The sequence below is a fragment of the Bufo gargarizans genome, chromosome 1 (assembly GCF_014858855.1).
Source record: "Bufo gargarizans isolate SCDJY-AF-19 chromosome 1, ASM1485885v1, whole genome shotgun sequence".
NCBI classification, from domain to species: Eukaryota; Metazoa; Chordata; class Amphibia; order Anura; family Bufonidae; genus Bufo; species Bufo gargarizans.
In genome coordinates this window covers 236,943,634-237,087,812 of record NC_058080.1, presented here as the reverse complement: position 1 = coordinate 237,087,812, position 144,179 = coordinate 236,943,634, and positions in this window count along the sequence as shown.

Sequence of the window (144,179 nt, the reverse complement as noted above, 5' to 3'; positions counted from 1 at the left end):
CAGTATGTTGTTCCCAGCCGGCACTACTTCTCCAAGAGAGCCGTGCCTTCCCTGCACAACCAAGTATCCGATAAAATCAAGTGTGCACTGCGCAACGCCATCTGTAGCAAGGTCCACCTAACCACAGATACGTGGACCAGTAAGCACGGCCAGGGACGCTATATCTCCCTAACTGCACACTGGGTAAATGTAGTGGCAGCTGGGCCCCAGGCGGAGAGCTGTTTGGCGCACGTCCTTCCGCCGCCAAGGATCGCAGGGCAACATTCTTTGCCTCCTGTTGCCACCTCCTCCTTCTCGGCTTCCTCCTCCTCTTCTTCCACCTGCTCATCCAGTCAGCCACACACCTTCACCACCAACTTCAGCACAGCCCGGGGTAAACGTCAGCAGGCCATTCTGAAACTCATATGTTTGGGGGACAGGCCCCACACCGCACAGGAGTTGTGGCGGGGTATAGAACAACAGACCGACGAGTGGTTGCTGCCGGTGAGCCTCAAGCCCGGCCTGGTGGTGTGTGATAATGGGCGAAATCTCGTTGCAGCTCTGGGACTAGCCAATTTGACGCACATCCCTTGCTTGGCGCATGTGCTGAATTTGGTGGTGCAGAAGTTCATTCACAACTACCCCGACATGTCAGAGCTGCTGCATAAAGTGCGGGCCGTCTGTTCGCGCTTCCGGCGTTCACATCCTGCTGCTGCTCGCCTGTCTGCGCTACAGCGTAACTTCGGCCTTCCCGCTCACCGCCTCATATGCGACGTGCCCACCAGGTGGAACTCCACCTTGCACATGCTGGACAGACTGTGCGAGCAGCAGCAGGCCATAGTGGAGTTTCAGCTGCAGCACGCACGGGTCAGTCGCACTACAGAACAGCACCACTTCACTCACCAATGACTAGGGCCTCCATGCGAGACCTGTGTGCCCTGTTGCGCTGTTTCGAGTACTCCACCAACATGGCCAGTGGCGATGACACCGTTATCAGCGTTACAATACCACTTCTATGTCTCCTTGAGAAAACACTTAGGGCGATGATGGAAGAGGAGGTGGCCCAGGAGGAGGAGGAGGAGGAGGAGGAGGAGGAAGAGGGGTCATTTTTAGCACTTTCAGGCCAGTCTCTTCGAAGTGACTCAGAGGGAGGTTTTTGGCAACAGCAGAGGCCAGGTACAAATGTGGCCAGCCAGGGCCCACTACTGGAGGACGAGGAGGACGAGGATGAGGAGGAGGTGGAGGAGGATGAGGATGAAGCATGGTCACAGCGGGGTGGCACCCAACGCAGCTCGGGTCCATCACTGGTGCGTGGCTGGGGGGAAAGGCAGGACGATGACGATACGCCTCCCACAGAGGACAGCTTGTCCTTATCCCTGGGCAGCCTGGCACACATGAGCGACTACATGCTGCAGTGCCTGCGCAACGACAGCAGAGTTGCCCACATTTTAACCTGTGCGGACTACTGGGTTGCCACCCTGCTGGATCCACGCTACAAAGACAATGTGCCCACCTTACTTCCTGCACTGGAGCGTGATAGGAAGATGCGCGAGTACAAGCGCACGTTGGTAGACACGCTACTGAGAGCATTCCCAAATGTCACAGGGGAACAAGTGGAAGCCCAAGGCCAAGGCAGAGGAGGAGCAAGAGGTCGCCAAGGCAGCTGTGTCACGGCCAGCTCCTCTGAGGGCAGGGTTAGCATGGCAGAGATGTGGAAAACTTTTGTCAACACGCCACAGCTAACTGCACCACCACCTGATACGCAACGTGTTAGCAGGAGGCAACATTTCACTAACATGGTGGAACAGTACGTGTGCACACCCCTCCACGTACTGACTGATGGTTCGGCCCCATTCAACTTCTGGGTCTCTAAATTGTCCACGTGGCCAGAGCTAGCCTTTTATGCCTTGGAGGTGCTGGCCTGCCCGGCAGCCAGCGTTTTGTCTGAACGTGTATTCAGCACGGCAGGGGGCGTCATTACAGACAAACGCAGCCGCCTGTCTACAGCCAATGTGGACAAGCTGACGTTCATAAAAATGAACCAGGCATGGATCCCACAGGACCTGTCCGTCCCTTGTCCAGATTAGACATTAACTACCTCCCCATAACCATATATTATTGGACTCCAGGGCACTTCCTCATTCAATCCTATTTTTATTTTCATTTTACCATTATATTGCGAGGCTACCCAAAGTTGAATGAACCTCTCCTCTGCCTGTGTGCTAGGCCTAAATATATGCCAATGGACTGTTGCAGTGGTGGGTGACGTGAAGCCTCATTCTCTGCTATGACATGCAGACTGATTCTCTGCTGACATGAAGCCAGATCCTCTGTTACGGGAGCTCTCTCCTCTGCCTGGGTGCTGGGCCTAAATTTATGACAATTGACTGTTGCAGTGGTGGGTGACGTGAAGCCTGATTCTCTGCTATGATATGAAGACTGATTCTCTGCTGACATGAAGCCAGATTGTCTGTTACGGGACCTTTCTCCTCTGCCTGGGTTCTGGGCCTAAATTTATGAAAATTGACTGTTGCAGTGGTGGGTGACGTGAAGCCTGATTCTCTGCTATGATATGAAGACTGATTCTCTGCTGACATGAAGCCAGATTGTCTGTTACGGGACCTTTCTCCTCTGCCTGGGTTCTGGGCCTAAATTTATGAAAATTGACTCTTACAGTGGTGGGTGACGTGAAGCCTGATTCTCTGCTATGATATGAAGACTGATTCTCTGCTGACATGAAGCCAGATTCTCTGTTACGGGACCTCTCTCCTCTGCCTGGGTGCTGGGCCTAAATTTATGACAATGGACTGTTGCAGTGGTGGCTGACGTGAAGCCTGATTCTCTGCTATGACATGCAGACTGATTCTCTGCTGTCATGAAGCCAGATTGTCTGTTACGGGACCTCTCTGCTCTGCCTGTGTGCTAGGCCTAAATATATGCCAATGGACTGTTGCAGTGGTGGCTGACGTGAAGCCTCATTCTCTGCTATGACATGCAGACTAATTCTCTGCTGACATGAAGCCAGATTGTCTGTTACGGGACCTCTCTCCTCTGCCTGGGTGCTGGGCCTAAATTTATGACAATGGACTGTTGCAGTGGTGGCTGACGTGAAGCCTGATTCTCTGCTATGACATGCAGACTAATTCTCTGCTGACATGAAGCCAGATTGTCTGTTACGGGACCTCTCTCCTCTGCCTGGGTGCTGGGCCTAAATATATGCCAATGGACTGTTGCAGTGGTGGCTGACGTGAAGCCTCATTCTCTGCTATGACATGCAGACTAATTCTCTGCTGTCATGAAGCCAGATTGTCTGTTACGGGACCTCTCTGCTCTGCCTGTGTGCTAGGCCTAAATATATGCCAATGGACTGTTGCAGTGGTGGGTGACGTGAAGCCTCATTCTCTGCTATGACATGCAGACTGATTCTCTGCTGACATGAAGCCAGATTGTCTGTTACGGGACCTCTCTGCTCTGCCTGTGTGCTAGGCCTAAATATATGCCAATGGACTGTTGCAGTGGTGGGTGACGTGAAGCCTCATTCTCTGCTATGACATGCAGACTGATTCTCTGCTGACATGAAGCCAGATTGTCTGTTACGGGACCTCTCTGCTCTGCCTGTGTGCTAGGCCTAAATATATGCCAATGGACTGTTGCAGTGGTGGGTGACGTGAAGCCTCATTCTCTGCTATGACATGCAGACTGATTCTCTGCTGACATGAAGCCAGATCCTCTGTTACGGGAGCTCTCTCCTCTGCCTGGGTGCTGGGCCTAAATTTATGACAATTGACTGTTGCAGTGGTGGGTGACGTGAAGCCTGATTCTCTGCTATGATATGAAGACTGATTCTCTGCTGACATGAAGCCAGATTCTCTGTTACGGGACCTCTCTCCTCTGCCTGGGTGCTGGGTAGTGTTGAGCGCGAATATTCGAAAAGCAAATTTTTTTCGCGAATATCGCAACTTCGCGATTTCGCGAATATTTCGAATATAGTGCTATATATTCGTAAAAACGAATATTCGTTTTTTGTTTCCCCCCCCCCCCCCACAAAATTACAGTACACATATAATTGATTGTTTCCCAAAGGTCCAACAGCTCAGATCTTACTCACATTGCCTAGAAAGTGATTGAGGCGCGAATCTTCGTAAGGCGATTTTATTAGCGCACATGCGAATATCGGCACGTCCCAGAACAGAGGCAAAGGGCTTTGCATTCATACATTAGTGAATTGAGTTGCGAATCTTCGTAAGGCGATTTTATTAGCGCACATGCGAATATCTACACTTGTCCCAGAACAGAGGCAAAGGGCTTTGCATTCATACATTAGTGATTGAATTGAGCTGCGAATCTTCGTAAGGCGATTTTATTAACGCAAATGCAAATATCTACACTTGTCCCCAGAACAGAGAGGCAAAGGCCTGTGCATTCATATAGTATAGCACCATATTCGCGAATACGTAGAACTTCGTAAAATTCGATTTACGAATATTCGTATTTTTTATTTTACTTTCCACCTTACAGATTACATTGATCTGTACTCTGTCAACTACTGTCATCACCCCCCACTGTATCTCGATTGATTCCCAAAAGTCTCACATTCCCTAGAAAGTGATTGAGGTGCGAATCTTCGTAAGGCGATTTTATTAGCGCACATGCGAATATCTACACTTGTCCCAGAACAGAGGCAAAGGGCATTGCATTCATACATTAGTGATTGAATTGAGTTGCGAATCTTCGTAAGGCGATTTCATTAGCGCACATGTGAATTTTGCATAGCATATGTATTATGCGATAATTCGAATTATCGCATATGCGAAATAATAACGAATTTGAATAATCGCGAATATTTTACGAATATTCTTTCGAATATTCACAAAATTTCGCGAATTCGAATATGGGACATGCCGCTCAACACTAGTGCTGGGCCTAAATTTATGACAATGGACTGTTGCAGTGGTGGGTGACGTGAAGCCTGATTCTCTGCTATGACATGCAGACTGATTCTCTGCTGACATGAAGCCAGATTGTCTGTTACGGGACCTCTCTCCTCTGCCTGGGTGCTGGGCCTAAATATATGCCAATGGACTGTTGCAGTGGTGGCTGACGTGAAGCCTCATTCTCTGCTATGACATGCAGACTAATTCTCTGCTGACATGAAGACAGATTCTCTGTTACGGGACCTCTCTCCTCTGCCTGGGTGCCGGGGCCTAAATATCTGAGAATGGACTGTTCCAGTGGTGGCTGACGTGAAGCCTCATTCTCTGCTATGACATGCAGACTAATTCTCTGCTGACATGAAGACAGATTCTCTGTTACGGGACCTCCCTCCTCTGCCTGGGTGCTGGGCCTAAATATATGCCAATGGACTGTTGCAGTGGTGGCTGACGTGAAGCCTCATTCTCTGCTATGACATGCAGACTAATTCTCTGCTGACATGAAGACAGATTCTCTGTTACGGGACCTCCCTCCTCTGCCTGGGTGCTGGGCCTAAATATATGCCAATGGACTGTTGCAGTGGTGGCTGACGTGAAGCCTCATTCTCTGCTATGACATGCAGACTGATTCTCTGCTGACATGAAGCCAGATTCTCTGTTACGGGACCTCTCTCCTCTGCCTGTGTGTGTGCTGGGCCTAAATATATGCCAATGGACTGTTGCAGTGGTGGCTGACGTGAAGCCTCATTCTCTGCTATGACATGCAGACTGATTCTCTGCTGACATGAAGCCAGATTCTCTGTTACGGGACCTCTCTCCTCTGCCTGTGTGTGTGCTGGGCCTAAATATATGCCAATGGACTGTTGCAGTGGTGGCTGACGTGAAGCCTCATTCTCTGCTATGACATGCAGACTAATTCTCTGCTGACATGAAGACAGATTCTCTGTTACGGGACCTCCCTCCTCTGCCTGGGTGCTGGGCCTAAATATATGCCAATGGACTGTTGCAGTGGTGGCTGACGTGAAGCCTCATTCTCTGCTATGACATGCAGACTGATTCTCTGCTGACATGAAGCCAGATTCTCTGTTACGGGACCTCTCTCCTCTGCCTGTGTGTGTGCTGGGCCTAAATATATGCCAATGGACTGTTGCAGTGGTGGCTGACGTGAAGCCTCATTCTCTGCTATGACATGCAGACTGATTCTCTGCTGACATGAAGCCAGATTCTCTGTTACGGGACCTCTCTCCTCTGCCTGTGTGTGTGCTGGGCCTAAATATATGCCAATGGACTGTTGCAGTGGTGGCTGACGTGAAGCCTCATTCTCTGCTATGACATGCAGACTAATTCTCTGCTGACATGAAGACAGATTCTCTGTTACGGGACCTCCCTCCTCTGCCTGGGTGCTGGGCCTAAATATATGCCAATGGACTGTTGCAGTGGTGGCTGACGTGAAGCCTCATTCTCTGCTATGACATGCAGACTAATTCTCTGCTGACATGAAGACAGATTCTCTGTTACGGGACCTCTCTCCTCTGCCTGGGTGCCGGGGCCTAAATATCTGAGAATGGACTGTTCCAGTGGTGGGTGACGGGAAGCCAGATTCTCTGCTATGGAACCTCTCTCCAATTGATTTTGGTTAATTTTTATTTATTTAATTTTTATTTTAATTCATTTCCCTATCCACATTTGTTTGCAGGGGATTTACCTACATGTTGCTGCCTTTTGCAGCCCTCTAGCTCTTTCCTGGGCTGTTTTACAGCCTTTTTAGTGCCGAAAAGTTCGGGTCCCCATTGACTTCAATGGGGTTCGGGTTCGGGACGAAGTTCGGATCGGGTTCGGATCCCGAACCCGAACATTTCCGGGATGTTCGGCCGAACTTCTCGAACCCGAACATCCAGGTGTTCGCTCAACTCTACTAACTACCTAACAAGTAGCTAAGTAACTGGTGGTGATAAGGGACCCTTAGGCCCCATTCACACGTCCACAATTCTGTTCCGCATTTTGCGGAACGGAATTGCAGACCCATTCATTTCTATGGGGATCCAAGCAAAAGGGACAACCAGAGGACCAGGTAGAAGGTATATCAGACGCTGTTAACAAAACAGCGTCTAATATACCTTTCTGATGCAATTTTTTTAACATCTACAGCCTGCCAGCGAATGTTCAGCACTGGCAGGCTGTAGTTTAACTTCAGAAGGGACAGGAGGAGATCGTGTGCACTTATACCCAAACTCTTGAGCATCCAAAGTCAAAGGAAGATGACAGTGGGGATCGGCAATTAGTGTTTCACGAGGTGGATGATTTTGATGAGACACAGTTACCAATAAGTCAACGGCAATTACTGTCTCAAGAGGTTGATGATGAGGTTGTGACACAGTTGTCAATAAGTGAGGTTGTTGTTAGGTCAACAAGTCAGGAGGATGACCAGAGTAAGGAAGTGGAAGAGAAGGTAGTGGATGATGAAATCACTGACCCAACCTGGGAAGGTGGAAAGCCGAGCATGGACAGCAGTACAGAGGGGGAAGGATCCGCAGCACGGCAACAGGCTGGAAGAGGCAGTGGGGTGGCAAAAGGGAGAAGGTGGGCCACACCAAACAGGCCTGCAACTGTTCCCCGGAGCACCCCCTTGCGGCAATCTCCCTTGCCAATGGCTAGGTGTTCCGCAGTCTGGCTCTTTTTTGAGGAAAGTGCAGACGATAAAAGAATTGTCATTTGCAACCTGTGCAGTACCAAAATGAGCAGGGGTGTGAACACTAGCAACCTCACCACCAACAGCATGATCAGTCACATTGCATCAAAGCACCCTAATAGGTGGGCCGAATGCCTGGGTCCACAATCAGTGTCTGCGGGTCACACCACTGCCTCCTCTTCCCCTGTGTTATGTGCTGGCAAATCCCCTGTCCAAGACGCAGGCCCGGATGCCTCTCGCCCTGAACCTGGACCTTTGCAAGCACCATCAGCTAGCACATCTACTTTTGTGTCCCAGCGCAGCTACAGATGTCCATACCCCAGGCCTTTGAATGAAAGCGCGAATACCTAGCCACCCACCCACAGGTCATAGCACTAAATGTGCACCTTTCCAAATTGTTGGCCCTGGAATGTTGCCATTAAGGCTTGTGGACACTGAGGCTTTCTGCAGCCTGATGGCGGCGGCGGTCCCTCATTGCTCAGTTCCCAGCCGCCATTATTTTTCACGGTGTGCTGTCACCGCCTTACACCAGCATTTTTCACGTAACATCACCCGTGCCCTGACTAACGTAGTTATTGGGAAGGTCCACTTAATGACTGACACATGGACAAGTGCTTTTGGCAAGGAAAGCTACATTTCCCTGATGCCACACTGGGTGAACGTTATGTGAGTCGTACCCTGGGATGGCACAGTGGCTACCGATGCCAAGGATTGCGAGCCTTACTTCCATCAGGATTTCTGCCACCACCTACATTAGTGGCTGCAACCCCCCTGTCAGGAATATGGATTAATATTTCAGCCATGTCCTCACACCCACCATTTGCTGAAAGATAGCAGAGGTAGCGAACTCCACACTACCTCTGCTTCAAACCCACAGCCAGATAGCAGAAAACTCCTAGCAGACCACATTTGGTTACATTTCACACCTCCATTCAGACAGCACGGATCCTGCAAGAAAACCTCCATGCAGGGGGTCTAAGCCATTCCCCAGTTCAATAAAATCCAGCAGACAGCATGGAAACGACGATTTATAATAAATTATGAATTTCCCGGCCATCACAGGCGCAAACTGGATACATATTTGTCTCTCGATGGCCACGATGAACATACCCATGGTCTTAGTTTGATGCTAGGATGCCAAGGATGGGAAGATATACATATCTCCCCACAGAAACCAAATAACGGTACCATGTTTAGACTCTACTTGTAGCCGGAACACAGGCGGATCTGTTGGTCCCAACTGTGACGTTCTGGTCTGGCGCTATAAACCCTAAAGGGTTTTGTGGGTCATTGAGCTGCCAGGATCAGCAGGGAGGGAGGGACCACTCCCAGAGGCCTGGAGGGGAGGGGCCGGCTACAGGTTAAAAGGCTTGTGCCAGCAAGTGTGCGAGAATTTCTCTGAAAGGGGGTCACATCGTGCCATGTGTTTGGAGAGACCTGGAAACAGCTGACATCACTGCCCCCCACGTGACCTCAGCCAAGGACTATCACCCCATCCTAACCCAAAGGAACACTCATCAACCCGGTAACTGACTTGTACTCTTTTACCTGTATTTGTAACCTCAGACAACTGTATATATTCTGTGTGTATAATGTTATATCTAGTGTGCCCTTAAGGCGATTAAATATATAATTTAATCTTGTGCTGTCTTGTATCTCGATCACGAATCCCCACGTCCGTGTTTTGGCCTAGTTATAAGCTACCTTGGGTTGGGTTCTCACCCTATATAATCCCGTTAGCGGACCGGGCTTATATCAAACGAGAAGCTGGTGGCAGATTACCCGGGCTGAGACAGCGCTGTTTTCACTGCGGCAGTGAAAAGGGTCTCAACTGATAGATAGGATGTATCTCTGTTCGGCTAGTAGCAATATAACAACATCAGTGCATCTACGCTATATGCTGTGACCGGCAGCGCGCATCTCCCACTGCCGGTCAGTATTAGACCTGAACGCTGGTGATGATGCCATCCCCTCTGGATCCCTCTGATGCCATCTCCTCTGGATCCCACTAGCAGACTCTGGTTTGCGCTCTGCGGCGGGGAACAGCGCGATCTGCCGGTAACCTTTGCCCCTAATGCCAGTAGTCTAAACCAACCGACAGGATGTATTGTTCTTTAATAAATAGCAGCATTATAATATCATTGCGTCCATACTCTATGCTGCGACCTGTAGTACACATCTCCCGCTGCCGGTTAGTTTTAGATCTGAGCGCTGGTGATAATGCGGTCCTCTCTGGATCCCATTTGCAGACTCTAGTTTGCGCCCTGGCGGGTGACAGTGCGACCCACTGCTAACCTTTTTCCCCTGCTGTCAGTAGCCTAAGAAAACATAGCAGGAGATCGTGAGTGCAAGGATAGGACTGTCCGAGCAATCTCCTTCCCCACACATACAGACGCTTTATACCTTAATGTATAAACACACTTCTGCCCCGCCTAGCAATTACATAGACCATATACAGTGGGATGCGAAAGTTTGGACAACCTTGTTAATCGTCATGATTTTCCTGTATAAATCGTTGGTTGTTACGATAAAAAATGTCAGTTAAATATATCATATAGGAGACACACACAGTGATAAGTTGAGAAGTCAAATTAAGTTTATTGGATTTGCAGAAAGTGTGCTATAATTGTTTAAACAAAATTAGTCAGGTGCATAAATTTGGGCACTGTTGTCATTTTATTGATTCCAAAACCTTTAGAACTAATTATTACAACATCATCTTGCTGCAGGTGCATAAATTTGGGCACCACAAAAAAGAAATGAAATCAATATTTAGTAGATCCTCGTTTTGCAGAAATTACAGCCTATAAACGCTTCCTGTAGGTTCCAATGAGAGTCTGGATTCTGGTTGAAGGTATTTTGGAACATTCCTCTTTACAAAACATCTTTAGTTCATTCAGGTTTGATGGCTTCCGAGCATGGATAGCTCTCTTTAAGTTACACCACAGATTTTCAATTATATTCAGGTCTGGGGACTGAGATGGCCATTCCAGAACGTTGTACTTGCTCCTCTGCATAAATGCCTTAGTGGATTTTGAGCAGTGTTTAGGGTCGTTGTCTTGTTGAAAGATTCAGCCCCAACGCAACTTCAGCTTTGTCACTGATTCCTGGACATTGGTCTCCAGAATCTGCTGATACTGAGTGGAATCCATGCGTCCCTCAAATTTGACAAGATTCCCAGTCCCTGCACTGGCCACACAGCCCCACAGCATGATGGAACCACCACCATATTTTACTGTAGGTAGCAGGTGTTTTTCTTGGAATGCTGTGTTCTTTTTCCTCCATGCATAACGCCCCTTGTTATGGCCAAATAACTCAATTTTAGTTTCATCAGTCCACAGCACCTTATTCCAAAATGAAGCTGGCTTGTCCAAATGTGCTTTAGCCCACCTCAAGTGGCACTTTTTGTGCTGTGGGCGGAGAAAAGGCTTCCTCTGCATCACTCTCGCATACAGCATCTCCTTGTGTAAAGTGCGCCGAATGGTTGAACGATGCACAGTGACTCCATCTGCAGCAAGATGATGTTGTAGGTCTTTGGTGCTGGTCTGTGGGTTGACTTTGACTGTTCTCACCATTCGTCGCTTCTGTCTATCCAAGATTTTTCTTGGTCTGCCACTTTGAGCCTTAACTTGAACTGAGCCTGTGGTCTTCCATTTCCTCAATATGTTCCTAACTGTGGAAACAGACAGCTGAAATCTCTGAGACAGCTTTCTGTATCCTTCCCCTAAACCATGATGGTGAACAATCTTTGTCTTCAGGTCATTTGAGAGTTGTTTTGAGACCCCCATGTGGCTACTCTTCAGAGAAAATTAAAATAGGAGGGAAACTTACAATTGACCCCCTTAAATACTCCTTCTCATAATTGGATTCACCTGTGTATGTAGGTCAGGGGTCACTGAGCTTACCAAGCCAATTTGAGTTCCAATAATTAGTTCTAAAGGTTTTGGAATCAATAAAATGACAACAGTGCCCAAATTTATGCACCTGCCTAATTTTGTTTAAACAATTATAGCACACTTTCTGCAAATCCAAGAAACTTCATTTCACTTCTCAAATATCACTGTGTGTGTCTCCTATATGATATATTTAACTGACATTTTTTATCGTAACAACCAACGATTTATACAGGAAAATCATGACGATTAACAAGGTTGCCCAAACTTTCGCATCCCACTGTAGGTAGTAACTAGCAAATGTACAGCAACTAGCCTTTATCTCCGCTGTCAGTCAGACAGATATGGGCGGCGTCTAGCTGACATCACTAGTAACGTCATGCATACTGGCTCTCCGCCTACAAACCACTGGCCTGCGTGCCAAAATACTGTTTAAAAGACGATCTCTTGACACTATTCTGTACATGCTATTATAGTCCTGATGAAGAGGGCTGTGCGCCCTCGAAACCTATTGACTAAAGAATAAAAGTTTACTTCTCTTTTAACAATACTACGCGGAACATTGCCTCCTGTTTTCAGCGCCACTACAAGAGGTTCGAAAAAACTACATTTTTTATCTTCTAAACCAGGGATCAGCAAACTCCACCACTCGAGCTGTGGTGAAACTACAACTCCCAGCATGCTCCATTCACTTCTCTGGGAGTTCTGAGAACAGCCAAGGAGGTGTGCATGCTGGGAGTTGTAGTTTCACCACAGCTGGAGTGCCGAAGGTTGCTGATCCCTGTTCTAAACTTTATCTCTCTTGCCACACCTGGGCAGAGAAAAAGGAACCTTGGCAGCAGTGCAGGACCCCGCATGCTGGACGGGAAAATACCAGCAAAAGCTTCATACAATTGTTGTGGCTCATCACAACAATAAATGGTAAGCGCTTCTTATATATAGTGCCTCAAAACTGCCATACAGCCACACACACAAGGCGTGGCCTCCTGTCTCCTTTTTTTCTCTTTTCATGTGTTCAAAATAATAGCAGTCAGACATCCCTAACCTGATCAATCACAGTTTTTGGTAGAAATGATATTTCTACATGGTAAATAATTTGCTAGCAGGTGTAGTAGAGTAATAGAAACCCAACAGAGCCAACAGTCATGACATGCATGCTGCTGATTCTCTGTTATTCAATCACTTATTGAAAGGGGGATGTTCAAAATAATAGCAGTGTGGCGTTCAATGAGTGAGGTCATTCATTCTTTGAAAAACAGGTGGCAATTATTGTCCTTATTTAAGGAAGGAAGGCAGCAAATGTTGTACATGCTGGTTACAGTGCATTTCTCTCTGAAATTCTGAGAAAAATGGGTCATTCCAGACATTGTTCAGAAGAACAGTGTACCTTGATTGAAAAGTTGATTGGAGAGGGGGAAAAATATAAAGAAGTGCAGAAAATGATAGGCTGCTCAGCTAAAATGATCGCAAATGCTTTAAAATGGCAACCAAAACCTGAAAGACGTGGAAGAAAGCGAAAAACTACCATTCAAATGGATAGAAGAATAGCCAAAACGGCAAGGACTCAACATTGAATTCAAGCCACAGTACACTGTGAAGATAGTGAAGCATGGTGCCGCAAGCATCATGATATGAGGATGTTTTCCATACTAAGGCTACTTTCACACCTGCGCTAGGTGCGGATCCGTCTGGTATCTGCACAGACGGATCTGAACCTATAAATGCAAACGATGGTATCCGTTCAGTACGGATCCGTCTGCATACACTTAGTCAAAAAAAGTCTAAGTCTTAGGGAAGTCAAACGGATCCGTCCTGACTTTACATTGAAAGTCAATGGGGGACTGACCCGTTTACAATTGCACCATATTGTGTCAATGTAAACGGATCCTACCCCATTGACTTTCATTGTAGGTCAGGACGGATCCGTTTGGCTCCGCACCGCCAGGCGGACACCGAAACGCTGCAAGCAGCGTTTTGGTGTCCGCCTCCAGAGTGGAATGGAGGCAGAGCGGAGTCAAACTGATGCATTCTGAATGGATCCCATCCATTCAGAATGCATTGGGGCCAAACTGATCCGTTTGGGGCCGCTTGTGAGAGCCTTGAAACGGCTCTCACAGGCGGACCCTGAAACGACAGTGTGAAAGCAGCCTAAGGTGTTGTGCCTATTTATCACATACCAGGGATCATGGATCAGTTTGAATACATCAGAATACCTGAAGAGGTCATGCTGCCTTATGCTGAAGAGGAAATGCCCTTGAAATGGGTGTTCCAACAAGACAACGACCCCAAACACATCAGTAAACGTGCAACATCTTGGTTCCAGACCAACAAGATTGACGTTATGGAGTGGTCAGCCCAATCCCCAGATCTTAATCCAATAGAAAACTTGTGGGGTGACATCAAAAATGCAGTTTCTGAGGCAAAACCAAGAAATAGAGAAGAACTGTGGAATGTAGTCCAATCATCCTGGGCTGGAATACCTGCTCACAAGTGCCAGAAGTTGGTTGACTCCATGCAACACAGATGTACAGCAGTTCTCAGAAACAGTGGTTATAAATATTAGTTAAGTGATTCAAAGGAAAGCAAAATCTTCAAACATTTTTCAGTTTATTTAGTGAATGTTTGAGTTTGTAAAGAATACAAACACTGCTATTTTTTTGAACAGTCTAATATTCACTTTTCTTCAATTTTTGATTTGGAATAGAATGTGTAGTGTTCCCAATGCATTTGTGTGTATGGAAATAAAAGCTATTAGAAGGATTTTGATCTTTATTCACTTTTTTAAACACACTGCAATTATTTTGAACACAAAATAATAGCAGTATCGTAGTGCCTCTTCCTTGTAATTTTTGGCAGCACTTGCACTTTATATACAAGTAAATATACAGGAAAGAATGTATCCTAACAATTTTTCCTCTAAAATCAATTTTATCTTCGGTTTTTGTGCGTATTATTGTCAGTCTATAAAAGTGGCGTACTACTCGAACAGCATCGTTCCCAGCAGCGACCTGGGAGTCCAAGATGCATCCAGACATCCTCCCCATGCTGTTCCCGAACCATTTTGGTGGTGTTTCCATCAATGTCTGACCTTTTCATATGAACCAGACACCCTCCCCTCTTCAGAGCAGAGGTTGCCTGGTTTAATGCTCTGGTTCTCCCATTGACCTCCATTGTGCTCTGCTGCTCGATAGAGCACCCGAGCATCCCGAAGTGTTCTACTTGAGCACCCGAGCACTTTAGTGCTCGATCTACACTATTAGCAACCCCTTTCATACTTTAAGAAGAAAAGAATATATCCAAAATGCTACTCTTCTTTTAAACCATGACCTTACTGTTAAATGTAATAATGAGATTGTATGCAAACAACAAAGATCATTATTTTAGTTATATTAGGTCATGCGTATATTAGGTCATGCGTTCCTAGAAGGCATTTTCACACAGATTAAAATTAGATATGTTTTCAAAAGCTCTATTCAGAAAGTCTATACATGTCAAGTTTATTGATGGCCGTGCTGACATGTACTGTACTTGAGACTCGGGAGTGAAGGTTTTTATTGTATATCTACTATTAATTTGTCCTACAAGGGAAAGTGCAATTATATTTTTTTATCAGTAGTCAAGTTATGTTGTGTAAAATGAAATCACACTATGTAAGATCTAAATACATTATTATACAAGTAGTTTTGTAGTAAAATAATAGTAATAATTGTATATTGACATAGCACTGCGATTTTTATACACATACCATCATTAGTTTTGATCAAGCATGCTTGGCACATGGTGGTATTCGGCCAAATACCGCATGTGCTCGTGCGCAATGCTCGAGTCTCCTCCCCGCACGTTTCTTGGCTAATACACAGCCAATAGACGTGCAGGTAAGTACTGCCCTCACTGTAATGCCGCAGCCATGTTGGTTACTGGCATTACAGTGATTGGCTGGCCGGAAAGCGTCATCGGGTGAGCTTAGTCAGGGAGAGCTGTGCTGAGGAAGGGACAGACAGTGTAGGCAGTGATATAGGAATAATTTTATCCAAAAAATATCTGTATCATGCAGTGTAATTTTTCCGTAGATGGTGTCCGCTTCTGACAGTGACTTTACCAGTGCCACATCTGCAGTGTAACATATGCGCAGATTTTTTTTTAGCTCAGCTCTTCAGCAGGCCCTCACCTACGATCTTTTACAGGGTCAGCTCACCTGCAGGCCCTCGCCTATAATTTTTTTAGAGGGTCAGCTCACCAGACGGTTCTCACCCACAATCTTTTACAGGGTCAGCTCACCTGCAGGCCCTCACATATAATTTTTTAGAGGGTCAGCTCACTGTAGGCCCTCGCATATAAAGTTTTACAGAATCAGCTAAAATATAGTGCTATATATTAGTTTTTTAGAATATTCATCATTGACGAATATTCTAAAAAACAAATATAGAGTGTTATATTGAATATAGTGCTATATATTAGTTTTTTAGAATATTCGTCATTTTTTCCATCTGAAGTCATGATTCCTCCCCTGTATAAGTTACTTAATCATGACTTCAGATGGAAAAAAAATAACGAATATTCTAAAAAACAAATACATAGAGCAATATAGCTAATATAGTGCTATATTCGTTTTTTCAGAATATTCGTAATATTCTAAAACAAGAATTTATAGCAATATAGCGAATATTCGAAAAAAACTAATATAGAGCAATTTAGCTAATATAGTGCTATAATTTTTTTGTTTTAATAGTCGCAATTTTTTTTCAAATCTGAACTTCAGATAAGAAGAAATTTACAAATATTAGACAAAGAAGATTATATCACTATATTAGCTAAATTGCTCTACATTCCTTTTTTGAATATTCGCAAAAACAAATACAGACTATATTAGCTATATTACTCTATATACTCATTTTTTAGGATATTCGCTGTATTGGTATGTATTCTTTTTTTTAACATATTAGGAAAATCAGTGAGATTGTGAAAACTCAGATCCGATGGTATATTCTAACCCCCAGCTGTTCCTATGGTGACAGGGACGCTTGTCGGAGGGGAGTATGCCGAAGTGGAACAACTGTACAGATTGAAAAAAAAGACGAATATTCTAAAAAACTAATATATTTGATAAAGTGCTATATATTTGTTTTTTAGAATATTTGTAATTTTGTCCATCTAAAGTCATGATTCCTCCCTGCTTAAGTTGCTTGTGGGCCAATAACTCATTGAAAGAAGCAGAGAGGAATCATGTGTTCAGATGGGAAAAAATGAGGAATATTCGCTATAACAAATATACAGCACTATATTAAAAATATTAGCAAATTCTTGAAGCTGCGATATTCGAGAAAAAATTCGCTATTCGAAAATTTGCGCTCAACATTAATAATAAGCTGATAAATTACTGGAGAGTGGACTTAATTCCTGAATTGTTCAGTGGATCCGCGGTTGGCTGTTGGATAGATATCAGACAGTTGTTGTTAATGGAGTACATTATGAGGAAAGATTAATCACAATTGGTGTACGTCAAGGATCAGTTCTGGGTCCAATTCTTTTTAATATCTTTGTAGGCGACATAGGAGAAGGTTTGGTAGGTAAGATTTGTCTGTTTGCCGAGGAAACAAACGTGTGTAATAGGGTTGATATTCCTGGAGGGGTTTAGCTTCACTAGATAAATGATCCAAAGAATGGAAACTGAACTTCAATGTTTCCAAATGTAAAATAATGCACTTAGTGAGAAGAAACCATCAGTCTGAATATCGTATTGTCAGCTCTGTGTTAGCGAGGACTTCAGAAGAGAAGGATTTAGGTGTCAGACAGCATCACAATGAGTGCACAGTGTGGACAGACAGCAGGGAAAGCCACTAGGATGCCTGGCTGAATAGCTAGAGGTATAACCAGTAGGAAGAGAGAGATTGTGATCCCACCTTATAGAACACTAGTGAGATCACATCTGGAATACAGTGTCCAGTTCTGGAGATCCCACCTACAAAAAGACACAGATAAAATGGAATGGGTGTAGAGACGGGCTACAAAAATTGTGAATGGTCTTAAGCAGAAAACATACCAGGTTAGACTTAAAGAACTTAACCTGTATAATAGGGATGAGCGAACTCGAACTGTATAGTTCGGGTTCGTACCGAATTTTGGGGTGTCCGTGACACGGACCCGAACCCGGACATTTTCGTAAAAGTCTGGGTTCGGGTTCGGTGTTCGTCGCTTTCTTGGCGCTTTTGTGACGCTTTCTTGGCGCTTTTTGAAAGGCTGCAAAGCAGCCAATCAACAAGCGTCATACTACTTGCCCCAAGAGGCCGTCACAGCCATGCCTACTATTGGCATGGCTGTGATTGGCCAGAGCACCATGTGACCCAGCCTCTATTTAAGCTGGAGTCACATAGCGCCGCCCGTCACTCTGCTCTGATTAGCGTAGGGAGAGGTTGCGGCTGCGACAGTAGGGCGAGATTAGGCAGATTAACTCCTCCAAAGGACTAGATTATTGATCGATCTGAAGCTGTGGGTCATTGAGCTGCTGATACTCAATTGCTCACTGTTTTTAGGCTGCCCAGACCGTTTGTCAGTCACTTTTTTCTGGGGTGATCGGCGGCCATTTTGTGTCTTGTGGTGCGCCAGCACAAGCTGCGACCAAGTGCATTTAACCCTCAATGGTGTGGTTGTTTTTTGGCTAAAGCCTACATCAGGGTGAAGCTGTCACACCAAGTGCATTTAACCAGCTATAGTCTGTTTATTTTTTGGCCATATACTACATCAGGAGCAAGCTGCGCCTGTCACCAAGTGCATTTAACCCTCAATGGTGTGGTTGTTTTTTGGCTAAAGCCTACATCAGGGTGAAGCTGTCACACCAAGTGCATTTAACCAGCAATAGTCTGCTTATTTTTTGGCCATATACTACATCAGGGGCAAGCTGCGCCCGTCACCAAGTGCATTTAACCCTCAGTAGTGTGGTTGGTCAAGCTGTCACACCAAGTGCATTTAACCAGCAATAGTCTGTTAATTTTTTGGCCATATACTACATCAGGGGCAAGCTGCGCCCGTCACCAAGTGCATTTAACCCTCAGTAGTGTGGTTGGTCAAGCTGTCACACCAAGTGCATTTAACCAGCAATAATCTGTTCATTTTTTGGCCATATACTACATCAGGGGCAAGCTGCGCCCGTCACCAAGTGCATTTAACCCTCAGTAGTGTGGTTGGTCAAGCTGTCACACCAAGTGCATTTAACCAGCAATAGTCTGTTAATTTTTTGGCCATATACTACATCAGGGGCAAGCTGCGCCCGTCACCAAGTGCATTTAACCCTCAGTAGTGTGGTTGGTCAAGCTGTCACACCAAGTGCATTTAACCAGCAATAGTCTGTTCATTTTTTGGCCATATACTATATCAGGGGCAAGCTGCGCCTGTCACCAAGTGCATTTAACCCTCAGTAGTGTGGTTGGTCAAGCTGTCACACCAAGTGCATTTAACCAGCAATAGTGTGGTTATTTTTTGGCCATATCCCAGTCTAATTCTGTCAGTAAATCCATACCGGTCACCCAGCGCCTAAATACTAGGCCTCAAATTTATATCCCGCTAAATCTGTCGTTACCGCTGTACTGTTGTGTTAGTGTCCGTCAAAGCACATTTTTTGTTCTGGGTTGAAATACAATTCCCAATTTAGCAATTTCCTAATTTAGTGGTTTCTGCTGTATCAGAGCTATTTTAAATCTATCCCTAAAAGGGTATATCAGATTCAAGGTGCACATAGGGTCATTCTGAATAACTTCACACACACACGCTACTGTGCATTTCCAAGTCTAATTCTGTCAGTAAACCTATACCTGTCACCCAGCGCCTAAATACTAGGCCTCAAATTTATATCCCGCTAAATCTGTCGTTACCGCTGTACTGTTCTGGCTGGGCAAGTTATTTAGTGTCCGTCAAAGCACATTTTTTGTTCTGGGTTGAAATACAATTCCCAATTTAGCAATTTCATAATTTAGTGGTTTCTGCTATATCAGAGCTATTTGAAATCTATCCCTAAAAGGGTATATAATATTCAAGGTGCACATAGGGTCATTCAGAATAACTTCACACACACGCTACTGTGCATTTCCAAGTCTAATTCTGTCAGTAAATCCATACCGGTCACCCAGCGCCTAAATACTAGGCCTCAAATTTATATTCAGCTGAATTTGAATACAATACATTGGGCCAAATAATATTTTTGTTGTTGTGGTGAACGATAACAATGAGGAAAACATCTAGTAAGGGACGCGGACGTGGACATGGTCGTGGTGGTGTTAGTGGACCCTCTGGTGCTGGGAGAGGACGTGGCCGTTCTGCCACATCCACACGTCCTAGTGTACCAACTACCTCAGGTCCCAGTAGCCGCCAGAATTTACAGCGATATATGGTGGGGCCCAATGCCGTTCTAAGGATGGTAAGGCCTGAGCAGGTACAGGCATTGGGTGGCCGACAGTGGATCCAGCACGTTCACATTATCTCCCACCCAGTCTTCTGCAGAAAGCGCACAGATGGCGCCTGAAAACCAACCCCATCAGTCTGTCACATCACCCCCATGCATACCAGGGAAACTGTCTCAGCCTCAAGTTATGCAGCAGTCTCTTATGCTGTTTGAAGACTCCGCTGGCAGGGTTTCCCAAGGGCATCCACCTAGCCCTTCCCCAGCGGTGAAAGACATAGAATGCACTGACGCACAACCACTTATGTTTCCTGATGATGAGGACATGGGAATACCACCTCAGCATGTCTCTGATGATGACGAAACACAGGTGCCAACTGCTGCGTCTTTCTGCAGTGTGCAGACTGAACAGGAGGTCAGGGATCAAGACTGGGTGGAAGACGATGCAGGGGACGATGAGGTCCTAGACCCCACATGGAATGAAGGTCGTGCCACTGACTTTCACAGTTCGGAGGAAGTGGCAGTGGTGAGACCGAGCCAACAGCGTAGCAAAAGAGGGAGCAGTGGGCAAAAGCAGAACACCCGCCGCCAAGAGACTCCGCCTGCTACTGACCGCCGCCATCTTGGACCGAGCACCCCAAAGGCAGCTTCAAGGAGTTCCCTGGCATGGCACTTCTTCAAACAATGTGCTGACGACAAGACCCGAGTGGTTTGCACGCTGTGCCATCAGAACCTGAAGCGAGGCATTAACGTTCTGAACCTGAGCACAACCTGCATGACCAGGCACCTGCATGCAAAGCATGAACTGCAGTGGAGTAAACACCTTAAAACCAAGGAAGTCACTCAGGCTCCCCCTGCTACCTCTTCTGCTGCTGACGCCTCGGCCTCTTCTGCTGCTGCCGCCTCGGCCTCTTCTGCTGCTGCCGCCTCGGCCTCTTCCTCCGCCTCTGGAGGAACGTTGGCACCTGCCGCCCAGCAAACAGGGGATGTACCACCAACACCACCACCACCTCCATCACCAAGCATCTCAACCATGTCACACGGCAGCGTTCAGCTCTCCATCTCACAAACATTTGAGAGAAAGCGTAAATTCCCACCTAGCCACCCTCGATCCCTGGCCCTGAATGCCAGCATTTCTAAACTACTGGCTTATGAAATGCTGTCATTTAGGCTGGTGGACACAGACAGCTTCAAACAGCTCATGTCGCTTGCTGTCCCACAGTATGTTGTTCCCAGCCGCCACTACTTCTCCAAGAGAGCCGTGCCTTCCCTGCACAACCAAGTATCCGATAAATTCAAGTGTGCACTGCGCAACGCCATCTGTGGCAAGGTCCACCTAACCACAGATACGTGGACCAGTAAGCATGGCCAGGGACGCTATATCTCCCTAACTGCACACTGGGTAAATGTAGTGGCAGCTGGGCCCCAGGCGGAGAGCTGTTTGGCGCATGTCCTTCCTCCGCCAAGGATCACAGGGCAACATTCTTTGCCTCCTGTTGCCACCTCCTCCTACTCGACTTCCTCCTCCTCTTCTTCCACCTGCTCATCTAGTCAGCCACACACCTTCACCACCAACTTCAGCACAGCCCGGGGTAAACGTCAGCAGGCCATTCTGAAACTCATATGTTTGGGGGACAGGCCCCACACCGCACAGGAGTTGTGGCGGGGTATAGAACAACAGACCGACGAGTGGTTGCTGCCGGTGAGCCTCAAGCCCGGCCTGGTGGTGTGTGATAATGGGCGAAATCTCGTTGCAGCTCTGGGACTAGCCAGTTTGACGCACATCCCTTGCTTGGCGCATGTGCTGAATTTGGTGGTGCAGAAGTTCATTCACAACTACCCCGACATGTCAGAGCTGCTGTATAAAGTGCGGGCCGTCTGTTCGCGCTTTCGGCGTTCACATCCTGCTGCTGCTCGCCTGTCTGCGCTACAGCGTAACTTCGGCCTTCCCGCTCACCGCCTCATATGCGACGTGCCCACCAGGTGGAACTCCACCTTGCACATGCTGGACAGACTGTGCGAGCAGCAGCAGGCCATAGTGGAGTTTCAGCTGCAGCACGCACGGGTCAGTCGCACTACAGAACAGCACCACTTCACTTCCAATGACTAGGCCTCCATGCGAGACCTGTGTGCCCTGTTGCGCTGTTTCGAGTACTCCACCAACATGGCCAGTGGCGATGACGCCGTTATCAGCGTTACAATACCACTTCTATGTCTCCTTGAGAAAACACTTAGGGCGATGATGGAAGAGGAGGTGGCCCAGGAGGAGGAGGAGGAGGAGGAGGAGGAGGAGGAGGAAGAGGGGTCATTTTTAGCACTTTCAGGCCAGTCTCTTCGAAGTGACTCAGAGGCAGGTTTTTGGCAACAGCAGAGGCCAGGTACAAATGTGGCCAGCCAGGGCCCACTACTGGAGGACGAGGAGGACGAGGATGAGGAGGAGGTGGAGGAGGATGAGGATGAAGCATGGTCACAGCGGGGTGGCACCCAACGCAGCTCGGGTCCATCACTGGTGCGTGGCTGGGGGGAAAGGCAGGACGATGACGATACGCCTCCCACAGAGGACAGCTTGTCCTTACCCCTGGGCAGCCTGGCACACATGAGCGACTACATGCTGCAGTGCCTGCGCAACGACAGCAGAGTTGCACACATTTTAACGTGTGCGGACTACTGGGTTGCCACCCTGCTGGATCCACGCTACAAAGACAATGTGCCCACCTTACTTCCTGCACTGGAGCGTGATAGGAAGATGCGCGAGTACAAGCGCACGTTGGTAGACGCGCTACTGAGAGAATTCCCAAATGTCACAGGGGAACAAGTGGAAGCCCAAGGCCAAGGCAGAGGAGGAGCAAGAGGTCGCCAAGGCAGCTGTGTCACGGCCAGCTCCTCTGAGGGCAGGGTTAGCATGGCAGAGATGTGGAAAAGTTTTGTCAACACGCCACAGCTAACTGCACCACCACCTGATACGCAACGTGTTAGCAGGAGGCAACATTTCACTAACATGGTGAAACAGTACGTGTGCACACCCCTCCACGTACTGACTGATGGTTCGGCCCCATTCAACTACTGGGTCTCTAAATTGTCCACGTGGCCAGAGCTAGCCTTTTATGCCTTGGAGGTGCTGGCCTGCCCGGCGGCCAGCGTTTTGTCTGAACGTGTATTCAGCACGGCAGGGGGCGTCATTACAGACAAACGCAGCCGCCTGTCTACAGCCAATGTGGACAAGCTGACGTTCATAAAAATGAACCAGGCATGGATCCCACAGGACCTTTCCGTCCCAGATTAGACATTAACTACCTCCCCTTAACCATATATTATTGTACTCCAGGGCACTTCCTCATTCAATCCTATTTTTATTTTCATTTTACCATTATATTGCGAGGCTACCCAAATTTGAATGAACCTCTCCTCTGTCTGGGTGCCGGGGCCTAAATATATGCCAATGGACTGTTCCAATGTTGGGTGACGTGAAGCCTGATTCTCTGCTATGACATGCAGACTAATTCTCTTCTGACATGAAGCCAGATTGTCTGTTACGGGACCTCTCTCCTCTGCCTGGGTGCTGGGCCTAAATATATGCCAATGGACTGTTGCACTGGTGGCTGACATGAAGCCTGATTGTCTGTTACGGGACCTCTCTCCTTTGCCTGGGTGCTGGGCCTAAATATCTGACAATGGACTGTTGCATTGGTGGCTGACGTGAAGCCTGATTCTCTGCTATGATATGAAGACTGATTCTCTGCTGACATGAAGCCAGATTGTCTGTTACGGGACCTCTCTCCTCTGCCTGGGTGCTGGGCCTAAATATATGCCAATGGACTGTTGCACTGGTGGCTGACGTGAAGCCTGATTGTCTGTTACGGGACCTCTCTCCTCTGCCTGGGTGCTGGGCCTAAATATCTGACAATGGACTGTTGCATTGGTGGCTGACGTGAAGCCTGATTCTCTGCTATGATATTAAGACTGATTCTCTGCTGACATGAAGCCAGATTGTCTGTTACGGGACCTCTCTCCTCTGCCTGGGTGCTGGGCCTAAATTTATGAAAATGGACTCTTACAGTGGTGGGTGACGTGAAGCCTGATTCTCTGCTATGATATGAAGACTGATTCTCTGCTGACATGAAGCCAGATTGTCTGTTACGGGACCTCTCTCCTCTGCCTTGGTGCTGGGCCAAAATTTATGACAATGGACTGTTGCAGTGGTGGCTGACGTGAAGCCTGATTCTCTGCTATGACATGAAGACTGATTCTCTGCTGACATGAAGCCAGATTGTCTGTTACGGGACCTTTCTCCTCTGCCTGGGTGCTGGGCCTAAATTTATGACAATGGACTGTTGCAGTGGTGGCTGACGTGAAGCCTGATTCTCTGCTATGACATGAAGACTGATTCTCTGCCGACATGAAGCCAGATTGTCTGTTACGGGACCTCTCTCCTCTGCCTGGGTGCTGGGCCTAAATTTATGAAAATGGACTCTTACAGTGGTGGGTGACGTGAAGCCTGATTCTCTGCTATGATATGAAGACTGATTCTCTGCTGACATGAAGCCAGATTGTCTGTTACGGGACCTCTCTCCTCTGCCTGGGTGCTGGGCCTAAATTTATGACAATGGACTGTTGCAGTGGTGGCTGACGTGAAGCCTGATTCTCTGCTATGACATGCAGACTGATTCTCTGCTGACATGAAGCCAGATTGTCTGTTACGGGACCTCTCTCCTCTGCCTGGGTGCTGGGCCTAAATTTATGAAAATTGACTCTTACAGTGGTGGGTGACGTGAAGCCTGATTCTCTGCTATGATATGAAGACTGATTCTCTGCTGACATGAAGCCAGATTGTCTGTTACGGGACCTCTCTCCTCTGCCTGGGTGCTGGGCCTAAATTTATGACAATGGACTGTTGCAGTGGTGGCTGACGTGAAGCCTGATTCTCTGCTATGACATGCAGACTGATTCTCTGCTGACATGAAGCCAGATTGTCTGTTACGGGACCTCTCTCCTCTGCCTGGGTGCTGGGCCTAAATTTATGAAAATGGACTCTTACAGTGGTGGGTGACGTGAAGCCTGATTCTCTGCTATGATATGAAGACTGATTCTCTGCTGACATGAAGCCAGATTGTCTGTTACGGGACCTCTCTCCTCTGCCTGGGTGCTGGGCCTAAATTTATGACAATGGACTGTTGCAGTGGTGGCTGACGTGAAGCCTGATTCTCTGCTATGATATGAAGACTGATTCTCTGCTGACATGAAGCCAGATTGTCTGTTACGGGACCTCTCTCCTCTGCCTGGGTGCTGGGCCTAAATTTATGACAATGGACTGTTGCAGTGGTGGCTGACATGAAGCCTGATTCTCTGCTATGACATGAAGACTGATTCTCTGCTGACATGAAGCCAGATTGTCTGTTACGGGACCTCTCTCCTCTGCCTGGGTGCTGGGTCTAAATTTATGACAATGGACTGTTGCAGTGGTGGCTGACGTGAAGCCTGATTCTCTGCTATGACATGCAGACTGATTCTCTGCTGACATGAAGCCAGATTGTCTGTTACGGGACCTCTCTCCTCTGCCTGGGTGCTGGGCCTAAATTTATGAAAATGGACTCTTACAGTGGTGGGTGACGTGAAGCCTGATTCTCTGCTATGATATGAAGACTGATTCTCTGCTGACATGAAGCCAGATTGTCTGTCACGGGACCTCTCTCCTCTGCCTGGGTGCTGGGCCTAAATTTATGACAATGGACTGTTGCAGTGGTGGCTGACGTGAAGCCTGATTCTCTGCTATGACATGCAGACTGATTCTCTGCTGACATGAAGCCAGATTGTCTGTTACGGGACCTCTCTCCTCTGCCTGGGTGCTGGGCCTAAATTTATGAAAATGGACTCTTACAGTGGTGGGTGACGTGAAGCCTGATTCTCTGCTATGATATGAAGACTGATTCTCTGCTGACATGAAGCCAGATTGTCTGTTACGGGACCTCTCTCCTCTGCCTGGGTGCTGGGCCTAAATTTATGACAATGGACTGTTGCAGTGGTGGGTGACGTGAAGCCTGATTCTCTGCTATGATATGAAGACTGATTCTCTGCTGACATGAAGCCAGATTGTCTGTTACGGGACCTCTCTCCTCTGCCTGGGTGCTGGGCCTAAGTTTATGAAAATGGACTATTACAGTGGTGGGTGACGTGAAGCCTGATTCTCTGCTATGATATGAAGACTGATTCTCTGCTGACATGAAGCCAGACTGTCTGTCTGTGCATTCCGCATCACCGATGCAAACCCATTCACTTGAATGGGTCCGCAAATCCGGAGATGCGGTTCGGAACGGAAGCACCGAACCCCACGGCAGCACTACGGAGTGCTTCCTGGGGTTCCATTAAATGCCTCCGCACCGCAAAAGGATAGAACTTGCTCTATCTTTTTGCGGAACGGACGTATCGCGGACCCATTCAAGTGAATGGGTCCACGATCCACATGCGGCTGGCCCACAGTCGGTGCCCGTGAATTGCGGACCTAATACTGTAAATTAGGAGCATCTCATGCCAACACAGGAAGATCAAGACTGGCATGTTGGTACGCCAGTCTTGATAAATCTCCCCCATTGTTCCAGACCAATCAGCCAATTTTATTTCACAACTTAAAGTTGACAAAGTGTAAAAGAAATGTTTTATTTCATTATATATAATATTTTCTATTTTACCTTAAATTTGTTTTGGTTATAATTTGAATTTACAGTTTTAAACAATTATATAATATCAATTCCCCAATATATTGTCAACATGTTTTTTTTTTGCTATGTTTTTGTCATTCTATTTAATGATTTTATTATAATCCATTTTCCGAGAAGAATGTTTTTTTTGGAGCTTAACTATATGGCAAAGGAAAAGAGCCTGGAATTTTGGATTCACATGAAGGTGCATTTTCATTTTACTGTTTGTTGGAGACTGTCATTCTTATCCTTAACCTGCCAGAAGCTACAGTGTATTCCATTGAATGATATTCTGCCATTTCAGGTATTGAAAGTTCATGGGTGGATTGCTGTAATCTAAGATATAGCATATGCCAAGATGTTGTGGTCGGTGAGCAAAAACTGCTGCTCTAGTTTGTGTAACCATTTAACATATCACTAAATCGAAGTGTTAGATGATTTAATCTTTCTATCACATATAAATCACAATGAGAGCAGGTATTGATTTCATGGTTTATTTTGTTTTCTTAGCTATTTTAAAATATAGAGAAGGGAATTGGTAATAGAATTATATTTGTAGTATTCACAGGAGATTTCCAGTCAGGTATTGCATTAAAGAGGCTATCCAACGTCCAAGTGTTTTATTTTAAATAAACCCTTTCCCCCACAGAACCTGTCAAGGAAAGCATATAGGGGCTCAATTACGAATAGATATATGGCATTTTTGTGGCGTATATCTGCTGCAGGTTCTATCGCACGCCATGTTGCGGAAGAATCTGCAACTTCTTCCCTGCTCATGCCAGGTCTAAAAAAGTGGTTGTGATTAGAAGCGGTCTTACATTTAGAATCAGCAGTGGATATGCCAAAGTGTCATGGAACCATGAACCAGACGTACAACAGAGATGAGTGGAAATAAGAAGGCTTTATTGGAAATCAAGCTGTAGCAAAAGTCCAAACGGATGGCTAAACCGAAGCAGGGTCTTGCGTAGACCGAGGTCAGGAACCAGGAGGGTGGTCAGACGAAGCCAGGATCAGGAACCAACGGGGTAGTCAGACGAAGCCAGGATCAGGAACCAACGGGGTAGTCAGACGAAGCCAGGATCAGGAACCAACGGGGTAGTCAGACGAGGCCAGGATCAGGAACCAGAAGCAGCAGCAGTCTTAGAAGCATGTGAACACAGGAGGACCAAGCAAGGAACTGAAGCCCCAGACCTTCTATATATATGAGCTAGGCATCCAGCTCCTCCCAGTGGGAAGGAGGAGCCGCAGGGTAGGAGGCTACAAGAAACCCAGAAACCAAGATGGCCGCCAGCACATGTCAAACGAAGGAGAACAGTGAGAAGGTAAGACCATGACAGTACCTCCCCCTCAAGGGCCCCTCCTCCGCGGAGTAAGGAACGGTTTCAGAGGGAAGCGTGCGTGGAAGGCTCGGAGCAACGCAAGAGCATGGACATCTGCGGAGGGAACCCAGGAACGCTCCTCTGGACCATAACCACGCCAATGGACCAAAAACTGCAACCGACCGCGGACCAGGCGTGAGTCCAGGATATTGCTCACCTCATATTCCTCACGATTGCCCACTTGGACCGGACGGGGCCGAGGAACCGAGGAAGTGAAACGATTACACACCAATGGCTTCAACAGGGAGACATGAAACACGTTGGAGATCCGCATGCCAGGAGGAAGCGCAAGGGCATAGGCTACCGGGTTTACCCTGTGAAGCACTCGGAAGGGACCAACAAAGCGAGGCGCCAGCTTGGGAGTGGGCACTCGAAGGTTGAGGTTGCGGGTGGACAACCATACACGGTCTCCGACCTGGTAGGAAGGAGCGGGCGCTCGTCTGCGATTAGCCTGGAGTCTCTGGCGTTGCGCAGAGACCTCAAGGGACCTCTGGATCTGTACCCAAGAAGTACGTAGGACGGAAAGGTGATCCTCCACAGCCGGAGTATCCTGGGGAGAGAATACCTCCGGTAACACGACAGGGTGGAACCCATAATTGGCCATGAAGGGAGACGTCCCAGAGGAAGAGTTCACCGCCGTGTTCCTGGCAAACTCAGCCCAAGGCAGGAGGTCAACCCAATTGTCTTGGTGATCGGAGACATAGCAACGAAGGAATTGCTCCAAGGCCTGATTGGATCGTTCTGCGGCCCCATTGGACTGAGGGTGGTAGGCCGAGGAGAAAGAGAGATGAATCCCCAACTGGGAGCAAAAGGCGCGCCAGAACCTGGACACAAACTGACTCCCCCGATCCGACACAATCTCCTTGGGCAAACCGTGCAACCGGAAGACCTCCCTGGCAAAAATCGAGGCCAACTCTTGTGCAGAGGGTAACTTCTTGAGAGGAACACAGTGGCACATTTTGGAAAACCGATCCACAATCATGAGAATGACCGTATGGCCTCGGGATGCAGGGAGGTCCACAATGAAATCCATCCCCAGGTGTGACCATGGACGCTCCCCGGTGGCTATGGGTTGCAAAAGGCCCAACGGAAGGTGCCGAGGGGACTTACTCTGGGCACAAACGGAGCATGCCGCTACATATGCGGCGATGTCGGAACGTAGAGAAGGCCACCAGAACAGACGTGAAACCGCCCAGGACAGCTGATTCTTTCCAGGGTGCCCCGCGGCCTTGGAGTTATGGTAGGTTCGCAACAACCGAGTGCGCAACTCCTCAGGCACAAAACATCTGCCGTTGGGTCTCCCAGAGGGAGCACCAGATTGAGCCGCCAAAATCTGCTCACCCAGAGGAGAGGTCAGGCTGGTGCGAATAGCGGCCAGGATCTGATTCGGGGGTATGACCGTAGTCGGAATCGACTCCTCCCCGGACAGCTCGGAGTACTGCCGTGATAAGGCATCCGCTCTGATGTTCTTGGAGCCGGGTAGGTAGGAGACCACGTAATTAAAACGTGACAAGAACAGAGCCCATCTGGCCTGACGTGGTGTCAATCTCTTGGCCTCAGAGAGGTAGGTCAGATTCTTGTGGTCCGTCAGGATGAGAACCGGAACCACCGAGCCCTCGAGCAAGTGCCTCCATTCTTTAAGGGCCTGCACGATGGCCAATAACTCCCTGTCACCAATCTGATAGTTGCACTCCGCGGAAGACAGTTTCCGGGAGTAAAACCCACAAGGAAGCAGAGGACCCTCTGGTGTTCTACGCTGAGACAGGAGGGCGCCTACTCCCGTCTCAGACGCGTCCACCTCGAGGACAAAAGACAACCCAGGGTTGGGATGCGACAGAATCGGAGCCGACACAAAGGCGGACTTTAGAGCCTCAAAAGCTCGGATGGCCTCGAGCGGCCAGACCTGAGGATTACTGCCCTTCCTGGTCAGATCCGTGAGAGGCTTGGCTAGCATGGAAAAGTCCCTGATGAACTTCCGATAATAATTGGCGAAGCCCAAAAAGCGCTGCAGGGCACAAAGCCCACTGGGCTGGGGCCACTGTAAGACAGCCGAAACCTTCTCAGGATCCATGGAGAACCCCTCAGCGGAAATGATGTAACCTAAGAAGGTTACCTGGGATCGGTGAAATTCGCATTTCTCAAGCTTACCGAACAGCTTGTTCTCTCGTAAGCGTTGCAACACTCGTCTGACATCCAGAATGTGGGCCTCCATGGATGCAGAATATACCAAGATGTCATCCAAATAGACCACCACACACTGCTGCAACAGGTCACGGAAAACATCGTTGATGAATTCCTGGAAGACTGCGGGCGCATTGCACAACCCAAAGGGCATAACCAAGGATTCATAATGACCGGTCCTGGTGTTAAACGCGGTCTTCCACTCATCGCCCGCCTTGATCCTTACCAGGTTATATGCCGCCCTCAGGTCGAGTTTGGTAAAGACCGTGGCCCCTTTGAGGCGATCGAACAGCTCGGAAATCAAGGGTATCGGGTAAGCGTTCTTGATCGTGATGCGATTGAGACCCCTGTAATCGATGCAAGGCCTCAACTCGCCGCCCTTCTTTTTCACAAAAAAAAATCCAGCCCCTGCCGGGGACGAGGATTTGCGAATGTGTCCGGGTGAAAGCGCCTCCCTCACGTACTCCTCCATGGCCTCATTCTCCGCTACCGACAGTGGATAGACTTTGCCACGAGGAGGAACGGCACCGGATTGTAACTCTATGGCACAATCGTATGGGCGGTGCGGAGGTAGGGCAACCGCGCGCACCTTATCGAATACATCCCGGTACTCTTCGTATTCAGGAGGCAACAGAGAGTCCGAGGAAGTACACAGCAACTTGACAGGCCCATGGATGCAACTAGCCCCACACTGCGGTGACCACGAGAGGATCTCGACCGATCTCCAATCGAAAGTCGGATTATGCTTCTGGAGCCAGGGGTACCCCAAGACCACCGAGTAGTGTGGAGACGAAATAACCTGGAGACAGACCGACTCTCTGTGAACGGCACCAATGGCTATCCCCACTGGAAGGGTCTCATGAGTCACGTGTGGCGGCAGAAGGGGTCTGCCGTCTATCGCCTCAAGAGCCAGTGGGGAACCTCGAGGCTGCAGAGGAATGGAATTGGCGGCAACGAACACTCTATCAATGAACAAACCACCAGCACCAGAGTCCACCAACGCCTGGGTCGTCACCGAGCCCCCGACCCAGGAGAGGACGACCGTGATCAGTGGTTTGTCAACACGGGAAACCGGGGACGAGGAGACTCCACCCAAGATCTGCCCCCGACAGGACCTCAGGTGCGAGCGTTCTCCCGGACGGTTCGGACATGCCAACCGAAAATGCCCACCGAGACCACAGTACATGCATCGGCCCTCGCGTCTCCGGAGTACCCTCTCCCCCTCAGACAGGCGAGCAAACCCCCGCTGCATGGGTTCACCCCCAGACAAGTCATCCCCAGGAGGCGTGGGAGGAGAGGGAGGCACGGGTGGGACAGCAAACGTAGGCGCCAATCTGTTAGGAGACCTCCGCAGGCTCTCCTTAAAGGAAGGTCTCTCCCTGAGTCTGGTGTCAATCAAAATCAGGAAAGAAATAAGAGACTCGAGCTCCACTGGTAGGTCCTTAGCTGCAACCTCATCCTTCAAGGCATCCGAGAGACCATGAGAGAAAGCAGCGACCAGAGCCTCATTATTCCAGCCCACCTCTGCTGCCAGGGTACGAAACTCAATGGCGTATTCAGCTACGGATCGTGAACCCTGTCTGATGGACATAAGGAGCTTCGCAGCAGAGGCAGCATGAGCCGGCACATCGAATACCTTCCGAAGAGAAGCAACAAAACCGGAAAACTCGGCAACCACCGGATTGTTGTTCTCCCATAAAGGGCTGGCCCAGGCCAAGGCCTTGTCCGAGAGCAGCGAGATCAAGAAGCCCACCTTTGATCTCTCAGTAGGAAAGGCATGTGGCAGCAACTCGAAATAAATGCCCACCTGGTTAAGGAAACCTCAGCACTGAGTTGGCTCTCCCCCAAAGCGCTGTGGAAGGGGGGCAGAACCGGTCATACCCCGAGACACCGCAGGCGCAGCAACAGGTGTCGGGGTAGACTCTGGCGCAACAACCGGAGCGGCAGTAGGAGCGGGCCCAGGAGCGACAACCGACCCATCGGCAACGGAAGCGAAATGAGCCGTGCGTTCAAGCAGGGTTTGCAACGCCACAGCGAACCGACCCAACAGGTGATCCTGCTGATCAAGTCTGGCAACCAGCGTAGGTAGCGAGGATGGCCCTGTACCGTCAGAATTCATGGCTTGGTCCTAATGTCATGGAACCATGAACCAGACGTACAACAGAGATGAGTGGAAATAAGAAGGCTTTATTGGAAATCAAGCCGTAGCAAAAGTCCAAACGGATGGCTAAACCGAAGCAGGGTCTTGCGTAGACCGAGGTCAGGAACCAGGAGGGTGGTCAGACGAAGCCAGGATCAGGAACCAACGGGGTAGTCAGACGAAGCCAGGATCAGGAACCAACGGGGTAGTCAGACGAAGCCAGGATCAGGAACCAACGGGGTAGTCAGACGAGGCCAGGATCAGGAACCAGAAGCAGCAGCAGTCTTAGAAGCATGTGAACACAGGAGGACCAAGCAAGGAACTGAAGCCCCAGACCTTCTATATATATGAGCTAGGCATCCAGCTCCTCCCAGTGGGAAGGAGGAGCCGCAGGGTAGGAGGCTACAAGAAACCCAGAAACCAAGATGGCCGCCAGCACATGTCAAACGAAGGAGAACAGTGAGAAGGTAAGACCATGACACAAAGTTATGTAGAGGCTTATTAATACTTGGTACCAGTTACGTGGGTCCACCAATGTCACATGCACTGCTTCAAACAATAACAGTCATCCAGACAGAAGTGACATGTATTCCAAGTAGTACATGACAACAATGACATGCCACGTGGGGACACGTCACCACTGCAGCCAGCTATTGGCTGCAGCAGAGCACATGACCCTAGCAGTAGACCCAGGAAGCCAGAACCAAGCATTGGACAACCCCTTTAAGATTCATGAAATGGTCCTTACTGTATAGCTCATTTCTCTGTGTATGGATGATTTTGGAGGAACAGGAGACTGTGGATGCTAGGATGGAGGAGATGGGCCATAGATTGATCTCTAGAGGTTATTCAAAGAAGTTAAAGCATGAACACAAAGACAAGCTGAAAGTATTGAAACGTGCAGATTTATGGCCTCCACAAGCAATACACCATAACAAATCTACAAACAGGATACCCTGTGTTTCCACTTATTCGGAGTCTAGTGAACAGATTGCAGCTGTCATATGTAAACATTGGCCAATACTATGTAGAAATTTGAGACACAAACCAGAATTTTAAAATCCTCCTCTTACGTCCAGAAAAGAGAGGGGCTGTCATTCGTGAATCCTCGCAAAGTGGGTAGCTTCCCTTGTTGTGTCAACTGTTCCCTGATGATTAAAGGGGTTTTCTGGTTATAATGATTTTAAGTAATTGGCCACAGCCTGCCTACTGAAACAGGATATTAATACTTACCTGTCCCCCTCCCCTCCACGCTGCATCTCTATTTTCTGGTCCCTGCACTGTTTTCAATATGATGGTGCATGGGCATGGTCACACACACCACTCCAGCCAATTACTGGCATTAGTGGTGACATGCTGATGGTGGCCACATCACTGCTGAAATGCAGCACTCCTAACCTACCTTTGGGGTAAATGGCACTGGACAGATAAAAAACGTCCAAAATAGTATAGGTGCATGCATATAAGTATCTTGTATAGCAAGTTAGTAGAAAGATCTGCAGCGCTCATCCATTTGAATAATCCGTTATTTTATTCAGTTGGCAGCAAACATAGCGACGTTTCATTTATCATCCTCTAGGCAGAAATTACTCAAATTGTTGTGGACAATAAGCCATCTTATGTGGTAATGTTTTGTGTAGAAAGTCGCATTCACGGCAGAAAGATGCGAGTTTTTCTCAAAAAGTCGCATTTATGAAAATAAAAACCAACTTGTGATGGGAACAAGTGATAGGTAAGTATTAAAACAGGATACATTTATTTTTATCTAATATACATGAGCTAAACAAAAGTGTTTTGTCAGTAAATTGACATTCGACAAAAACGTCCCAAGTCTGAGACAAAAGTTGCAATTTACCGCACAGGAAATGTCACAAATATTATTCAAAAGTCGCAAGTGGGGTCTGGCAGCGTTGGCTGAAATTGTGCATTGCTGTTTTAGAAAAAGTTGCATTTTCATGATATTGGCGTTAAAATGTTGCAAATAAAGAGAAATATGTGAATACTCAAGTTCATATTTACAAAAGTCACATTTTAAAGGGGTGTGTGCGCCTTTTGATATATGAGGTGAAACAAATCACCACCTTTGATTTGTAATGTTAGTATTTTTGTGGTGCAAATTACGCCATTATTTATGACTGTCCCCCTATGTGCTCTAAAGCAGGGGTGCCCAACCTGCGGCCCTCCAACTGTTGCCAAACTACAACTCCCAGCATGCCTGGACAGCCTACAGCTATTAGGGCATGCTGGGAGTTGTCGTTTTGCAACAGCTGGAGGGCCGCAAGTTAAGCATCCCTGCGTTAAAGAATAAGGTATCAGAATGGACCTACAGACTAAGGGCACTTTTACACTAGCAGCAGGGGAGTCCGGCAGACTGTTCCGGCGGGTGAACAGCCTGTTGGATCCATCCTGTCACTAGTTCACATGTGCCCCCGGACTGCCGCTCTGTCCCCATTGACTATAATGGGAGCGGGTGAGGAGTTCTGGTGGCAGCACGGCAGCGCTCGGCTAGAGGCAGCCGGACTAAAAGTACAGTGCGCTGCCGTGCTGCCACTGGAACTTCGCCCCGCCTCCATTATAGTCAATGGGGATGGAGCAGCAGTCGGAAGAACGGATCCAACAGGCTGTTCACCCACCGGAACAGCCTGCTGGACTCCCCTGCCGCTAGTGTGAAACTAGCCTAAATACCCTGACACCGTATGGGCTCAATGTGGACTTTAAACCTACTGGTGTTCAGAATGGGTGACTTGCCCTTCTTTTAATTTCAATTCAATACAACTAAGACGCCTCAGTATTTTGACATATGATATGTATGTATTTATTTTATTGGACTGATATATGTATATCTTGTTAGGTAATGTTTTTAATGCAATGTAATGCACCTTAAAGATGTAGCCGAGCTAAAATTGATGTCACAGTGTTATCGTGGTTATCTCATGACAAAAGCCATTCCTTTCTTAATAGGGTTGTGTCACTTTAGCAAGTGATATTGATCATGACAAGAATGTTAATACAAGACACTTACTAATGTATTGTTATTATCCATATTGCCTCCTTTGCTGGCTAGATTCATTTTTCCATTGTATTATACATAATATTCAAAGTGGCTGCTCCGATTTTTGTGTTTTGTAACACAGAACAATTTCTTGCAGCTTTTGTGAAAACCACCACTAATAGTGCAGTACGCCGCCCTGCAGGGTATTGCGATGTGAGGTCACAGTTAATGGGCAAACGAGGGTTACTCACAGTTTGTATGGAGACCGTGGGCTGGCGTACAGCAGTGATAGAGAGGCTGGCACAGGGTTCCTCTGAGGCACACTCTATATTTAGGGACCAGGCCTGATGGTGGATGAGGTGCCCTGGACGTTGCAGGTGTTTAATGTGCCTAGGGCAAGGTCCCTTTAAGATTCGTGACGCCAGTGCCTGTAACGGTGGCACACCGGTTTATAGTTGTAATAAGTGAGGAACACAGGTTGTGGTGAACCAAACTTTTCTTTACTGGAAACAGTTCAACTTTATACAATTTGAATTCAGTTCCAATTTGCAGCAGGTAATGTTCTTTGCAAGATACGCAAAGAGGGTAAAATCAACACTCACAGACCAGGCTGAACTAACCTCAGATATCCTGGCTGTCTGTATCCCAAGGCCCGTATGCCCCAATGCTGGCTTTAATCCTTGGTAGCAATCCTCCTCAGGTATATATCCCTTGCTTTAATTTTATAATCCTTCTGCCCTTCAGCTTACTTGACTAGCTGGAACACTGGCTTTGCTCTGCTTGTGAGAACTGCAGGTTTTCTCCCAGGAGGCAAACTCTTCTCTTGGGGGTGAATCTTCTGAGCTAACAGAGGCTCAGGAACTTCAGGCAGGCTAGACTGCACTTACTAGCCTCCTGGACTGCACTGCACTTCCCTGTCTGGGCCTAACTATATATACTAAGGGCTCTCTAGCTCCCTCTAGTGTCTAGGAGGCTGAACTACACCCTAATAAGCCTGCTACCCAGATAACACAGGGAAATGAACATAAAAACATCACATTAATACAATAGTCATATTAACCTTTGTGTAGTGCCCACATTTACCTAGTGGGACACTACAATAGTCAATGGGTGCTTTGTTTTTCCCCCCCTCTAATCTATCCTTAATGCATCAGCCAGGTTCATCTGCAGCAAGCCCCTGAGGAGCCATTTCAGAGAATGGGAATGGTAGTGGTCCTGATCAAGTGTGTCACTGTATACTCCCTCAGACCCTTGCTCCTTTGGGATCGCTGCAGTGGAAAAGTAGTTTGACTAATGAGGCCAGAAGTCAAGGCTTTTACTCTAGCTCTTAAATGATCAGGCAGGCTGTTCCAGTAGAGGCATTGCCGGATACTACCTTTCCCCACTGGAGCTCATTGACTATACTGGGACCTGGCATGGATCCGAACAGTTTCTGGCATTAGTGCTGGGATTCGGTCAGACAACCGATGCTTGCAGTGGTATTTGTCGAGCCAAATCTCTCTACTAATGCTGGAAACAGGCCAGATCTGAGCTGGGTCTCATTGTAGTCAATGAGGCCTGGCAGTGCTCCAGCCTTTTCCTGCTATACCAGATTCGATGAACTCCAGCAGGCTGTTCATCTCTGGGACAGTCTGCTGGATCATTTTAGTGCTAGTGTGAAACTAGCCAAACAGTCTCGTTTTACTAAGTGCAAAGTATAACTTTAGGTACATTCAATAGCAGCTGATTCATAGTGCAATTTCTGTCACTAAGGAAGGAATATAAAGGCAGGCTGGTTGGCTGCAATTTAGTACCTGCAAGTGTAGATGTCCACTATCAGATCTAGACTTGTATTGTAACTAGTCTAGTAGTAGTCTGGGTGATAGGTGTCATAGCCACAGCCCCTCACCTCACAGCAGTGTCTTTAATGCAGGTGTTCAGCTGTTCTCTCTGCTGCCTGACTCCTCTTAAGTTTTGCTTGAGAATGTCTTTAGTTGTTCTCTCTGGAGAATCCTACACAGGAGCAGAAGCTCTGCAGTGTGCTTCCTCTCCTTTCTGTCTCAGGACTGGAACTTTCCCTCCTGGCAGGAAGCAGGAGCAGCCCACTCCTACCAAGAGGGTAGAAACAGGTTAGCTCTGTTCCTGCCAAATCACTTGACAACCATAACCTTACTAGAATAAATGACCAAAACATAAACAATACATAATAATACAATACACAACTATTTACAATAAAACATTTGCAGATACTCCCAAGTTTTGGGTATTGAAAATCTGTCTAACTGGCCTTCCGATGCCTCTACCTCATCCAAGTCATTGAACTGGTTGCCTGTACAGTATAAGATTCAATTTAAACGTCTCAATCTCAGCCACAAAGCTCTCCACGGTGCTGCACTTCCCTGTATCTCTGAACTCATCTCTGTCTACAACCCTATCTATGCTCTGAACCCTGAGATGCATTTAAGACTAATATCCACCACAAAACGAACACTTTGGAATGTTATACCCCAAGCAATTAGGTTAATTCCCAACATCCACTCCTTAAAAACACATCTACATTGATCTAACGCTTCTCTATTCACACCCCACACCCAATTTCATACTTCAGAGCCTTATCCATCATGCAACTGTATCCACCATACCCCATGCACTCAAAAGCACTACAAATATTGTCTGGTGACTGGCTCATGCAGCTTTATATCTACTCCCTTGTTTGGATAATCGTTGGACCATTGAACAAAACAAACTCGTTTTAACCTTATGTGTCACCCCCTTTTCCCATAGATAGTAGGCTCTAGCAATCAATGCCCTAATTTCTTTTGTTTTAACTGTTGACTTGTTTGTTTCTCTGTAATGTATGATTTTGTTTGTACATGAACCCCTGATTGTAAAGCGCTGCGCAATATGTACGCAATATATAAATAAAGGTTATTATTATTTTTATTATTATCCCTTAATTATTTTATTCCATTATTATTGTATTACTTTAAGTCAGTTTATGCTGCCCTGCTGAATAAGAAACACAATAATTAAAAGTCTGGATGCTTACTTCCAATGTATACATATTCATATTAGAACTATTCATCAGAAGAAAACCCAATAAAACTGTGCTTGAAAGGTTGACATAATTCATGGACATATTTTCAGGAAAATGGTCCACGGGAAACATTAGTAAAGAAGTGTTTCATGACTGCTAATGTTAATGCATATAACTGAGCAGTATACCAAAAGCAACTTATGTGTAAAATTAACTGGCAAAGGAATATGTGTGTTAAGATAAAAAGTGTGTGAACGATGTGATGCTGTCAGAGATATTAATGTGGTTTGGCAGCGAAAAGAATAATCATATAGTGCAGTGTTTGAACTTAGACTCCTATATTGATATTGGTGAATATTTGGTATTTTCTTCTATATCATGATTTTCTTTGGCTAATGTAATTAGCTTTACAGTGTGACTACAGGAAAACCAAGAACAGGTTTATTTTTATGGTACTCTGGCTCCAATAAATAGTTCATCCAATTTTGGACTCAAATAATATGGAGTTCCTTGGATTATTTTTTTTTATACTGTGCAATTTATTGAAATTGACTGAATAAAACAATTGCCTAATTAAAGCCTTAGCTGTAAAGATTAAACTGTCCATAACCATAAAAATGTTCTAAAAATATTTGGAGATATTGGACATTCTTTAAAGCATAAGTATAAAGCATTAAGACCCAAACAGCCATCAGAGATCAAGAAGAATGTAGATGTATGAAAATAAACAGAATCTCCACTAAGAACATACTGTATGCATTAGTGATGAGCGGCAGGGGCAATATTCAAATATGCGATAATTCGCGAACATTTGGCCAACTATTCATCATAAATTTGTGAATTCGAGATTTCGCCATTGTTTTCTGGTTGCGAAAATCGGCAATGTAATATGCGCGTATTGCACGCGCAATACAGGCGTAGGTCACTTTTGCAAAATTTTGCAAGCGGCTAGAAGTTTCCTGAGACTCGAGAAAATGGTTGGCACGGCAGGACATTACAATAGCTTTATATGCAGATAGAGTGGGGCAATACGTGCAACTTCACATTTTAGCAGGTCTGACTACATATTACTGATTGGTGCACTAAGTATTGTTGTGAACTTGTGACATCACAGCACTATGTCTGTAGCATGTATGTATGGACAGCAGAACCTATCACACCCTGCACTGGAATCAGCTACACTATATCACAATCTAACCTACAATGACTATCTTCCGCTAACTTTCTGTATTACATATATATATAAGCTAACAACTATCTAATGTAATGACACGGCAAATCACAGAGCATAGCAATGACACTGCTGTCTGTCTCAGAACTGCAAAAAACTACAGAACATGGCTGCTGGGGAGGTTCTTATATAGTAAAAGGGTAGGAAACTTTCCTATTGGTTTCTAGGGATGTTGCTAAGCTCAGACAAAGACATGGCAGACTTCTCATTGGCCCAAAAGTAAGACGCAGGGTGGGATCATGGGCTCAGGTGAAAAAAATATCTACAATATTCGCGAATATGAATATATAGCACTATATTCTAAATCTTCGCAAATTCTCAAAGTGGCAATATTTGCGATTAAAATTTGTGATTAGAATATTCGCGCCCAACACTAGTATGCATATGGCACTGGGTGCAATGAGACTTTTCAGCAGCAATTTTTCCAAAATTAATTTGGGCCCCTTTCCTTTTTCGGGTGTAGACTTATGCCTATTTCCCATATTGTTGTGTATGCCAGAAGTCAGATGCACACTATTTTAGATATTGATAACCTATGTTAAGGATAGGCCTCCAATATTGAACTCCTGGAAAACCAATTTAATTGCAAACATAATGATTTGATGCTTGTCATTTATACAAAGGTTCAAACACAAAGACCATCAAGGATAGATTGTGGGGACAGTTGCCAGATTTTTAATATGACAACATATCCTAGTTACTGCTCTATTATTAAGTAGTTGTGGCATGATGGTTATGCGAATTACAGTAGTGGTTAGGACACTGAGTATTCGAACAGAACCTCGAATGGTGCTTCTTTGCAGGCAACTCATAGGGTACATGTAAGGTATAGGGGCAACCCATTATGTATGTTGACATCACTTAGGATTAGAATATCCCTGATCATGAGCATATAACAATCTGTCCTAATACTGATTCTTCCAGTAAGATGAATAAATCAGGAGGACGTCTCATATACAGAAATTAAAATTAACGCTTACATTTAGACACCCTGGTGTCACAGATTTTACCTGAAAGATCTATGGGCACTTTATTTGAAGCAATTTTCGATCCTAGTAACTGTAATTCGCATGACCATCATGCCACAACTACATAATAATAGAGTAGTGGTGAGCAGAGATGAGTGAATCGAAGTTGACGAATTCGATCCGAATCTCAGGAAAAATTTGATTCTCAGAAAATCCGAATTTCCTCACGCTTCGCGGTAATGAATCGCATTTTTAAAATGGCTGCTGCACATGTTAGGACATGAGCAAGGAACTCTCGGAACGAGGGTTCACCCACAATGCCATGCATGCAGCCAATAAGCAGACAGCCAGCCCTATAACTAGCCTCAGCCAACTTGGATTCAGACATTCTCCAGTGTACTTAGTGCAGGAAGAGACGTCAGCAGGTGCTAGTGACAGTGGTAGAAAAGACTTTAAAACTTTTTGCCCTGCGCTGCATTTCTGACAGTCCAATAAAACCGCCAAATACTGCAGTTACATTTTTTGCCGAAAAATTCTAATTTTTGTTGCTACAAAGTACATTTGCGGCCTATGCTGTGTTCTTGTTAGTCAAATGAAACCATAAAATACCGCTGTTACATTTTTGGGCTTCAAATTCCCATTTTTGGATGTAAAGTACCTCTGAGGCCTGCACATGTGACAGGCAGGCACATAAATTCAGCAAATCCATCTGTTACATTGTAGGGGTGACATATCCACCATTTATTATGTAAAAAAAAAAACTGTGATTCATTTGAGAGAGTGAAATATAATCTCAGTTAAATCCATCTGTTTTCATTTGTGGGGGGGGGGGGGGGGGGCAAAAAAGTACCTTTTTGCCCTGTGCTGCATTTCTGGTAGTTAAAGAAAAACTGTTAAATCCATCTGTTTCATTGTGTGTGAGAAAAAAACTTTTTTTTTTTTTTCTTGGCAATAAAGTACCTTTGCTGTCTTCACTGTATACCAGGCAATAAGTTTAAAAAAACTTGTCTGTTCGATTGTTGGGTGACATTAACCAATTTTTCCCGTCCAAAAACCAATTTGGATCTACGAATGGTGAGGCCAGAACAAGTACAGGCGATAGTAGATTGGGTGGCTGACAGTGCCTCCAGTTCCTTCACATTGTCTCCCACCCAGTCCCTTGCTGAAATATCAGAGTTGACACCTGCAGCCCATGGCCATCAGTCTTTCACCTCACCGCTTGCAAATCAGCCAAGCAGTCTGAGCCCCAAGTCTTGCAACAGTCTCTTCTGCTTTCGATGACTCTGCTGGCAGGGTTTCCCAGGCCCATCCGCATAGCACTGCCCCAGAAGTGGAAGAGATGCCCAACAATTTATGTTTCAGAATGAGTACATGGGAGGACCACCGCAGCACGTCTCAGATGATGACGAAACACAGGTGTAAACCACTGTGGCTTTCTGCAGTCTGCAGACCGACAAGGAGGACAGGGGTGAAGACTGGGTGAAAGATGATGTGGAGGACAATGAGGTCCTCGGCCCCACTTGGAATCAAGGTCATGCGAGTGACCTGTGTATTTCAGAGGAAGAGGCGGGGGTCGATCAGAGCTACCAGAACAGCAAAATAGCTGGCCTTCCTGCTCACTACCTCATATGAGACGTGCCCACAAGTTGGAACTCCACCTTGCACATGCTGGCCAGACTGTGCGAGCAGCAGCAGGCGATAGTGGAGTTTCAGCTGCATCACACATGGGTGAGTCGATCTGCGGAACAGCACCACTTCGCCACTAATAAGTGGGCCTAGATGCAAGACCTGTGTGCCTTGTTGCGCTGTTTCAAGTACTCCACCAACATGGCCAGTGCCGATGACTCTGTTGTCAGCGTTACTATCCCACTTCTATGTCTCCTTGAAAAAACGCTTCGGGCAATGATAGAAGAGGATGTGGCACAGAAGGAGGAGGAAGAGGGATCAGCCATTGACCTCTCTTGGATGTGGTATCCAAGAGAGGTCAATGGCTGATCCCTCTTCCTCCTCCTTCTGTGCGCTGTGACATTCCCTGTAATTTTTTATTACTCATTCCAATAACTTAAGATTCCTGTATTGTTATTTATCGTCACTACCTCCCCAAGTCGGGGGTGAGTAATTGCCGCGCGCCTCCTGCCTTCCTTCGATTTTTCTGCTTTAATAACTTGTCCCACCATCTCCACCCAATCAGATTTCAGCTATTGACCTCCCTTGGATGTGGTATCCCTTTCTCAGGCTCCCTGTCCGGCATAGAACCCTGATTCCTCGTTACCCGTGATCACCATGGTAGATGCATCAAAGAACATCAAATGTTGATAGGGAAGATATGCAATTGGATCGTGCGACATGGTGGAGCAGTATGTGTGCACACGCCTACACGTACTGACTGATGGGTCTGCCCCTTCAGCTTCTGCGTCTCCGAATTGGGCACATGGCCTGAGCTTGCCCTTTACGCCTTGGAGGAGGTGCTGGCCTGCCCTGCATCCAGTGTATTGTTTGAATGTTTGTTTAGCATGGCAGGAGGGGGTTATCACAGACAAGCGCAGCCACCTGTCCACAGCCAATGTGGACAAGCTCACGTTCATTAAAATGAATCAGGCAGGGATTCCGCAGGACTTGTCCGTACCTTGTGCAGAATAGACATGTATACCAGCCTTACCCAGCCATTGTTGTACTCCAGCGCACTTGCTTTTTGTCTTATTTTTAATATTTCCCAATGTTTTGGGGTCTACCCCAATTTTTTTTTTTAAATAATAAAATAAAATAAAAAACCAAACAAAAAAAAATGTGTTGGCTACCTTCTCTCCTCCACCGCCGCTTCCACCTATACCACCACATCCACCGCCTCCTCAACCTCCTATTCCATATGGACCTCATCTTCCTAGATCAAGATTATTCTTTTTTATTTTTACGTATTTTATGTTATTTTAAGTCATCTCCCTATCCACATTTGTTTGCAGAGCACTTGCCATGCCCTCTAGCCCTTTTTATGACTTTTTTTTAGCCATTTTAGTGCTCCAAAGTTCAGGTCCCTATTGATTTCAGTTGGGTTCGGGTCCAGGGTCAAGTTCGGGTCCCGAACTCAAACTTTTTTGCAAAGTTCGGCCGAACCCGTCAAACCCGAACTTCCATGTGTCCGCTCAACTCTAGTTGTATGTTCTAAAGCCGTTTTTGGCGTGTATTAGTGGCACAAATATATATATCTTATTTGCCGTTCAGCAGTGCAGTTATATGTTCTAAAGCCCTTTCTGGCATGTATTAGTGGCAAAAAAAAAATATATTATTTGCTGTTCATCGGTGAAGTTATATGTTTTAAAGCCCTTTTTGGTGTGTATTAGTGGCAAAAAAATATATATTTTTTGCCGTTCAACGGTGAAGTTATATATGTTCTAAAGTGTTTTGTGGCATGTATAAGTGGAAAAAAGTAAGAGCCCAGTTATATTTTTTAAAGCCATTTTTGCGTGTATTAGTAGCACAAAAATACATATTTGCCATTCAGCGGTGCAGTTATATGTTCTAAGGCCTTTTGTGGCATGAAGAAGTGGAAAAAAGTAAGGGCCTAGCCTTCTTTGGCGTGTATTAGTGGGGAAAAAGGGCTTATTAGCTGTTGTGTGGTGAAGTGAGAACATTATAGACTTTTTTGGGGTTTTTAATTTCCTTTTTATTTATTTATTTAATTGATCTAACAGTATGTCAGAGAGAGAAGTGCCAGGCCCAGCACAGGGGAGTGGCAGAGGCCTAAATGTTTCGGGCCACAGGGGAGTGGCAGAGGCCTAAATGTTTCTGGTGCAGGCACAGGTCACAGCAGAGTAAGGGGGCGTGGCAGCAGGAGTCGCAGCGAGAGACTTGAGCTCCCGGTGTCATCTAGTGGTCGTGTCTTGACCAGCAACCCAGCGGTTCTTGAATGGTTGACTCGGTCATCCGACATCCCAAGCCAAGAGTCAATGGGTTTGCCAGACAGAACCCTTAGTTGGCATGGCCCGGGAGCAGCCCTGTGCCCTCACCTGTCCTCAACCTGCCTCTGTCCTTTTCTGTTTCCTCAGCCAGACGAGTATTATATGCTGTGGGATCAGCTCCACTATACAAGATGTGGAGGAGACATCTGCCCCTTCTTCTGGTAAGCGGGCAAGTAGTGATGAGGAGAGTGGCATGGGAGCTTGTGTTGCAAGCGGTCAGGCTCCTGACCCAGAGACCATTGAGCAGGATATCAGTGACGTGCAGACAGTACTTGATGATGCTGATGTAGCTGATCGCACTTGGGAGCCAGGTGAATTAGGGCTTCATCATCATTGAGAGAAGAGTGTGGCAGCTTGCCCGTGAGCGGCAGCGGCGGAGCCAGCAAGTTGCTAGCGTGGCTGGGAGTCAGCAGGGTGGCAGCAGTGGAAGGTCAGGAGCCAAAAGTGCCCGGGGTAGACCCCCCCACTTCTGGTCTACCTGCTGCTGCTGGGGAGTAGTTTCTTCACTAGGTGAGTGAAGAAAGCTGCTCATCAGCGACTCTAGACTCAAGTTGCTGCTGATAGAGCTGGAACTTTTCCTACAGCAGCCATGGCAGAGGAACGTGAGCACAGAAGGCCCCCCTGGTCAGACCTGCGAGAGGATTGATGATGTCTTAGATAGGCAGCAGCCAACTGACTTCAGTTTGTCCTCCCTCTCAGTGGGTGTAAAAAAGGCCGCCATTTTGGACCGGTAGCGAGGGTCCAACAAGGTGGAGAGCCAGAAGTTATCCCTCTGCCAAATGCTGACAATTCGGCTGTCACTACGCAAGCAAGTGAGCATGCATTGCGCCTTTTGTGCAAGTGACTCAGAGGGACACTCTGCATCCATCTCTACTGCATACTGCCACGGTGTGTCTGGGTCCTCTGCCTCATCTTCCTCATCACCCTGTAGCTCCTCTGGCTGTTCCTAGGACAGGATTAATCTGCAAAGAGGGGAAACCATGCATACCACAGCACAGCTCCCCTCTGTTCATTGCACATTTTCATGGAGTAGGATACAACAGCATTCAAACAGCACACATGCTACTAGCACAGAATTCTATATTACAGGCATTAAACAGTTAGTGTCAGATTATGTGGGAAGGTGTATCACATGTTTGAGGAACAACCCAAACACCAATGTCAAAGTCCCACATCAACACCTTGATTACCCCACCACTCCTTTTACACATCTGCAGTTAGACTTCACACACATACCTAGACAGAAAGGTAAACAAGAATATGCCTTGGTCATAGTTTACATGTTCTCAAGATGGCCAGAGGTCTACCCTACAACATCAGAAGATGCCAAAACAGTAGCAAGGATATTGACACATGACAACATTCCAAGGTTGGGCTGTCTATTGGTAATTGAATCTGACCAAGGGCCAGCTTTCACCTCAAAGGTAAACAAGGAGCTGACAAGACTCCTTAATGTTGAATGGAAATTTCATATGCCATACCACCCACAAAGCTCCGGCATTGTGGAACGCATGAACAGAACCCTAAAAGATAAATTGAGAAAGGCAACAGGGGGCACATTTGAGAAATGGAAAGATACATTGCCAATAGTCTTAGCTGAGATCAGGATGTCCCCTAATAAAAAGCTAGGGATATCACCATTTGAGATACTTATGGGGAGACCTTTTCCCACACCATGGGCAAAGAACCCCCTGGTAGTACAGGAAGGGGACCTCGACCTAATTGGAGAAGAATATGTAAACAGATTAATTAAAACAATAAGTGAAATTGAGGAAAAAGTTGCTTGTAAGTCTCCTTGTCTTCCACATGAACCAACTCACCCATTCCAAGTGGGAGATATTGTGCTGATAAAGAAATTAAAGAAAGGAAATTCGCAGGAGACTTCACCTACAGACCACCGACTGCAGTAGTAGCTGTGACCCGCACAGCTGTACTTACAGAAGAAGCACCTACCTGGGTCCAAGCCACCAGAGTAAATCTGGTAAAGGAGGCACCCCAAAAGGAGGTAACAACGGGGACAGACAGTCCTGACCTCGAAAAAGGACAAAGTGAGGAACTAACGGGAGCAGACAGCTCTGACCTCCACCAGGATGCACTCCCTTAATTCTGGAAGATGGCACAGGCGGTCCACTTGGCCTGTGGGATTACTGATGATCCTAATGACTCTGCTGGAGGATAACAAAGCTGAAGTTGCTATAACTCAGAAAGGCGAAATCACTACCTTCTGGTACAATTCCTCCAGTACTCACGTTGTAACATGTATCATGCCATGTGTACGGAAACTGATAATGAAAGGAGTATCAAATATGTCATTTTATGAGACACTGCTGCCTAATCCTGAAGGCAACTCACCTGAAGGATATAGAAAATATCTGGCGGTATACAGAGAAAAGGGCAAGGGTAAGAACCATATTATCTAAGAAATTTGGTTCTAAGACGGGATTGAAGAGAAATGGGACTCCATCTTGTTTACTCTAAATATGTATCTCACCCACGCACTGTTTCAAGTTCCACCGCTGTGAGTTAAGTTTCGCTTATCTGTCCCAGGACAGATTCTGGGAATCCCCCGAACTAGTACAAATGTTCCTTCCTTATTCAGGGTCATTCGGCCCATCTGCATACATTCTTATATGTGACTGATTAAAACCTATTCTTTTTGCTTACTGTACGTACACATACCATATAAGGATGTTTCGGTAGTATGTGTATGAGCAACAATGTTTATCTTTATGATTGGTTTAACCTCTTGCCGTCACACTAACGCAGATAAGCGTCAGTGCGGCGGCACTCTCAGGTCTCAGCGATGCCTATTGGCGTCATCTCGTGAGACCCAAGATTTCGCGTGAACGTGCACGCGTTCACAGCGGCGCACAGCTCTGAAGTTAAACTACAGCCTGCCAGTGCTGATCATTCGCTGGCAGGCTGTAGATGTTAAAAAAGATCGCATCAGAAAGGTATATTAGACCCTGTTTTGTTAACAGCGTCTGATATACCTGCTACCTGATCCTCTGGTGGTCCCATTTGCTTTGATCGACCACCAGAGGACACAGGCAGCTCTGTAAGTAGCACCAAGCACCACACTACACTACACCCCCCCTGTCACTTATTAACCCCTTATTAACCCCTGATCACCCCATATAGACTCCCTGATCACCCCCCTGTCATTGATCACCCCACTGTAAGGCTACATTCATACGTCCGTATGTGTTTTGTGGTTCCGCGGATCCGCGAATCCGCAAAACACGGACACCGGCAATGTGCTTTCCACATTTTGCGGATCCGCACATTGCCAGAACTATATAGAAAATGCCTTTTCTTGTCCGCAATTGCGGACAAGAATAGGACATGTTCTATGTTTTTGCTGAACGGAAGTGCGGACCCGGAAGTGCAGATCCGCAATTCGGTATCCGAGCGGGACAAAGTCTGTCCCCATAGAAATGAATGGGTCCGCAATTCCGTTCCGCAAAATGCGGAACAGAATTGCGGACGTGTGAATGGGGCCTAAGGGTCCCTTATCACCGCCAGTTAGTTAGCTACTTGTTAGGTAGTTAGCGCCCAGCCCACCGCACCGCAGTCACTGATTAGTCGCTGATTAGCATCATCGCTGTCGCTAATACTATATAGTATCTATAAGTGATCAAGACTGATCGCAATCAGATCTATATCAGTACATTAGGGTCACCTTAGGCTCTACAAAAAACGCAGTGTTCGCACGATCAGGCCTGATCTTGTGCGCACACTTGCGTTCAGTCCGCCCCACCGCAGTGCCATAATTATTTTTTTTCGGATCACTGCAAAAACACTGTAAAATCGCTGCGACGCTATAAAGATCACTTTTGAGCTTTTTGGATCTTTATTAGCAATCGCAGCTTTACTTCGCAAGCACTCCTATGTCCTTTCCCCTCTTTTTTTTTTTTACACATTTTTGGGCAGAGAATTTTTCATCCACATTGATCGATGCGAATGAAGAAATCTGTGCCGTTCATTTTTTCTTTCAGCCCAGAGGCTGAACGAAAAAAAAAAATCTCATTACCCATATGCTCAATATAAGGCCTCATGCACACTACCGTGCCGCAAACCACGGTCCGCAAACCACGGATCCGCAAAAAAACGGAAGGGGTGTCTTCTTTCCAAAATGGGGTCACTTGTGGGGTATTTATACTGCCCTGGCATTTTAGGGACCCTAAAGCGTGAGAAGTAGTTTGCAATCCAAATGCGTAAAAATGCCCTGCAAAATCCTAAAGGTACTCATTGGAATTTGGGCCCCTTTGTGCACCTAGGCTCCAAAAAAGTGTCACACATGTGGTATCACCATACAGAAGTAGGGCAATCTGTTTTGGGGTGTATTTTTACATATACCCAAACTGTGTGTGAGAAATATCTCTGTAAATGACAACTTTAAAAAAAATTGTATACAAAGTTGTCAATTTACAGAGATATTTCTCTCACCCAGCATGGGTGTATGTAAAAATACACCCCAAAACACTTTGCCCTACTTCTTCTGAGTACGGCGATACCACATGTGTGACACTTTTTTGCAGTCTAGGTGTTTAAAGGGGCCGAAAGTCCAATGAGTACCTTTAGGCTTTACAGGTTTGCTCACAATTTAGCCCCGCCCAAAATGCCAGAACAGTAAACACACCCCACAAATGACCCCATTTCGGAAAGTAGACACCCCAAGGTATTCACTGAGGGGCATAATAAGTCCGCGGGAGATTTTTTTTATTTTTTGCCAGAAGTTAGCAGAAATGGAAACTTTATTTATTATTTTTTTTCCTCAGAAAGTGTCATTTTCCGCTAACTTGTGAAAAAAAATTAAATCATACATAAACTCACCATGCCCCTCCGCAAATACTTTGGGGTGTCTTCTTTCTAAAATGGGGTAATTTGGGGGGTATTTATACTATCCTGGCATTCTAGCACCTCAAGAAACATGACAGGTGCTCAGAAAGTTAGAGCGGCTTCAAAATGCGGAAATTCACATTTTTGTACCGTAGTTTGTAAACGCTATAACTTTTGCGCAAACCAATAAATATACACTTATTGGATTTTTTTTATCAAAGACATGTAGCACAATAAATTCTGACACAAACTTGTATAGAAATGTAATTATATTTGAACAATTTAACCAGAGAAAGTTAAAAATACTTTTTCTTGAGAAAATTGCGGTCTATTTTGATTAATATCAGAAAAACGAAAAATCGCAGCAGCAATCAAATATCACCAAAAGAAATTTGTATTTGTGAGAAGAAAAGAAGGTAAAATTCATTTGGGTGCCAAGTTGCATGACCGAGCAATAAACCGTTAAAGTTGTGAAGTGCCGATTTGTAAAAAAAAGGGCCTGGTCACTAGGGGGGTATAAACCTGTGGTCCTTAAGTGGTTAACGCTGTTGTTATGCAAACTTTTCTACTGCCTATATAAGGCCAAGCTATAGCATAATAAAGTTAGAGTATTTCTCAGTGATACCTGGGTGTGTGTCATGTTATTGCCGGCTGAGAAATATCTCTCCTGGCGTCAGTAAAATCAAACCAAGGTGGTCGTAAAGGTCCAGAAAGGTCCAGATCCTTTCAGGTGGTCATAGAAAACAAGTCACGTGGGTCAACACTTACAAAGGTATTCTATTCTTAGTAGACAGCATATATATAGGAACAATACACATAGTTTTATATAGTAAAGTGCTTGCACAAGTAAACATATACTCATAACATGTCAATCCTATAGCAGCCACATCAATCACAGTAGAACAATATCATAGCATGATTGATGTGGCTGCTATAGGATTGACATGTTATGAGTATATGTTTACTTGCATAAGCACTTTACTATATAAAACTATGTGTATTGTTCCTAAGATGGCACCTCCTTCACCTTGGTTCCCCCTATATATAACCCCCCAAACCACTCCCCAGTTCCCCTAGCAACCCCCTCCCCTAACTATTTCTCGGTCAGTTAACCTTATACAGCATGAAGTATGGGGGGCTGTACACTTAAATATAGTGCTGAGAAACAAGTTGAATTAGATCAAATCATAGAATTGTGGATGTGCGATCCAGTTCTGTTTTTCTCCCCCGATATGATATCCTATACTTACCTTCCTTCGCTCGCCAAACCAGCATCATGCTGGCCTCCCCTTAGGGCTTATGCCCCCAGTCCAGCCCCACTTGACTATGGTATTGGTTGACACGCTCGGGTCTCACCAACCCCACCTTCTTAAATTACCACCATTAAATAAGAACCGGACAACAGTTCGGATTTTATTCTGCCACATTTATTAAATAACAAATAAATATCCAACATAAAAAACTGTAATGAGGGGCCGGCGATGCGTGCATCCTTTAAGGCCCTGCACTTACTCAGATTAGGGACCGCCGTCAAGTTGTACACCGTCGCCTAGGGCAGACCGTGCAAGTAGGCAGGGACAGAGGTGAGGGTGGAGCTCAGGGCGACACACACTCCTCCTGTACGTGACAGAATCCCAGGTCTTACCTTCATTATGGACCTGATGCGAGTGCTTACTGATCAGGTACATAACCTTGATCAAATGGTGCAGGAGTTGGCGGAAAGGTTACAGCAGCAGGAATCTGTTCAGACCCCACCTGTAGCTACCTCCTCCCTGCAGAATATCGAGCCCCATGTTAAGCTGCTGGATCATTTTTCAGGGGATCGTAGATCTTTTCTTGCATTTAGGGAAAGCTGTAAATTGTACTTTCATTTATGCCCTCATTCTTCAGGGTCTGAACAACAAAGAGTAGGGATTATTATCTCTTTGTTGCAAGGCGACCCACAAGAGTCGGCATACTCCCTCCCCACGGACACCCCTTGTCTAGCTTCAGTGGACTTGTTCTTTCAGGCCTTAGCTGTACTTTATGATGAGCCTGATCGGGCGACTGTGGCAGAATCTCAGTTGAAGTCTCTTACTCAAGGGGACAGACCAGTAGAGGAATACTGTACCCAATTCCGAAAGTGGTGTGTTCCCTCTGGCTGGAATGAGCCAGCACTCAAGTGTCAGTTTAGATCAGGGTTCTCTGAAAGTCTCAAATACATGTTGTTCAGCTATCTCTGTCCTGACACCTTAGAGCAGACTATGACCCTAGCTGTTAGACTGGACCAACGCATCAGAGAAAGGCAGAGGAAATATCTGTTCTTTCCACATGCAGTGGGCAAAGCAGACTCCTTACCTATGGGAGTCAAGGTGGAAAATCATCTTGAAGAACCCATGCAACTCGGGATGACCAGAAGAGATCAACGACGCCAAATGGGTACATGCTTCTACACTGGAGACTCTGACCACTGGGTACTATACTCCAAGGTCCCTTCCTCCGGGAGATCATCCAAATCGGACTTCCCAAAGGATAAGGTACTCCTAGAGGTGGTAAAAAATAAATTACTAGTACCAGTGGTTATTTCTTTGGGTTCTTGTAAGGGTCACGGGGAAGCCTTTATTGATTCAGGCTCCACATCTAATTTTCTTAATTACAATTTGTCTCTCTCTACTGGGGTACGCATTTTGTCTCTCCCTAACCCAATCTACATTGTTGTTATTGATTCTACTCCTTTGGTGGGCGGGACGGTCACATTTTGCACTCCTGAGATGACCTTGACTGTGGGAGCTTGTCATTATGAAATTTGTTCTTTTTTATATTAGAGAATTTACCCATGGAGGTGATTTGGGGCATGTATTTGTTCCAGATTCATAAACCCTGTCATTAATTGGTCCATGGGTGAAATAGAGAAATGGGGACCTAAATGTAATTCATATTGTCTACCGGTTATTCAGGCTGAAATCACTAGTGGGTCAAAAACTCATCCCCCATACATTTATGACTTCGCTGATGTTTTTTCCACATCTGACGTGGAGAACCTTCCACCCCATAGATCATATGATTGTGCCATCAATCTCATTGCAGGATCCAAATACCCGAAGGGTCATATTTATAACTTGTCTGGTCCTGAACGAGCCTCTATGAGGTAATATCTGAAGGAACGTTTAATAAAAGGTCATATTAGACCCTCGGTATCACCTATGGGGGCAGGGTTCTTTTTTGTTGAAAAAAAGATATGGGTCTGAGACCCTATATTGATAATAGAAAATTTAACAAAATTACTATTAAAAATCAGTACCCTTTGCCATTGATTCCAGACCTGTTCAATCAGGTGCTTGGGGCTCGCTGGTTCACGAAACTCGATTTAAGGGGGCTTATAATTGATTCGAATTAGCGAGGGAGACGAGTAGAAAACTGCCTTTAACACTCCTCAGCGTCATTTTGAATATTTGGTCATGCCTTTTGGTCTGAGTAATGCTCCGGCGGTTTTTAAAATTTTTGTTAATTATATTTTCAGACAGTTTATTGGAAAATGTATTATTGTATATTTGGACGATATCCTGATTTTTTCACCGAATTGGGATTCCCATGTCACTCACACCAGACAGGTTCTGGAGGTCCTTAGAATAAAACAATTATTTGCCAAAGAAGAGAAATGTATATTTTGGGTACAAGAAATTTGGTTTTTGGGATATATCCTTACTCCTCAATCTTTTAAGATGGATCCGGGGAATGTGAAGAGTCCCTCTTCCCTTAAAGCGTTTCAACGTTTTTTGGGGTTTTCCAATTATTATCAAAAATGTATTAAAAAAATGTCGGTGGTCACTAAACCTCTTACTGACCTTACCAGGAAGGGGGCGGATCTTGTGAATTCGCCATCTGAGGCCATAAAAGCCTTCAAAACTCTCAAGAAGTGTTTTGTTAACGCCTCAATCCTGGTTCAGCCAGATCAAGAAAAGCCTTTTGTAGTTGAGGTCGATGCATCTGAAGACGGAGTAGGAGCAGTTCTCTCTCAGGGGTCATCAAATCTCACGAATCTTAGACCTTGTGCATTCTTCTCTCGTAAGTTCTCTCCCACTGAGAGAAATTACGACATTGGGAACCGAGAGTTACTCTCTATTAAATTGGCCTTTGAGGAATGGCATAATTTTTTGGAGGGGGCTCAACATTGTGTTACAGTTCTTACTGATCACAAAAATGTATTGTATTTGGAATCTGCTAAACGTTTAAATCCCAGACAAGCAAGATAGGCATTGTTCTTTACTCATTTTAACTTTTGTATTACTTTCAGGCCGGGAAGTAAAAATTTTAAAGCTGATGCCTTGTCCCAAAGTTTTTGTGCTTTTCAACCTCCGGTTACTCCTCAAGAAACAATATTGCCAGCAGGTATCATTGTGGCTGCAGTGTCCTCCGATCTAACTAGTTTAATGGCAGCCATGATTTTCATCTGATTCATCTTTGTAAATGTACATGCAAAATAAGTTCTCACTTCAACCCTCTGCTTGTCAGATAGTGGAGGTAGTGAACTCCACAGGGGTTCTGGCTTTAAGGAGGCCACATGCGTACGAATTCGCAACTCAACCAGTCAGCCAGGAACCAAGATGATGTGACAGAAAGAATCTCTCAGCATGAGGTCTGGTCCATTCCCCAGTTCAATCAAATCTAGCAGACAGCATGGAACCAGCGATTCATAAGGAATTATGAATCGCCCGGCCATCATAGGCACAAAACGGATGCATATTTGTGTCCCTGTGGCCACGATGAACAGGCCTGTGGTCTTAGTATGGTGGAGGGAGGCCAGGGAAGAAAGATTTACATTTATCCCCACAGAAACTAAATGACAGCACCATGTTTGGACTCTACTTGTAGCCGGAACCCTGGGGAGGGGAGCGGCCGGCTACAGGTCAAAGGCCCATGCAAGTCAGTGGGCGAGGTCTTTCTATGAGGGAGGGTCACATCATGCCATGTGTTTAGAGGGACCTGCAACCAGCTGACATCATTGACTACAGCAAAGGACAAATCATAACACAAAGGAACATTAATCTACCCGGTAACTGACTTGAACTCTGTGTAATTCTGTTTGTACCATACTACCTGTATTCATAACCTCAGACCACTGTATATATTCTTTTTGTATAGTGTGTTATCTAGTGTGCCCTTAAGGCGATTAAATATATAATTTAATCTTGTGCTGTCTTGTATCTTGATCACAAATCTCTACGTCCGTGTTTCGGCCTAGTTATAAGCTATCGCGGGTTGGTTTCTTACCCTATATAATCCCATTAGCAGACCGGGCTTATATAAAATGAGAAGCTGGTGGCCGATTTCCCGGGCTGAGGAAGCGCTGTTTCACTGGGGCAGTGACCAGGATCCCTCAGCTTGTTGCCTCTCTGTGCCCGTGTGGACAGGAGTCGTCGGTGTAAACTGTACCAAGCTGACCTTACATGCTCCTCCGGGAGGGCGTAACGTCACATCTTGGTAATCATTGACTATACAGTGTCTCGTGAGTTAGACGTAGTTGACGTCCGGCGTCAGTCAGGGCACTAGGGCACGGTATTCGTCACATATTGGTGGCAGCAAAGTAGGATCGAGATACTAGTGTGTGTGAGTGTGAGACCCATACTTCCAGACACTAAATACTACCAGCAGTAACTTTTGATGCTGGAGTCTTAAGACCAGCTCAACACTAGACAGTCTGAGTGCAAATACAAAAAGGTATGTGTGCATCAGGTTGCAGTCTGTGATCATCAGTTGCAATGACGGCCAGTATCACAAGGAACAAAGCTAAGGAGATAGCCAATGCTATGAATGGTGGCAGGGAGGACGCAGTACAGATAAGGGTCCGAGAGGAGGTGGAAGGCAACTTTATTCAAGGTGAGGGGGAGCACAGCCACTCCCCAAGGAGCCAGTTGCCGGAGGTGAGGTCCACAGTGGGCCTCACTCCACCTGCCCATTCCCCCAGCCAGGCAGGCTTGGCTGCTCTCCTACAGTCTGCCCTAGACCGTCTCCAGGCCAGAGACCAGGCTTCCTACGAGATCCTCATGGCAGCTGCAGAGCGTTTCGAGCAAGAAGAGGCTTCAGAAGGTTGTGAGCAAGCTTCAGAACGACGCAAGCAGGCCGAGCGTGAGCATTAGCTGCGAGTGCTCCAGCTCCAACTCCAGCAACCCTCTCCAGCCCGATGTGAGTCTCCAGAGATCCGGATTACCAAACTGCGGGTGGAGAAATTCCCCCTGCTGGACACTTTCTTGTTGGCGTTCGAGACGGCCTGCCATCAGTACCAGCTGCCGGAGGACCAGTGGGTCAGATTCCTAACACCACGTCTCAGGGGAAAAGCCCCTGAAATCTTCAGGTACCTGCCCAGCGAGAGCATCCTGAGCTATGAGGACATCAAAAAACTCTGGTCCGGCAGTACAACTTGACCCCTTAGACATACCGGAAAAAGCTCAAGAGAGTGGTCGACCAATGGCCCACAAGATTGGAGATCACCACCGTCCAGCAGCTAAAGGAGCTCATCGCCACAGAGCAGTTCTTGTGGAATTGCCTGGAGGACCTACAGCAGTACCTTCATGACCGGAAGTCAAAGGGGGCCTCCGCAACAGCAGCCCTGGCAGATGAATACACCAACAACAGGACTTCAGAGGCCCGGAAAACTTTGCCACCTGTGTAAGCAGCCAGGACACTTCAAAGCCATGTGCCCCCAGCGCCTGAGGGACCGTCCCAGTCATCAACCCAGAGACTGTCCACTGTGTTGTGTGTGGGTGGGGGTGGTGGGCGGTCCCTTGACAATTTTCAACCGGTCACCGTGGGACAGGTCGTGAACATGGGACTTTGAAACATCGGCGCTCGGATGACTCTGGTACAGCCTGGACTGGTGGCACCCCATGATTTATTGCCTGGGAGATCCCTTACTGTCTCCGGGATTGGAGGAGTAGAACCGGTGCTGCCCATTGCCAAGGTCTATTTGGACTGGGGAACCAGGCGAGGAGTAAGGGAGGTGGGGACGGACCTGGGGCGGCTTGTGTCTAAGTACGTGGCTGCTGACACCCCGAGGTCCGATCCCCCAGAATTTGATGTCACGTCCACCCCTGTTGATACTGTTAATGTACATAACATGGCTGTTGATGGGGATGTGGGGGTGGGGGATGTAATGTGTGCCTCTCTCCTCAGTAGGGAGGGGCTCATTCATGCCAGCTGTGCTGAGGCCCCAGGGTGTGGCCAGCAAGCATGCTGGAACCTGTTATCCTCAGGTGTGGCTACTGAGGGGACAAGCATGGGTCAGACAGCTGCAGAGGAGGAGGATGCAAATGAGGTCAAGGCTGTCCCAGGAGAAGTAGGGCTTCCAGGTAAAGCCTCAATGCAGGGTTCCTCCCCAACTAGGATGTCAGAGGACCAGGTTAGTCCATCTGGACTTGCAACTTGGTTGGAAGCCAAGGGAAAGCAGGCACTACCAGCGGTGGCATCGGCCATAGCTGCTGTTACGCGCAGTAAGAGTGCTGGGGCACTAGGGGCCCCTCAGGGGTCTGATTGCTTTCCCCTTTCTTACCAAGTGGCTACTGAGTCAGTTGGAGGCCAGTCTCATCTATTCCGGCCACGTCCGGTCAGGGGTTTCAGGTGGCATTAGTGGCTGACGTCAGCCTGAACGCTCTCAAGGACAAGCGGCACTGGCCTCCCTCAGACCTCGATGCACAATATGATCTCGCCGCTCTACTGCGCATGTGTACAGTCTTACGATCCACCACATGGCATCCAAGCACCCTAACAAGTGGGCCAAACGCCTGGGTCCACAATCTGGGTCTGCGGGTCACACCACTGCCTCCTCTTTCCCACTGCTGACCAATCACCTGTCGAAGGTGCAGGCCCGGAAGCCCCTCGCCCAGCACATGGACCTTCGCATGAACCATCAGCAACAACATCCACTTCCCTGTCCCAGCACAGCATCCAAATGTTTATAACACAGTCATTTGAATGAAAGAGCAAATACCAATCCTCCCACCCACAGGCCATAGCATTAAATGCGCAAGTTTCAAAATGACTGGCCCTTGAAATGTTGCCATTTAGGCTTGTGGACACTGAGGCCTTCTGCAGCCTGATGTCGGCAGCCATCCCTCGGTACGCAGTCCCCTGCCGCCACTATTTTTCACGGTGTGCCATGCCCGCCTTACACCAGCATGTGTCCCAGAACATCACCAGTGCCCTGACCAACGCAGTTACTGGGAAGGTCCACTTAACCACGAACACATGGACAAGTGCTGGTGGCCAGGGACGCTACATTTCCCTGACCGCACACTGGGTGAATGTTATGGAGGCCGGGAGTGAGTTGTACCCTGGGATGGCACAGGTGCTACCCTTGCCCAGGATTGCGGGCCCCTATGTCCATCAGGGTCTCCGCCAGCAGCTATATTACTGGCTCCAACCCCCACTTCTCCTCCTCCACTGCCTCCTCCTCCACTTCCACCTCCAGCAGCAGTCAGCCATCAGTTGCTAGCTGGAAGTAGTGTAGCACTGCTGTGGGTAAGTGTAAACAGGCCGTGCTAAAGTTGATCTGTTTAGGGGGATCAAACCGAGCTGTGGATCTCGCCACTCAACCTACAACCAGGCATAGTTGTGTCTTACAATGGCCGTAACTTAGTGGTGGCTTTGGACCTCCGCAACCTGACACACATCCCATGCCTAGCCCACGTCTTAAACTTAGTGGTTCAGCGGTTTATCAAAACCTACCCCGATTTGCCAGAGCTACTAGTGAAGGCGCGCCGCTTGTGTGCCCATTTTCACAAGTTGTCCACAGCTTCAGCCAGTCTGTCAACGCTGCAGCAGCGCTTTGCGGCTTCCAGCTCACTGACTGTTGTGCGACGTGAGCATACGCTGGAACTCTACATTCCACATGTTGACCAGGCTTTGTGAGCAGCAGAGGGCAGTTGTGAAATACCAGCTGTAACATGGTCGTTGCCTTTCGAGTCAACTGACACTATTCACAAGCGAGGAGTGGGCATTGATGAGGTTAGTGTTCGATAACGCTATTATCAGCGTAACCATCCCACTGCTGTGTCTACTCAAACGATCGCTGCTCACAATTAAGGACGACGCTCTGACTGTGGCAGACAAGGAAATGGGGGAGGACATGTCACCACCAGACATCTGAGAAGCTCTGACAGACTTCCTTCAGAACCTCCTCCTTGAGGTTCCTTTTGTTTTGCTTTCGTTTTCTCATCTCGTTAGCCTCTCTCAGCTGTCATGTAGTTGCACTGATTGCATCCCTTTAAATCCCTTCCCATACTGCATCACTTTGCGGTTTATACAACTTCCTGGAGTGTATGCATGCTGGATGCTACTACTGAGTCTTCTACAGATAAGTTTTGTTCATTCATTAGTATTTTCCTGTTTGCTGGATCCCAGGTGACCCTGACTCCCTCCGTATCAAGTGTAGGGAGCCGGTGGTCGTGTCCCCTCACTATTATAGGGTGTTCAGGTGTTATACAGTCGAGGTACGAGGATATGCGATCATCTACCATTGAGATTTTTGCATAGGCTGAGCAGTTAGGGAGAGAGCCAGGTCTGTTGCAGGGCTCCCCCTTTTGTTCCTTAGTTTTGGATCAAGTCAGTCGGATCTTCATTTTGTGTCTTCTAGTTTTCTGTACACCTTCCGTGACAGGACATTACACAGGGTGATAGCCAGCCACCCGCAGTTCATCTTCTCAGCACGAATTAGACCATGAAGTGGAGAAGGAGGAGCTGGAGACAGTTGCCTCTGCTACAGAGGGTAGTACCCATGGAACTTTAATTCCATCTGTTCAGCGTGGATGGGCAGAAGAGGAGGATGAGGAGATGGAGAGTCATCCTGATGTCGACATCGACATCTTGCCTGTTGGTACTCTGGCACACATGGCTGACTTCATGTTAGGCTGCTTTTCTAGCAACTCTCACATTATATGCATTTTAGATAACACAGACTACTGGGTGTTCACCCTTCTCGACCCCCACTACAAACAGAACTTCTAATCTCTCATTCCTCTGGTGGAGAGGACAAGCAAAATGGTGCAATACCAGAAGATCCTTGTTGGAAAAGTGCCCAAAATTTTTCCATCTGACAACGCTGGCAGCAGAGTCCGTACTTCCTTAGGCAACTGAGGAAGGGAGACAAGGGGAATACACAGCAGTTCCAACAAAGGCAGGGCAACAATCTCCAAGGCATGGGACATTTTCATGACACCCTGAAGCGCGGCCCAGTGGTACAATGAGGGAAAAGTTTTGGAAGATGGTGAATGAAAACATAGCAGACCGTGTCAGCGTCCTAAATGATCCCTCGGTGACTTACAACTACTGGGTGTCCAAGCTGGACACGTGGCACAAACTTGCGTTTTGTCTGAGTGTGTATTTAGTGCTGCTGGTGGCATTATAACAGATAAGCATATCCGCTTGTCCACTAGCAATGCTGACAGGTTGACTCAGATAAAAATGAACAAGGCCTGGATTGCCCCTGACTTCTCAACTCTACCGGAGAAGAGCTGAGATGATGATGAACATAAAGGCAATTTCAATCTATCATTTATAATGTACTCAATCTACTGTAGTGTATTCCAATGCACCTTTTCCACCACAAAAAAAGAGTATATGGTTGAATCTTGTTTTCTCGTCCTCCTCTTCCTCATCCAGATTGTCTATATTTCCTCCACTCAAATTTTTTATGGGGTCAGCTCAACTGCAGGCCCTTAGCACCTAATGTTTTAGAGGGTCAGCTCAGCAGCAGGCCCTCGCCCATAATGTTTTAGAGGGTCAGCTCAGCAGAAGGCCCTCACCCATAATGTTTTAGAGGGTCAGTTCAGCAGCAGGCCCTCACCCAAAATGTTTTAGAGGGTCAGCTCAGCAGCAGGCCCTCGCCCATAATGTTTTAGAGGGTCAGCTTAGCAGCAAGCCCTCGCCCATAATGTTTTAGAGGGTCAGTTCAGCAGCAGGCCCTCACCCCTAATGTATTAGAGGGTCAGTTCAGCAGTAGGCCCTCTGCCCTAATGTTTTAGAGGGTCAGCTCAGCAGCAGACTCGTACCTAAAAGCTTTTACTTGGTCAGCTCACCTGCAGACCCAACTCAATGTGAATGAGGCCCTCCTTTATGTTATATACGGGTTGTATCAGAATGCCTTTTCATTGTAATTTTTGGCAGGACTTGCACTTTATATACAAGTAAATATACAGGAAAGAATGTTTTCAATCAATTTTTCCTATAATATTGATTTTTTTACTTTGGTTTTGTACGTAAAACCTTAATTAGATTGTGGGCCTGGTGATCAGTTTAAGGCCTTTTAAGCAGCATTAGCAGCAGCAGCATGGTGATAAAAATTTGTGGCAAGGTGACATGGTGTGGAGATGGCAGCATGAGGAGGCCACATTGGCACAATGACTGAGTCTGGATAAAGACTGAGGCCACAGATTGTTTAGAAAGATGCAGATGGAATCAATCTGTGGAGCTGTCACCTGCAGATTAATGCAGACCAGGGCCGTAGCTATAGTGGAAGCAGGGGAAGCTGCAGCTTTAGGGCCCTGACCCAGAAGGGGCCCATCCAGGAGGAGGTCTAAAGGATTTGGTCAGGGCCCCCACAAGAGTATTACACAATGAAATTAGATACAGTGACAGTATAGACAGTGTATAAAACTGATGGAACAGCAGCCGGCCCTGGTCTGAAAGAGAGATCTTTACTAGTCACAGGAATGGGGGCAGCATGAAAGGAAGGGGGTCACAAAAAAATTACTGTGGGATGCAGCCCCATTGAAAAATTTGCTGTGGGGCCCAGTCAATTCTAGCTACGCCACTGATGCAGCCCACAAAAGCAAGTTGGGTTTATCAAATCCAAAACCTTAATTTAATTGTGGGCCTGGTGATCAGTTTAAGGCCTTTTAAGCAGCATTGGCAGCAGCAGCATGGTGATAAAAATGAGTGGCAAGGTGACATGGTGTGGAGATGGCAGCATGAGGAGGCCACATAGTGACACAATGACTGAGTCTGGATAAAAGACTAAGGCCACAGATTGCTTAGAAAGGTGCAGATGGAAACAATCTGTAGCGCTGTATCACGGTCACCTGCAGATTAATGCAGCCTTCAAATTTAAGGTGGGTTTGTCGGTTCCACATTAGCTCACCAGCAGGCCCGCACCTAAAATCTTTTATTGGTTCAGCTCACATGCAGGCCTGTGACTTAAATCTTTTACAGGGTCAGCTCACAAGCAGGCCCGCAACTCATGCTGCCTTGCTTTGAATTGGTAGCCGTAGCAGTTTATCAGGCTCCCTCTCCGAAATCGAACTATGATTCCCAGTTATCGGTGATCACCAGACGCATAAAAGAACATCGAAAGATAGGGAAGATATCCAAATGGATTGTGGACGTCACGGACGTGCTATCAGGCAGAAGTTATCTAGAATCAACAAAGCGGCAGCAGGGCCTCTCCTGTATAACGTTTCCTCATCCAAAATACCGCAATGACATTCCCTGTAATTTTCTATTACTTATTCCAATAACAGGGCATCTTAAGAGTCCTGTATTTTTATTTATCGTCACTACCTCCCCGAGTCGGGAGTGGGTAATTGCCACGCGCCTCCTGCCTTCCTTTGATTTGTCTGCTTTAATAACTTGACCCACCATCTTCACCCAATCAGATTTCAGCCATTGACCTCCCTTGGATGTGGTATCCCTTTCTCAAGCTCCCTATCCAGCATCAAACCCGTGATCACCATGGGAGGCACAGAAAAGAACATCTAAAGTTGATAGGCACACATCCAAATGGATCGTCGCCGTCACAGGGACGTGCAATCGCCCAGAGGTTATCTAGAGTCACCAATGCGGCAACAGGCCATCGCCCCTAAGGTTTTAGATGGTCAGATCCCTTAGCAGGCCCTTGCTCCAAATGTTTTTGAGGGTCACCAGCAGGCCATCAATCATAATTTTTCAAGAATGTGTATTATGCCTTCCTTTATGTGTAAAAAAGGGTGTATTGGAGTGGCGGTTCCTTGTAATTTTTGGCAGCCCTTTCACTTAGTGCATAGGCTTTATCAGTGTAGGAGTCCCAATACCTGAACAATTGTACCACAATGTGAATGAGGCCCTCCTTTATGTGATATACAGTCTGTTTCGGAGTGCCTCTTGCTCGTAATTTTATTACAGCACTTGCACTTTATATACTATTGAATATACAGGAAAGAATGTTTCCTAATAATTTTTCCTAAAAATTTTTTTGGGGTGGGGGGTTCTGTGCGTATTTTTGTCAGTCTGTAAAAGTGGTGTACAACTCGGGCAACATGGTTCCCAGCAGCGACTTGGGAGTCCAAGATGCATGCAGACATCTCCCCCATGGTGTTCCAGATCCATTTTGGTGGTGTTTCTGTCACTTTCTGACCTTTTCTAATGGACCAGGCACTCTCCCCTCTTCAGAGCAGGGGGTGCCAAGTTGTCTCTTATTGAATTCCATTATACTTGGCTGCTCGGCCGAGCACACGAATAAAGCAATGTGTTCGGCCCGAACACCCGAATACTTTGGTGCTCGATCATCACTAATAACCGGGGACCATTCAGAGTAGGAATCATTGACCACAACTCTTAGGATACAATCTTGAAGCCAATTTTGAATCCAATTACAGATTACATTTTCTAAACCAGTAGACCTCAATTTACCCATTAGGTGTACATGCAGGTAAATATCGAACGCCTTTGCAAGGTCCTAAAACACAATATCCACAGCCTTCCCTCTGTCCAGGCTTCTACTCACCTTTTCAGGTAAGTTTGATAGCTTCTGTTCTTAGTAAAACCATGTTGGCTATCGCTTATTATATTATTTATCATTACATAATTCCTTTATTTAGTCTCATAGAAGGCCCTCAAACATTTTTCCCACAATGAATGTTAAGCTTACTGGTCTATAATTTCCCCATGAAAACCTAGCAGCCTTTTTAAAAATGGGCGCCACATTTGCCTTGCGCCAGTCCCTTGGTACAATGCTTGTCATTAAAGAATCTGTAAATACCATGAATAGAGGCAAAGCAATAACTGAACTGAGCTCCTTTAGGGTCCATTCACACGTCCGTTTTGGTGTTCCGCATCCGTTCCGATTAAAAACGGAACGTTATGCGGATCCATTCATTTTCAATGGAATCAGCAAATAATCGGACAGCACTCATGGTGCTCTCCGATTCCGTGATTCCGTTCCGTTCCGTGGGTTCCGTTATTCGGATCCTGGAAAAAAATATACCCTGTCCTACTATTTGTCCGATTTTGCGTTCCGTCATCCCATTCTAGTCAATGGATCTGTCGAAAATCTGGAAGACATGCTAAAAGCATCCTCATGTCATCCAGATTTTCGGATCCGTTTTTAACAGGAAATTTAAAAAAAAAGGCCAGCCCCCTGTGCCATGTGCTTTCAGCACCAGGGAAAGCTGTATCCTGTCTGCTGTTCTGAGTGTCTGCTCAGTGAAAAGTTAGTGCAAAAATGGCATATGAGGTGGAACGTCTGATCATAATGATCCAGGAGCGGCCGTCCTTGTGGGATACAAGAAAGGTCCAATATCAGGACCGTGGATTGAAGGACCGCTGTTGCAAGGAGATAGCCACCGAATTGATGTCTGCAGCCTGGGAGACGGCTAATATTGCCAAGCGTGATAAAATTAGTGAGTATATTTGTATTGTCTAATTTTTTGTGTACAGAATCGATATTAGGTCCGTTTTTTGTGTCCTATCTGTCCTGGAACAGCATAGAAAGTGTACTTTTGAGTGTCAGTGATATTTGGGTGCTCATTAGAACATTTTCTATTCTGCTTCTGGACATGATCAATCACAGAGATTTGTAGTTCAGAGATGTTCAACCTGCGGACCTCTAGTTGTTGTAAAACTACTACTCCAAGCATGGCCTTCTGTAGGCTGATAGCTGTGGGGTATGCGGCAATGATGGGAGTAATAGTTTTGCAAAAGTTGGAGGAACACAGGTTGAGCATCCATGGTTTAGATTTTATTGCACAAAGCCTAGTGTTTATTGTTTTGCATACGTTGGTTTTTCCTTTTGTGCAATGCAACCTGAGGTTGCATAGCAACCGCGGTTTAAACAATTAGCAAATCCATTAACTCCTTCATATTGCATACATCTATTATTTTTTGAAAAAATGTAATGTTAATATAGTCACTTTTCAAGATTTATATAGAATGATGTGTGTCATAGGATTGGTTATCCTATCCTATACGGCGGACCTGCAGATCCGGGAAGTCTACTGGGCTCTGGCAGGGCAAGCTGGTTTGTCTGAAGCCGTTCACCCATTCTGGAAGCACTAAAGATGCGGCTGTCTGAAGTGCTCCCATAGGCCCCGATATTCACAATTACAAACCTGTAGTTTCTGTCAGCGAGGGCCATCAGCACTACAGAAAAATATTGCTTGTAATTGAAGTACCGGGACCCTGAGTGAGGCGGCTTCTTCACACGGATATGCTTACCGTCCAGTGCCCCAATGCAGTTAGGAAACTGCGCTGATTGGTAAAATCCCTCGGCGATCCGTAGCCAATCTTCCGCCTTGGGGGTGGGCATCACCGCTTCTCTGAGACGCTGCCATATAACTTTACAGGTATGACAGACAATCCCAGAGATTGTAGAGATTCCGAGTAGAAACTCAAAGTGCAGAGAAGCAAATGAGTTCCCAGTAGCAAGGAATCTGAAAGACAAAAAAAAATAAAAAAATTTGTTTGTTAACAATCATTTTCATAAATTAGTAAAGATATAGTATTTATAATAAGAAAAATTCACTTACCTCAAGGTGACTATCAACCTTTGTTCTGGAGAGATGCAGCGCTGCATACTTGTGTCCTGGAAACTGAGGTCAGGGTGGAGAGAGACCAGAAGATGGACATACGGCAGTAAGATTTGAACTTATAGGGGTCCTGTCGCAGGTCATTAAATAATGTGTGGAATTGACCTTTCTGAAGTCTCTGAGCAATAATCGGATGTACCCAGTGTCGTCTCCTCTTTGTCCCCGGCTCTTCATCCAACATAGCTGATTGCCGTCCGAATCGCCGAGAAATAAGCCAGTGAAGAAGTACATTATTCAAGTCTTCAGACATGACGATCGGTGAGATAACTGTAGAAAACTAAGCTAGCAAGGCAGAGATTTCTTACACAGCTCCTACTACACCAAAAGCACAATTAAAATAGCACCTGTTCTAGAAGATGTCTTCTGTTTTAAACACTTTTTTTTTTTGCTACCCTAGCAACATCTAATCCTCCTCCTCTTTTTTCATTTGAAAAAAAAAACAAAAAACGGAATCACGGAAACACGGAACGGATTCGGAAGCACATAAGTAAAAAAACAGAAGGTTGTACTGAAAAACGGATCCGCAAAAAACAGGAACGTTTATCTGGAAAGGTAAAAATACTGACGTGTGAATGGACCCTTAGGGTGTAATCCATCTTGTTCACTTTAACTTTTTTTTTGCAGATTAAGAACCATACCTACAGTATGTTAGTTTAGTTAATTACACTAGTGGCAGTACCCTCATGAGATGCCCTCTCTTCTTTTGTATACATAGCTAAAATACCCATTTAGGAACTCTGCCTTTTTTTGATCCCCAGTGTCTAATACCCCGTTACCATCATTTAGGGGGCACTACATGTTCTCATCTTGTTTTTTTTAAAGTATTTGAAGAATGATTTGGGGTTTGTTTTACTTTATTTAGCCACCTGTATTTTATTGTGTATTTTAGCAGATTTTATTATCTCCTTACATAATTTTTAAAGGCTACAGCCGACCCCTTAGATTTGTGTTTTTAAAGGCCTTCTTTTTGTCATTTATTGCCCTTTTTACACTATTTGTAAGCCATGTGGGGTTTAATTTTATTTGCTTGTACTTGTTACCTCTAGGAATGTATTTAACAATATACTTATCCAAAGTAGATTTAAAGCACTACCATTTAGCATTAAGTAACCATGGTTGCTCCCAGTTTATGTCCTGAAGTGCAGCTCTCAACCCTGGAAAATTCACCTTTTTCAAATTAAGTGTTTTTGCCTTACCAACCCAAGTTTGCTTTTTAAAGCTTAGTTGGAATATAATTATATTGTGGTCACTGTTACCAAAGTTTTCATGGAGAGTGACATTTCTCACAAGTTCTGCATTGTTAGAAATTACTAGATCCAGAAGAGCATTGCCTCTAGTAGAATCTTCTACAAACTGGCCCATAAAATGATCCTGCAAAAAGTTAAGGAATTTTCTTGGTTTTGCAGCAGAGGCAGAACCGTTTTCCTAATCTATGTTTGGTTCACCACTGTGCCACTCTGCACCAACCGCTCCATTTGTTCATACAAATGATCTTCTATCACCTCAGTGATTTGTGGGGGTTTATCTATTACACCAAGAATTATTTTTTCATTATTTTCTTCCCTCTGCAATTCCACCCACAAGGTTTCAATATCTTCACAAATGTCATCCACAATTGTTTCTTTCACACTTACTTTCATATCGCTCCTAGCAACACATCAACTACATCAATATGATTCTCTAGTACCCATCCTTTAGCTTTCCCATTTTGTTTGCTAGACTTCTGGCATTTGTGAACATACATTTTAAGTTATCATCAAATTCTACACTTTTAGGAAATTAATTTTTTTATTTTGTATGATCATTTTTTTCCTCCTTCAGAGTTATGATGGATCTCTTACACACATTTCTAATCCTCCCACCGCTATCAATTCCCCCTAACAATTTATTCTGACCCCTCTCTAACCTATCTACCTTCATATTTATGGCAATATCCTCCTCCCTCATCCCGAGTTTAAATGCATTTTCACCCTAGCCAGAATTCTATCCTCCAACACAGCAGCTCTCCTTCCATTGAGATGCAAATGTGGAAGACAGTTTGCACCCCAGTGAAAAGTCAGCCAGTGGTCTAGGAACACAAACCCTTCTGCTCTTCACCAAGACTTAAGCCATGCATTTAACTCCCTAAGTTCCCACTAATAACCCTGTGTAGCGCATGCCACAAGCAGTACTCCCCAGAACACTACCTTGGAGCTCCTTCCCTTCAGCTTGGAGACTAGGTCTTTAAAATTATTCTTAAGGGCCTACCACCTACCATTTATTTTGTCAGGGGTACCAACATGGACCATGACTACTGAGTCATCCCCAGCTCCATCCAGTTATTTATCCACCCATTCCACCACATGCCAAACCCTGTCACCAGGGAGACAGCAAACCATTCAGTTGAGGCAATCTTGGTGACAAATTATTCTATCCGTCTCCCTGATTATAGAATCCCCTTATAAAAATTAACTGTCTAGGCCTACCGACACTACCATCCCCTTGACTACTAGGGCTGTCATTTCTGAAACTTGGCAAAAAAAAGCCCAACTTGGCAATTTTGCTTGGAAGCACAGAAATAGGATTTGCCTTCCTTTTCTGGGATCCCTTTCTACTCATTCTAAGTACATTAACCGGCTACTTACCTGTTCCTGCTGATCCACCACCTGATCTCCAACTCCATACTAACTGCTTGCTGAGTGAGCACCCTGCTCCTCTCAAGATTGTCCGTGGCCCTCTGTTGCATTTTGCTCTTCCAGATCTCTAACACAAGCTTCCAGATGGGCAACATGCTCACATTTTTTACAATGGTATTCACCCTGGAACACCTGCTCCAGTCGTGCATACATATGGCAGACTATGCACTAAATGAAACCTCCAGTGTTGCTAGCCATTATTGCAGTTATAAAAATGAAGATGAAAAAAGGCTCTTTGTGCCTTGTCTTTAGCTCCTTGTATTAAACTCCAGTTTTTTATGTCTACTCATTCACAAGCTACTTAGTATAGCAATGGGGATGGGAAATACAATATATAAGTAAGATATGAGATAGATAGATAGTTATCATATTATATGCATGTCAATGTAAGTTTATTGGTTTAAAGATGCATATGATTTGAAATGTTTATTTTTTTCCTTTTAATTCTCCGATGTCTAATACATTCCAATTTCAACATTTACGTAGCAATGGCTATCAGCCAAAGCCTCAATCAGATCTGAGATCTTTTTCATGTATGGTTTCAAAGGACTTTTATCTGGCATTGTTATTTGTAGATGTTTTTCATTAGCTCCACCTAAACAGTCAGGAAGATGCACAGCCGCCCAAAGATTAGCAGGGGTAGGTACAACAGTGGTCTTCAGTGTATTCCAAATGACAGCATTACTCTTCCTTTTTCTCATGGTGGATTTACACAGCTTGCCATTAAAATGTAACACTCTAGTTTTCTTTCCTATTGAAAAATATGAAGAAGTGTATTTTAAGAGCTATTAATCTGATTTCAGTATTTATGATGAAAAATTATATGGCTTCTATTAGTCTGGAAAACAAACCACTAACTGATTTAAAAACTAGTGTAATATAGTCATAAAAAACCCACTCTATTTAAAATTTAAGGCTTTTAACATATGGAAATATACATTCAATATTGACCTTCATTCAAACAGTTATGATGACCGTATAATGATCATATAATTTATAAAATTGCAATATATAAAGGAAAAAGTAATGAAAAAATCTTTAAAAAACATCAATAAAAAACTCAATGATATGCCAGAAGTAAAGTATCTCTTTAGGGTACTTTCACACTAGCGTCACTGGATTCCAGCAGGCAGTTCCGTCGCTGGAACTGCCTACCGGATCTGGCAAACTGTATGCAAACAGATACCATTTGTAGACTGATCCGGATGTGGATCAGTCTCACAAATGTATTGCAATACTGGATCCGTCTCTCCAGTTGTCATCCGGAAAAACAGATCCGGTATTTATCTTTTTCACATTTTTAAAGGTCTGCGCATGCGCAGACAGTAAAACCGGATCTGTTTTTCCGGAGCACTTAGGGACAGATCCGGCATTAATGCATTTCAATGTAAAATAATGCCAGATCCGGCATTCGCAAGTGTTTCAGAATTTTGGATGGAGAAAATACAGCAGCATGCTGCGTTTTTTTCTCCATCCAAAAACCGTACAGCGACTGAACTGAAGATATCCTGATGCATACTGAATGGATTGCTCTCCATTCAGAATGCATTAGGATAAAACTGATCATTTTTTTCCAGTATTTAGCCCCTAGGAGGGAACTTAATACCGGAAAAGAAAAATGCTAGTGTGAAAGAACCCTCACTGCAAAATATAACTTATGGTATATCCAGTAGTTGTAGGGATAAAGTGCAGTTTTGGTCACCAGGTGATGAGGTATGCTGGCTGGTTATGTGGCACTTAAAGGCATCCACTGTGTATCCACTGTGTAATGCAGACTCTGAGTTGGTCTGAGAAGGGTTTATAATATTACGATTTTGCTTATCACTCTGCTGCCTAGGCATGCTGAAGCTTTTTAGAAGCAGTCTTCTTGACACTGACAATCTTCCTGGATTGAAGGTCTCACAGGAGAACTGGTTAAGATTCCCCAAAAAAGTAGTTTGAGCATTAAACTTCCTTCCTCTTTGCTGCCTTCCTGGAACTCCCCGTCCTCACAGGAAGTAGAACCAGCCCACTACTACCAAGAGGGAAGGAACAGGGCGGTAGCCCTGTTTCTGCCAACTATTGCCAACCATACCGAATTTGCTTGAGTAAATGGTAGAAACAAGGCATAACATATTAAATAATTAAATAACAAGCATTTGCATACTGAACATAAATGCCAATATTTATCAAATATTTCTACCTTTCCTTTAATTTTAGCCCAAATTATTTCCAAGACAGCTTTGATGACACCCTATGTCTCCCAGCTTAAACATCAGGTGCTGTTTCAGAGATGTAATTTTTCAAGGTTTTTTTCCTTGCTAAAAAGAACAAAATCATCACAACCCAAGTCTTTCCAAAATCTACTTGTTTTTTTCAGTCAAGGCCCAGGACACATAACCTTGTACAAGGGATTATATTTCTTTTCTGACTGAGTTACTCTATACCAATAAATATGTAACTTGGGGCATCTCCAAAATAAATTTTCCAATCTGCCCAGGGTTCTTGACATTTCAGACACAAATCATTTTCTTTAAGACCTATTTTATATTTAAAAAATACAATATTTCTATGAAGCCTATAGTCAATATAAAACTTTGTAACCCTATCTGACAGGTTCCACTCATCTTTGGTAATTTCTTCGCCAATCTCTGATTCTCAAGAGACCTTGTGTGCCATCATGATTCTCTTACTGTGTGCCAACATTTAACATTTGTACACCTGTGATAAAAAAAACTTTATTCCTACATTTAGTTAACATTTCCCCCCAAAATTATGTGTTTTAGCATATTTTACCCATATTACCCTACCAATCCGCATTACACTAATATACAACAAGTACTCCTGTGATGAAACCCCAAATTTCTATTGTAAAACCAAGAAAGTTCTATCCTCTTCATACCATTGAGAAATTCATTATATTTATTTACCTTCCTTAACCATTCCCTAAACCCATTAACTTTCATCCCAATATACAGTATATATATTATACCATAAAGGAGTTTTTCTCAAAATACATGTGAACCCTAGATGTTTTTTAGCTTCTCCCCCCAGAAAAATATGAAGTATCTGGAATTAAGAAGGGTTCCACCCCACACAATTATAAAGTATTGATTATAGCAATAAAATCTAAAGATGTATCTTAAAATACAAGCTTATTGAAATATGTTTAAAACAATATTAGAGCTTTAATAACATAGCACATTGGGCAGCAACAAAGTACAGTTGCCAATTATTTAAGGCAAAGCGTCCATTAATCCGGGTTGGTAAAAAAGGCTTCTTAATCATTTGGGCAATTTCTAGACAATTATAGCGCCTGAGGAAACCTGATCATCTTCACTATACTTATTTTTGCCAACACTGATAGTTGCATTTTAGACCATAAGTTAACCTTAGCTCTCCAGGAATGGATCAAGGGAGATAATGTTTAACATAATCTTCTACCCTAATTGAAACATTTTTGGAAAGCTATCTAAAAGAGGCAACCAATTGCCAAAATGTTTGGATCTCTTATTACATAAGAACCTAGCTATATTATTATTTCACAGAAACTGACATTAAATCGTTACCTCATCAAAAGTGGCTTTGAGTACAGGATCTCTGTCTTCCAAATCTGTGCTGCCTGAGTTGGCCAGTCTCTTTAATACCACCCAAACACTGAAATGTATGTTTCTTTGTAGGTGGAGGGATCTTTGTAGGTGGAGGTAAGTTACTTAACACGTTGCTTAAAACCATCAGATTAAAACAGGTTAAACTAAAATCCCACTGCTTGTTCATCAAGTAAAGCAACAAGTACTGTATTATTTACATGTAAAATGAAGGCCCCAGGACATGATTAATGTAGAATAATGCAAAGTGGATTTTGCGCTCAGCAAAATTCTGTCCTGCCTGTATGTTTACTTATATGCTTACTTACTGGTTGTGTTGACTTCTTATCACCCTCATGGATGTTTGTGTATGTCACATGAGCTCGGATGCACACATAACAGTCTTATATTGCCAGTAGATATTCTATAGAATCAAAATTTGACTCAAATTTGTCAAAAAAAGCATTCTATAGAATCTGAATTTCTAGAGAGTCAGTTTGGGGGAATCTTGAGAGAAAGAGAGATAGCTTTTCATGAAGATTGAAGCACTTTTGATTTGAATAGAATCAATTTGGGTTTGAAATAAATCACAGACCCAAATTGGATAAATCAGACCTGCTCTAAATATATTTATATATATATATCTTGTGAGGATTCGCTCTGGCAGGCAGGGTAAGCGGATGTAGAAAAGAAGCAAAAGAAACAGTTTGTAAAACAAAACTTTAGTGTTTATTCACACACGAGAAAAAAAAAAAAACAACATTGACAGTCTTAGTGTTCGTTCACACAAAGGAAAGTCCAAAGCACAAAAACAGTCACCTTGTTAGCAGTTTCTTTCAGCGTCCACAACAGGCTTTAGGGGGCCTGTCTCCCCGCATGCGGCTCTCAGCTCTCTAGTATGGCACCATGCCTCAGATCCCAAGACAGAGACCTTGATTCTGAGCCCAGCTGCCTATTTAAAGGACAGCCAGGTGCTGCCAAAACTCCGGTCCGGTATTTGATCTCGCCTGGCTGGAAATCAGCCCAGCTGCCCATGTTGGGAGGAAAATACCTGCCTTCCCAAACAAAACCCCTTGCTATGTCACAATATATATATTTTTATATATGTATATATATATATATATATATATATATACTGTATATATATATATATATATATAACTTTGCCATAACTTTGGCATATCCAGCGCCACTTCTAAGTTAAAGGGCTTCTGTCACCCCACTAAACTCATTTTTTTTTTTTGGGGTACTTATAATCCCTATCCTGCAATATAGCTATACATTATGTTACAAATCATTTCCGTTCTGTAGATATGTAAAAAAAACTTACTTTTATAATATGCTAATTACCTGTCTACCAGCAAGTAGGGCGTCTACTTGCTGGTAGCAGCCGCAAAAAAACGCCCCTTCTCCTGTTGATTGACAGGGCCAGCTGCGATCTCCTCCTCCGCTGGCCCTGTCAGCATTTAAAATATTGCGCGCCTGTGTTGATTCGGCACAGGCGCTATGAGATAAGGAGGCTTGCCTCCTCAGCACTCCCTCAGTGCGCCTGCGCCGATGACGTCACCGAAAGAGAAGACGTCATCGGCGCAGGCGCACTGAGGAAGTGCTGAGGAGGCGAACCTCCTTATCTCAGAGCGCCTGCGCCGAATCAACACAGGTGCGTGATTTTTGAAATGCTGACAGGGCCAGCCGGAGGAGGAGATCGCGGCTGGCCCTGTCAATCAACAGGAGGAGGGGGCGTTTTTTTGCGGCTGCTACCAGCCCTACTTGCTGGTAGACAGGTAATTAGCATATTATAAAAGTATGTTTTTTGACATATCTACAGAACGAAAATGATTAATAACATAATGTATAGCTATATCGCAGGATAGGGATTATAAGTACCCCAAAAAATATATGAGTTTAGTGGGGTGACAGAAGCCCTTTAAGACAGCTTCTGAGGGGTTTTACATTTAGACCATTTTCTACGGCAGAAACAGGTGTAGAAAATGGTGAATGAGACAGGCCTGCTGTCCCGTCCTCTTCCCCGCTCCCACACCATGCCAACTTATTTAGACCTGGCTTCAGCGGGGCGAAATAGCAGATAGCCACCTGCGCCTGAAATATGTATATTTTAGCATAGTAAATGACCCCATAGTGTGTATGTGTGTGTGTGTACATATATATATATATATATATATACACTGCTCACAAAAAGTTAGGGATATTTGGCTTTCGGGTGAGATTTATGGAAAACGTAAAAAGTTCACACTACAGTGATATTATATAATGAAAGTAGAACATTTAACCCCTTCAGGACCTTGGACGAGTATACTCATCCTGGTGCAACGGTACTTAGCGCTCTAGGACGAGTATACTCGTCCTGGCATTAACCGCCTCCGGACCGCCTAACGCAGGATCGCGTTCTGGGGGCGTCAGCTCCAGGCACAGTCACGCATATACGCGTCATCTCGCAAGACGCGATATTTCCTGTGAACGCGCACACACAGGCGTGCACGTTCACAGGATCGGAAGGTAAGCGAGTGGATCTCCAGCCTGCCAGCAGCGATCGTTCGCTGGCAGGCTGGAGATGCGATTTTTTTTTAACCCCTAACAGTTATTTAAACGCTGTTTTGATAACAGTGTCTAATATACCTGCTACCTGGTCCTCTGGTGGTCCCTCTGGCTTGGATCGACCACCAGAGGACACAGGCAGCTCAGTAATAAGTAGCACCAAGCACCACACTACACTATACCCCCCGTCACTTATTAACCCCTTATTAACCCCTGATCACCCCATATAGACTCCCTAATCACCCCCCTGTCATTGATCACCCCCCTGTAAGGCTCCATTCAGACGTCCGTATGTGTTTTACGGATCCACGCATCCATGGATCGGATCCACAAAACACATACGGACGTCTGAATGGAGCCTTACAGGGGGGTGATCAATGTCAGGGTGGTGATCACCCTATATAGACTCCCTGATCACCCCCCTGTCATTGATCACCCCCCTGTAAGGCTCCATTCAGACATTTTTTTGGCACAAGTTAGAGGAAATTGATTTTTCTATTTTTTTTTTCTTACAAAGTCTCATATTTCACTAACTTGTGTAAAAAAAAAAAAATCTCACATGAACTCACCATATCCCTCAAGGAATCCAAATGCGTAAAATTTTTTAGACATTTATATTCCAGACTTCTTCTCACGCTTTAGGGCCCCTAAAATGCCAGGGCAGTATAAATACCCCACATGTGACCCCATTTCGGAAAGAAGACACCCCAAGGTATTCCGTGAGGGGCATATTGAGTCCATGAAAGATTGACATTTTTGTCCCAAGTTAGCGGAAAGGGAGACTTTGTGAGAAAATATAAAAAAATATCAATCCGCTAACTTGTGCCCAAAAAAATAATAATTTGATAAACTCGCCATGCCCCTCATTGAATACCTTGGAGTGTCTTCTTTCCAAAATGGGGTCACATGTAGGGTATTTATACTGCCCTGGCATTTTAGGGGCCCTAAAGCGTGAGAAGAAGTCTGGGATCCAAATGTCTAAAAATGCCCTCATAAAAGGAATTTGGTCCCCTTTGCGCATCTAGGCTGCAAAAAAGTGTCACACATCTGGTATCGCTGTACTCAGAAGAAGTTGGGGAATGTGTTTTGGGGTATCATTTTACATATACCCATGCTGGGTGAGATAAATATCTTGGTCAAATGCCAAATTTGTATAAAAAAATGGGAAAAGTTGTCTTTTGCCGAAATATTTCTCTCACCCAGCATGGGTATATGTAAAATGACACCCCAAAACACATTTCCCAACTTCTCCTGAGTACAGCGATACCAGATGTGTGACGCTTTTTTGCAGCCTAGGTGGGCAAAGGGGCCCACATTTCACATGGCATTTTTTACAGATTTTGATTTCAAACTACTTCTCACGCATTTGGGCCCCTAAAATGCCAGGGCAGTATAACTCCCCACAAGTGACCCCATTTTGGAAAGAAGACACCCCAAGGTAATCCGTGAGGGGCATGGCGAGTTCCTAGAATTTTTTATTTTTTGTCACAAGTTAGCGGAAAATGATGATTTTTTTTTTCTTACAAAGTCTCATATTCCACTAACTTGTGACAAAAAATAAAAACTTACATGAATTCACTATGCCCATCACAAAACACTAATGTGTTTTGGGATGTCATTTTACATATACCCATGGTGAGTGAGATAAATATCTCGGCAAAAGACAACTTTTCCCATTTTTTTATACAAAGTTGGCATTTGACCGAGATATTTATCTCACCCAGCATGGGTATATGTAAAATGACACCCCAAAACACATTGCCCAACTTCTCCTGAGTACGGTGATACCAGATGTGTGACACTTTTTTGCAGCTTAGGTGGGCAAAGGGGCCCACATTCCAAAGAGCACCTTTCGGATTTCACCGGCTATTTTTTACACATTTTGATTTCAAACTACTCACCACACATTAGGGCCCCTAGAATGCCAGGGCAGTATAACTACCCCACAAATGACCACATTTTGGAAAGAAGACACCCGAAGGTTTTTCGTGATGGGCCTAGTGAGTTCATGGAAGTTTTTATTTTTTGTCACAAGTTAGTGGAATATGAGACTTTGTAAGGAAAAAAAAAAAAAACATAATTTTCCGCTAACTTGTGACAAAAAATAAAAAGTTCTATGAACTCACTATGCCCATCAGCGTATACCTTAGGGTGTCTACTTTCCGAAATGGGGTCATTTGTGGGGTTTTTCTACTGTCTGGCCATTGTAGAACCTCAGGAAACATGACAGGTGTTCAGAAAGTCAGAGCTGCTTCAAAAAGCAGAAATTCACATTTTTGTACCATAGTTTGTAAACGCTATAACTTTTACCCAAACCATTTTTTTTTTTTTTTACCCAAACATTTTTTTTAATCAAAGACATGTAGAACAATAAATTTAGAGAAAAATTTATATATGGATGTCATAAAAAAAAAAAAAATTTACAACGGAAAGTGAAAAATGTCATTTTTTTGCAAAAAAATCGTTAAATTTAGATTAATAACAAAAAAAGTAAAAATTTCAGCAGCAATGAAATAACACCAAATGAAAGCTCTATTAGTGAGAAGAAAAGGAGGTAAAATTCATTTGGGTGGTAAGTTGCATGACCGAGCAATAAACTGTGAAAGTAGTGTAGTGCAGAAGTGTAAAAAGTGGCCTGGTCATTAAGGGTGTTTCAGCTAGGGGGCTGAGGTGGTTAAACTGTCACCATGTCTGCAGAAATGGTGACAGCGCTGAGTGCCGGCTGTTACACACAGCCAGGCACCCAGGCTCAATGCCGAGGGGGGTCCTGTGACCACCCCATATCGGCAATCGCTGCAAACCGCAGGTCAATTCAGACCTGCGGTTTGCAGCGCTTTAAGTAGTTTCTGATCCCTGCGGTCCCTGACCGCAGGGATCAGAAACCTAAAAATGGCCAAAATCTACATTTTTTAACCCCTCCTGCACCCCTGAATTCATTTATGTGGCGGGGTGCAGGGGGGCGGTTTGTGGGCGATCCCCCGCCCGCCTCCCGCTGAATTTTCATTGGTGTCCAGTGGTATACCAGAGTGTCAGCACATTGCGATGTCAGCCGTTTAGCCGTTTCACCCTTTGCATACCGCGGTCCGTACGGACCGCGGTATGGAAAGGGTTAAGTCAGGGAGCTCCCCCCTCTGCCATCGGGGGGCTGCTGTGCCTTTGCAGCCCCCAGATAGATGGGGGGACAGAGGGAGGGAGCTCCCCTCCTTCCCCGTCTGCTCAGTTGTGGCAGACGGAGAAGGTTCCCATGGCAACAAGACGCCTTCTCAGGCGTCCTGCTGTCCATGGTGCTGAACAGATCTATGCTAAAAGCATAGATCTGTTCAGTGTAAGTAAAATTCAGTACAGTACAATATATATTGTACTGTATTATACAGACATCCGACCCACTGGAAAATAAAACACATTTATCACTGAATAAAAATTAAAAAAAATAAAATACACTACACATATCAGGTATCGCCGCGTCCGTAACGACCTTATCTATAAAACGGTCATGTTACTTTCCCCGCACGGTGAACGCTATAAAAATAAAATAATAAAAACTATCAGGAAATTGAAATTTTGCCCACCTTACTTCCCAAAAAAGGTAATAAAAGTGATCAAAAGATGAACACCGTAAAAAATAAAAAATAAAAACTGTGCTAAATAAAAAAAAAATTGTCACCATACATCACAAAAAGTGTAGCAAGCGATCAAAAAGTCATATGCACCCCAAAATAGCACCAATCAAACCGTCTTCTCATCCCGCAAAAATCATACCCTACCCAAGATAATGGTCCAAAAACTGAAAAAACTATGGCTAGAGTGCATTTTAGGTCCTTCCTGAAATTTCACCCACAAGCCAAATATCCCTAACTTTTTGTAAGGATGTATATAGTATATATTGTGACACAGTGAAATGTCTGGTGTGGAAAGGAAGGTATTTTCCTCCCAGCATGTGCTACTGGACTGGATCTCATATGCCTGTCCAGGCTTTGCTGACAGCTGATTGTCTTAAAATAACAGCTGGACTGCAGTAGGGGTGTAAGGCCTGTGGCTGGATGTCGGCTTGCGGTCTGTCTGGGAGGACTGGTCAGTGAACAACTGGACTTGTCCCTCTTCCGCAGTACCCGCAGCACAATGTGTATGAAGCACCTGGACTGGTGCTTCTTAAGTGGTACCAGTGGCATGGTGTGAATTGAGCACCAGGACTTAAAACCTCAGGTGACTTTATTTTTTTTGCTAACCTGCTTGTGTGAATAAACACTGACCTTGTGTTTAAGAACAGTTCTGTGCCTCTGTACAGCATCCGCTTACCCTGCCTACCAGAGCGAATCCCCACAATTGGTGGCTTGGAGCGGGCATACGTAGCAAGGCTGAAGCAAGCCCAGTATATTTTTGTTTTTCATTTTTTCGCAGCGCGGTTTTATGCCCTAGATGAAGCCCAATAAATTGCATTACATCTCCTGTATAACGTTTGTCCATCCTAAATATCAGTGACATTCATTCAGTGTAATTTTTTATTAGCCGCTGGTGACAGCGACATTACTTGCGCTATACCTCCTGTTTAACGTGTGTGCATCCTAAATGTCAGTGATATTCATTCAGTGTAATTTATTATTAGGTGGTGGTGACAGCGACATTACTTGGTGGTGACAGCGACATTACTTGGTGGTGACAGCGACATTACTTGCGCTATACCTCCTGTTTAACGTGTGCGCATCCTAAAAATATCTGTGAAATTCTGTATACTTTATTTGAGCACACACTTACAAAACCTGCCCTACTGTACGTGTGACATACAGGGAGTGCAGAATTATTAGGCAAATGAGTATTTTGACCACATCATCCTCTTTATGCATGTTGTCTTACTCCAAGCTGTATAGGCTCGAAAGCCTACTACCAATTAAGCATATTAGGTGATGTGCATCTCTGTAATGAGAAGGGGTGTGGTCTAATGACATCAACACCCTATATCAGGTGTGCATAATTATTAGGCAACTTCCTTTCCTTTGGCAAAATGGGTCAAAAGAAGGACTTGACAGGCTCAGAAAAGTCTAAAATAGTGAGATATCTTGCAGAGGGATGCAGCACTCTTAAAATTGCAAAGCTTCTGAAGCGTGATCATCGAACAATCAAGCGTTTCATTCAAAATAGTCAACAGGGTCGCAAGAAGCGTGTGGAAAAAGCAAGACGCAAAATAACTGCCCATGAACTGAGAAAAGTCAAGCGTGCAGCTGCCAAGATGCCACATGCCACCAGTTTGGCCATATTTCAGAGCTGCAACATCACTGGAGTGCCCAAAAGCACAAGGTGTGCAATACTCAGAGACATGGCCATGGTAAGAAAGGCTGAAAGACGACCACCACTGAACAAGACACACAAGCTGAAATGTCAAGACTGGGCCAAGAAATATCTCAAGACTGATTTTTGTAAGGTTTTATGGACTGATGAAATGAGAGTGAGTCTTGATGGGCCAGATGGATGGGCCCGTGGCTGGATTGGTAAAGGGCAGAGAGCTCCAGTCCGACTCAGACGCCAGCAATGTGGAGGTGGAGTACTGGTTTGGGCTGGTATCATCAAAGATGAGCTTGTGGGGCCTTTTCGGGTTGAGGATGGAGTCAAGCTCAACTCCCAGTCCTACTGCCAGTTTCTGGAAGACACCTTCTTCAAGCAGTGGTACAGGAAGAAGTCTGCATCCTTCAAGAAAAACATGATTTTCATGCAGGACAATGCTCCATCACACGCGTCCAAGTACTCCACAGCGTGGCTGGCAAGAAAGGGTATAAAATAAGAAAATCTAATGACATGGCCTCCTTGTTCACCTGATCTGAACCCCATTGAGAACCTGTGGTCCATCATCAAATGTGAGATTTACAAGGAGGGAAAACAGTACACCTCTCTGAACAGTGTCTGGGAGGCTGTGGTTGCTGCTGCACGCAATGTTGATGGTGAACAGATCAAAACACTGACAGAATCCATGGATGGCAGGCTTTTGAGTAACCTTGCAAAGAAAGGTGGCTATATTGGTCACTGATTTGTTTTGGTTTTGTTTTTGAATGTCAGAAATGTATATTTGTGAATGTTGAGATGTTATATTGGTTTCACTGGTAAAAAATAAATAATTGAAATGGGTATATATTTGTTTTTTGTTAAGTTGCCTAATAATTATGCACAGTAATAGTCACCTGCACACACAGATATCCCCCTAAAATAGCTAAAACTAAAAACAAACTAAAAACTACTTCCAAAAATATTCAGCTTTGATATTAATGAGTTTTTTGGGTTCATTGAGAACATGGTTGTTGTTCAATAATAAAATTAATCCTCAAAAATACAACTTGCCTAATAATTCTGCACTCCCTGTACTTGCAAGCACATATACAGTACCATTTAATATGCGGAAGGCGAGCAGTAAGGGCCGGGGAAGTGGCGGTGCTGCTGATGGTGCACTCAGAGGCCGTTGCCCTGGGCACTGTGAAACTGTTCCTGCTCCCAGAGAAAACACACTCATCCACCTTACCTAGCTTCATGTCCCAGTTTGCAGGGCAACGCAGGACACCACTCTCGAAGTAAGACCAGTGTGACCAGGTGGTCGGTTGGATTGCAGAAAATAATGCTTCTAGTCGCTTAAGCATCACCCTGTCTTCTAAATAGTCTAGTCTCAGTAACCAAGAGTCTGGTCAACAGAATCCTCACCCTGATACTCCTTCCACCCACCATGGAGAGTCTTGGCAAACAAATGATTCCGAGGAGCTATTTTCATTGCCATTTCTTAATTTGTGCCTCTCTCGCCAAGCCTGCTTGAAGAGGGACATGAGGAGATCTTGTGCCCTGATTCCCAAACTCTGGAGAATTCACAGTCAGAAGAAGATGACGGTGGGGAATAGCAATTAGTGTTTCACAAGGGGGATGATGAGACACAGTTGACAACAAGTCAACCGCAATTAGTGTCTCAAGAGGTTCAGTATGAGGATGTGACACAGTTGTCAATAACTGAGGTTGTTGTTAGGTCAACAAGTCAGGAGGATGATCAGAGTGAGGAAGTGGAAGAGGAGGTGCTGGATGATGAAATCCCTGACCCTACCTGGGAAGGTGGCAAGCAGAGCGAGGACAGCAGTAAAGAGGGGAAGGGATCCACAGCACTGCAACAGGCTGGAAGAGTCAGTGGGGTGGAAAAAGGAAGAAGGCGTGCCACACTAAACAGGCCCGCAACTGTTGCCCAGAGCACCCCCTTGCGGCAATCTCCCTTGCCAAGGGGTAGGTGTTCTGTAGTCTGGCACTTTTTTGAGGAAAGTGCGGACGATAAAAGAATTGTCATTTGCAACCTGTGCCATACCAAAATGAGCAGGGGCATGAACACTAGCAACCTCACCACCACCAGCATCATCCGCCACACGGCATCAAAGCACCCTAAAAGGTGGGCCCGCCTTGGTCCACAACCAGTGTCTGCGGGTCACAACACTGCCTCCTCTTCCACTGTGTTACGTGCTGGTCAATCCCCTGTCCAAGACGCAGGCCCGGATGCCTCCCGCCATGCACCTGGACCTTCGTAAGCACTGTCAGCTAGCAAATCCACTTCTGTGTCCCAGCACAGCGCAAAGATGTCTATACCCCAGGCATTTGAATGAAAGCGCAAATACCCAGCCACCCACCACAGACCATAGCTCTAAATGCGCATCTTTCCAAACTGGCCCTGGAAATTTTGCCATTTAGGCTTGTGAACACTGAGGCTTTCCGCAGCTTGATGGCGGAGGCTGTCCCGTGATACTCTTTCCCAAGCCGCCAATATTTTTCACGGTGTGCAGTCCCAGCCTTACACCAGCATGTGCCTCGTAACATCGCCCATACCCTGACCAATGCAGTGATTGGGAAGGTCCACTTAACAACTGACTAATGGACAAGTGCTTTTGGCCAAGGACACTACATTTCCCTGACAGCACACTGAGTCAACATTGTGGAGGTCAGGAGCGAGTTGCACCCTGGCATGGCACAAGTGCTACCAAGGCCAAGGATTGCTGCCCTACTTTCATTAGGGTTTACGTCGCCACCTACTTTAGTAGCTGCAAACCCCCTTCTCCTCCTCGGCCTCCTCCTCCACTTCCACCTCTGAATTACCATCTTGTCGCACCAGTCAGTCATCAGTCAGTAGCTTGAAGCAGTGTAGCACTGCAGTGGGGAAGCGGCAACAGGCCTTCTTAAACTTATCTGCTTAGGTGACAAACCGCACACAGCCGCAGAGCTGTGGCAAGGGATAAGAGACCAGACTGAGCTGTGGCTCTCGCCACTCAACCTACAACCAGAGATGGTGGTGTCTGATAATGGCCATAACTTGGTGGCGGCTTTGGAGCTCGGCAAGCTCACACACATACCATTAAAGAGAAAAACATGTCTCAAAATACGTTGTCTTCCATTGATGTGCTGCAGGTCCTGTAGTGATATGGGCAAGTTCACACAGCAATGCGTTTTATATAAAGGACCACGCTGCTTCACTCTCCATCAAGGGATAACCTCTCCCAGTAGGATTCTTTTGCACTTTCCAAATGCAGTGGAATACAAATCTTCACATTCGCTTTTACCCTCCTAGTAGATGGTATATACCTTCAAAAGGGACGTACACAATAGTGAAGTACCGCCACAAAACGTAAAAATGTACAATTTATTATACTCACAAGCCAAATTGCCTAAAATGCCTTAAAACAACGCTAGATAGCCTTATGTTCATACCCGACCCGGGTTTCGCTTGACGCTTCGTCTGGGGGCGAACAAACTACTGAGCTCTGAGCTGTCTAATAAATCTATTGAACTCCACCCTTTTTCTCAACTGGTTAACAACATTTAAAAAATTGCATATCTATGTTACAAACGTGTATAAAAATTGTGATATCCATACAATATCACATTACAAATCACATGCCACTGGTTCGCTATTAAAACCAATTATACACATCGGAACCTTTCTATGTAAGCGGACCAGCTTTCATTAAAAAATCTTTCACCCATCAAGTAGGGTTGGGAATTATCAAGGGATAACCTCTCCCAGTAGTAATGGGGATTTACAACCTCAGTTCACACACCCTGACCGAGCCAGAAAAAAGAGTTCTGGGAAAGGGGTTAAATTTTGCACCGACCGCTATGCCCAATAAATTTGAGATGTTTTTAGACATTCACAAATATATTAGAAAACTAAATATTGCAAAGTATTGCATCAATACACAGAATCCATCTAAAAAAAACGAGATGGTTAATAAGAGTGAAGTCCCCTCACCAAATAGTGAAGTACTGGAAAAAGAGGTAATTCATACAAAACTAAGGGAAAATCTTCCTTTTTTCCAAAAATCTAAGAAAACAAAAGTGTGGAAGCTTTTAAGCAGGGTTTGATAAAAGAATTGGAGAATATGGAAGTAAAACCGCAATATTTAATTTGACTAAAGAAAAAAGAAGAGCCCTAAAGGATTTAGGAAAAAATCCCAACATAGTAATAAAACCGGTTGATAAAGGGGGATGGGGTGGTAGTCATGGATCTGACAAAATATGAAAAGGAACTTGAAAGGTTAATATCTGATGAGACGACCTATGTGCCCCTGCAAGAAAATCCTACGTTCAAATATCAAGGCAAATTGAATTTATTCCTGAAGTCAGGCTTTGATAAAAACATTCTGAATAAAAGAGAACTAGATTATCTTATGATCAAGTCCCCAGTAGTCCCAGTCATATATCAACTTCCAAAAATTCATAAGGATTTGATAAATCCCCCGGGGAGACCTATAATTTCAAGGACAACTAATGTACCCCCTGAGATTTTCTTAGACAAAATGGGGTTGATAAATTCTTCCTCCCACAGGTTCATGAAAATATTAGCCTAACTGGGGGCGAATTTCGCCCCCATCGCTGTCCCAGTCTAATGTAAATAGTACTGTCCCTTAAACTAGAAGAAGTTATGCTTCAAACAGAACTCATCACAGTCTAGGATAAATTGTCCCTGTTGTTCTGGCATTGATTCATCCTTATCCAATGCAGCTTTTACAGCTTTCAATCCGCTGAGCAGCAGGTTGTCAGAATGTGCAGATTTTTTTTTTACAGAAGTATGTGATAATTGCGCCCTTGTATCTTCGGGATACGGGGAGTGTGATTGATATTATCAACAATTTTGGTAATATCAAAGATGTCAGCAAATCGGATTGAAAGCTGTAAAAGCTGCATTGGATAAGGATGAATCAATGCCAGAACAACAGGGACAATTTATCCTAGACTGTGATGAGTTCTGTTTGAAGCATAACTTCTTCTAGTTTAAGGGACAGTACTATTTACATTAGACTGGGACAGCGATGGGGGCGAAATTCGCCCCCAGTTAGGCTAATATTTTCATGAACCTGTGGGAGGAAGAATTTATCAACCCCATTTTGTGTAAGAAAATCTCAGGGGGTACATTAGTTGTCTGAAGAAGATACATAGACGACTGCCTGTTATTTTGGGAGGAGGAGAAACAGGGATTGGTAGTCCTAATAGAAACATTAAATAAGAACAATTGAAATATTAAATTTACAGCTACCATCAGCAATATCTCCATTGACTTCCTTGATTTAACCATCTATGTTGAACATAATCGATTAAAAACAAAAAACTTTTTTTTTAAACGAATGCCAATAGATATATTGATACCTCTAGTTGTCATTATGCCCCTTGGATTAAAAACATACCAAAGGGGCAGCTTACTAGAATCAGCCGGAATTGCAAGGAGGATGTTATCTATGAAGAATAGAGTTAAATTATCCAAGACTGCTTTTTAGAGAAGGGTTACAATATTGAAGATCTGAATGAGAGCAAGAAGCAGGTAGATAATGACAGAAGGTCGGGCAAGAAAGAAAGAGTGGTTTTGAAGAAAGAAAAGGATTTTCGCTTCTCATTTCTAACAGTGTAATATAGGAGCTGGAGTTATAAAAAAAAAGCCATTTGCAAGAATTGGTCGATCTTGAAAAATGATCCCATTTTGGAAAGCATAATACCTAAACAACCTGACATAATTTACAAGAGAGCCCCCAATATGCACAACCATCTGGTTCACAGTGCTATACAAGAGAAAAAGGGGAAGAAAAATAAGCAACAATTTATATGGTGCAGCTTTTTGCCTGCCATGCAAAAATAGAGCCATGATGGATAGGGAGCGGTGGGCACAGACATTTGAATTGACAGTTAAAGGTAATTGCCATAAAATCAATGGTGAAATCACCTGTGAAAAAGGTGTTATTTATTTGTTGGAATGCCCTTGTGGGCTGCAGTATGTCGGGCGCACCACCCGCAAATTGAAAATTAGAATTCAGGAACATATAAGGAACATCAAAAAGGGTCTTGAAACTACCAGTGTTTCACTACATTTTAAAAAGACGAATCAAAAAAATCCCAAGGGTTTGAAGTTCATGGGTATAGAACTGGTTAAACCATACTGGCGGGGTGGTGACCAGATTGTTAGGATTGGGTGAAGGATTTTTTAATGAAAGCTGGTCCGCTTACATAGAAAGGTACCGATGTGTATAGTTGGTTTTAATAGCGAACCAGTGGCATGTGATTTGTAATGTGATATTGTATGGATATTACAATTTTGATACAAGTTTGTAAGATAGAAGTGATTTTTTTTTTATGTTGTTAACCAGTTGAGAAAAATGGTGGAGTTCTATTAATTTATTAGACAGCTCAGAGCTCAGTAGTCTGTTCGCCCCCAGACGAAGCGTCAATCGAAACCCGGGTTGGGTATGAACATAAGACTAGCTAGCGTTGTTTGAAGGCAATTTAAGCAACTTGGCTTGTGAGTATAATAAATTTTAATTTTTTACCTTTTCGGCGGTACTTCACTATTGCGTACGTTCCTTTAGAAGGTATATACCATCTACCAGGAGGGTAAAAGTGAATGTGAAGATTTGTATGCCACTGCATTTGGAAAGTGCGAAAGAATCCTACCGGGAGAGGTTATCCCTTGATAGAGAGTAAAGCAGAGCGGTCCTTTATATAAATCAACCACATACCATGCCTAGCCCACATGTTCAACCTAGTGGTTCAGCGGTTTCTCAAAACCTATCCTAATTTGCCTAAGCTACTCGTGAATGTGCACCGCGTGTGTGCACATTTCCGCAAGTCATCGACAGCTTCCACCGGTCTGGCAATGCACCACACTCCACGTGACACATGTTGACCAGGCTTTGTGAACAGCAGAGGACAGTAGTGGAATACCAGCAGAAACATGGTCGTTGCCTTTCCAGTCAGCTTCCGCTCTTTACAAGCGACGAGTGGGCATTGATATCTGACCTCTGTGAGATTATACGCAACTTTGAGGAATGAACACAGATGGTGAGCGGCGATAACGCTATTAACAGCGTAACTATCCCACTTCTGTGTCTACTCAAATGCTCGCTGCTCACAATTAAGGCGGACGCTTTGCATGTAGAAGAGGTGGAAATTGGGGAAGATAGTACACAGGGTGATAGCCACCCTCAGTTCGTCTTCGCAGCGCGAATTGGATAATGAGGAGGAGGACGAGCAGGAAACGGTTGTCTTCGCTACAGAGGGTAGTACCCATGGAAGTTTTATTCCATCTGTTCACCGTGGATGTGCAGAAGAGGAGGAAGAGGATGAGGAGATTGAGAGTTATCCTCCTGATGAGGATGGCAAAGTCTTGTCTGTTGGGAGTCTGGCACACATGGCTGACTTTATGCTATGCTGCCTTTCCCGTGACCCTTGCATTTGTACGCATTTTGGCCAACACCGATTACTGGTTGTTCACCCTTCTCGACCCTTACTACAAATTGAACTTCTCATCTCTCATTCCTGTGGTGGAGAGGACGAGCAAAATTGTACAATACCAGAAGGTCCTTGTGGAAAAATTGCTCCAAAAATTTCCAGCTGACAACACTGTCTGCAGAGTATGTAGTTCCTTGGCCAACCGAGGAAGGGAGATGAGGGGAACACACAGCAGTTCCAACAGGGGCAGGGCAACACTCTCCAAGGCCTGGGACAGTTTTATGACACTCTCAACCTCACCCTGATACGCGGCCTACTGTCACAAGGAGGGTAACATTTTGGAAGATGGTAAAGGAGTACTTAGCAGACTGTGTCAGCGTCCTCAGTGATCCCTGTATGCCTTACAACTATTGGGTGTCTAAGCTAGACACGTGGCACAAACTGGCGCTCTACGCCTTGGAGGTGCTGGCCTGCCCCACCGCCAGCGTTTTGTCAGAGCGGGTATTTAGTGCTGCTTGGGGCATAATAAGTAATAAGTGCATTCACCTATCAACTGAAAATGCTGACCGGTTGACTCTTATAAAAATGAACAAGGCCTGGATTGCCCCTGACTTCTCTTCTTCACCAGAGGAAAGCGGCTGAACATAAAGGCACTGTAAATGTGGCTTTTATGGTGTATTGAATACACTGTATTCCCATGCACCCCTTCCAACAGTAAAAAGGGTTCAATCTCCCTTTTCTCGTCCTCTTCCTCCTCCATCATATCAACATGTTTATTAGGCTGCCCTCGCTCCTAATGTTTTAGAGGGTCAGCTCAGCAGTGGGCCCTCACCCATAATGTTTTAGAGGGTCACCAGCAGGCCCTCACCCATAATGTTTTTGAGGGTTACCAGCAGTCCATCAACCATAATGTTTTTGAGGGTCAACAGCAGGCCCTCAACCATAATGTTTTAGAGGGTTAACTCTGCAGCAGAGCCTCACCCCTAAATTTTAAGATGGTCAGCTCAGCAGCAGGCCCTCGCCCACAACATTTTTTAGATGGGTAGCTCAGCAGTAGGCCCTCGCCTACAATTTTTTTTAGATGGTCAGCTCGGAAGCAGGCCCTCGCCCACAAAATTCTTTAGATGGTCAGCTTGGCAGCAGGCCCTTGCCCACAACATTTTTTAGATGGTCAGCTCAGCAGCAAGCCCTCGCCCACAACATTTTTTAGATGGTCAGATCGGCAGCAGGCCCTTGCCCACAAAATTTTTTAGATGGTCAGCTCAGCAGCATGTCCTCGCCATAAAATTTTTAGATGGTCAGCTCAGCAGCAGGCCCTCGCCCATACATTTTTTTCAATGGTCAGCTCAGCAGCAGGCCGTCGCCCCTAATTTTTTAGAGGGTCACCAGCAGGCCATTAATCATAATTTTTCAAGGGTGTGTAAGATGCCCTCCTTTATGTGTATTAAAGGGTGTATTGGAGTGCCAGTTCCTTGTAATTTTTGGCAGCCCTTTCCCATAGTGCGTAGGAGTCCCACAACCTGAAAAATTGTACCACAATGTGAATGAGGCCCTCCTTTATGTGATATATAGGTTCTATCGGAGTGTCTCTTCCTTGTAATTTTTGGCAGCACTTGCACTTTATATGCAAGTAAATATACAGGAAAGAATGTTTCCTAACAATTTTTCCTCTAAAATCGATTTTATCTTCGGTTTTGTGCGTATTATTGTCAGTCTGTAAAAGTGGCATACTACTCGGACAACATCGTTCCCAGCAGTGACCTGGGAGTCCAAGAAGCATCCAGACATCCTCCCCATGGTGTTCCCGAACCATTTCAGTGGTGTTTCCATCAATTTCTGACCTTTTCCTATGAACCAGACACCCTCCCCTCTTCAGAGAAGGGGATGCCTGGTTTAATGCTCGGGTTCTCCCATTGACTTCCATTGTGCTCGGGTGCACAGTAGACTACTCCACCCGGTACCCGTGGTACGTCATACATCTGCCAAACTCATAGCTAAGTAGTTAATTGAGATGTTTTCCTGAGTAGGAATACCTAAAGAGGTTCTGACAGACTAGGGGACACCTTTCATGTCGAAAGGGAACTGTGTAAATTGCTGCGCATAAAACAGTTACGGACTTCCGTTTACCAACCACAAATAGACAGTCTGGTAGAGAAATTTAACCAAACGTTAAAAAGTATGCTAAAAAGAATGGTGTCCAAAGATGGGAGGGATTGGGACATCCTTCTGCCCTATCTAATATTTGCAGTGCGAGAGGTGCCCCAGGCCTCTACCAGGTTCTCGCCCTTCGAACTGCTATATGATAGACATCCCTGCTGTTGGACATAGCCAAGGTGGCGTGGGAACAACAGCCCACTCCGCATAAAAATGTCATTGAATATGTCACCAAAATGCAAGAATGGATAGAGACAGTGTTGCCACATGTTAGGGAGCATATGGAGGCAGCTCAGCGATCCCTGTGTTGGGTCTATAATCGAGTGGCTCAGGTCTGGAACTTTAACCCAGGAGATCGGTTCTTGGTTCTTGTACCGACTGTGGGCAGTACACTCCTCGCTAGGTGGCAGGGGCCCTACAATATATTAGAGAAAATAGGCAACGTAAATAACAAGGTATGCCAGCCAGGTTGGCGGAAACAGGAGGAGGTCTACCTTACTGAAGCCTTGGAAGGATAGGGAGTCCTGTACTGAGAACAACCCGTAGCCGGTTTGTCTTAGGTAAGAGATTCTGGCACCTCTGTCTGTTGAAGGTAAAGCGGCTGCCACAGTACATATTGCTGACAGCCTTTCCTCTAAGCAGGCTTAGGAGGCCAGGGAGTTTGTTAGTTGGAACACTGATGTGTTCTCGGACCTCTCTGGACATACTTTCATAATCCACCATGATACTGTCACAGAGCCCCAGGCAAAAGTCTGGCTAAAGCCATCTTGGAGAAAGTACAGCTGATGCTGCGGCTAGATGTCATTGAGGAGTTCAAGAATGTGTGGGCCAGCCCAATACTTCTGATGCCCAAGCCGGATGGGACGTTACGGCTCTGTAAAGACTTCCATAAACTGAATGAGGTCTCGAAATTTGATGCATATGCCCCGGGTGGATGAGTTAATAGAGCGATTAGGGCATGTGCAGTATTTTTCTGTCTTGGACCTCACAAAAGGGTACTGGCAAGTGCCCTTAACAGAGGTTGCCAAAGAGAAAACAACCTTAATCACACTCGAGGGGCTATATCAGTATAAAGTGTTACCCTTTTGCCTACATGGCGCTCCCGCCACTTTCCAGTAATGGACATTGTGCTTCATCCGCATCATCGGTAAGCCTTGGCATACCTTGACAATATTGTTATTTTTAGTACTGACTGGGAGATTCACCTGGAAAAAGTGCAGGCCGTAGTGTATTCCCTCTGAAGGGCTGGGCTAACCACTAACCCAAAATAATGTACCATAGGGTTGGAGGAGGCATGAAACCTAGGTTATGTCATTGGGCGCGGAGTCATCAAACCCCAGATGATCAAGATAAAGGCGATATGGAGTTGGACATGATCTGTCACCACCAAGCAAATAAAGTAGTTCCTGGGGATGGTGGGATATTACATGAGGTTTGTTCACCACTTTGCTACCTTACCAGCTCCATTGACAGGGCTCTTTAAGGGACGGAAGTCGGTGATGGTTCACTGGAATGACCAGGCAGAAGAGGCTTTTTCCGCTATGAAGTCGGCCCTGTGCGGGTCACCAGTTTTGGTGATGCCCGACACAAGAGGGAGTTTATGGTACAGACTGATGCATCCGAAGTAGGCCTCGGGGCAGTACTGTCTCAGGAAATCAATGGGGAAGAGCATCCCCAGCTGAGACCAGATACAGCATAGTGGAGAGAGAGTGCCTGGCCATCAAATGGGCACTCGAGTCTCTCCACTATTATCTGTTGGTGAGAAAGCTCTGCCTGGTGACTGACCACTCCCCTCTCAAGTGGATGAGTCAAGCCAAAGAGAGTAATGCCCAGGTCACCAGATGGTTCCTGCCATTGCGGAAGTTCACAGTGGAGCACAGAGCAGACCAGTTACAGGGAAACACGGATTCCCCGTCCTGGGTGCACTGTTTGCCAAGTGTTCACCCCCTCAAGGTTGAACAAAGGGGGGGGGGGAGTGACACAGTGAAAGGTCTGATGTGGAGAGGAAGGTATTTTCCTCCCAGCATGTGCTGCTGGACTGATTGATATCAGGTGAGGTCAAGCACCGGACTGTATCTCATATGCTGGTCAAGGGTTTGCTGACAGCTGATTGTCCTAAAAGGACAGCTGGATGGCAGTAGGGGTGTGAGGCTTGTGGCTGGATGTCGGCTTGCAGCATGTCTGGGAGAAAAGGTCGGCAAACACCTAACTTGTCCCTCTTCCGCGATATCCGCAGCACGGTGTGAATTAAACACCAGGGTTGGACCTTCTTAAGCGGTATCCACGGCACAGTGTGAATTGAGCACCAGGACTTAAAATTTAAGGTGACTTTTGTTTTAGTTAACCCGCTTATGTGAATAAACACTGAACTTGTGTTTAAGAACTGTTTTGTGCCTCTATACTGCTTCCACTTATCCTGCCTACCAGAGCAAATCCCCACAATATTTACTCTGTTAGGCAGGGTGAGCGGACGCAGTACAGAGGCTCAAAAACAGTTTTTAACCATAACTCAGTGTTTTATTCACACTTGGCAGGTTTAACAAAACATAACCGACTTTACCTTAGTTTTACGTCCTGGTGTTCAGTTCACACCATGCCGTGGGTACCGCATATAGAGGTCAAATTCTGGTGTGTGTTCACACCTTGCAACAGATCCGATTAAACAGTTCAAGTCCTGAATATCATCAACCTGTCTTCTCAGACAGGTCGCAAACACGCATTCAGGCACAAGCACCTTAGCACAGACAGGCCTAATGCACTCCAGCTGGTTTTTAAGACAGTTAGGCATTCGCAAATCCCGGACCAGTATGTGAGATCTTGACCTCACCTGGCTGTCAATTAGTCTCAGCTGCACATGCCGGGAGGAAAATATCTCCCATCTACCAACCAAATCCTCACTATATACAGTGGATATAAAAAGTCTACAAACCCCTGGTGCTGTAAAAAAAATTAGACAAAGATAAATCATTACAGAACTTTTTCCACCTTTTTAAAGTGACCTATAAACTGTACAACTCAATTGAAAAACAAACTGAAATCTTTTAGGTAGAGGGAAGAAAAATATAAAAATTAAATATGGTTGCATAAGTCTGCACACCCTTAAACTAATACTTTGGCCTCATGCACACGACCGTTGTGTGCATCCGTGGCCGTTGTGCCGTTTTCCTTTTTTTTCACGGACCCATTGACTTTCAATGGGTCCGTAGAAAAATCGGAAAATGCACCGTTTGGCAGCCGCATCCGTGATCCGTGTTTCCTGGCCGTGAAAAAAATAAGACCTGTCCTATTTTTTTCACGGCCAACGGTTCACGGACCCATTCAAGTCAATGGGTCCGTGAAAAATCACGGATGCACACAAGATTGTCATCCGTGTCCGTGATCCGTGTCCGTGATCCGTGTCCGTTTTTTCCTATCATTTCAATGGCAAACTTGACTTAGATTTTTTTTTCATTTTTCATGTCCGTGGATCCTCCAAAAAACAAGGAAGACCCACGGACGAAAAAACGGTCACGAATCACGGACCTACGGACCCCGTTTTTGCGGACCTTAAAAAAAAAACGGTTGTGTGCATGAGGCCTTTGTTGAAGCACCTTTAGTTTTTATTACAGCACTCATTTTTTGGGGGTATGAGTCTATCAGCATGGCACATTTTGACTTGGCAAGATTTGCCCGCTCTTCTTTGCAAAAACACTCCAAATCTTGCAGATTGAGAGGGCATCTCCTGTGCACAGCCCTCTTCAGATCACCCCACAGATTTTCAATTGGATTCAGGTCTGGGCTCTTGCTGGGCCATTTCAAAACTTTAATCTTCTTCTGGTGAAGCCATTTCTTTGTTGATTTGTATGTATGCTTTGGGTCGTTGTCATGCTGAAAGATGAAGTTCCTCTTCATGTTCAGCTTTTTAGCAGAAGCCTGAAGGTTTTGTGCCAATATTGACTGGCATTTGAAACTGTTCATAATTCCCTCTAGCTTAACTAAGCCCCCAGTTCCAGCTGAAGAAAAACAGCCCAAAAGCATGAGTCTGCCACCACCATGCTTCACTGTGGGTATGGTGTTCTTTTGGGGAGGTGCAGTGTTGTTTTTGCGCCAAACATATCTTTTGGAATTATGGGCAAAAAGTTCAACCTTGGTTTCATCAGACCATAACACCCTTTCCCACATGCTTTTGGGAGACTTCAGATGTGTTTTTGCAAAATGTAGCCTGGCTTGGATGTTTTTCTTCGTAAGAAAAGGTTTTCGTCTTGCCACTCTACCCAATAGCCCAGACATATGAAGAATACCTGAGATTGTTGTCACATGTACCACACAGCCAGTACTTGCTAGATATTCCTGCAGCTTCTTTAATGTTCCTGTAGGCCTCATGGTAGCCTCCCAGACCAGTTTTCTTCTAGTTTTTTTTATTAATTTTGGAGGGACGTTCAGTTCTTGGTACTGTCACTGTTGTGCTATATTCCATCTTCACTGTGTTCCATGGTACTGTATATCTAATGCCTAATTCTTTTGTGATGCCTAATTCTTTTGTACCATTCTCATAACGGATACCTTTTTACAATGAGATCCCTCTGATGCTTTGGAAGCTCTCTGTTGACCATGGATTTTGCTGTGGGATCTGGCTAAGAAAATTTAAGGAAAGACCAACTAGAGCAGCTGAACTTTATTTGGGAATAATCAGAGGTACTTTAATTGATGGCAGGTGTATGCTGACTCCTATTTAACCTGATTTTGAATGTGATTGCTTAATTCTGAACACATACAGTTATAACACATATACAGTTGCACACTTATGCAACCACATTATTTTAGTTCTTTTTTTTCTTTTCTTCCTCCACCTAAAAGATTTCAGTTTGTTTCTGAATTGAGTGCTACAGTTTATAGCTCACATTAAAGGTGGAAAAAGTTCTGAAATGATTTATCTTTGTCTCATTTTTTACAGCACAGAAACCTGACATTTTAACAGGGGTGTGTAGACTTTTTATATCCACTGTATATATGTGTGTCTATATATAGATACAGGTCCTGGCCTCGAAGGAGTAAGAGCCGGATCATTGCGGTTACAGCGGCGAATGCTGCTGGCGCAGCGTGTCCGGGCTGGTTCTTACTGGGAACAGGTAAAGAGCTGTAGGGGTGCCTGTTCCCCACGGCCAGCCCAGGTTTTTGGTGGAGCTGGGCCTTTAAAGAACCCAGTCTGCTGATGATGGGGGTGGGGTGTGTCTTGCTGTGCTGGAGATTTCCACAGACAGAGTGAGTGCTGGTGAAGGAGAGTCTGGGCGCAGCACACATTGAAGGATAGCCCTGGGACCTGTGGTGCTACGAGCTGAAGGGGCTCTGGCCTGAGGGAGACAAAGTCAGGCAGCTTACAAGCCTGCAGAACTGCTGTGGTCTGTCCAAAACAAGGTGACTTAAACCTGCTGTTTGTTTTTCTATGGAAGGACTTTTGTTTTATGCACTATGTGGATATGCACCCGTGTGGTCTGCACATTGCCTGTTATGCCTTTGGTGTAAATAAAGGCAAAGAAAGAGACCGGCACTCACTTTTTCTTCTGGTAATTCAATCGCTCTTTATTCGCCACATATAGAATATTTTGTGACGCGCGTTTCGGCTCTGATGCGAGCCTTTCTCAAACAAGTGATATACAAAAAATCAAACAGTGTACACGGTTTAAATTGACCGCCTAAGCGGAAATGACGTCAGGTAGTCATAGTAATCGATCAAACAAACAAAGTGAAACAAAAAATCAAACAATCAGAAACACGTGAGAAGCAGCCCAACTGCAGCAGCATCAATCAAGGCAGTAGTAATTGACGATCATGCAAAATTCTCTGAGTGATCACAAAATATTCTATATGTGGCGAATAAAGAGCAATTGAATTACCAGAAGAAAAAGTGAGTGCCGGTCTCTTTCTTTGCTTGTATTGGGACTTCGGTCTTGGACTCGTGCACCACGCTTCCCAAACGGAGTGGCGGCTGATCATCATCGAAATACTTATGCTTTTCTCAGCGCGAGCACCTGTGAAACTTCTTTGCTCATGTCTTCATTTTCTTACACGGATGAACGGGCACGGGAGATCGTGTCCAACGTGACTGCCAATGTGGACTTTCTCAAAATACCCCCTACGAAGTACCGAGGGAGAGAATTGGAAAAGGAGGTGAGGAGATTAACCTCCTGGGAACTACATGTCTCTACACTCGCTGAATATTGCCGCCTGCATCGTATCCCACGTGGACTGCGAGTTTATCTGAGACCCACATTCTTTTGCGACAATATTGATTATTGCACCAACTTTTCAAATATACTGAATAAGTGTTCAATGGACCTTATGGTATTAACTATCGAATATTTGACTGAAGCCATTACGGCTAGTAAGCAGAAAATTGCGACAATTGAGATGCAACTGAAAGATGCGTTACCAGCTGACAAATTAATTGCTTTAAAATCTAAAGTGGAGAAAATTGGCGCTGACCTTAAGCGGGACATTGAAAGCACCAAACGCCAAAAATTCATCAGAGATTCTGAAGATTATCAGAACAAACGTGTGTATAAATGGCAAGATTTGTCCGGCACAGCCATTCCATTATTTACCCGGCCACAACGTCGGGGAGCCTCGATGTCATCCGGATCTGGAAGCGATTCCACTATTGGAGCTCCACGTACGGCTTTTTTAGGCAGAAGGAGGCAAAGACCCCAGTCAAGAAGAACACCAGACGAGCAGGACGCCATTATCGGGGGCATCGATGCACCGCGGACAACACGCTCTCAGGTAGAGATGACACTTTAATTTTTAATATCTCTTCTAAAAGCTTGAGTCCACTTCAGTTGCAAGTACTTGAGAAGGGACTATCGTTTTGCCCAACTAGTCCGTTGGACAGTTTCGAATTTGATATGGACTGTCAGCGTTTTTTCAGAAATATTCGGCTTAAGGCACACTTTTCAGGTCTGCAATCCACTAATGCTGAAATATGCGCAAGTAGAGTGATGGTGGATGATACTTGCTTATCAATAAAGGATTTTGGATTGAGAACCAAGAGTCACTTTCAACCACCAAAATGTTATCATCCTGTTGAAACATTTATTTCATTGGTCCAACGTGACATCTCAAAATCTCTACAAGAAATGCGACAAAGTGGGTTTCATGTAAGCCACAATTTGTCGCGACTTGAAAGACAGGCTATTGAGAATTTGCTACAAGACAATAGCTTGATTTTCAAACCTGCAGACAAGGGAGGCGCTCTTGTCCTGATGGACAAAAAATATTATGTTGGGGAGATCCTGGGTCAGTTGGCTAACACTGATGTATATCGCCCTTTGGATGGTGATCCAGTGTTTACTATTAAAAAGCAGTTGTGCACTTTGGTGGATACATTTATTTCACAACAGATTATTGACCCCAAATTGGGGGAGTACTTGATTAATCATCATCCTGTAACGCCAGTGTTTTATACACTGCCCAAAGTGCACAAATCCTTGACTCAGCCACCGGGTCGTCCCATTGTGGCTTTAACCGATTCTATTTTATCTCCACCAGCGATCCTGCTTGAAAAAGTCATGACACCCCTGACTAAAAATATGCCGTCTTTCCTGCTTGATACAAATCAGTTTTTGCGTGAGGTTGGGACCCTGGTGTTACAGGATGATGATTTATTAGTAACCTTTGATGTTTGTTCATTGTATACCTCGATTGTCCACTGGAAAGGTATACGGGCTACTGAGTGGCTCTTCTCCTTCTCCTCTCACACTGAAGGTGCTAAATTATTTTTTCTGAAATTACTCGAAATTATTTTAACTGAAAATTATTTTTTATTTCAGGACACCTATTACCAGCAGTGCTGTGGGACCGCGATGGGCTCGAATGGGCTCGAATGCTGCACCGCCATACGCAAATTCGTACATGTCATGGTTTAAAGATAAATATATTTACAGTAATGACCTGTTTAAAACTCATTGTATTTTTTGGCGAAGATTCGTCGATGACGTGTTTTGTGTGTGGCGGGGCGGCATTCGATCCCTTCGTGATTTTGCAGATTATCTGAATTCGGTCTGGCCTGAGCTGCAGTTTACCCTGCATCACAATGATCATGAAATTAAATTTTTGGACACCCTGGTCATTAAGGGTGAGAATGGGTCGATTGTGACCGATCTATATATCAAAAATACGGATAGAAATTCCCCTGCTATCATCCCCCCACAGTAAAAAAAGCGTTACCCCATTCCCAGTTTCAGAGGGTACGTAGGATTGTTTCCAATGTTGAGGTGAAAGAAAAACGTCTTGATGAAATGTCTATGAGATTTGAAAATAGAGGTTATCCCACCGCACTGCTGGGTAGTGAGAGGAGTAAGGCTACCTCCTTGACCCCTAAACAGGAGTCCAGGGGGTTGCGTGTACCATTCGTTACTAAATTTCACCCATGGGTTAATAAGTGTCGTTTCATTTTTTCCAGACATTGGAACATTTTGTCCCGAGCATACCCCTCCATTGAGGAGTTTAAGAGTCCTTCTTTATTATGCTATAAACGTAATAAAAACATCTGCGACATGGTGTTGAGGGCCGATGTGGGCAGTGCTCAAACTGAGAATCGTCAGCAGACTCTATCAATTCCTAGAAAGGGCACATTTCCTTGCCTGGGGTGTGTACACTGCTCAAGTGTAATTAAAGGGGAATATTTTACACACCCACACACGAGCGATTCCCAGTTCGGGGTCTGTTCACATGCAACAGCAGTTTCATTATATATTTACTCAAGTGCCCTTGTGGACTGTTGTATATAGGTGAAACATCTATGCGAATGAAAGATCGCTTCTCCAAGCATAAGTCCACCATAAGAAAAAACAACTTGCTTCTACCGGTTCCCTACCACTTTGATCGCTGCAAACATAATATTGCGCAATTGCCCTTTCAAATAATTGAGCAGGTAAAACAACCTCGGAGAGGTGGGAATCGGTTGAAGATATTGAAAAAACGTGAATCTTATTGGATCCACACACTTCAGACACTGGAACCCATGGGGTTAAACCGGGAGTATGATCTTAATAGCTTCCTGTAAATTTCCAAGCTCTGTTTCTTATATACATTTTAATTTTAATTTTGAATTTGCTTGTATTTTTCCAGAAAACGTGAGGAACCCACAACCGCATCATCTGAACTGCAAGCTATTATGATCACTCAGAGAATTTCGCATGATCGTCAATTACTACTGCCTTGATTGATGCTGCTGCAGTTGGGCTGCTTCTCACGTGTTTCTGATTGTTTGATTTTTTGTTTCACTTTGTTTGTTTGATCGATTACTATGACTACCTGACGTCATTTCCGCTTAGGCGGTCTATTTAAACCGTGTACACTGTTTGATTTTTTGTATATCACTTGTTTGAGAAAGGCTCGCATCAGAGCCAAAACGCGCGTCACAAAATATTCTATATGTGGCGAATAAAGAGCGATTGAATTACCAGAAGAAAAAGTGAGTGCCGGTCTCTTTCTTTGCTTGTATTGGGACTTCGGTCTTGGACTCGTGCACCACGCTTCCCAAACGGAGTGCCGGCTGATCATCATCGAAATATTTGGTGTAAATAAAGTCACGGTGTATCACTAAGACTGTCTGTGATTGCCTCAATACTGCCGCCGCTACCGTAGCCTACCACGAGCACATCCCCACAATTGGTGGAGGATGCGGGCATTCCTGCAGTGAGGCAGGCCTGAGGCAAAAGTTGTGTTGGACTGCATGTCATATATCAGGCCTGCAAGTTTTATGGTTCCTGACAAGATGGAGGAGGCCATTGAGCATCTGATTCAGAGAAATTTACAGCAGCAACAGGCATTGCAGGCTCAGAGGGAAAGTAATGAGCTACAGCAAAAAAGACATGAGGAGGCTATGTGTGCACAGCAGCAAACAAACAATCTCCTAATGCAGCAGCTGGTAGCCATGCAAGAGTCGGTGCGAACATCCCTGCAAGGAGTTTCAACCGCAACAACCCCGACTGTGTCTACCGCCAGGGACAAAGTCTGATCCGCCCTGAGGAAAATGGGTCCGGAAGATGATATAGAGGCGTTCCTGACGGTGTTCGAAAGAACCGCGGAGCAAGAGAGGCTGCCATTGGAGCAGTGGGCCGAGGTGGTGGTGCCTTTTCTGGTGGGGGACGAGCAAAAGGCCTATTTTGACCTCAGCCGCGATGAGGCCAAGGACTATGAGAGGCTAAAAGGTGAGGTGTTGGCCAGGTTGGGGGTAAACACCTATGTGCAAGCGCACAGGGTGTATCAGTGGGTGTTTGCCGAGTCCCGACCCGCCCGGTCACAAGCCTAGGACTTACTTCACCTAGTAAAAAAATGGCTTCAGCCTGAAATATTGAGCCCTTCTCAGATGGTTGAAAGAGTCGTGGTCGACAGGTTCGTGCGTACCCTCCCGAGAGCCATACAGCACTGGGTGGGACAAGGCGATCCAGGCAACCTGGAACAACTGGTTAGCCTGGTGGAGAGGTATATGGCCACTCAGGATTTGGTGCGGGACTCAGCGGTACTACCAAAGTCACGTCAGCTCCCGTTGCCGACCCGGGATCCTGGAAAAGGGATCCCACCTCATAAGGAGGGGAGTGGATCTCCAGTCCATGGGAGAAATACCCTGAGGAGGAGGGAGGCTGCGAGGATCAGATGTTGGCATTGTCAGGACTGGGGACATGTGGCAGCCAACTGCCCTAGGGCATCTGAACCCATGGACTGCAGGTTCGCTCGCCGGTCCTCTTTTTATGCCCAACCGGTATATATAGCTGACCCCCTGCTGGCTGCGGACACCCCTCCGGTGTGTGATGTCGTTTTTAATGGACACTCCGTGCAGGCCCTGCTGGACTCTGGGAGCCTGGTAACTCTGGTCCATGAATCGCTGGTAAAGGAAAAACTCCCAGAAAGGCGAACCCTTACCACTGTCTGTATACATGGGGATCGCCGGGAGTATCCCACCACTAAGGTTACAATGGCGGTGTGTGGGAAGGAGGTACCACATGTCGTCGGAGTGGGGAGACGGCTCCCTTATGCCGCAATATTGGGGAGGGACTTTCCCCTGTTCTGGACTTTGTGGAGGAACAGGTTGCCTACCTGTGGGGAGGAAAAATGTCCGGGTCCCGAGGACCCCGAGGCAGGGGCCCCAGCTGTAGGGGTCACCGTAGGGGAGGTAGAGTGTAACCCTGACCGGTTTCCCCTAGAAGTATTGGCGGGTGAGACAGTAGAAATTTCGTCTATCCTGGATCTGGAGGTACCCCGAGAAACCTTCGGGACCGCACAGCTCCAGGATTCGACGTTATTGCGGGCTAGAGAAGGTGTGTCGGTGATTAATGCCATTGCCCAGCGTCCCGGCGCCGATACCGTATTTCCTCACCTGGCCTATAACCAGGACCTGTAATATAGGGTAGACAAGGTGAGGCAGGAGGTGTTGGAACAACTGGTGGTGCCCCAGCCTTACCGGCGAATGGTCCTGGATTTAGCGCATGCGCATGTGTTGGGTGGTCATCTGGGGGTTAAGAAAATGCTGGAGCGAATTCTACAACAGTTCTATTGGCCTGGGATATATGAGGAAGTCTGGAGATTCTTTCAGTCCTGTCCAGTGTGTCAGGTGACTAGCCCCCAACCTCAGTATTGCAGTCCACTGGTACCTATGCCCATTATAGAGGTGCCCTTCGAAAGGATCGCCATGGATCTGGTAGGCCCTATTATTAAGTCAGCCCGAGGTCACCAACACATACTGGTAGTGTTAGACTATGCCACTCGCTGTCCGGAGGCGGTCCCATTGCGCCATACGTCGGCCAAGGTAATAGCTAAAGAGCTCATGAGTATGTTTTCGCCCGGGTGGGGATACCAAAAAAGATTCTGATGGACCAGGGGACACCCTTTATGTCCAAAATAACAAAGGAATTGTGTAAGCTATTAAATATTAAACACCTGCACACGTCCGTCTACCATCCCCAAACCGATGGGTTAGTAGAACGGTTTAATAAGACCCTGAAGTTCCATGCTAAAAAGACACAGTTGATTACAGGATATACCAGCCAGGGCGGCGGAAGCCCGAACAGGTATATCATGTGAATCTTCTAAAACCTTGGAGAGACAGAGAGAATTTGTTTGGAGACAGCCCGCCCTCTGTCTGGGCGGCAGGGAGTGACCCAGGGTCACTAGGTGTTCCGGAGAACGCCGCTGGGGTGACGATAGGGGATGGACTGTCGACCAAACAGGCACAAGAGGTGAGAGAATTCGTTAGTCGGAATAGGGACGTATTCTCTGACCTTCCTGGACGTACCACCTTGATCGAGCATGACATTGTCCCCGAGCCCCGGGTGAAAGTCCGCCTAAGACCATACCGAGTACCGGAGGCTCGGCGACAGACCATTTCGCAGGAGGTAAGATCGATGCTACGTCTAGGGGTGAGTGGGCTAGCCCGATTGTCCTTATTCCCAAACCGGATGGTTCATTACGGTTCTGTAATGATTTTAAGAAATTAAATGAGGTATCAAAATTTGACGCCTATCCCATGCCTCGGGTGGACGAGTTGATAGAGCGGCTGGGAAAAGCCCGGTATTTTTCGATCCTAGATCTCACTAAGGGCTACTGGCAGGTACCTCTGACGGAGGCGGCAAAGGAGAAGACGGCCTTTGTCACCCCGGAGGGGCTTTTTCAGTATAGGGTGTTGCCTTTTGGGTTGCATGGCGCTCCGGCTACGTTCCAGCGTCTGATGGATGTCGTCCTGAAGCCCCATCACCAGTATACCTCCGCGTATCTGGATGATATAGTCGTGTTTAGCCCGGACTGGGAGGGTCATTTGTCAAAACTTCAGGCAGTGATAGATTCTCTAAGGAAGGCGGGGTTGACTGCCAACCCAAAAAAATGCTCGGTGGGACTAGAGGAAGCTCGCTATTTGGGGTATGTGATTGGTCGCGGAGTCATTAGGCCCCAAGTTAATAAATCCGGAATTGGCCCAGGCCTCGTATGTCCAAGCAAGTACGGTCATTTTTGGGCCTGATTGGGTACTACATGAGGTTCATTCCCCATTTTGCCACCTTGGCAGCCCCGTTAACCGGCCTCTTAAAAGGTAGAAAGTCGGTGATGGTTTGCTGGGGGGAGCAGGAGGAGGAGGCGTTCTCCCGTTTAAAGTCGGCCCTATGCGAGTCCCCGGTTCTGGTGACGCCCGACTTCAAGCGGGAGTTTGTAGTTCAAACAGATGCCTCGGGAAAAGGACTAGGGGCTGTGCTTTCCCAGGAGCTCAACGGGGAAGAGCACCCCGTGGTTTTTCTAAGCCGCAGGCTTACCCCAGCAGAAACCCGGTATAGCATTGTGGAGAGAGAGTGCCTCACCATCAAGTGGGCACTCGAGTCTCTCAGATATTACCTTCTGGGGAGAAGGTTCCGTCTGGTGACCGACCACTCCCCTCTCCAGTGGATGAGTCGGGCTAAGGAGGGGAGTGCTCGGGTTACCAGGTGGTTCTTGTCCCTCCAGAACTTTAAGTTCACTGTTGAGCACAGGGCCGACCGCTTACAGGGGAACGCAGATGCCCTGTCCTGGGTACACTGCTGTGCCTGTGTTCACCCCCTCAGGCTTGAACAGTATGTTCAAGCCCTCAGGGGTGAACAAAGGGGGGGGATATGTAGGAGAGTCCCCGGAATAGTAATGGACGGACGATACGTGCCACCAGAGGTCCTGGCCTCGGTGGAGTAAGAACCGGATCATTGCGGGTACAGTGGCGAATGCTGCTGGCGCAGCGTGTCCGGGCCGGTTCTTACTGGGAACAGGTAAAGAGCTGGGGGGGTGCCTGTTCCCCACGGCCAGCCCAGGTTTTTGGTAGAGCTGGGCCTTTAAAGAACCCAGTCTGCTGATGATGGGGGTGGGGTGTGTCTTGCTGTGCTGGAGATTTCCACAGACAGAGTGAGTGCTGGTGAAGAAGAGTCTGGGCGCAGCACACATTGAAGGATAGCCCTGGGACCTGTGGTGCTACGAGCCGAAGGGGCTCTGGCCTGAGGGAGACAAAGGCAGGCAGCTTACAAGCCTGCAGAACTGCTGTGATCTGTCCAAAACAAGGTGACTCAAACCTGCTGTTTGTTTTTCTATGGAAGGACTTTTGTTTTATGCACTATGTGGATATGCACCTGTGTGGTCTGCACATTGCCTGTTATGCCTTTGGTGTAAATAAAGTCACGGTGTATCACTAAGACTGTCTGTGATTGCCTCAATACTGCCGCCGCTACCGTAGCCTACCACGAGCACATCCCCACAATATATATATATATATTACTATATACAGTATAAGCTCAGATTTTCACTGCCGTTTATCAGTATCAGTGTATCCAAATGATTGTTTTGCATCCCTTCTGCATCAGTTTTTAACAGCTATTAAAAAAGGATATACCATATTAATAGTACTATAAGATGCACCTAGGAGTTGGAGGAGGAAAATAATAAAAAAATATTTTCCATCAGACATCAGATCAGACCCTTATCAGACCCCCAAGCTCCATCACCCTCAGATCAGACCCCCAAGCTCAATTAGCCTCCGATCAGACCCTCAGACTCTCAAGCTCCATCATCATCAGATCAGACCCCCTGCCTCCATCAGCCTCAGATCAGACCCAAATAAGCCTCAGATCAGACCCCCATCTGACTTGGCCCTCCATCGGCCTCGAATCAGACCACCATCAACCTCAGACCAGACCACATCAGATTCAGATCAGGTCCCCATCACACCTCAGATCAGATATTAAAAATAAATAAATAAACTTATCTTGCTTGCTCCAAACGGTGCTGCCACTCACTCACCACTCCCTGGTCTTCTTCCAGCCTCGGCTGTACTGTGATCTGACGTTGAACACTTGATCCTCAAGGCAACAGGACCTCTGCTCCCAGCGTGATCACAAGACATCATCATGCTGGGGGCCTTCAGGTCCTGCTTTCTTATGCAAGTGGTTGAGGTGAGTATTTTTTATATTTTGACCCCTGAAAAAACCTTTTTTTCACCCGTCTTTAATGGTTGTTAGACAGGTGCATTCCTTTCTAAACAGCCATTAAAAATGACCACATCGATTTCGATGGGGGCTGTGAAAACAGTCAAAAATAGGACAGGTCGTATTCTTTAAAACCCGGTATTCATTGGCCGTTAAAAAATGTCCATATGACTAGCACCTATAGACTGTTGTGTGAATGTAGCTTTAGAGTAAGGGCCATTTTACATGGACTGAAGATCAGGCCAATCATAAACATTGAACATTCCTATGAACACTTCTTTACATAAACTGGCCCATGCAAATGTTCCACTGATCCCCTGACAAACAAGCAAAACACTCATTTGTCTCATGAATTGATAATTTATGTAGAATGTACAGTAAAATTATTATTTGTCAGCAAATCGCCCCGTATAAAAAGGATGTTCAGCTGATAAACAGTGAATCTGTATGGGGACAAACAATTATATTAATGATCATTCATCCTCATACAGAGAGGATGATTGCCACATGCAAATGCAGCTCAAACAAGTGGGCTTTTCTACATCATCTCCTGGTGTACTGGCCCATGTAAGTGGGCTGTAAAGCAGGTCATACACGTTAGATGAATGCTGGCTAAACCCACTAAATTTCAGCAAGACTGGGCAACCACCTAATGTATATAACGGGGCCTCCTGACTGCTCCCCAAGGGCTGTTGTAGGGTGAGATGATAAATGAGCAGTTAGATTTCAGCATGCCTAATCTTTTGATATCAAGAGATAACCCGCTGCCAGAGATGTCTTGCAGCAATTTCCTTCTGTCAAGACAGAAAAGAGTTTTGTATCATAAGCATTTTAACAGTATTTTAACTCACTAGGGCTAAGTTCAGATCACTATTTTAAATTCTGGTATTCTGTTGTGGGATACAAACACAACACTGGTATTGTCGGATCTGGCATATGCAAACTGGTGACTTGAATGTAGCCTAAGGCCTTATTCACACATCACATTCAACAATCAGTGATTGCTATACAAAATCATGAGTGGATCCTCTACCAAGATAATGTACAATGGAGAGAATTGGTCAAGTTCTGAGTTTTAGTAGCGCTCCTCAGGGCCGTCTTTACCAGTGGGGCAAAAGGGGCAGCTGCCCTGGGCCCAGTTGCTCCTGGGGGGCCCAAGGCAGCTGCCTCTTGAGCCCTGCTAGCTACTGCCCCGGGTGTCAGGCTGTCGGCTACACATGCATCATGATCGTACTGTGTTAATGATCTTAATTCTAGGACCTTAATGAGTTTTGATCTAGGACCTTAATGACATCATTACCATGTGACCAGTAACCTAGCAATTACTGGTCACATGGCTATGAGGTCATCACAGGTCCTGTGGAGTGTTGCAGAAGTTAACTGTGGAGCTTTTTTTGCGTAAAGATTACATCAGAAAAAGGTGACAGGGGCTATTATGTTAATATACTGTAAACTACTGTATAGTGGGGTGCTGTATACTGTGTGGTGGGCTGTATACTGTGTGGTGGGCTGTATATTGTGTGGTGGGCTATATATTGTGTAATGGGCTGTATATTGTGTGGTGGGCTGTATACTGGGGGGGGTGGCCTGTATACTGTGTGGGGGCCTGTATACTGTGTGGTGGGCTGTATACTGTGTGGTGGGCTGTATACTGTGGGGGGCCTGTATAGTGGGGGGGGGGTGCTATACTGCTGTACTGTATAGTGTGGGGGGCTGTATACTGTGGGTGCGGTATAGTGTGGAGTGCTATACTGCTGTACTGTATAGTGTGGGGGGCTGTATCGTGTATAGTTTGGGGTGCTGTATACAGTGAGGTGTTGTATACCGTGAGGTGCTGTATACTGTGGGCTGCTATACTGCTCTACTATATACTGTGGGGTACTGTATAGTGTGGGGTGCTAAACTGCATACTGTGTGGTGCTGTATACTATAGGGTGCTATACTGCATACTGTGGGTTGCTGTATACTATAGGGTGCTATACTGCATACTGTGTGGTGCTGTATACTATAGGGTGCTATACTGCATACTGTGGGGTGCTGGGGTGCACTGTACGCTATGGTGAGCCGAGCCCTCGTCTCCTTCCTGCAGAGCGGTGCCCACTTCCAGCCCAGAACACTGATCCTGAGCCGCTGGAGTCTTCAGAACTGGAAGTATTTACAGTCATTCACTGGACTCTACCAGATGTGTGGATTTTTTGTGTGTGTGTTGTGGTGGAGGCCGTGATTGTCTGCTAAGGTGTGGGAAGGCGGGATCCAGGGGGCCCAAGTAAATTTTTGCCCAGGGTCCAATCAATATTAAAGACGGCCCTAGCGCTCCTGCGGTTGATTGTTGATGCAAAACACTGACCAAACACACACTGAAATGGGAATGAGGCCTCACTTTCAGAAACTGCAAAAAATTGGCGGTTAGTTAGCACATCCTCATGTGTAGGTGCAAAAAACAGACAATGCAACAGTACTCTGCAAACTCTGCAAACACAAATAATAAAGTAAAAGCAAGTGCAATACTCACTGTAGAAAATGTTAAATGCTAATGCTGTGTTATAAATGTGAGATTCTTTAGTGTTAGCTCCCTGTCCTAAAGAGATTGCCCTGATGCTGGCAGACAGGCAAAAATAATTTTGTACAAAATGTATTTGCCAAGAATCAGTCTTGTTAAACGCCACTGTGACTACATTTAATCGCAACTGACATTTTTATTCTGCCATCAACAGTTTCCAAAAAGCGGTGGTGAGGCCACGGTGTTGGCGGGACCTTTTCCCTGGCATATTTATTATCTTTTACACCAGAAAATGGCTTTAATGATGACTGAAACCTATGGTAGCTAGGAACTGGTGCAGATTCTAGTCTGGAGCATGGGCTGCCAGAGGAGGCATTTAGTTTATGATGAGGCCAGCAACTTATCATAAATTAAATGAAAAATCTGTAGGTGTAAGGCTCTTTAAGAGCAAAGTTGCGGGGGAAGGGCCTGGCTTGGATTTCAACCAAGATGGCTGCTTAGCCTCTGAACTCTCACTCACCGCAGCTACATTACAAACCCTGCTGCCTTCCATCTGCGTCTAATGGGGAAGAAACAGAGGACCTTGCCCGCTAAGACCCACGAAAGCACAGCAATTTATACTCTGGACGAGTATCTCCTTCGGTCTGCCAGACACACTACGACAAGCGGCGGCCTGTCAGAGTGCGCGCCAGGAGTTTGGCTCTTGCGGCAGTGCCGACCCGCCCTCCCTCCTTCTGGGGAATTCTGCTGCACCATCAACAAGGAGGTCTCTGTCCCCATCTGGCCTCTCTCCTCTGGCCGCCGAATTCCACCCTTCGTGGCAATCCCCCACGCCACACTCTGACCTCCATCTTCCTGCCACATGTTCCTCAGTGGCTGCCGCTTTTTCCACTGGCATTCTGGCTAAAGTGCAGTCTTAGGCGGCAGAAGTACATTCCACCCCACTGCTCGCTAGGTCTGATTGGTCTTTTCCCCCCTGACAACTGCCTGGGGGCTACACCATTTCTCCTTACTATAGATCTCGCTCCAGATTACTGGGAAGCAGCCTTGGATTCATTATCAGAAGCTTCAGCTGGGATTCCTGGTCCATCAGGAGAGAGTAAGTCACTTTATAACTATCTCAAACATCTACCCACCAAACCCTAACCTCAGAGGTCAGAGAGACTTGTAAAGCTGAAATAACTGCAGTTTGGCATAATCTAAAGTATATGGCAGAGAGGATAGGTTTACACAATAGGGGGTGCCGCAATAACATCAGGGTGAGAGGCCTTCCTAAACCACAGGATAAGGAGAATTTAAAAGAGATGTTGGAGTCCCTCTTCAACAATATTCTGGAGACTTCTCCTGCCCACCCCATTAAATTTGACAGGGCTCATTTGGCTTAAATCCCTAAAGGATCTTCTGCAACCCAAAGAGATGTTATGTGCAGACTGCATGACTTTGAGTTGGAAGAAAGCATCATGTTGAAAGTCCATACCCTGCACACCATTTAATACAAGGGTGCCTCCATACAGATATTTCGAGGGTCACTCTGCAAAAACAGAGTGCACTGTCCGCTCCTGATTGCATTAAAGGGGTTCTTCAGGAATTAAGAAAATTAAAATACTTAAATATTACTTTATTATAAATATATTCCCCAATACCTTCCATTAGTTATAATGTTTTTTTTTTTTTTTTTGTCTAGGGAGCAATCATTAGGATAAATAAAACGTACGCTGTCCTATTAGTACACACAAAACCTGTCCTAATCACACAGGAGGACAAGTTAGTTCAGAACACTGAGCTAAATAGCTCCCTCATTCTCCTCTCCTACTTGTCAGGGATTATGATCCTGATATACTGTACTACTTTTAAGATCTTTAGCTGAATCTCTGTAGGCATGGAATTCATAAGGAAACATGAAGTACAGAGAGGAGAGTGGAGGTGTGGATAGAGCAGTAGCTCTTGTATGAAGTCTCCATTACCACAGTCTGTCCTGTTCATCCTCTCTGTATTTCATGCCTCCTCATGAACTCCATTCCTACAGTACAGAGATTCAACTGAAGTTCTTATCAGCTCTATTCAGGATCATAATCCCTGACAAGTAATAGAAGAGGATGAGGCAGCTCTTTAGCTCTGTGTTGTGAGGTAACTTGTCCTGTGTGTGATTAGGACAGGTTTTGTATGTACAATTAGGACGGTGGTCATTTTATTTCTCCTAATGATTGCTCCCTAGACAAAACAAGCTATTATAACTAATGAAAGGTATTTGGGAACATATTTATAATAAAGCAATATTTAAGTATTTTCATTTTTCTAATTCCCGGAGAACCCCTTTAAGAGATAAGAAGATAATGTATCACTCAGGGTTTCCTTTTTCTCTTGATGCTACACATAAGGGATGCTCTGTCTCCCTCCATACATATGATGACCTGCGGATTTTGTTCAGCAATTTCACCTCTGGATATCATGGATTGGGACTTGCAGTCCCCGACTCCAGCTCAGCCACCTTACACTTCCATATTTGTGGGGCAGACAGTCTCTTTGCCTATTTCCTTCGAGAAACATTATTACTAAACCGTCATACTAATGTAAAATTGAGAGATTAGCCAACATATCCTACTGTGTGAGGACATTTCTGAGCCCGAGCACAGCGCCAAGGTTTCTCAAGTAGCTTGTTAAACCTACCTGTGCCGTATAGGCAATACCAGGAGCTCGTGGGCAAATTACAGGAGAGCAAGTTCTGACTAACAGCAAACTCCCAGTTACCTCCAGCATGCAGCCATGCTTACAATAACTTTTTGTATAAGTTATTGTTATTTTGTTTTATTGTTTATCACATCCACACATTTTCTATCCTGTGTAGGATGCCTATTATAGTACTTGTGGTCCTCTGCGGTCATCCTCCATTGTATGCATTTTTGCTGGGCATTTCCATTAGCAGCGGACCACAAATGCAGGATCTGTCCCCCGGTATAGATGCACCACTGCATATGGGGTTGAGCATTTCCTGCTTTTCATCACCATGCCAATTTGTAGTTTATATATAGAATTGTTTGGAGGTGTAACAACTCCTAGTCTGAATGTGCCCTTATTTCCATCTACAGGCAGCATTCTGGTGTACATGTGAGGCCTGGGCTATATCAGCCAGTCTTGGGTGGGGCTCAGAGCTCTCTCCCTCCTTCCATTGTAAGCATGGCTGCATGCTGGAGGTAACTGGGAGTTTCCTATGAGTCAGACCCTGCATTCCTGTAATTCGCCCACTGGCTCCTGGTACTGCCCATACGGCACTGGTAGGTTTAGCGTTAGGTCCCGATCTACTTGAGAAATCTTGGCGCGGTGCTTGGGCTCAGACACAGTAAGATATGTTGGCTAATCTCTCAATTTTTCATCAGTATGAAGGTTTAGTAAGACTGCAGAGTGCACCTGTTTTTGTATAAGTTATTGTTATTTTGATTTTTTTTTTTTGCAATAAAATATACAATTATAAAAAAAAAAGACCAAAGTTTAAAATGCCAGTCTGGATAAATTGTGACCTAAATACCTAAATACCTTTTGCTCCCAGAGTGTAGTAGTGTTGTTTTTTGTTTCTCAGTTCCCTCTTCACACACACTGCTCTGAGAAACAAAGATTAAAATAAACATGGATCAGACATCCACATGCCTTGCATTGATCTATAGCTAATCTCAGCATAATAATATACATCTGTATTGAAGAATTTAGTATACATTTTGATCAAAATGCATAGTCAAGGTGGCCTTTGTGGTTTTGTGCCTGTGGGTTGATGGGGCCTAGTACCAGGGGTCTCACCCTGATAGAAGGGGTGTTGTTGTGCTGCTGGGTCTGGCTGCCTGTGGGTGTGGCATTGCTGTGGGGGTTGTTGTTATGTGTCACTGCACTAAACTAGAGTAGGTACCCACTTATAGGAGGCTACCTTGATGTAGTGAGTGGGACAATGCATTTTGATCAAAATGTAAAGTATACTAAGTGGTTCAATAAAGATGTTTATTAATTATGCTGAGATTAGTTAAAGAACAACGCAAGGCAAGTGGATTTGCAATCCATGTTTCTCTTCGCCATCATTTGGTAAAGCTGGAAATGCTACCTACAGAAAAGTGAGATAGTTGCCACCCCCATTGTAAATCACTCTCAATTATCAGTAACCAAAATATAAGGGTGTCTGTATCTTAGGAAAGGTGGTGGGAAAGCAATATTTTATTCAGGACATTTATTTGACAGGAGGAAATCATTCAGTGTAGAGTACATGCTCGTACATTATAGTCCTCTTCTTCCCAAATAAAGTTACTCTGCCAAACATGCCTATTTTTTCAATAAATGCAAATTAGTGTCAGCCAGGCACTCCTTATTATCACCAAACGGGGCTTTAGAAGTCTATTGGGGTAATTTAATACCAGAGCTATGCCAGTTTTGATGTAAAAAAAAAAGTTGCAAGACCTTGCAACTTTTTAAACACTAGTTTGCCAATATTTAGTTGCAAGTGCATTTTTACACCCTCCTTGCCATTTGGTAGTGGTGGGAGCTCGGCCGGGACATTGTCAAATTTACTACATCTGGAACCTTGCATAAAAGAGGAGTGAAAACTACTCCAGTCAGAGATTAGAATAGGTTTCACTCTAGGCAAACAGATTGCTAGAGGTCTGTCTAATTTATGATGAGGCCTGCACCTCGTCATAAATTAAGCGCTTTCTCTGGCTTGGCTATCAAATACCAGTGTAAAAAGCTGGACTTTGATAAATGACTCCCCTATGTTTGTTGCGGTTTTTTACCAACTTTCCTTATTTTTGATAGGCCATATTTTTTCATTCAGTCTTGGTTTTAGCTTGGTTTTAGCCACATGCTTGTATCTTTAACCATTATGCTTGGATATTCAACAGATCAAGAAACAAATTCTAACAATAACAGTGTTACCAGAATAGAAGAAAAATGTTGAAGACCAGAGAGGTCCAGGGCTTTCTATTCCAATATCACGCTTAGATCTGGAATGTTTTATTTGTAGCCTTGATTACTAAAAGATGAGCACTATATTGTCTGTACTATTTTCATGGTTTTGTATGTTTTCCCATGGATCAGATAGTCATCTGGATTCATTCACCAGCCTCTGTTCCTGCTCTGGGCTGCACTGAGATGAAGGGACATTACCCATGTGTGTCCTGCAACAGTTTATTACTTTTGTTCTGACAAATAACAGATGAAAAAAACATTCTGGTCAAATCATCTCCTGAAAGATAATGTACTGATAAATTTGAAAACCCTAGACATTAAGACGCATCTCCCATTAATGGAAATGTGTAATTTCAGGATCTTATGATTATTTCATTCATTTTAGGTGCAAATGTGTCACTGGAAATTATCAATATGAACTTTGTGTTAGTCAAGCAATTCATAGAAACTGTTCACAAATCTAATAGCATTTTTTTATATTAAAAAAAAAGTTTCCAAACCATTTTAATAGTAATATTTATCTTGCTTAGGCTCCATTCACACGTCCGCAGAATGGGTCCGCATCCGTTCCGCAATTTTTCAGAACAGGTACGGACCCATTCATTCTCTATGGGGACAGAATGGATGCGGACAGCACACAGTGTGCTGTCCGCATCCGCATTTGCGGTGCGCAACCCCGATCTTTAGGTCCGCAACTCCGCAAAAAGATAGAGCATGTCCTATTCTTGTCCGCAGCTTGCGGACAAGAATAGGCATTTCTATGGGGGTGACGGGCTGGTGTGTTGCGGACCCGCAATTTGCGGGTCCGCAACACACCACGGACTTGTGAATGCAGCCTTACACATATTAGAGGCACCCTTACCTAATTTTCCAGCTCCTTTGATACCTTGCTATGCCACCTATGCCCCTGTCTAGCATCCTGAATTGAGGAAGGACTTGAAATCTTCTTCTGGAATCCTTCAGTCTCCTCCTATACATTTACACCTCCCCACTGTTTGCCATCTGTTTCCACACACACACGTCTCCTTACTCTACCGCCCTGCCTTTCAAAATAAGACCATAAACGGGGTTAAGATTCACCAAGTCCACAATTATTGATAGAAGATGTGGTGGTAAATTGCTAATGTCTACATCAAAAAATGCAGTTTTTCGGCTGGACAAAAAATCCTATATGTGCAGTACCCTTGAAAAGGGGGTACTTGTAAATTGTTCTGTTGATGTTATGTAATTTTATGCATTGTATTCCCAGTATGGTAATGTGCTCCACTCTTCAGTACTAGGCCTCCAGGTATAGAGACTAACACTCTCTGCATGATCTACCAAGAGAGAACAATCTTTACATTGAAATGCTCCTGGGGAGAGAGATAGACACATAGAGAGAGAGAGAGAGAGAGAGAGAGAGAGAGATCCAAAATCTGTAAGAGTCGAGCAAACAGTCATGTACAGTCATGTGTTATGTACATCAGCAATAGAGATGAGCGTATTGAAGCTGACGAAGTCGAATTCAATCCGAATTTCAGGAAAAATTTGATTTGCATCGAATGCAAATTTTCTCACGCTTCATAGTAACGAGTCGCATTTTTTCCTAAAATGACTGTTACACATGTGAGGACATGGGTCAAGGAACTCTGGGAAGGCAGGATCAATCATACTGACATGCAAGCAGCCAATCAGCAGCCAGCCAGCCCTGTGATGTCACAGCCCTATAAATGTGGTGGCTATCCTAGATTCTGCCATTCACCAGCGTACTTAGTGCAGGGAGAGACGTGTCTGCAGGCGCTAGGGACAGTGATAGGAAAGACTTGATTGTGGTGAAGAAAAAATAACAATTTGCAAGTGCAGGGAAAGATTACTCAAGGTGTAGGGAAAGGATAGGGAGGAATCAACCCACTGCATTTCTGTTGAACAGGGTTCAGTCGGGGAGGTGACAGGAAGAATCTGATTACACCTTGCTGCACTGACTGGGGATCCAAATTGCCATTATACAGCTCTGTAATTCCAGCAGACCATTCCTGTTATTAGGGTGCAAGTGCTGTTTGATACCGCAATTAACAGGGTTTATTATATGTTCTAAAGCATTATTTGGCTTGTATTAGAGGGAAAAGTAAAATATATTTGCCACTCAGAAGAGCAGCTATCTGTTTTAAAGCCCTTTTTTCCATGTATTAGTGGAAAAAGAAAAAAATATCTTTGCCGCTCTGCAGTGCAGTGATATATTCTGAAGCCCTGTTTGTCATGTATTAGTGGCAAAATAAAAATATATTCGTCGCTCTGCGTTGTACTCCTGTGTTGAAAAGCCTGTTGTGTAAAAGTAGAAAAAAATTACTGCCTAATTGACGTTCTGCGGTGCAGTGATATATTCTGAAACCCAGTTTGCCGTGTATTAGTGGCGAAAAAAAAATATATTCTCCATCCAGCGTTGCATTTATCTGTTGAAAAGCCTTTTGTGTAAAAGTGGAAAAAAATAGGGCCTAATTGCCGTACTGTGGTACAGCAATATATTCTAAAGCCCAGTTTGCCGTGTATTAGTGCCAAAATAAAAATATATTTGCCGTCCAGCATTCTACTCCTCTGTTGAAAAACCTGTTGTATAAATGTAGAAAAAATGAGGGCCTAATTGACATTCTGCGGTGCAATGATATATTCTAAAGCCCAGTTTGCTGTGTATTAGTAGCGAAATAAAAATGTATTCACTGTCCAGCGTTGTACTTCTCTGTTGAAAAGCCTTTTGTGTAAAAGTGGAAAAAAATTAGGGCCTAATTGCTGCACTGCGCTGCAGTGATATATTCTGAAGCCCTGTTTGCCGTGAATTAGTGGCAAAATAAAAAAAATCGCCATCCAGCGTTGTACTTCGCTGTTGAAAAGCCTGTTGTGTAAAAGTAGAAACAAATTAGGGCTTAATAGACGTTCTGCAATGCAGCGATATATTCTGAAGCCCTGTTTGCCGTGTATTAGTGGCGAAATAAAAATATATTCAACGTCCAGAGTTGTACTCCTCTGTTGAAAAGCCTGTTTTATAAAAGTAGAAAAAAATTAGGGCCTAATTGATGTTTTGCGGTGCAGTGATATATTCTGAAGCCCTGTTTGCCATGTATTAGTGGCGAAATAAAAATATATTCGCCGACCAGTGTTGTACTTCTCTGTTGAAAAGACTGTTGTGTAAAAGTAGAAAAACAATTAGGGCCTTTTTGCCGTTCAGCAATGCACTTATATATGGTAAAGGCTTCTTTGCGGTGAAATTTTTTCTATGAAACTGGATTTCTTTGGGAAATTTCATGGGTGACCGTATACCTACTTTTGCTGTATGGACCGAATTACGTAGTGGTGAAATTTGTTATATGAAACAGGCTTTTTTTCGTCAAATTTATGGGTTATTGTACACCTCCTTTTGCGGTATGGGCCGAATTACGTAGTGGTGAAACTTTTTATATGAATTTGCCTTTTTTTTCATTAAATTTATGGGTGATTGTACACCTCCTTTTGCGGTATGGACCAAATTATTTAGTGGTGAAATTCTTAATGTGACACTGGCTTTTTTTTCCGGAAAATGTATGAACTTCCCGCCTCTTCCGTGCTCCAAGCAATCTTGAAGCTTTGTCTTCTCATTGTCTGTAGCTACTAGAGGCCAGGCAGGTTCCCCAGAAGTATCTGGCTAGATGAGCAGCCAATACCGCACTTGCATCAATCTTGACAGGATTCATCTCCAGGTGGAGAGGAATTGTTTTTTGGAATGGTTTCTTCATCGCAACCACTTCATCGAATAAACAGAAGACTGACCGATTCTCTCCTGTCTTAGGCAACACTTTTTTTTTCATTAAGTTTATTAAATATTTAATAAGAAATTGAACCAAAACTTGATTTAAATTATAAGAAAGTAAACTTAAATTTGCCAATATATTATCCCAATCTTCAAGGGAAATTTCCGGACAATCTCTCTGTCGTTGTGCCACTCTGTGGCCTCCTGATAATGCTGCTGCCACCTCTACACTTTGTCATTGTCCCACTCTGTGGCCTCCTGATGTTGCTGCTGCCACCTCCAGACTCTGTCATTGTGCCACCCTGTGGCCTCCTCCTGATGCTGCTGCCGCCTCCACCTTTTCACTCTGTCACTGTGACACTCTGTGGCCTCCTCATGCTGCGGCCACCTCCATACTCTGTCATTGGGCCACTCTGTAGTCTCCTCATGCTGCTTCCACCTCACCACTATGTCATAGGGCCACTCTGTGGACTTCTTATGCTGTTCCCACCCTCCCCACTTCATGACTGGGCCACTATTTAGCCTTTTTGGCTTGGCTGACATCATCATTTATTTGACCCTTCTTCTGATCTGTCAGAAGGAAGGAAAATGAGACATACAACTGACCCTCTCTGTATAAAAGCTGTAAGGCCTGTATAGTCCCATCAGAATTGGCTTGTGATTTGGTAGCCAAAAGCAGGAGTTGGTACAAAACACAGAAGACATGCAAATATTCGTTTCACGTGTCATCTCTGTTTTGGATCCACAGTTTTTTTGGGCATTAGCAATGCTGATGGATTACTGACCAAATGCTGACTGAGTGAAGGCAAATGCTCCACAGACAGGTTATTGTTCTGACGGATCAGAGGAAGGGCAAAATAATCAGTGACGTCAACACAAACTTACTGCTGACACCCTCTCCACTCTGTCGGGGGGGCTCTACCTGTATAAGCGTTTAATAGAACATGTTCTGTTTACACCTGTGTGGAATCAGCTGACGACGGTCAGCTGAGAGCCTTTATAGTGTTGCAGAACACTGTGCCTTGCAGTAATACGCATAGGGAGTCTTCTTTGGTTGTGAAATAATACTGTGAGTCCGTATGACATGCAGATGACATGCGTAGCTCTTAGAATCACTGCACACATCACTTATTTGGGCAGTCAAGGGGCCAAAACACAATAAATAACTCAAGTATGAACTCAGCCTTACTGGTCAATGTTAGTATCCGACGTTTATTCTATTAAATCTGGCCTGGTTACTGACTGCTGCTTCATACGCCGGACATTGGACACTCTACACTGCATGCTTTGCACCCATACAAACACTTAAAATCAAGGGCACCCCAAAAAAACATCAGACAGGAGCTTACACCAGGGTGTGCCAGATACGGTAAACTCTGGCTGGCTGTTTCTCTGCCGGAACTGCTTTCTAGATTTCAAAACACAGATGTAACAGTTGACAAGGCCCGGTACACATCAACATTTATTTTTCTGTACTTCTGATCCATCAGAAGGACTGAAAAATAAGGAAAACATCGGATACTGTATTTTGAGAATCAATTATGCTCATTTATGCACATTTGGCATCTGTTTTAGCCGTCTAGGATCGGTTATTTTAGACTGAAAAAAGTCCTACATGTATATAGCCCTCCTTATGGTTCTTTAAGGCTCTTTTGCCCATTCATTACTTTAAAGCAGGGATGTTCAACCTGAGGCCCTCCAAATGTTGCAAAACTACCAGCATGCCCAAATAGCTGTAAGATGTCCAGGCATGCTGGAAGTTGCATTTTTTCAACAGCTGGAGGGCCCCAGGTTGGACATCCCTTCTTTAAAGTATTAATCTTTATTGAAGTGACGATATTACATGGAAAAAATGGATCATGATCAACCTGTCAAAAGATTCTATTTATTTCTCTGGGAGTCATGCTGATGACAAAGTAGAGAATTTAATTTTATCATCAGTTGAAATGGAAAATTAATGAGTTTCAGCAATAACTGCCATTACTTTTGGATAAAACAAGTCAGTGTGGAGCTACACACTTAGTATCATAGAAATTAATGGGATCTGTTGAATCCCAAAATTGGCAAATTATAATGAAGTTTAGTGATGAGCGGCAGGTTCCATATTCGAATTTGCTATATTTTGCAAATATTCGGTAGAATATTAGTTTCATATTCGCGAATATTTGTATTCGAGATTATTTTCGCGATTGCGATTAATCTAAATTGTAAAAATTGCGTAATGCGAAGTTGATCAAAAAAGAATATATAGCAGTAAATATAGTGCTATATATTTGTTTTAAGAATATTTGTCATATTCTAAAACAAGAATATATAGCAATATAGCGAATATTCGAGAAAATACAAACAGAGCAATTTAGTTAAGCTAATATAGTGCTATAATATATTATTTTTTTCATAGTGTAAATTTTTTCCAAATCTGAAGTTCAGAAAAAAATAAGACTATAAAAAAAAAAAGATTATGGCACTATATTAGCTAATAGCTCTATATTTCTAGTTAGCGAATATTTGCTACATTGCTATATATTCTTGTTTTAGAATATGATGAATATGCTAAAAAACTTAAATATATCAAAAAAAGTTTATAGCACTATATTACCTAAATTGCAGTCTATATGTGTATTTAGCAAATATTCGCTATATTGCTTTATATTCTTGTTTTAGAATATGACGAATATTCTAAAAAACTAAGTTATAGCGATATAACGAATATATTCGTTATTTAGAATATTCGTATTTTTTTTTTTCAATGTGTACTGTTATTCCACTTTGGCATATTCCTCCCCGACAAGCGTCCCCATAACCATGGGAACACCTGTGGGTAAGAATATACCATTGGATCTGAGTTTTCACGATCTCAGGGAAAACTCAGATCCCGTAATATTTTCTAACCCCAAGCGTTCCCATGGTGACGGGGAGCTTGTCGAGAAGGAGTATGCTGAAGTGGAATAGCAGTACACATAAAAAAAAATATATATTCTAAATAACGAATATACTCGCTATATTGCTATATTCGCTGTATTTTAGAATATTCGGCATTTTTTTTCCATATGAAAACATGATTCCTTCCTGCTTAAGTTGCTTGTAGGCCAATGACTCATTGACCCACAAGAAAGAAGCAGGGAGGAATAATGTTTTCAGATGTTAAAAAATGACGAATATTCGATATAGAGAATATATAGCACTATATTGGAAACATTCGCAAATTAGCGAAGTTGCGATATTCGCTATAAATATTCGCTATTCACGCTCAACACTAATGAAGATACTGGACATGTTAATTTAGCCATTGAGTTCATTTTGAATCTCTAAAAACTTATCCTTGTGGAAGTCAAGTATTTTATATTATTTGGAATCCTGTCGTTAATGGGATATGTTATAGAATTCACTCTTATCTCGTTGAAATATTTATAATTGTAACAACACAGACTAGAGTGAGCTAAGCCTTATCCATCCCGCTCTGGTTGCTGCACCTTGTGCACAGCTGTGTGTTAAATACAGATGATATTTCAATTAATGAAATATTTCTCACAAGTATCATTTGAGAATTTTTTTAATTTAACATTCCATCTCCATAGCTTTCTGAATATTGAGGAAGGTAGACAGCCAAAAAGGTCAAATCCCTTGGTAATGCATTTGGGTAGGAGACTTCTGCTTATATTCTTTGTACAAACACAGAGACATGCTGTATGAATGAAATGAGGTTCAGGAATACATCTGCACACACATCTGGACATTTTGTTAACACCTTTGAATGTAAAATTTCTAGGATTTCCTACTTGAAAAACATAAAGTCTAGCTGTTAATCTTTAAATGATAAATCAAATAATTTCTGCCAAAAATATGATATGAAAAGTCAAGTCTGCAGTTCTCTTGTTATCTATTTCACTTATGTTACATTTCTCTATAAGGTCTATATTTATATTATATCACCACATTTCAGGGTTGTCCTTCCTGCCATCAGTTGTACAAAACTTTTACTTCAGAGTCATCTAAATAGTTCCTTTGTATTGAAACCTATAAACTTACCCTTGCTTGGAGGAAAGGGAAGGTCAGCCATGGTTGCGTAAGTAATGAGAACTGCTTGCCAATTGCCTGTTGACTGTACATGTCCTGGCAGTTGCCACTTATTTCTACAAGGACATTTCTGCACGCCCTTGTAGGGTTTGCAGCTGCATGCTAATCGTGCAGATACAGGAGAAGGGATCCTGCCGTCAGAGACAGCAGGGCTCCCCATAGAGAAGACAGGGATGGTTTTTACTGTCCCTGCCTTCCCCATCACTGTACATACATTGGGCCCCCTGTATACAGATTGGGGAGCAGCATTATTGTTTCCTACTATGATCTTAGTGAAATTGTGAAGCTGGTACTGCTGTATTCCCCTTGTAACTGGGGCTAATATGTCAACCCGAGTTACAAGAGAAATGTAATATAAAAATGTAATATTCACTGCCCTAAAGGTCTTGTAAGTCCTCATGGGGGACATAAAGTGAAAAATAAAAAATAAATAAAAAAAATTCCATATATCATTGTGACCTTTATAGAAAGGAGACATCTTTTTTTTAAAAATTTTAGTTGCATGTTTTGCTACTAACAAAAAATCAAAACATTTTAAATAGAGACAATGTTTCACTTTTTTTTACACCTTCCTGGATAAAAAAATAAATAAAATAAAAATGACATAAAACTAAATGACATAAAACTAAAGTTATGGCTTTCAAAGACGTGTGTAAGTAAAAAACAAAAAAATTACCTGGTCAGAAAATGTGGGGTAAACAGCCTGGTTGACAGCTCTCTTCCTATACACATTAGTGAAAAGCAGGTTTGGTTGTCAATATAATGTGTATGAGATGCTCCCGACTGTCCCTGACAGATGATGTAGTACGATTAGTGATGAGTAGCAGGGGCGATATTCGAATGCGCAATATTTTGCTAATATTTAGTAGAATTTTTGTCATATATTCGTGAAATTAAGAATTTGCGATTATTTTCTTGATTGCGAAAATCGGCAATGTAATATTCACGCAATGCAAGTGCAATACAGGCATGGGTCACTTTTGCTACATTTTCCAAGCTGCTAGAAGTTTCCTGAGACTCGAGAAAATGGTTAGCACGGCATAACATTTAAAATGGCTTCATATTCAGATATAATTATTTTCATATATATTCGCGATTGTGCTAATCGGCACTAATGATGCGAATATTTTGGCGCAACATGTGAAACTTCACATTTTAGCAGGTCTGGCTACATATTACTGATTGGTGCACTATGTATTGTGTTGACATCACAGCTCTATGTCTATAGCATGTACAGTATATATAGACAGCAGAACCTATCACACTACCTAACACACTGCACTGCAACAGCTACACTATATCACTATCTAAGTATTATATATATAAGCTAACTAACTATCTATGTAATGTAATGAGTGGAAAGCACAGAGCACAGTAATGACACTGCTGTCTCTCTCCGAACTTTAAAAAAATGTAGAAAATGGCTGCTGGGGAGGTTCTTTTATAATAAGGGGTAGGCAACTTTCCTATTGGTTGCTAGGGATGTTACTAAGCTCAGACAAAGACATTGCAGTCTTCTCATTTGCCCACAAGCAAGAAGCAGGTGAGGGATCATATATCGATATACAGTATATCACTATATTCTAAATATTTGCACGTTCTCGAAGTGCCGATATTCGCAATTAATATTCACGATTCAAATATTCACGCCCAACACTAAATACGATAAGGTGAAGAGAAAAACATGAAGTCTAGCCGCCAGAAGTGTCTGGCAGTGGGTTTAGCCATAAACAACACATACACAACCAAATTTGTATGGTGTATGTGTATGAGGGAGTATCAACAACTTGAATGTGTATGACCAGCTTAAGTGATCCAGCATTTCAATCATGGTATCTTTTCGCAATTTATCACTTCCCCCAGCTGTTCTCATATCTGTTAACCTTGTAAAAGTTATAGTATATGAACAGTCACCTCTCTGTGTTTCTTCTCCCTGTTTGAAATAGTAATCAAAAAGAAGAGAAACCAACATGAGAGTCTACATTCATTGAGACAGCTAGCAGTGCCAGCTCCTGTTTTTAGTTTTTCCATCCATTCAAATCAATGACATGGAGTAGGTAAACCAACAATAAAATATTTTGAGGCAAAAACATATATTGGTTTATAGATGTCTTTGAATGGCAAAATTATTCAGATCCATGGCCATAATTACCAGGGAAGTTCAGGAGGCCCACATCCACTTAGTAGTAAGGTGCAGTTTTAGAAATGAAAAATGAATGTAGATCAGTGTAAATCGTGGAATAAAGTGAGGAAACCAAATAACTGAACAATTTTTATATTAATCAATGGCAAAGCCAAATCTACAGCAGTTAGTTACAATGCCTACAGGGAATATTTTGCAGGCTGAAATCCACATTTTGTCCCATAACAGAATCATGTTACTGATTTGTCATGTCCCCTACCATGATGCAAAACAGCTTTGCTTTTATTCAGATTGGCTGGTGTGTAAAAGTCCTAGCTCACTGAAAAGTCACCAGGAATTGCCTTTATATTGAGTTGATTCTCAGTACAGCAAAGATAGAATAATTATAAATATAGATCAGCAAAGTTTTGAAAAATTCGATTCGGCAGCTTCACCGAAGTTTGACAAGAAGTTTGATTTGTTATAATTTAACTCATTACAGATCGCTATAAATCAGGTATACTCAGGCCAATCTTCCTAAAAGCAGCATTTTCAAATCTGGCATAAAAAACAGATTTTAGATTACATCAAATGGATGTCAATACAATGACATTCATCCTCAATTGAAGTGTAGGTTAAATAAAACTGAAATCTTTATGAAGGTTAGTTTCTCAACATTTTGGAAGGAAAGACAAGTTCTCTAAGGGGTAACTATGCCCCTTGCCACACTGAACACTCACTCTGATGCACACTACTGGCCAGGCAGGAAAGCATTGCCCATAGCAAACTCTGCCAGTTGCGGCCAAGTTTGAATGCCCAGTATTCCAGGGGATCTTGGATCATGGGTGACAGGTTACAGTCCAACTATGCCAACACCTCCTGTTTGAGGTTCTTCTGGATGCCCCACTGCTGCTGTTGGGTGGTTTCTTCAGAAGGCGGCTAAAGAAAACTGGTCATCAGAGACTCCAGAATTAACTTGCTGGTTAAGGAGCTGGTGCTGCTCGTAAACCCAAGTCATGGCAGTGGAGTGTGAGCACAGAGGGTCCCTCTGGTCAGAACTTTTCTGAGGATGGCACTAATAGACAGTGACCAAGTGATTACACTGGCCCATCATCTGCCCAATGTATGTGTGCAGGGCACAGCTTTTGGGGAAAAGTAATGTCGGACTCTTCACCTTTGATGGGCACAAGCCATCGGTTCTCTGAAATATGCAGAGTCAACTACAAGGAAATGGAGGGACTGTAGTTTCTATAGTAGTCCACTTTTGCATCTCTCTCAGAATGCATTTTTGACCTCTAGTGAGGGACTAACAATGTGGATAGCCAGTAGTCATCCCTCTGCTGAATCCTGACAATGCGGCTTTCACTAGGCAAACATGACAGCATACATCTGGCCTTTTGCGCAAGGGACTCATAGACTCTCCATGCCTCCATCTCCAATGCCTACTGTCACGGTCTGTGGGGATCATCTGTGTCATCTTCATCGTCGTCCTCAAGCTCCTCCTGCTCCTCTCCTGTTGCTTGGGCAGATAAACCACCTAGGTATGTATAAAATTCCTTGGTGTTTATGTTCTTCTCCTCATCTTCGTTCTCTGCCGGTTCATCCACCTCAGGGCTCAGGTGGCCATGAGATGTAGGTGCCAAGTCTTCTGTCCCCTCACCATCTATATTTCTCAGCGTGAGTGGAATGAGATCATTTATCCTGTAGTTTTGCTGACTGACAAATAAAGCGGCCTCCTTAAATGGCCTGAGCAAATTGCATGAGCTGGCACTGGCTAAGATGGCTAAGATGGAAATTACATGTCTGTCTGCTGCATAAAGAAATCGTTGACCACCTTCCACTGCTCGTACAGGCGGTCTAACATATGGAACATGGAGTTCCAAGGGGTGGAAATCTTGGATATCAGGAGATGTTGGGTAAGAGCATTTTGCCTTTTCAGCTCAAGGGAGGCGTGTTTTGCATGGTAAGAGTGGCTGAAGTGCATGCACAGTTTCCTGGACATTTTTAACAGCTCTTGCAGTCCAGTGAACTGGGTGATAATGAGAATGAAAATGTGCACCATGCAGGGACAAAATGTTTTTCCTGTTATCAGTAACCATGGTTCCTATCTCCAGTTGGTGAGGAGACAGTATTCTATTTCTTTACGCAGAGCAGTTCCTCCCTGGTGTGGCTCCGTTCACCCAGGTAGATGTAGTGCAGAACCACGTGACAACATCTAGCTTTGCATAGGTAATATGATGGATTACTACTGTAAACTGTGCCTAGTCCCTAGAGGGGAGGGTGAAGACAAGGTGGAGGATGAGGAGGCAGAGAAGGACATTGGAGCAGAAATCCCACGATTACAATGCGGAGGCAGCATTGCCATCACCTGGCCAAGTTGCTGGTGTGACTGGGCCTGAACAACATTTACCCAGTGGGCTGTGATTGAAAAATATTGTCTTTGATCATAGTTATAACTCTATATGTCAGCGCTGGCGTGATCTCTACCAGATACCTAGTATTCCAAGGACTGGCCCACCTTCTGCCCAATGTATGTGTGCAGGGCACAGCTTTTGGGGAAAAGTAATGTCGGGCTCTTCACCTTTAATGGGCACAAGCCATCGGTTCTCTGAAATATGCAGAGTCAACTACATGGAAATGGAGGGACTGTAGTACCAGCAACTTGGCCAGGTGCACATTTAGCTTCTGCGCCACTGGATTAGTGCATGCATACTGGTGTCTTTTTGCAATCACCTCAGTAGTCGACTGCTGATGAAACAAGTGATGAGGAGGAACAGCAATAGAGGACATTTAGGTTGATGGGAAGGAATGACAGCTCCCTTCTGCTGATGTTGCTGACTGCTGAAGAGGGGGTTGGGGCCTGTGGGAGATGCAGTGGTTTCTGCATCAGGCCGTAAGACTAAATGAGAAACATGGTTTTCATACGTCACTTTATGATGATGCTCCATGTGTTGGCACAGGATAATCGTGCCAACATTAGAAACCTGGACGCACCTCCCCTTTTGGCCACACATCCTGCATAGCGCCATGATAACATCCTCCAGTCACTGTGTGAAATATTTGCACACTGACGAGTATCGCTTTTTCCCTCCATCATTGCGTGATGCCTGCTTGCCGCTGCTTTTACGAACCTGTGCACTGCCAGTGTGTTCCTGACAGGTAGTGTCTGACGTAGCAGACGGTGTACCCCTCCTACATATGGCTCCAGATCTCCCGCTGCTTCTACCCTGCTGTCTCACAAGCTCACTGCCACCCTTGCCCCCTGATGATGATGATGACGATGCCCCCTCTTCATCCGGCTTCCACATGCGATTGGCTACATCATCATCTACATATGTTTGCAAGTCACTTGAGTCACCTTCACATTTGCTCCCACCCGACTGTCATCATCAGTAGTTGAACGCCTAAAGAAGCATGCAGCAGACCTCTCCTCCAAGTCTGTGCTGGCTTGTAACTACTGACTGTCCTCGCAAAGGTCATAGTCGCTGTAAACAGAAGCAGAGCCGGCAGCTTCCATTACTTGGTTAGCAGAAGAAGCAAAAGCAAGAGGCAGGACAGGTGAGGGCATAGAGGCAGTTCCTGGGCCATGCAAACTAAGCATGGTGTCAGAGGAAGCCACCGATTCCTGGTTGTGTGTATCTTTTGTAACTTGAGATGATTGTGAAGCTCTGGCCTGTTGCTGCAGCTGCTACCACCACCCCTTCTTCTGCTGCTACTTGTGCAGGCTACAGCATAATTTTTGCCACTGCCCGTTCCTTCAGAGGGCCCAGGCAACTGCATGTGTATCACTAACAGAACGGATTAGCTATGAATATTGGTGCACTGCACTGCACAGTTATGTATACATAAATTAGACTGGCCTGTAATACTGATGCACAGTAACTCTACAGCTAACAGAACAGATTAACTATGAATCTTGGTACACTGCACAAGTGTACACGGCAATAAATTAGACCTGTTTGTAATATGCATAGCTTTTTGGGGGTTTTACATTAATAGGTTGCTAAGGATTAGAAAAAAATTGCTGCATTCTTCAAGAAAGAGCATCATAAAAATACACAAATTGTGTCTTAGGCCTCTTTCACACGGACCCATTCATTTCTATGGGGCTGTGCACACGAACGGTGATTTTTACGCATCACTCGTGCGTTGCGTAAAAATCGCAGCATGTTCTATATTCACGCAACGCAGGCCCTATAAAAGTGAATGGGGCTGCGTAAAAATCGCAAGCACCCGCAAGCAAGTGCGGATGTGGTGCGATTTTCACGCACGGTTGCTAGGAGACGATCAGGATGGGAACCCGATCATTATTATTTTCCCTTATAACATGGTTATAAGGGAAAATAATAGCATTCTTAATGCAGAATGCATAGTACAATAGGGCTGAAGGGGTTAAAAAAAAAAAATATATATATAACTCACCTTAATCCACTTGATCGGGCACCCCGGCTTCTCTTCTGTCTTCTTCTTTGCTGTGCACAGGAAAAGGACCTTTGATGACATCACTGCGGTCATCACATGGTCCGTCACATGATCCATCACCATGGTAAAAGTTCATGTGATGGACCATGTGATGAGCGCAGTGACGTCATCAAAGATCCTATTCCTCAAAGAAGAAGACAGAAGAGATGTCGGCTGCGCAAACAAGTGGATTACGGTGAGTTAAAAAAAAAAAAAAAATGTAACCCCTCCAGCCCTATTGTACTATGCATTCTGTATTCAGAATGCTATTATTTTCCCTTATAACCATGTTATAAGGGGAAATAATACAATCTATACAACCTTGAACCTAAACCTGAACTTCTGTGAAGAAGCTCTGGTCTGGGTACCACATTCAGTTTTTTATCAAGCGCGTGCAAAACACATTCCACCCGTGTGATAAAAACTGAACAACAGAACGCAATCGCAGTCAAAACTGACTGCAATTGGGTACCTACCCACACAGGTTTGCCGCAACGCATCCGGACCTTATCCGGACACGCTCGTGTGAAAAGGGTCTTACAGTGTATTATAGCTGAACGCCATTGAAGTGAATGAAGCAGAGCTGCAATACCACACACAACCTGCAATCAGCAACCATATCCCCTACCCTTCTAAGATGTAACTGAGGCATCATAAAAGTTTTATAAAACTATTTTCAAATACCCTGTTAGAGAATTTTTACAGAATTTACAGAAGAAGACCCCTTATTAATGTCATGCCCTGCCCTGTAAGAGGCCTGAGTAGATCTGACTTGCTACACGTGAGTCTATTTGACAAATTGTTCTGTTTCTCATTGTTGTGGTTTTGGGCAGGATCCCACCTCCCCACAAGTTCTGCTTATTAGCTATTTAGTGGTGCTATTTATACCCGCCTCTCACTACAGCCCTTGCGGTTTATATTTTCTTCTGCAGTTCTCAGCTGGTGTTTGGTGGATCTCCTGCTCTGCATCCGTCTTAAGCTAAGTCCTACTCCTTCCCTTTTGTTGTGTGTTCTGGCTAGGCCTCAGAAAGATGTTGGTTCCTGCACCTTGCGCTAGGAACCGATTGTCTTATCTCCAGCTCCCTAGCTGAGAGTTTGTTTCAGTTTCAGCTAGGCTTATGTTCCAGGGCATGAGCACTTCCACCCTAAGGATTTGCTCATGTTGTCAGCAGTCAGGGAAAGGCTTAGGGATTGTCAGGTGGTGACCTTTCCCTGTTCCCCAGCTTTGGGGCCTAGCCTGGTGTTTTGTTGCTTTTGTTGTATTTGGTTTGCTTCTCTTCCCTCACATACCGTGACAATTAAGGACCTTCATCTATTAACCAGAATGCTGAATCTCTTACTCTGGACTACCTGGTATGTCTGTTCATTAGACATAGCCCACTGTCCACTGAACTGTGTAACACTTCACTTCATATAATAATAATAATAATAATAATCATAGTTATTATCATCATTATTATTATTCATACAAATATTTGACATAATATTATTTAACTTGTCAATCTGCAGAAAATATTACTTTATACTTCACTATGTATATAATAAGTGATTTTTGCACAGTATAATGGTGCATTTATGTGTTTGATTTATATCCATATCACACATGGCCATGAATTTATGTTTAAATGCTTCTCTTGTGAACATGTCTTTTAATTTGGTGTTATAATTTACTATTCTCTGTATTTTCAAACCTGACTTGGCATAATCCCAATTACGTCAAATATTTCCATTTACAGTTAGCCCACACCCAAGCTGATATATTGCTAAAGGATTATCACACATGAGAAAATGGGGAATATGAGAGAGGTAAAAATATCACATCCATTATTGGTTTTTAAACTTTTTCCATAGTTTCCGTTATTGGTATATATTGAAGAAGGATCAAATGAAGGCATGGTATAGTCTAATACGCTCCTTATGTACGGGATTGTGTCTCCCTCACCTTTGCTTGACGTCTGTCACTAATTACCACCGCATTTACTTTTAAACAGTTAAACTGGTTAAATGCTAAGACTGTAGGCTTCTGCTGATGTTAATTAAGCTGAGAACCTTTTTTATTAAGTTGCCAGCAATTAAAATGAATCACAGTCATTACCACTTCTTTATTATATTAGGATATTAGAAATAGTATTATTAATTTCCTAATATATACGCGTACAATACTTGTAACCATATTTACGGTACTTTCCATATAAGCAGATGTGTTTTTGTAACTAAAACTGTGTTGGTTTTAAGAAATCAATTTTCACACCCCTGCCCTGCTTTGCCTGAATTCTCAAAATAGGACTAGGGGAAAGCACCCAATGTGCATGCACAGGGTGCTTAAATGGCATCAGCAGATTTGTACCTATGAAATTGGCAGACCTGTTGCATATGCACTTGGCAGCTGTGTTGGTCTCATGTTCATGTGTGTGAAGGTTTAAAATGTGCAAATGAGCCTCTAGAAACAACAGGGGTGTTGCTGTTACTCCTAGAGGATACGCTCTCCGCGCTTTCTGCACTCTAATTGATAACTGCCGCTTCGTCTTCCCTTTAACACGGCCAGGCAGTCTAAACGTGATCAGGCAGTTGCAGAGAGAGCAAAGCCTCTAGGAGTAACAGCAACACCCCCATTGCTCCTAGAGGCTCATTTGCATATATTTTTCTTCTCAATGGGACATATGAACCTGGAACCAACACAGATGCCAAGTGCACATACAACAGGTCAACCAGTTTCATACATACTAATTTTCCCATTAAACCATGTCTGCTGTGGGAGGCAGAGCATCTGAAGCTTGTATACAGCAATAGTGTAACTGCATAGTAGAATTATATACATATGTAGAGAGTGTTATCATTGTGGCACACTGTTAAAGGGGTTTTCCCATAAAAAAATTATATATTCTATATTCTATTCTATTCTACAGTTTTCAAACCAGAAACTAGATCGGAATACTTTTGCAATTGCACAAAATTAAAAATTTAGTATATCCATTAAGTTATTCAATAAAATGTTTCTGTATAGCTCCACCTGTTTGCTCTTGTCTTGTTCTAATTTCTTAGTTCCATTCTTCAACTACAACCAGCTGTATCTACTAGAAGAAGCTGTGACAGTTACAGAGAGAGAGCTGTAGCAAAAAGGACACCCCCCCCCCCCCCCCGGACAGTGATAGGATGGAAGCTTTATCAGAAAGGACATGAGCCTTGAGAAAGGACACATCCTGCGAGCAGCCAGCTTAAAGGGGTTGTCTCATCATGGACAATGGGGGCATATCGCTAGGATATGCCCCTATTGTCTTATAGGTGCGGGTCCTACCGCTGGGTCCCGCACCTATATCGAGAATGGAGCCCCACAAGGTGGCACCAAGCTGGCTCCCCATACATTTCTATGCGGCCGGCTGCACATGCGCAGTGCGCCCTCCTTCACTTGCGGGGCTCCGTTCTTGATATAGCGAAATGCCCCCATTGTCCATGATGAGACAACCCCTTTAAAATAAATCTAGCAGAGCAGTTGTAACAATAAATGGGGATATCTCAGGATCCATGTGAGGTACAGAGCTGGTTCAAGTTTTGTTAGAAAGATATTATCATTAGGGTTGAGCGAACCCAAAGTGTAAAGTTCCGGTTCGTACCAAACTTTAGGATTTCTGGACCCCAGACCCAAAGCTGAACTTTTCAGTAAAAGTTGGGGTTCGGATTCAGGGTTCAGCTATTTTATGGTGCTTTTTGAAAAGCTTCAGAGCAGCCAATCAACAAGCGTTTAACTTGTGTGCCCTTAGAAGCCATCACAGTCATGCCTACTAATGGCATGGCTGCGATTGGCCAGTGCAGCATGTGACCCAGCCTCTATATAAGCTGGAGTCACGTAGCGCTGCACGTCACTCTGCTCTGATTAGTGTAGGGATAGGATGCTGCTGCTGTGAGGGAGAGAATAGGACAGAATCTTTAATCTGAAGTGCTTGTCAACTCAGTGATCTACCTAGATTTTGTTTTGTGGGTGCAATCTGTTAGTTAGGTGGGCGGCGGCGGCCATTTTATACAAGATCTGTGCACCAGCACACAATATGTGCATTTGTGACCGTCAAATAGAAGCTTGAAATACTGCAATTATATTCTGGGTTTTACAAAAATCACCCATTTTTGTCAAGACCCTACATCTGTGGCCTTTGCAGCTTTTGTCTGTGTGCAATATAAGCTTGAAATGCTGCAATAATTTTCTGGGTTTTAAAAAACACTATTTTTGGGCAAAATTTTACAGCCCTTGCTGCATCTGTCAGTGTGAAATACAAGTGGTATATACTGCTGTCATATTCTGTTATTAAAAAAAAACACCAATTTTGGGTAAAATACTAAATATGCAGCCTTGGCTGCATCTGTCAGTGTGAGATACAAGCTTGAAATACTTTAATAATTTTCTGGGTTTAAAAAAACACCCATTTTTGGCAATATCCTACATCTGGGGCCTATGCTGCATTTGTTAGTGTGGCATACAAGCTAGAAATACTGCCTGCAATAATATTCTGTTATTAAAAAACACCCATTTTGGGCAAAATACTAAATTTGCCGCCTTTGATGCATCTGTCAGTGTGAAATACACGCGTAAGATACCAGTGTTCTATTTGGTTATTAAAAAAAAAGATCCAAAATTAGTGGAGAATGAGGAGAGTGTTGAATAAGGGACATGGCCCCGGTTGTGGTGCTACTGGTAGAGCTGCGAGTAGGCAACAGGACCTTCAGCGTTATTTGGTGAGGCCTAATGCAGCTCTGCGAATGGTGAGGCAAGAACAAGTACCGCCTGTAGTAGATTGGGTTGCTGACAGTGCCTCCAGGTTCTTCACAATGTCTCCCACCCAGTCTCCTGCAGCCGATGTCCATCAGTCTTTCACCTCACCCCCTTGTAAACCAGCCAAGCAGTCTAAGCCCCAAGTCATGCAGCAGTCTCTTCTGCTTTTTGATGACTCTGCTAGCAGGTTTTCCTAGGGCCATCCACATAGCCCTGCCCCAGAAGTGGAAGAGATTGAGTGCACTGATGCCCAACCACTTATGTTTCAAGATGATGACGTGCCAACTGCTGTGGCTTTCGAAAGTGTTCAGATCGACAAGGAGGGCATGGGTGAAGACTGGGTGGAAGATGATGTGGAGGACGATGAGGTCCTCGACCCCACATGGAATCAAGGTCATGCGAGTGACCTGTGTAATTCGCAGGAAGAGGCAGTAGTCACACAGAGCCACCAACCCAGCAGAAGAGGGAGCAGGCTGCAAAAGCGGAGCGGCCGTCACTTAGACAGTACGAATGCCACTGCGCAACACAGCAAGTGACAGCGAGCACACCAAAGTCAGCTCCAAGGAGTTCCCTGGCGTGGCAGTTCTTCAGACAATGTGTTGATGACAAGACACAAGTGGTTTGCACGCTGTGCAATCAGAACCTGAAGCGAGGGATAAACGTTCTCAACCTGAGCACAACCTGCATGACCAGGTATCTAATTGCAAAGCACGAGCTGCAGTGGAGTAGACACCTCAAAAACTACTCCAGACAAAGGCACCTGCTACCATGCAAACAGAGGATCTGCCAGCAACACCACCTGGGTCACCAAGCATCTCCACAATGTCCCACGGAAGCATTCAGCTCTCCATCTCCCAAACACTGGAGCAGAAGAAGTACCCACCTACCCACCCGCGATCCCTGGCCCTAAATGCCAGCATTTCAAAATGACTGGCCTTTGAAATGCTGTCATTCCGTCTGGTGAGACGGAGAGATTTAAAAGCCTTATGGCGGTGGCTGTCCCTCAATACATTGTAGCCAGCCGCCACTACTTTTCCAGGCGAGCCATCCCTTCCCTGCACAACCAAGTGGGGGACAAAATCAGGTGTGCACTGCGCAATGCCATCTGTGGAAAGCGCGGTCAGGGACGTTATATCTCCCTAACAGCACACTGGGTAAATCCAGTGGCGGCTGGGCCTGAGGCGGATAGCAGTTTGGCGCATGTCCTTCTGCCACCAATTATTGGAGGGCGCTTCAGTTTGCCTCCTGTTGCTTCCTCCTCCTACTACGCTTCATCATTCTCTACTGCCTCCTCATCCAGTCAGCATAACACCTTCACCACCAACTTCAGCACAGCCAGGGGTAAACAACAGCAGCAATTTTAAAACTTATCTATTTGGGGGACAAACCCCACACACCGCACAGGAGATCTGGACGGGCATGGAACAACAGACCGATGAGTGGTTGGTGCCAGTGAGCCTCAAGCCCGGCCTGGTGGTGTGTGATAATGGGCAAAATCTCGTAGCAGCTCTGGGACTAGCCTATTTGACGCACATTCCTTGCCTGGTGCATGTGCTAAATTTGGTGGTGCAGAGATTCCTTAAAAATTACCCGGATATGTCAGAGCTGCTGCAGAAAGTGCGGGCCGTCTGTGCATGCTTTCGGCGTTCTCACCCTGCTACTGCTCGCCTGTCAGTGCTTCAGTGTAACTTCGGCCTTCCCGCTCACCGCCCCATATGCGACGTGCCCACAAGGTGGAACTGCACCTTGCACATGCTGGCCAGACTGTGCAAGCAGCAACAGGCGATAGTGGAGTTTCAGCTGCAGCACGCACGGGTGAGTCGCTCTGCGGAATAGCACCACTTCAACACCAATGACTAGTGATGAGCGGCAGGTGCCATATTCGATTTCGACGAAATTCGCGAATATTCGATAGAATATTCGTTTTATATTCGTCGAAATCGAATATTCGTCATTATTCTTGTTATCGCGATTAATATGCGATTTAAATAATCGCGTATTGCGATTGTAACTTAAAGGCTACTCTCCTATTGAAATAGCAATGCGATTAATTCAAGTTATAATAATCGAATTTTGATTTTAACTTAGCACTGCTATATTCCATATTCGTTAATTCTAGCCTAATATGGAATATAGCAGTGCTAAGTTAAAATCAAAATTCTATTATTATAACTTGAATTAATCGAATTGCGATTTAAACTTGGACCTGGTTTACTATGGTTGGCTTGGTAGAATTAGCGAATATATTCGTTATATTCCACAAAACGAAGATGATAAAGTATTCTGCATCTTCGTTTTAGCTACCTATTCGTCAACTTCGCTAATTCTAGCAATCATATAGGAAAGTTTACTATAGAGACAGCTAAGTTTAATTTGCTATGCGATTATATGACTGCTAAAAAAAAAAAAAAAAAAATTGAATAATTATAATACCTGATAATTATTATAATTATTCTATTTATTTAAAAAAAGCAATGTAATCGCATAGTGAATTAAACTTAGCTGTCTCTATAGTCAACTTTCCTATATGATTGCTAGAATTAGCGAAGTTGATGAATAGGTAGCTAAAACGAAGATGCAGGGATGTGGAATATGACGAATACATTCGCTATATTCGTTTTGTGGAACATGACGGATACATTCGTCATATTCGCTAATTCTACCAAGCCAATCATAGTAAACCAGGTCCAAGTTGAAATCGCAATTCGATTAATTCAAGTTATAATAATCGAATTTCGATTTTAACTTAGCACTGCTATATTCCATATTAGGCTAGAATTAACGAATATGGAATATAGCAGTGCTAAGTTAAAATAGAAATTCGATTATTATAACTTGAATTAATCGCATTGCTATTTCAATAGGAGAGTAGCCTTTAAGTTAAAATCGAAATTCGATTATTATAACTTGAAATAATCGAATTGCGATTTCAACGTAATTCTCAAATCCGACAGTACATTCTAGTATATGGAGACGTTCCCATGGTGATGGGGACGCTCCATGAGCACGGAAGTCGGCAGAAGCGGCAACGGGCACTGACTGGAGCAGCCAGGAAGCCAGGAATCCAAAGGACAGGTAAAAACAACTTTAGGGAAGTGGGAAAGAAAAAAATATAACAATAAAAAAAAAAAAAAAGAATATTCGAAATATCGAATTTATATCACTATATTCGAAATATTCGCGAATTAGCGAAGTGCCGATAATCACGAAAAAAATTCGATATTCGAATATTTGCGCTCAACACTACCAATGACAGGGCCTCCATGAGATACCTGTGTTCCTTGTTGCGCTGTTTCGAGTACTCCACCAACATGGCCAGTGCTGATGACGCCGTTCTCAGCATAACTATCCCACTTCTATGCCTCCTTGAAAAAATGCTTCTGGCGATGATGAAAGAGGATGTGGCACAGGAGGAGGAGGAGTAGGAAGAGGGATCATTTCATAGGGTTTCGGGACAGTCATTCACAAGTGGCTCAGAGGGTGGGTTCATGCACCCATAAACGCCAGGTACACAATTGTCCAGCCAGAGTACAGTTTTGGAGGATGATGAGGTGAGGAGGAGGAGATGGAGGAGGAGAAACCATGTTCACAACAGGGTGGCACCCAAACCAGCTCATGGCCATCACTGGTGCGTGCTTGGGGGGATACAGAGGACACAGACAATACATCTCCCACAGTGGAAAGCTTGTCGTTGCCTCTGGGCAGCCTGGCACACATGAGCGATTACATGCTGCAGTGTCTCTGCAACGACCGCTGAGTTGCCCACATTCTAACTTGTGCTAATTACTGGGTGGCCACGCTGCTGGATTCCCGTTACAAGGACAACATACTGTTATTGATTACGTCATTGGAGCATGATCGTAAGATGCGCGAGTACAAGCGCACGCTGGTAGACGCGCTGCTGGTGGCATTTCCACCTGACAGCGGGGCCACAGTAGAAGCACAAGGCGAAGGCAGAGGAGGAGGAAGAGGTCGCCAACGCAGCTGGGGCACCACCAGCACATGAGAAGGCAGGGTTAGCATTACCGAAATGTGGAAAAGCTTTGTCAGCACGCCACAACAACCAGCACCACCAGCTATAATGGAACGTCTTAGCAGGAAGCAGCATTTTACCAACATGGTGGAGCAGTATGTGTGCACATGCCTACACGTATTCAATGACGGGTCTGCCCCCTTCTACTTCTGGGTCTCCAAATTGGGCACATGGCCTGAGCTTGCCCTTTATGCCTTGGAGGTGCTGGCCTGCCCTGCAGCCAGTTTATTATCTCAACGTGTGTTTAGCACGGCGGGTGGCGTTATCACAGACAAGCGCAGCCGCCTGTCCACAGCCAATGTCGACAAGCTAACGTTCATTAAAATTAACCAGGCATGGATCCCACAGGACTTGTTCGTACCTTGTGCAGAATAGACATGTATACCTGCCTTACCCAATCATTGTTATACTACAGCGCAATTGCTTATTGTTGTATTTTTTATATTTCCCACTTTTCTAGGGTGTACCCTAATTAAAAAAAATAATAATAAATTTACCAAAAACCAGTGTTGGCTATCTCGTCCTCCTCCACCGCCGCTTCCGCCTACACCGCTAAGTCCACCGCCTCCTCAACCTCCTACTCCATTTGGACCTCCACCTCATACATCAAGATTATTTTTTTAAATCTGTATTTTATTTTATGTCCTTTCACTAATTTGACTGTTTCATTTTCGGGTGACATTCACCAATTTTTGGCTGTGATATACCCCTGCTCTACCTAATAGACAGGTAAACAAATTTCACTAATTGGTCTGTTACATTTTCAGGTGAAATTCACCAATTTTTGGCTGTGATATACCCACGCTCTACCGAGTAGACAGGTTTATACATTTAACAAATTTTTCTGTTACATTCTTGGGTGACATTTTACAATTTTCGCCGTGAATAAACCCCTGCTCTGCATAGGTAAAAGATTAATAAATTTCACACATTTTTCTGTTACATTGTTGGGTGACATTTACCAATTTTTGGCTGTGATATACCCCTGCTCTACCTAGTAGACAGATTAATACATTTCACTAATTTTTCTGTTACATTGTCGGGTGACATTCACCAATTTTTGGCTGTGATATACCCCTGCTCTACCTAGTAGACAGGTTAATACATTTCACTAATTTTTCTGTTACATTCTTGGGTGACATTTTACCATTTTTGCCCTGAATAAACCCCTGCTCTGCATAGGTGATCGGGACCAATTTTTTTTTAATCATCTGTTTCATTGGTGGGTGACATTAACCCATTTCTGGCAATGAAAAACCCCTGCTCTGCATAGGTAACAGGGACTTAAATTTCTAAAATTCGTCTTTAATTGGCCCTTTCATTCGATCCTTTTGCTTTAATAACTTGTTCCACATTTCAGCTTGATCACATTGCAGCCATTGACCTCCCTTGGATGTGGTCTCCCTTTCTCACGCTCCCTCTCTGGCGTGGAACCCTGATTCGCCGCTAACCTTGATCAACATGGTAGGCACAGAAAAGAACATCGAAAGTGGATAGAGCAGATATCCAATTGGATCGTGGACATCTCGGGGATGTGTGACATGGTGGAGCAGTATGTGTGCACATGCCTTCACGTACTGACTGATGGGTCTGCCCCCTGCAACTGCTGGGTCTCCAAATTGGGCACATGGCCTGAGCTTGCCCTTTATGCCTTGGAGGTGCTGGACTGCCCTGCAGCCAGTGTATTGTCTGAACGTAAAAAACCGAAAAAGCAGTGTATGCTACCTCCTCATCCTCCACCACCACTTCCACCTACACCGCCACATCCACCGCCTCCTCCACCTTCTACTCCATATGGACATCATCCTCCAAGATCAAGATTATTATTATTTATTTTTTCAGAGCACTCGCCATGCTCTTATCCACATTTTGATGCCATTCTTCAGCCCTCTAGCCCTTTCCATGACTTTTTCACATCCATTTTAGTGCTCAAAAGTTTGGTTCCCCATTGACTTCAATGGGGTTCAGGTTCGGGGTCAAGTTCGGGTTCTTATGTCATTTTAGGTGACGTGCTAAACATGCAATCCCCCAACCAACAAATGTCAGCTCATTTGTCAGGTCATCTATGGCACCTTTACATGGGTCAGTTATCGGGAACGAGCATTTGTAGGAATATTGGCCCAATCCTCAAACATGTTAGATTTTTCCAGGCATTGTTGGATACAATCATTGACTATCCTTGGAAAGTTGCCAAAAATCTGTTTTTCACCCCTTTAATTGAATAACAACAGAGGCCAACCCTGAACCAAAAGTTTAGAAACTAAATTACATTACAAATTGCATTTTAGGGCCATTCAGTTGGTTGTAGAAATTTAACATCCAACACATAAACAAATGTATTTACAAAGCTTTTATTCTATGCACAAGGCAAAACCAATACAGTCTATATTACTGTCAAAAGCATGTTCTTTTTTAATTTCTTTAGGTCAAGAATTCCTCACCTTGAAATATTGCCTCTCAGCTGAATTTCTTTCCAGCTGTCAGACTAAACATGATTAGTGCCAATACAAACATATTTTGTGTAGATTCCGCTAAGGCTTGGGGTTTGAATCTGCAGGATGGGAAATTCTTCTGCAAAGCTGCATAGAATATTGTAAGTATTACAATGGGATAGTTCTTCTCACTAAATTCCTATAATGGATGGCCAGAAAATTTATGGTACTTTAAACCTTGAAATCATATGGTTTTCTGCTATTTACATCATTCAAGAGGTTCCTTGTAATGAGAACTGCTAGATAAACAGTCAACAGTATAATCTGCGCACTCATCTGAAATCCATTAGCATGGAGTGGAGTGTGATAACGCATATCATGATTAATATTTACTCCAAAAATATGACAATTTATTAAAGCAGGGAGCAGATCTGTGACCGTTGTTGGAAGTGCAGGGAAAAAAAATACATCTATCAATCGGAGCTCCCATGGTGTTCATTTTGAAATCATTTTACAAGTACAGTAGTTAGCGACTTACATAAAAGGTCACTTCTCTAGGGAAATTGAGAAAACTAGAGTTAATGTGCAAATTATCTCTACATGTTAATGGGGCAAATTTATTTCTGGTTGCAAATTAAAGTGCATGTAAATGTTAAAGTGAAACTTTCAGGCAGTTGTATAAGTTTCATAATGTGGAAATTTGGATTGTTTAAAATATTGGGGCCATTGGTAATTTTACTGTGGTCAAGCAAATGCAACTATTCGATTATACACCATCAACTATTCAATTATACTCTATATAACTGCACAGGCAATACTGGGAGGTATGGGTGTACCCAATCTATATTTGTACAAACAGGCCTCTCTACTCATGAAGACAGTGGGTTAGATCAGATGTCTCACAGGTAAACCCCAAGTGAATATGGAAAGTGAAATAGCTACCATCCCACACACAGCAAAACTTTTAGCATCCCCTGGTGAATTAAAGAAAATACAATGTGCCAATGGCCTTACAAAAGCCACACATATTCTAACATACTCAGCCCTACACTTTTAACAGCTTTTTATCTGATGGTACTCTACTTCCGTTCCACTCCTGGCAGAACACCCTTTCACTACCTAAAACACTTTTCCTCCATAACTCTTCTATAGTTTCATAATTTCTGATCCCCTGGACCAGAAACTCACCAGCTTTGAAAAACTATGGTACTCTCCCAAGCTAAGCATCCCACTAAATTTCTGTCAACCTTATATAATATTCCTCTGTGTGAAAACTTACTGCTAAAACACTTGTATATACTGTAATGTAGCACTAAGAGAAATCGATTTGAAAATCCCTTTCATAGAAATGAAAATTCTAAATCTGTATAAGGATCATGTGGCTTCCATGTTGTGTCCTAGTGCAGGAGTCATAAAATTGTGACAGGATGGTACACTATGCCTCTCACACATAAATGGCACCCTTTTATTCCTGACATCTCCTGGAGGTGCAAGAAAGGCACTTGCATATATGCTTGGTGCTATCGTCCATTTTGTTCCACCATTCTCATAACAATTTTTTATTTGTTGTTGGTCTTTCTAAATGTACTACTCTTTAATGAGAAGGTGAAAACAGAATATAATGAAATGTTAACAAAAGTATTAAAAAGGAAAAACTAACATTTTGCATGCACGTAAGATTTCAGACCCTTTGGTATGACACTTGAAATTTAGCTCTAGTAATCTCCCATTTCTCCTGATCATCTTTGGGATGTTTCTATACCTTGATTGGAGTCCACCCATGGAAATTAGGTTGATTGGACTTGATTTACAAAGACACACCCATATCTATATAAGATCTAACAGCAAATAAACACAAAGCAAGCTATGATGAGCAAACAACTGAATGTAGTCCTCAGAGACAGGATTGTGTGGAGGCACAGATCTTAAGAAGGGTACAAAGTTCCCAAGAGCACAGTGGCCTCCATAATTCTTAAATGGAAGACATTTCGGGCAACCAGGACTCTTCATAGTGCTGGCCGTTCTATCAAACTAATTAACCAAGGAAAAGGGGCCTTGGTAAGAGAGGAGACAAGGAGTCAAGTCACATCAGTTCAACTATCCATGGTCAACCATCACTGCATCACTGCATTACTCCTGGGTTTATGACACAGTAGCCAGAAAGTAGCCTCCATTCAGTAAAAGACCCATGAAAGCCTGCCTGGACTTTGCAAAAAAAGGTCCTTGAGGGCTCTCCTTCTGTGAGAAACAAGATTCTGTGGTCTGATGAAACCAATATTGAACTTTTTTGCCTCAATTTGAATCATCGTGTCTGGAGAATACCAGGCATTGTTCATTACTTTCCCAGTACCACCCCCATGGTGAACTATGTGGGTGGCCGCGTCATGCTGCGGGGCTGTTTTTCAGCGGCTGAGACAGGGATACTGTACATTCAGCTTTCCCTTAACCTTGACAAGACATTTTCTCAGACTGGGCTGAAGAAGACAATGACTGTAAGCACACAGCCAAGAAAACACAGGAATGGCTTAGGACAACTCTGTAAATTTTCTTCAGTTGCCCAGACAGAGCCCTTACTTGAACCCAAGAACTTCTGAACATCTCTGCAGAGACCTGAAAATGGTTGTCCACCAACAGTCCGCATGTAACCTGACAGAGCTTGAGATGAGAGAATCTGTAGAGAAGAATGGCAGAAGATCCCTAAATTCAAGTATGCAAACTTTGTTGCATCATACCCAAGAAGAGACTGTAATACCTGCCAAAGGGGCTTCACCTAAGTCCCCAATAAAATACTTATGTCAATGCAATATTGTAGTTTTTTCTTTCAAATAAATTGGTAAAGATTTCTAACATTCTGTTCTAACTTTGAAATCAGGTATTGAGTTCAGAATACGTGATATTTTTTTTTTATTCTGGCACAATGTTAATATAAAATAACACATTATGAAAATAATCCAGTGAATCAATCCAGTGCCTCCAGTGGCTTCCTTTTATTCTACCCGCTCATGATCTTAATTGGCTCCGGCTTCAGAAATTCGACGATTTAAAATATATTCAGTAATTTTAATCGAAACCAAATAACTCGATTTTTCTGTTTAAACCATTCGGGACCAGTGTGTTAATAATAAAAATCAATTGGGTTTAACATACTCTATTAACTCTGTGCAATTCCTCCTAATGCGTAAAAATTGGCTCCTACCGATTCTAATAGTTATATCTCCAGGACTAGCTGTCATTTACCCTGTTGGCTTGATAATATACATAGGAGCCAATTTTTATGCATTAGGAGGAATTGCACAGAGTTAATAGAGTATGATAAAGAAGCAGAGAAAATTACAAAATAAATTTGCATCAAAGGGATACAATATGAATAAGCTTTTGGAACAGAAAGATTAAATTAAATCTATGGAGAGGGAAAACCTTCTAAAAAACATAACGGTGGAAAAAATGTCACAGATACAACAGGAAGAAAAAGAAATAGAAAAAATTCCACCCATCATGGGATATACAACGCACAAACACAAACTTTTAGGAATATCGTAAAACGTCATTGAGATATATTAAAAGAGGATAAGACAATAGGACACCTATTTATTAAAGATCCAGCGTTTGTTTATAAAAAAGCGGCGAATATTGGGAACATAATTGCACCCACGAAAAAATGTGCGGCCATAATGAACAGTAAAAAAGAAAAATGATAAGCATAGGTTAAAATGATTTTTTCCTTGCAAAAAATGCATGGTGTGTAAAAAAATTGCAGGAAAATGCTATCAAAATGAATCGAATAACAAACGAGGACGGCACCTACGAATATAATATTCGGGACTACATAACATGTAGTACCAAAGGAGTTATTTATACAATAAAGTGTCCTTGCGAAAAGCTATATATTGGGCGAACAAAGAGACAACTAAAAAAACGATTGAGTGAGCATATACATAATATAAATAAAAAATCTTAAGGGCATCCTTATTCGAGACACTATACAGTAAAGCATAATGGAAAATTTGAGGGATCCTCCTTCTTTGGGATAGAAATAGTTAAAATGGACATACGAGGATACAACTTCATTAAAAATATGTCGAAAAAAGAAACCCAATGGATTTTTAATATGGACACACTGGTCCCGAATGCTTTAAACGGAGAAATCGAGTTATTTGGTTTCGATTAAAATTACTGAATATATTTTAAATCGTCGAATTTCTGAAGCCGGAGCCAATTAAGATCATGAGCGGGTAGAATTAAAGGAAGCCACTGGAGGCACTGGATTGATTCCCTGATGAAGAGTATCATAGTACTCGAAACGCGTAGGAAGGTTTCTTGGTGCTAACAGCAGCCAGTAGCTCAATAGGTGACGTCACCATTTCCCCTTGTGAGCGTGAGCGTAGGTACAAGCGAAGTTTCGCTACCGGCCAGGGCGAACTCCATACAGCCATTTCTACCTGCTATTTGCCTCTGTGCAGAAGAAAATGTGCATATTGGAACGTCCGAGAAGGTGGTCCCCTGATCCCACACATCAGAACCACGGTAATCTTGTTATTTCAAACTGAGGTGGACAGGTTTTACACGATCAGAACCAGAGGTTAATAAGGGTCAGGTTTACTAGGCTGAGCGCGGTGTCTCTTTTCTCTTTTACAAATGATTTGTGTAACTACTAAAAAGTACCTAAGATGTATTCACTTACTGGTGTGACAGATGGTTACCTCACAATATACACACAGAGATGCCACATGCTGCATGCTAATGAGCTGAATTGAGTCCAGCGTGATGTCAGTGAGTCCAGCGTTTTTTTTTTTATTCAGAGCTATAGCAACTCCACTGCCCACCTGCTGCTGATTCATGTGGAAAAAAATGTCAATCAGCAGCAGGTAGGCGGGGAGAGTTAGGAGCTTATAAATATTCATGACTCATCATTATCAGCTGGAGCTTTTCAATACAAGAAAGTGACCCAGCATTTTGCTAAGAGAATCGGTCACTTATTTATGTTGCCCTTAGTTAGCACACCATAAAACTAGTGACAGGTTCCCTTTAAGCAGCATATATACATGATTACTGTGGCAATACCCAAGGTGTGGCAGCCATTTACCTGTGTATATTAAGGTGAAATTGTGCATCGAGCCTCAATCATCCGTTCACGTATATTCAGTTTCCACGTGGTTACAATTTACATTTTTGGGAGGGAGGGGTCAATTTAATTAAGCTGCATCTCAGTATACAATGGCCTGGGGATACAATATTTTCAATATTCAAACCAGACTCAACGTACAATGCCTCAGACGCCAGATCCAACTAATCAAGGCCACTTCTCTGCTAAAATAGCTGTATTAATTGCTAGTTAGCAGCTATTCCTGACTGTTATATATAAAGACTTGTTTTATCTGTCGTGTCTGCTTATTCTTCTTAAATCTATTTCTCTTATCTTGAAAAACATTTTGGTGCTTTGGAACCAATTTCTCAAGTTACATTGGTTTCAACATATGGCTGTCCTGGAACCAATTAATATTGTAACTTGAGGGACAACTGTACATGATTACTGCAGCAATACCCAAGGTGTGGCAGCAATCTACCTGTGTATATTAATTTCAAATAGAGCGCCTAGCCTCAATAGTTCGTTTAGTATATTCAGTTTCCACACGGTTGCAATAAAAAAAAAATTTGGGGTTCAATATAATTAAGCTATATGTGATTAAAAAATCACAGAAAAAAATGCACCAAACGGATATGCCACTGACTATACTAGCTAGTCATGCAAGCAGATATTAAACGCTGAGACTTTTGCCAATATATTCCAGTCAGGAACACATCAGAGCCCATCATGCACCACGTCACGGTCTCTCAGCATGGCAAGGGTCCTACCACTACGCTAACTAGGGTGTGAACACAGTCTAAAGTTGATGAAATCCAGCTCATAGCCAAGCTTCCACACAACCGCATAGCAGGACAACTAATGCAATGTGTATAAAGCGTTTCTTTTGATTGGACCGCGCTGCCTCAGAAGTCACAGGAGATCCACAATGTGTATAAAGCAAGACTATAGGCCACACCCATATCAGACCGTGTGATGGAGGTACCAGGTGCAAAAGAATGTTTAAATGCCAGGTAAACGCACATTCAATACATATAAAACAAAATCACAGAAATATAGTGGCAAATATGGGGGAACTTCTCAAACCCCAAACACTGTAGCGTGTTTCTCCTTGGGGGAGCAGTCCCACCGCATGTGGACCACAGCAAATGACCATCCTCAGCAAAAAAATGCATACAATGGAGGATGCCGGCGCGGTCCACATGCACCACAAAGGCATCCTACACAAAACGGAGCATTGTGCGGATGAAAATATAATTATATAAATCACAGGAAAAAATGCACCAAACGGATATGCCACTGACTATACTAGCTAGTCATACAAGCAGATATTAAAAGCTGAGACTTTTGCCAATATATTCCTGTCAGGAACACATCGGAGCCCATCATGCACCATGTCACGGTCTCTCAGCATGGCAAGGGTTTTATATGTGATTACTAAAGCAAAATCAAAGGTGTGGAAGCAATCTGTGTGTATTGAGGTGAAATTGAGTGTCAAGCCTAAATCTTCTGTTTACGTATATTCAGTTTATAAATGGGTCCACATAAATGGCTGCACACCGTTATATATACAAACAATAGAGCTAAGAAATGGGGGTGATTCTAGATAAAGTGGTACAATACTGACTATAAATGAGTAATGGAAGCTCATCTACCAGGCCTCAAGGTGGCTTCCGCAGTTGGGTCCCTAACACTAAATATACTGCCTCACTTTGGACTTACTTAAGCCTACAATATTCACGGCAGTGTAGGAACCAGCTACAAACGTACTCTGCTCAGAAGTCCCAGGTAGATGGGCGTGTTCAGTCTAAAAGAGGCGCTACCCTCAATATATTGCAAGAAAATTTAGACTAGTACCTTCAGAATCACAGGTGCATATCCATGAAGCAAACATAATTACAAAAAACTAAATGGCTGCACACCGTTATATATACAAACAATAGAGCTAAGAAATGGGGGTCATTCTAGATAAAAGTGGTTCAATACTTAAGTAGCTTAAGTAAGTCCAAAGTGAGGCAGTATATTTAGTGTTAGGGACCCATCTGCGTAAGACACCTTGACGCCTGGTAGATGGGCCTGACACTTATGCGCGCTAAGAGTTTCCATTACTCATTTATAGTCAGTATGGTACCACTTTTATCTAGAATGACCCCCATTTCTTAGCTTGTATATACAGGGAGTGCAGAATTATTAGGCAAGTTGTATTTTTGAGGATTAATTTTATTATTGAACAACAACCATGTTCTCAATGAACCCAAAAAACTCATTAATATCAAAGCTGAATATTTTTGGAAGTAGT